The following is a 133614-nucleotide window of genomic DNA, read 5'->3' on the forward strand; positions in this document are numbered from 1 at the left end:
GGAAAAAAAAAAAAACATCGTTTTTTGGGGGGTATGGGGGTCGAACTCATGACCGTGTGCCTACAAGGCAGGCACTTATGTGGCTGAGCTAAATCCCCGGCCCAAAACCTTAAACTCTGTGGTGGGCACAGGTCTGTGCATTCCAGCACCCTGGAAGCTGAGGCAGGAGGATCTCAAATTTGAGATCAGTCTAGATTACACAGCAAGCCCCTGTTTCAAACGAAGTTCACTTGGTAACTGTCCCAGAGAACCGAGTAATAGTGGCTTTAGTGAGATGGAGTTTATTTCTTAGGTAACACGCCAAGTGACAGCAAGCTCCATAGTTGCGGAGGCCCAGGCTCCTTCCAGGTTGCTGCTCCGTTAGAGAATGAGGGACCACAGAAGCCGCGGTGATCCGTTCCTCATCTTCCTTCCTCGCGGCAGGAAGGGAAAGGGACGCAGCAGGACAGGACACACAGAGCTGCCCTTCAAGGGCAGGCTGTGGGGCTCCTTCCTTTGATATCTTACGGGGCGGTCCTTCATCTCTTTGGGGGGCAGTTAGGAAATGTGGCTTTTACAGTACATCCACTTCAGAAGGCGATCGGCTATGAGGGGACAATGGACAGTGTCACTGTCAGCGCAAATCAGGGCTGAGACAGCAACGAATCCTGCTAAGATGTTCTGGACTCCTGAGTTGTGAAGTTATTTGTCTCTGATCCAGTTTTCAATTCTCTCCTATATATATAGCAGGGAAAAAAATTGCCCTCAGAATCTTGTGGGGAGGAAATCCTGGCCCTGTGTGCAGAATGAGGTCTTTTGGCCCATTCTATCCTTTTGTTGTGGTTGATTTTGCTTTTTTGTGAAAAGGTCTTGCTAGGTAGCCTGGGCTGGCCTCTAACTCTCTGGGATCCTCCTGCCTCAGCCTTCTGAGGGCTGGATCACAGGTGTGCACCATCACACCAGGGTTCAATCCCTCTCTTAGGACTCCCAGTTTGCTTTTTATTTTTGTTGTTATGGCAGCCACAGTGAGGACTAATGTCTTTGAAATAGAGATCTAATGCTCAAGGCATCAGTGCTGGCCTCCAGTGGGCCAAAGCGGGGTGGGTGTCACAAGCACAGCACACAAGGCCTCCACTGGGGGTGGCCTTCCAGGAGAGGCTCCCCGCATGGTGACAGAAGGCACAGTACCCTGGGCGGCAGGAGGAGAAGGCTTCCTCAGGTTGGGGAAACAGAGCCTGCCGGCCGAGCCCCCTCCTTCCGCCGTAGCACAAAGTCACCAGGGGCGGCCGGACTCATGGCGTAGAAGACATTGGCATTGTCAGGAATCAGAAGCTCTGGGCGGAAGCAGAATTGGAGACGAAGGTGGTTAGCCAATTTCCCACATGCACAACCTTGTGGTTGTTATATGGACACTGAACATGTATAGCCCCCTTGAACTCACTGTGTAGCCCAGGCTGGTCTCAAACTTTCGGGCCTCCTGCCTCAGCCTCCCCGAGCACTGAGATCATAGGCACGTGCCACCGAACCCTCTCCTGCTCTCATCTGATCCTAGACAACCTCACCGCGGCGTAAAGCCCCAGGGCATCTTCTTGGTTCTGCCCGTCCTCACGGTGAGCTCGTAAAGTGACGCCCACATCCTCATCCCTTGGGTCCCCCCACCTGCTTCTTACCCATAAGTCTGTGCAGGAACCTCGAGCACAGGTAACACTGGGCTCCTTCCTCGACCCAGACACACCTCGCCCTCCCCACTGTCCCCCAGCCCCATCTCAAGCCGTCCCTGCTCACCCCTGTCCCCAGGGAGGACCTGGAGGAGCTGGTAGGCTCGGGCCCCGGCCTGGGGCACATGGTGCTTCTCCAGGGCACGCTGGACCACTCCGGGGGCTTTGTCCTGGCTGGTGAGCTGGAAGGGGGCCAGGGGGTGAGCTGCGTCGGGGCCCAGGGCTGGGGCTCCCCCGGCACCCCAGCGCCTCACCAGGATGCTCCGGTACAGGTTCCCGTGGTCGTTGTCGAGGCTCACTCGGATGATGCGTGCTTCGGAGCTCTGCTCTGCAGGAAGCAACGCAGAGGCCCGGGGGCCGGGCGGGTCCAGGCTCAGGGGCAGCTGCAGGTGGTGGAGGCACAGGGCACAGGTGCTGAGGAGTGGGGACCGCAGGCCCCACCCCCATGGTTTTATTCTGTGGTGCTCTGGGGATGGAACCCAGGGCCTTTGCACTGAGCTGCATCCCCAGCCATTTGTATCTTTTACTTGGAGCCAGGCCCTCACTAAATGACTAAGCTGACCGGGCTGGGCTGGAACTTGCAATCCTCCTGCCTCCGCCTGCCAGAGCACTAGGAGGACTGACCTGTGCCACCAAGCCCAGATCACACTGGTCTATCTAGGTGTGTTCAGAATCCTGTGAAAACACAGGCCCCCCCCCCCACACACACCCAGGGCCCAGCGCATGCAGTTCAGGGGCCCCAGAGACACCCATTCAGACCACACAGATACCTCAGCTGGGGTTACAGAGCCAAACGCGGGCCAGGTCCAGGTATACACACACACAAACCCACGTTTAGCACAAGAAATTCTGGGCGTGGAGCAAGAAGCAGCTTACACACACGTGCCGCAGCCCCGGCCACTCACGATGATGTCAGTGAAAACCCCAGCCCTGCCCTGTGGGTATTCTTGTGGGTGGCCTTGAGAAAGCAGGGGTTGTACTGGGAGTGGTGGCACTGGCTTGACATCTCTGCACTCTGGGAGGCTGAGGCAGGAAGGTCACAAGTCTGAACTCAGCCTGGGCAACTTCCAAGACTTAGTGAGTGGCGGGTTCAAAATAAAAACATTTTTTAAAGGGCTGGGGACGGAGCTTGATGTAGGGGCTCAAGGTTCTGTCCCTAGAGCCACAGAATAGATAAATAAATAAATACATAAAGAGCGACAGTGTCCCTGGCGGGTGCTGACCCATTTTCACACCTGAGCTGCTGTCCTGTGCGCGCGCACACACACACACACACACACACACATACACACTCAGTCCCGCAGTCACACACAAGCCACCCGGATACCTTGCTGCAGGAGCTCAGGGGGCCTGGAGAGCTGGGGGGACTTCCGGCAGGAGGGTCCTTGGCTCCGGGACTGGATGGGGGGGACGCTGGGGGCAGACTGGGGACACGCAGAGCCGACTGGGGTGGCCGCCCCGCTCCTGGCCCTGCTCTCTACGCCCGTCCCCACCTGGGAGGCTCACCTGGGGGTGGGCGATGAGGGGTCCCCGGGACTCCCACCGGGGGGCGCGCTCTTCTCCCGGGACAGCTTCCTGAAGATGGGGACAGCCGGGCTTAGATCGGCCTGGGGGGCAGCGCCCCCACCTCACCCCCACGCACCCCGAGACTCACGCACTGAGCCGCTTGGTGAGGCTGATGCGACGCCGGATGTGCGGGGAGCTGGGACAGGAGGCGGCGGGAGGCTCGATGACGCGGGACATTCGGTAGCTGGGGCGTCGGAGGGTGTGGGGACCGCAGGGCGGCCGGGAGCATGGGGGAGGGGAGAACCAGGGGGAGTCAGGTCCCCAGGCCAGGGGACCCGCAGAGGCCTCCGGGTCCCTTAGGGCTGCCGACTCATGAGCAGCCACTGGGGGCGCTAAGGAGCCTAATGGGGCCCGGATTAAGGTTCAAGGCACCGCGGCGTCACGGCACATGCCTGTCATGCCAGCACTCAGGAAGCCGAGGCAGGAGGATCTCCAAGAGTTTGAGGCCAGCCTGGGCTACATAGTGAAAACTTCGTCTCAAACCAAACCAACAGAGTTCAAGGCCAGGTTGGTGGCAAACATCTGTCACCCCAGTATTTTTGAGAGGCCAAGGCAGGAGTGCCAGTTTAAGACCAACCTGAACCACACAGGGAAACCCTGTCTCAAAACCACCACAAGGACATTTCAGGGCTAGGTAATGGATGGCGTCTACGCTGCAGGTCCAGATCCCACAGAGTGGAAGCCAGTGTTGGGGGAGCTGACTCGGGTGGCCAATAAACTGTAATGTGACAGTCATTACTCAGGACTGGGGAGCAGACATTCAGATGGGGCCAAGCACGGTAGACCATGCCCATAAAGGAAGCTGAGGCGGGAGGATTGCAAATTCTAGCCCGGCTGGGCAACTTCGCAAGACCATCTCAAAATTTAAAAAAAAAAAAAAAAAAAAAGGTCAGGGAAGTCATTTAGTACAAAAGCTCTGGGTTCCATCCTAGCACCACACAAATAAAAAGGAGAGACAGAGACTGATTTAGATGAAGGAGGTCTCAAGGGCAATCGTTGGTCTGAGGGGATCAGAGAACAGTTGGGAAAATTACAGGTTGAAGTCAGAATGTCAGGCGGGAGCCAGGCATGGTGGTGCACGCCTGTAGATAGTAATCCAAGCCCTGAGGAGGCTGAGGCAGGAGGATCACCAGGACCCGGAGGGCAGGTGGATGCAGAAGCCAAGGTCAGGGTGGAAGAGGCCCTGGCAGGAGCTGGATAGATGTGTGGTGGGGGCTGGGCCCAGGGAGGTCACCTCTGCTCCTCGCTGAGCTGGCGCTGGGCACGCAGGGCGGCCAGGATGGGCGGGCAGGGATGCAGGCCGTAGCTCTGACAGCGGCGCTGAAGCTGCTGGATTCGGGCCAGGATCTCCCACTCCTGAAGAGGTGGCTGCTGAGGCTCCACCTCATCCCATCCCCACCCTTGGGGACCCCATGCCTACCCACCCTGCTCCCCACTCACCTTCCTCCGCTTCTCAAAATTGATGAGGTCCCCCTGGGGGCAAAGTTGGTCTGAACTGGAGTCTCCCCCCCCAGGTCAAGGGTCAAGGTCAAGTGCTGGGTTGCCCAGAGTGAGCTGTGCTGAGGGGCTGGGGGCTGGGAGTGTGAGGCAGGGCCAAGGGCCAGGGTCAAGGGTCAGGGGTCAGGGGTCGGGGTCACACCTCCAGCACATCTGGCAGGGCTGTGTCCAACATGACCAGGTCCGTGAGGAAGGTGCCAAGGTAGGGAACAAGACCTGAGGGCAGTTTCTGCAGCCCCCAGAGCGCTGGTCACTTCTGGCCATCACGGACCCCATCACCCCACGTGTCCCACCCCAGACACCTGGTCTCCCATTCCAACCCCGGCACTCACTGAGGGGAGGCATCCTGGGGTACTGTCCTCCTCTTGGGGTCCCTCTGTGGCCTCCTCCTGAGGGGAAGAGAAGGACTGAGTGGCCCCGGGGTGTCCCCTGTCCCTTCCCAGTGGTGCCTGAGACCGTCCATATGACCGCATCTCACTTCCAACAATCACAAGCCAGACTGGCCGTGGTGGCGCACCCCCGTCCTCACGGCACTCTGGGAGGCCGAGGCAGGAGGACTGAAAGCTCTGAGCCAGCCGGGCCCGGGACGCTCCACCGTGCATCTGTACCTGGGAGATAATTTCTCTGCTCCTGAGGTGGTTGTGCTCATCCGAGAAAATTTGTGAAAGCTTCCTGAAAGTGGAGAGTGGCTCCCTGGGCAGAGAGAAGAGCATGGTCAGGGGCCCCGTGGCTGGCCGGTCAGAGCGGGATGCGGTGGCCCCGCTGTCCCCGGCCTGGCTCACCTGCTCACGGCCCCCCAGCTGCGCTTAAGCCTGTAGATGGGGTTGGACTGCAGGGCCGACAGGATGGCGCGCAAGGAGGAGAAATTCCGCAGCTCCCGGCAGCGCTGGGGTGAGGTGGGGCTGCTCATTACGCCCCTACCTGACACCCCCGCACCCACCACCTTAGCTCCTGTGACTTATTTTTTTCTTCAGAAAGGATCTCGCTATGCACTTTAGGCTGACCTTGAACTCATGTAGCCCAGGCTGGCCTCGAACTCAGCAATCCTCCTGCCTCAGCCTCCCCAGTGCTGGGTAGACCCCGTTCTACCCCCCCCCCCCCGCCCGCCTCAGGCTCCTCCCACCACGGACTCTCATTGGCCAGTCGCTGCGTTGGCCCCGCCCCCGCGCGCACCTGGGCGATCCGAATCCACTTCTCTATGCGCTGCGCCCTCTGCGGGGCTGCCAGGCCGGGCGCCCCGAGCACCGAGCCCAGCACGCAGCCGGTCACCGCGTTGAACTGGGCCACCGTGGCGCGCACCGTGGGGGCGACGCCGGAGGCCCCCGGCCGGTCCCGCTGCGACCACACGGAGCCCAGGCACTCGCAGGGCCGCACCCGCGAGAAGAGTTTCTGGGGGGCGGGAAGGGGGAGGGGTCCTCAGTGTGACCTGCACCCCAATCCACCCCACCCCAACCTGCCACCGTCGGGGTCCCCACCGCGTCCATGAGGGTCAGCTGCTCCGCCACCTCGTCCACGCTGAAGTCCAGGAGCTCGGGACCTTCCTCCTCTTCTGGGAAGCCTTCGGGAGGGTCTGGAGTAGGGGGCTGGGCGGCCCTGGGAGGTCCTGAGTGTTGGACAGAGTTAAACATCTCAGACTGGAGCCCAGTAGGGTGTGGTGCATGGCTGTGACCCTTGCTATGTGGGAGGCTGTGGCAGGAGGATCACAAGTGCGGGCCCAAATTTAGCTACTTGGCAAGATGCTATCTCAAAATAAATAAGGAAAGTTCTGGGCATGTAGCTCAGCGCAGAGGCCTTGAGTTCAAGTCATGTTGCTACAAAAGCAAATAAAATAGGAAGCTGGGCGTCATGATGCGCGCGGGTAATTCCAGTGCACTCAGGAGGCTGAGGCAGGAGGATCGCTGTGAATTCAAGACCAGTCGCAACTACATACCGGGGCCCTGTCTCAAACAAACATACAGACAAACAATAGTGTTCAATAAACAGGAATGGTTTTCCATAGTGGGAGTTACTGGTGGCGCCGCCTAGAGGACGGTTTGGAAATTCAGCTCTTGTCTTAAGGTAAGGGAGGCCTAGGCACCGTGAAGGTGGGGCCCCAGGGTCTCCAAACGTCCCTTGATCGCTGTATGGTGGAACAACCTACCTCCTGTATTCTGCACCCTGCATCTATTTTGCTTGTAGCAAATTATTCTGGTCCCAGGAAGACGGGGGTGGGGGGGCGCGCATGGAAGTCTAGCTTGTTTGGAAATGGTAAATGTCATTTGCTCTGGGAAACATCACCAACCTCAAATTAGAACAGATGGTCCTTACAAAATATTAGTTTGTTGCCAGGTACAGCGGCACATATCTAAAATCCCAGCTATGTGGGAGGCTGAGGCAGGAGGAGGATCACAAGTTAGAATAATGAGCCCCTGTCTCAAAATAAAACATAAAGCCAGGTATAGGTCTGCAATCCTGGCACTCAGAGGCTGAAGCAGGAGGCCTAGGGGCCGGGGACATAGCTCAGGGGTGCAGTGCCTTCCTGGCAAGGGCGAGGTCCTGAATTCATTTTTTTTTTCCTTTTTTGTGGTACTGGTGATGGAACTCATGGCCCTGGACATGTGGGCAATACTCTGCCACCCTACACCAACCTGGAAATCTTAGGGCTTTGTTGTTGTGGTTGGTTTTGTTTTATTGAGACAAGGTCCTGTCTGGCCCAGGCTGGCCTCAAACTCATGGCAGTCCTCCTGCCTCAGCCTCCCGAGTGCAGGGATTACAGGGTGCACCATCGCAGCTGGCAGACTGGGCATTTTTAATATTAAGTAGTGCTGGTCTTTCTGGAAATGTTTCTGAGACAGAAGTCCTTGTCAAACCAAGGGCCGTGATGCCCGCCTACAGCTGCTCTGGAGGCTGAGGGAGGAGGGTGGCTTATACCCATGAATTCAAAACGAGTCTAGGCCATATCGTAAAGCCTGTCTCAGAAAAAAAATGCTTGTCATCTAAAAGTGTCTGTTAAGTGTGAGTTTACACTTTAAAAATCACCCTGAAAAAAAATAAAATTAAAAAAAGATCACCCTGAAGGTTCTTTGTTTTTGATGCTGCTACCATTGATTTTTTGAGACAGGGTCTCGTTAAATGGCCGAAGCTGGCTTCCAGGTCACGGCAATCCTCCTGCCTCAGCCTCCCCAGCACTTGGATTGCAGGCAGGTGCCATCACGTGTGGCTCACTTACATAAAAGTAATTTTAACGAAACAGTCACATGGGCTAGAAGTTATCACATTAAATCACACAGCTCTAACGACTTAGAATCAACTGATAGAAACCTGAAACCACAAGTACCTTATAACCAGGCGCGACAACAGGTAGGGACTGGACCTTGATAAATAACAGGCAGGCTCTGTGGCCAGGACCACAGAAGTGGCTGCTACTTGGCCCAGCGGGGAGGAGTGTGGCTCCTTTAATCTTCGGATTAAAGGGTGAGGATTAGGGATCTAGGTGCTTTGTGATACTGATCAGATGAAGCACAGATGGTGAAAGCTGATACTTTTAAGCAGGGTGCAATTATCCAGGCAGCAAATCCCTGCTGTGGGACAGAGCCAGGGGCCGGACCATGAGATCCTCCTCTCCCTGCCAGGAATCAACCAGGAAGGGGTGCCAGAGCTGCAGAGCGCAGGGTGAGAGGGGACTCTGTTGGGAGTGAAATCTGTAGGTATTGATTCCTATCCCAAACCTTTTCTATAAAGGATTAATGAAGCAGAGTTTAGTGACACACTGCTGTGATCCCTGCTATGTAGCCCAGACTGGCCTCAAATTTATGGTGATCCTCCTGCCTCAGCCTCCTAAGTACTAATCCTGCGCCTGTGTCTTCCCATGCTTGGCACACTGATTGCTTTTTTTTTTTTTATCGGTACTGGGGATCGAACTCACAACCGCCTGCTTGCAAGGCAGGTGCTTATGCTACTGAGCTAAATCCCCAGCCCCTGACTGCTTTCTTAAGCCGAAGTCTTAAGGGAACTCGGAGCTCAGGGCTGCTGTTATATCACCAGAACTAACAGTTGGATATTTGTTGAATGAATTAAGAGGCCTAAGTAGTAAATATTGATATCTCTCCCATTTTACAGGTACGGAAACTGAGGCTGAAAGAGGTGAAGTGACTTCTTCATGTTTACACAGTCAGCTGAAGGCCAAAACTGGGATTTGAACCCAGATCATTGGCCCAGAGGCTGCATAACTTTCCACAGAGGCGGAGGAGACAATTTTTTTTTCTTTTTTTTTTTTTTTATCGGTACCGGGGATCGAACTCACCACCACCCGCTAGCAAGGCAGGCACTTATGCCGCTGAGCTAAATCCCCAACATCAAGACAAATATTGACACTCTGGACAAAGCGCTATCATCTCTAGTGGAGAAACTGAGGTGGACACAAAATTTAAAACCTTGCCCAAACCCAGTGGGGTGGTGCATACCTGTAATCACTCTGGGAGGCTGAGGCAGGAGGATTGCTACAGAAAAGGCTTCCCAAAATGGGCTGGGTGCCCAGCGCCCCTCACCTGCCCACAGCACGGGCTTCTCCTCTTCCTGCTCTCCATCTGTCTCCTCTGAGAAGTCTTCCAGGAGCTTCTCCGCCTCTCGAGCCTCGGCACCCCCTGGGGCAGCCCAGCCCAGAAAGGCCCGGACGCGGCCCAGGTCCGGGTGGGCAGGAGGGTCTCGGAAATCCTGAGGGTGGTCTCGGAGCCAGGAGCCCAGCACGGACACCACAGCCCTGGCCAGAGGGGCAGCCTCAGACGGGGCCTGGAGACCCGGACCTGTCCACTTCGAGCTTCCAGCCCCAGCGCCCCTCCCGCCGCGGGCCTGCAGGCCGAGCACTGCTGACTTGGGGTCCCCACGCCCCGGTGCCCCATGCGGTGGCCCAGGCGGTCCGAGGACAAGACCAACCTCAGATTCTTGCTGAGGCTCAGCTCACGTCCCTTGGTCTTCTCTCGGTCTGTCCTGGACGGAGGGTCACTCCGGTCAGGTGGGCTAGGAGGAGGCTGGGGTGGGCTCTGGGGCTGGGGGCGCAGGGGTCCCCGGCTACTGACCCTGCAGGCAGTGGGGGCGGCGGTGGGGGGAGCAGGAAGCGCAGCACACAGGTGGTGGGCACGAAGGCGCGGTGGGTGGCCAGGAAGGCGGGCACGAAGCTCGGGTCCTGCTCGCGGTCGCCGGACACCAGCTCGCCCATCAGCCGCTCCAGCCGCGCCGCCCTGAGCGCCCGCACCTTGCTGGTGCGGTAGTGCAGGAAGGTGTCGGCCGCGGGGGGCTGCGGGCACAGGGACGGGCAGTGAGCGCCCCGCACCCCGCTTCCAGCCCGGCCCCGCCAGACCCGCTCGCACACCCGAGCTTGCCGTTCCTCCGGACTCGCTGGGTTGTTATCCGCCGGGCCCACGTGCCAGCCCACGGCGCCCTCTGCGACCCGGCGGGCGGGCGGGCGGGCACTGAGCCGCGTTGCAGCCCCTTTTATTCTGCTTTGAGCCAGCATCTCACTAAGTTGCTAAATTGCCCGGCTTGCTGGGATTTGCCATCCTCAGCCTCAGCCTCCAGACTCCTGGGATGACAGGCGTGCCCCACCTGCTCAGTCCCTAAGCCCCGCCCCGTGAACCCCCAGAGTCGCCCCCCGGTTTCGCCCAGTCCCCCTGCCGGCCTCAGCGGCCAGGCCCTGGCCACACCCCCGCTCCGGGGCAGCTTCCAGCTCCGGCCCACTGACCGCGGCTTCCCCACATTGGGCCTCCCGTCTGCCTTCGCCCGAGCGCGGGTCACCCGGCCCCACCCATGTCCTGGAGTCCACCCTCACCTGGTGGCCTGCAGCCCTGCCTTCCCTCCCAGTCCCGCTGCACCTGGCGACCTTAGCTGGGCTCTAGGGCTTCGGCCCCGCCCACCTGGCCGCGCGCAGGCCCCGCCCCGCTCACCTGGCCGCGCTCAGGCCCCGCCCCGCCCACCTGGCCGCGCGCAGGCCCCGCCCCGCCCCCGCCCACCTGGCCGCGCGCGGGCCCCGCCCCGCTCACCTGGCCTCGCTCAGGCCCCGCCCCGCCCACCTGGCCGCGCTCAGGCCCCGCCCCGCCCACCTGGCCGCGCGCGGGCCCCGCCCCGCTCACCTGGCCTCGCTCAGGCCCCGCCCCGCCCACCTGGCCTCGCTCAGGCCCCGCCCCGCTCACCTGGCCTCGCTCAGGCCCCGCCCCGCTCACCTGGCCTCGCTCAGGCCCCGCCCCGCCCACCTGGCCGCGCTCAGGCCCCGCCCCGCCCACCTGGCCGCGCGCGGGCCCCGCCCCGCTCACCTGGCCTCGCTCAGGCCCCGCCCCGCCCACCTGGCCGCGCGCAGGCCCCGCCCCCTCACCTGGCCGCGCTCAGGCCCCGCCCCGCCCACCTGGCCGCGCGCAGGCCCCGCCCCGCCCACCTGGCCGCGCGCGGGCCCCGCCCCGCTCACCTGGCCGCGCGCGGGCCCTGCTCCCGGGCCTGAGCGCTGGCTGCGCTGCCGCCGCAGAGCCACGCTGAACACCGCGCCGTCCTCGCTCTCCTCGCCCCAGTCCTGCAGCGGCGCCTGGGCGCAGGGCGGGCTTAGGGCGCTGGGGCTGCGCCACGGTGCTCTGTGCCCCAGTCGTCCTCCCACGTCTTCAGGACGTGGGGTGGAATCTGGGGGACGTCCTAGGGTCCGGTTTCATAGAATCTGATTGTTTTCTTTAAATTTTTGTTTTTGAGGCAGGATCTCTGGCCCTCAAACTCGGAGATCCTCCTGTCTCAGCCTCCCAACCGCTGGGATGCCAGGCGTGGCCACCCCGTCCAGCCGTAATCTGTCTCTGATCCCTCCTTCAAAGACACTCAGAGACCTCCACTGCGTTCCCCCACCCCCGAAAGGAACCGCTTCCCTCAGTCGGGGCCATGTCCCAAGGGAGACACAGGGGCGCTCCCCCCCCCCCCAGCTGCTGAAAGATTGAGCGGTATTTGGGGACAGGCTAGGGTCCAGTCTCACGGACCGTGTCAGGTCAGAAGCATCCAGGGGACGCAACCCATCCCCATCCCAAAGGGAACCAGCCACCTCTCTGGGTCAGGGCCAAGGGTCTGCCCTGAGACCCTGGGGAGTCGGCACCCATCTCTGCACCCGGGGACGTGGGACCCAGGATCCTCGGCCTCCTTACCAGGGCGAGCTCCTTGCCCGCCGTCCGCTCCATGGCCCGCGCCCGTCCGCACCGTGGTGGCGCCTCGGTGTGAGGCAGAGAAGGGCGGGGCGGGGCAGGACAGGGCGGACCCAGACCCAGAGCCCTGGCAGGGGCCCAGCCTGTCCCCGGGAAGGGCCCGCCTCTCTCCCCAGGGACCTAGAGCTAAGCTGTGAGCCGCCGAGTCCCCAGGCAGGTGGGAAAGGCCGCTGTGTCCTCTGTGCTCAGGTGGGCAAGGCCCTCGCGGGGACGGCATTGGAGGGGCCTCTCCTGGGTCACCGGTTGCTGGGAGCCCCGAGAACTATATTGGAGGAGGCCACCTCTCCTTCTTGTGGGGGACGGTCAGAGAGCGGGGAACACCCAGGAGGCTGATGGGTGACCTTTATTGTGCGATTCTGAGGCCGGTGCCGACCCAACTTGGGAGATTACTGTGGGAACATCTGGCCCGGCGCCTTCTCTCCTGCGGGCCTCTGGCCTGCTCTGCTCCCACTCGGGCCTCGTGCAGCCCTTCAAGGGGCCCCGTGGAGCCCTGGCCAGGTCCAGGAGGTCCGAGGGGCTCGGCCGGGGTGGGCACCGCGTGCCTAGGACCTCCGCGAGCGACCTCGCTTCTTGCTGCGCGTTTCGATGAGTTTCTGGGAAATGATCTTGAACGAAGCCCGGGTCACCACGTTGTCGTCCTCCTCGCTCTCCTCTTCGTCTGCGGGGAGCCCTGACTGATGCAGCCCTCCAGACGCCCTGCTGGGCCCGTCACCACCCCACCCACCTCCATCTGGGCCCTGGGCCTGGCATCTGACCACCTCCCGCTCTTCCTGAGCCCAGCAGCACTGACCGAAGAACTTGTCCTTGGAACTGGACAGAAGGAGGGGGATGCGGGTGTTGTACCGGGGCAACTTTCCTTCTAAGGTGACCAGGAACTGAGGGGAGAGGGGAGAGGGCAGGGGAGGTGAGGGAGGGGCTCAAGCCGTTTTTGGTTCTGTGACTGGGTCTTGCTCTGGAGTACAGGCTGGCCTTGAACTCAGCCAGATCCTCCTGCCTGAGCCTCCCCACGGTGGGATTATAGGCGACCCCACCACACCCAATGTAGAATGCAGTATTCCTGCAGCCCAGTTTCACGTGCCTGCTCAGGAGACCCTCTGATGTCCAGCTCAGTTCAGGGCCTCCCCTGACCCCCAGCCTCCCTCTGGCCTGCGGGGACACGCCCACAGCTCCACTGGCTTCTCCCCCTGGAGGGTCGGCCTGCGGGCCCTGGAGTGCCCTCCTCCCAGCTGTCAGTCCACACCTTGGCCCCCGAGGGCTGCCCCCTTCCCCTCTGGCCTGCACGGGCTGCAAGGGCACCTCGCGGCTGGCGATATAGCGCAGCATCTCCGGCACATCGTGGCTCAGGAGCTGAGACTGCAGCTTCAGCAGCTTCTCCTCCACCAGGCCCAGCAGGTTCGGCAAATAGTCACCTGCTGTGGGGTCTAACACTTTCTCCGAGAAGCGGCTGTCCTCCTGCAGCCGCGGGAGGAGCCGTCAGCGGGGGCGGGGGCCCGAGAGGCTCCGCCCAGGGGCGGGGTTTTGCGGCAAGCCCACCCACTGGGAAGGTGTTTACCGGTTCGGCTGACACTTCGGAAGTAAAAAGTCCCTAAATACTAGATTTTTTTTTTTTTTGTCTTTTTCATTTTTATCAGTACCAGGGATTGAACTCACGACTGCCTGCTTGAAGGCAGGCGCTTATGCCGCTGAGCTAAATCCCCAGCCCCTAGTCCCTAAATACTAAAGGTGAGGGGAATACTACCCTGAGCGCGGCCATTGTGCCGATGGGCTTCTAAAAGAGAATTTTTTTTTGGTGCTGGAACCCAGCTGAACCCAGAGCCTCTGTCCTGAGCTATGTCCTCAGTCACCTCTTTTAAAACAGGATCTCCCGAAGCCCCTGAGTTGCCCAGGCTGTGCTCGAACTTGAGATCCTACTGCCTCAGCCTCCCAGAACGCTGACAGGCATGCACTAATACACCGTGCAAAAATGAGTCTGTTGAGGACAGGACAGGGCTCTCCCATCTCCAGAGGCCGCGTGATTGAACTGGAGTCCCCAGGGTTCTCGTTGGGATCTCGATGGGGGCGCGATGGGCCTTTTCCATGGGGCAGGATATATCTGAAGTCCAGGCCTCTCTGGAGTGAGAGGGTTTCTCCAGGAATGTGGGGCAGGGACTCTGACGAGTAGGGCGGACTCCCTGCTGTGGACTGGGCCTCTGACTTTGGCCGCTAAAGATGCGGTGGGTACCAGTGATCTCCACCGCGAGATCTCATTGGAAGACAGGGCCTATGGGGCGGGGCTTCACTGGGGGGTGGAGCCTCCTGTGATTGGGTTTTCCTGGGGCGGGGCCTCCATGGAGGCGTGTCCTGTGACCACTGCCCCCCTGGGGAAGGGCCATCCCGGGGTATCTGGGCGGAGCCATCTCGGGGCGTGTCTCCAGGGGGCGTGTCTCTAGGTGGGGCCACCCAGGGGCGGGACCTACCACTGTGATGACTTTCAGCTTGCTGGCCAGGTGTTCCAGGCTGTCCTTAGCCACCCGCGCGGTTCGCAGGGTGCGCTCCAGCTCCTCCCGGGCCTTAGCCCGTCGCTGCTCCTCGGTTTTGAGGCTCATCTGCAACTCAGCTTGCAGCTTCTGTTGGCTGCAGGGAGCAGGGAAGTCACCCCCACACCCTAGCGCGACCGAGCCTGCTCCCCTCCCACAGCCTGCCCCACACACAGCCGGCAACCAGGCCTCACCTCACCCGCGTGGCCTCCCCGGAGTATTTGAGGTTTTCGAGCTCCCGCTGCAGCCGCTGCTTCTCCTCCTTGAGCTTCACCAGCGTATGCTCGTTCTCCTTCTTGAGGGCCTCCAGTTGCGTGAAGGTGTAGCCCTGGGCCAGGAACCGCCGCACCACCGACTGCGGACCAGCCAGCCCCGGTCAGAGCCAGGCCAAGGAGGCAGGGGCGCCCCCCTATCCCGTGCACTGCACACGCGACCTAAGCTGGTGTTTTAGTTTTTATTTGGCACTATTAGGAATCGAACCCAGGGCCCTCGCACTGCATTCCCAGCCCTTTTTTATTTTTTTTCTTAATTTGAGTGTTTTACTAAGTGGCCAAGTTGTCCTGGCTGGACTGGCCCTTGTCACCCTCCTGCCTCAGCCCAGAGTGCTGGATCTGTGTGTCTTCAGGCTCAGGGCTGCCTCTGGCACTCTCTCTGCTTCATAGCTAAGAAATCCTCCCCCCTTCCAGGTAGGGGCTGCTCCTCTGTGCCTAGGTGACCCTGTGCGTCTGAGCCCGAAATCTCTTAGACACGGACTCCCCGTGGGAGGAGCAGGAGACTACAGAGAACCCAGAGGGGAGAATCTGGCTGCCAGATCAGCGGAAGGCTGGACCCAGGCACCAGAGCGGAGCGAGGGGCAAGGGTCTTGGAAAATTTTAAACCTGTTACCCAGGGTCGCCACCTGCTGGGTCTGAGGGTGGTTCTAGAGATTCCACCGGGTCTTAGCCGTGGACACAGGACAGACTAAAGTCCCAGTCCTCCTTTGCCAAAGAAGTGCAGAACTGGAGGGATAATGCACTCCTGTAATCCCCATACTCGGGAGGCTGAGGCAGAAAGATCCCCAGCCTGAACTACATGGAGAGACCCTGTCTCCAAAACAAAGAAATGAGGTCGGAGAGGAGAGGAGATGACAGCGAGCGACTGGAGGCAGCTTTCCTGGGCTTGGCTGGGAAGCAGGCAGGGAAAAGGCGCGGCAGCTGGAGGGGAAGGGATGGCTTCTCAGGGAGAGAGCAGGTTTGTGTGCTGCAGATCTGACCTGGAGGAAAGGGCAGGGAGGGTGTGCTGGGCCCGGCTTGTGTGCAACTGGAGGCCAGAGGCGGGCGGGAGCGCTCACGTGTGTTTCAGCCGCGCCGGTGGCGTCCTTGACCTTGCTGAAGGTCACCTCCATCTGGTACATGCTCCAGCGCCGCCACAGCTCCTCCTCCTTGGCCTGCTGGTGGTCTTGGATGGTGTCCTCGGACTGCAGCAGCAGGTGATCGCGCTGCGTCTGCTCCAGGGGGAGGAGGGGAGGTCAAAGCCAGGCTCAGCTTTGGGGAGCAGGGGATGGGGCGTGGGGGGCAGGGCCAAGGCTTGGGGTCAGGTGAGGGCACCCAGGGGGCAGAGGGGGCGCGGCAGGACAGGGGCGGGGCTTCAGGAGACGGAGGACTAGAGACAGGGCTGGAGGGGGAGGAGAGGGGAGGAGGGAGAGGGGAGGGCAGGGGAGGAGGGGGAGGGGAGGAGGGGAGGAGGGGGCGGGGCCAGGAGCAACGTCAAAAAAAAAAAAAATAAAAATCAGAAAGGTCTAGGACTGTAGCTCGAGAGCCAAGTGGGGGACTGGCTGGCCAGGTCGTGGTTGGTTTGGGCTTGGGTGGACTGAAGCCTTGTGCCTTGGTGAGTGCACCTTTCGCTCCATCCGCTCGTTCTGGAGTTTCTTCTCCTCCGCACGCTTCTTGCAATCACTTATGTACAGCTCCCGCTTCTTGCGCTCCTGAATCACCTTCTCCTCCAGATACTGCAGCTGGTTCTGCAGGGCAGACAGTGGAGAGGCGGCTGGTACCTAACCGGACTCCAAGGAGAGCCTCAAGTGTGGGACTACACAGCTGGTGTGTGGCATCCTTATTTCTTGGAGACAGGGTCTCTATATGTTCAGGCTGGCCCTGAACTCAGAGATCCTCCTGCTTCAGCCTTGCGAGTGCTGGGATCACAGATGTACACTGCAGCTCCCAGCTTTTTTTGTGTGGCGCTGGTGATGGTACCCAGGGTCTCATGCATGCTAAGCAAGCGCTCTCCACTGAACTGCACTCCCAAGCACAAGTCTACACAGCTAGACCACGCCACAGAATGCAGGGAGATAGCACAGTGCTCAGAAAGAGCAGAGTTCTGATTCTGGGCCTGGGAAATGTGGCAACTGGGCAGGACCCCAGGATAGGTGACCCCAGAACAGGTCACCTTGGCAATGTCCCGGGCGCTGAGGGCCTCTTGGTTCACCACGTTCAGTTCCTGAACCTCCTGCTTGGTCTTTACCACCTGGGCCTCCATGGCGTCCAGCTGGTTCCCCAGGGTGAGGGCCTCCTCCTGGGGTTCAGGACAGTACCGGCTGTGACCACAGTCCCCAGCGGCCTGGCCTCTGCCTCCCAGGCTGTCCCCTCGCTGGGCTACCTGCAGATAGGCCTTGAGCTGCAGGTACACGCCAGTGATGTACTCGGCCTCTTCTGCCTTCATGCGGGCCTTCTCCAGCCGGTTCTCCAGGTTCCTCATGGTCTGGAGGAGGGCAGCGCTGAGTCCCCTGAGCTGCACCCTGACCCGGGACCCTCCTGCCCCACGGCCCCACCTTGGCCATCTCGGTGTTGCTGTCCTGCATCTCGGCCATCTCCAGCTGGCGCAGGCTCTCCTGAAGCTGCAGTTCATCCAGCCGCCGCTGTCGCAGCACCACCTGGTGTCGCAGGGCGTTCAGCTGCTTCACCTTCCCGCTCAGCTGGTGGTCCAGGTACTCCAGGGCTTGCTGTGGGTGGGCCAGGCCAGAGAGAGCAGGGGTCCTTCCTCCCTGCTCCCAGGAGGCGGCCCGCACCCCACTTCCCTTTCAGCATGGACCTGCAGTCTGCCTCTTCCGTTTGCTGGCTTCCTGGACCCTCAGTTCCCAAAGTCCTACTGGTGATTTCATACAGGCTAACGGTCTGCGAGGTCACTCCGTCAAATTTAGTGTCCCCTTTGAATCTCTTTCTTTCTTTGGTACTGGGATGGATCCCAGGGCCTTCCCGCTGAGCTATATCCCCAGCCCTTCTCATTTGTATTTTTTTATTGTAAGATTCAAGGTCTCCTTAAGTCACCCAGGCTGGGCTTCAACTTCCAATCCTCCTGCCTCAGTCTCCCACAGCGCTGGCATTTCAGGCTAGAGCCACCAGCCAGACTGTAGGCTCTGTCACATGTCACGCGTCCTTCCAAAAGTTTCCACAGGCTTCTCAAAACCATCACATCCAAAACGGAGTGCCTGTTCATCTCCCACCCAGCCCTCCCAAACCTCTACCACTGGGCCGGGGATTTAGCTTAGTTTGATTCCTAGTACCAAAATCAATCGATCGATCAATCAAATCTCCAGCGTCACACTCAGCACCAAAACAAAACCCAAACCTTCACATAGCCCCCAGCTTTTCTCACGCCTGCTCTCATCCCATTGGGTAGCAGTTTCTCTGGAATCTGTCTCACAGGTCTCCATGCTGGTGGCACTGCAGCCCAAACCATCTTTCATCTGGGTGACCACCTCCTTGGCCTCCCTCCTTGCCCCCTGGTAGCTCATTTGACATTTTCCGTTCTTGGTATGAAATCCACACTGGAAACAAAGTCTGTTGCAGGCTTGAACGTGGACAAGCAGTTGAATTACAGCTGCATCAGCCTGCATCCAGGTCTACAGCTCTCCAAATGTGCCTCTGTCTCAGGACCTTTGCACTTGCTGTGCCCTCTGCTGGGAGCACTCTTCCCAGATCCCTTCCTGCCTGTCTGATTCTCAGCTCAAATATCACTTCCTTTGGGAAGAGGACAGGGTCACTGCCCCACTCTAAAGTGCCAGCTCCAGCTGGGCGTGGTGGTGCACATCTGTAATCCCAGCACTCGAGAGGCTGAGGCAGGAGAATCATTGCAAGTTTGACCAACCTGGGCTACAAAGTGACCTCAAGCCCAGCCTGAACTGCATAGCAAGAAAAGACAAAAATAAATAAAATTTAAAAATAAAGTACTAGCTCCTGTCCTGTCTCTGTCCCTCCCTAGTATATCAGCTTGCTTTTTTGTGTTTATTTCTCTTGTCATTGCTGGAAAGTCCTTTGTTTCTATATTTGTTGTTCTGAACATGGGCTTAGGTTGTATTTGGTGCTGGTGATGAACCCAGGACCTCAGACACACTAGGCAAGCCACTAACCCACTGGTGACTTTTATTTATTTACTTGTGGTACTAGAGACCAAGCCCAGTGAGGTTCTGCCACTGACCTATGTCACCAGCCCCTTGTAGTTTTATTTTATCTTTTTGAGACAGGGTCTCACTATGCAGCTCAAATTTTCCTTGAGCTCACTTTGTAGCCCAGGCTGGTCTCAAACTTGGAAACATCCTCCTGCCTCAGCCTCCCGAGTGCTGGGATGACAGGTGGGGAGCCACTATGCCCTGCTTAAAATTAATTTCTAATTTTTAATTTTAAGTATTTTTTTATACAGAGCCTTGCAATGCAGTTCAAGGTTGGCCTGAAGTTCAAGGTTGTACCACGGAGTCCAAGGTAGCCTCCAATTCACAGAGATCCTCCTGCCTCAGCCTCCCAAGTGCTGGCAGTACAAGCATGCACTATCACACTGGCTTATATTTTAATCTGAGACAATATCTCCCTCTATTACCCAGGCTGGCCTTAACCTGTGATCCTCCTGGGAGGATCCTCCAGTGATGTTTAGCTTCTGGGGTAGCTGGGATTACAGACATGTACCACTGGGCCTAGTGTTTTTCTGTTTGTTTTGAGTTCTTTAAAAGATGGGTCAGAGATAGGTCCTTTGGGTTGGCTAGATTGACTCCAAAATTCCTGGGCACAATTGAGCTTTCTGCCTCAGCCTCCTAAGTAGCTGGGACTACAGGCAGGAGGTAGAAAGGGGCTTCGGGTCTTCGAAACTGTCTCCTCCAGTAGGAGATGAGCTGCTCTCTTTTATTTGATACGGGTGTCTCAGTATTTTGCCCAGTCTGGACTCAAACTCTTTAAAAAAGTCAATAAACAAAGATTTCATTGACTGAGTGCATGACTGGCAGCCAGCGTAGAGAGGGGGGCGGGGAGGGAGGGAGCCGGTGATGGAGGTCGTGGGGACGGCTCAGCAAACCTGGGTCATCCTGTTCTTCAGATACGGCTTCTCCTCCTTCCACTCCTGAATTATTGCCTGCACCACTTTCTCGTCTCCCTGCAAGCAGAGGCAGGCACGGGGTCACCCCTCGGCTGTTACCTGGGTGTCTCCCTGCATCCCACCAGCCCCTCGCCCTCACCTGCAGCAGGTCCGTCAGCTGCCCCTGCAGGGCCTTGATCTCCTCATGGAGGTGGCTGATGGCCTCCTGGTTTTTCTTCATGTTCCACTGGGTGTTCTCATAGTTGGTCTTCCGGTCACCCTCTGGGGAGGTAAAGGGACAGACGCAAGCCCGGCATCATTGGGTAGGTGTGGCACCTCCCAGGGAGAAGACCTTGGTGCAGTCAGTCAATCAGCAGCTTCATATTTTGATGGATTGGTTCTTGGTTTGTTTGCTTTGGTCTTTGAGAGAGGGTCTTGCTATGTAGCTCAGGCTGGCCTTGAACTTATGGCAAGCCTTCTTCCTCAGCCTCTGGAGTGGGTGCTGGGATTACAGGCCTATGCCACCATGCCCAGCGAAGCTCTGCATAATTATGTCGATTAAAAGCAAATGTATTAGCCTGGGGTGAGCCTAGTAGGAAAGCACTTGTCTGGAAAGCATGTTTTATTGCAAAAGAAAAGCAATAAAACAAAAATCCTTCCTTTTGGAGCAATATATGTCCATGGTGGCCTGAGACAATTCCAGATCCTCAGTACCGTATGACCCTAGCTGCATATCTATTTGCAAATATACCCACTTTACAGATGAGAACATCGTGGGTCAGACTGATTACATGTTCAAAGTCACAAGCAGTCTCCCTCCTGTGCCCACAACTTTATTAGCTTGGCAAAAATGACCTCTTAGGGGCTGGGGATTTAGCTCAGCAGCATAATAAGCACCTGCCTTGCAATCACGTGGTTGTGAGTTCGATCCCCCATACCAATAAAAAAAACGACCTCAATAAAAAACTGCTGGGCATAATGACACATGCCTATCATCTCAGCACTTGGGAGGCTGAGGCAGGAGGACTGCTGTGAGTTTGAGGCCAGCCTGGGCTACATAGTGAAATTATGTCTGAAAAAGAACAAAAAGCAAGAAAACAAACAAAAAACTCCCAAAACAAACCAATAAACAGCCTCTGCACTCTGCTACATTCCCAGATCTTTTAAATTTTCTACTTTTTAAAATTGTGATTTTTGGGTTTTTTGTTGTTTTAGGAAAAGGACTCACTGTGTAGCCCAGGCTGGCCTCAGGTCTCCTGCCTCAGCCTCCTGGGTACTGGGATTACAGGCTTGTGCTACCATAGCCGCCTCTCTTTATTTTTTTATTTTGTGAACAGAGTCTCACTCAGTTGCCCAGGGAAGGCTCAGACCTGCAACCTTTCGGCCTCCGCTTCTCTCTGAATTCGTTATTCCTATTTTACAGATGGAAAAACCGACAGCAGTCAGTTTGGTCTTAATTCCCCCAAGTCAAACTATTACACAGAGCAAGTTCTGACCTCAGAAAACCTGGCTCTAGAACTTACTCTTTATAGCACCGCATGTGTTACGAGAAGAGCGGAAACCAGGGCATACAAAATACACTCCAGTCAGTTCTGAGCTCAGAAGTTTGAGGACAGATGAAAGAAACCACAAAAGTTTTGCACTTCAGAAACTGCTCCCCAAGACTCACGCAGGTGGGCCGCTTTGGTCCCCCATGCACGGTCCAGAAGGCCTGGGTGGTCACCGTTGACCCCTGACCCCGGAGCCCTCTTACCTAACAGCTGGATCTTCCTTTGTAACTCGACCACCTCTTTGTGCTTGGCGAGCTTCTGCGGGCTGTGGGGGCCGAGTGCCGTCTTGGAATAGGGCGGGGTCCAGGCCCCGGAGTGGGAGCCCTTGGCTCGGCGGTAGCCCTTCTTGGCCTGAGCCTTACTGCTCTTGGCTTTGGAAGAAGGCGTCGAAGCCTGATCTTGAGAAGGCATGGCGTTGGCAGAGGCCGCCCTGCACAAGGGAGACGTCATGATTGGGTTGGGGCCAGAGACCCCCTAGGGTTTAGGGAAGCAGCGAAAAATTGGCCGCCCCTGTCTGGGATCCGTCAATTCGGGTTCCTCAATCTCTGGGAATGCGCTTTCCGACCGCTTGGCGGGGCCTCGCAGCATCTCCCGGTTGCTAAGTAACCGCTCCCCCCTTCGCGCCAGTGTTTCCATGGTGACCATAGGCGTGCCACTCTGATTGGCTAGAGAAGTGCAAAGGGGCGGTCCCAGCAGGTGGTGGTGCAGAGCCGTGCAGCGGATCGCGAAGGCTGAGACTTCAGGGTCACGTGTTCATCCCGTTTCTTTCCTCGCCCCACCTACGGAGGTTGAGGTTCGCGGGCATTTTTCAAGAACTTTCTTTTCCGACTGCGGAAGCCGCCACTCTCAAGATGGAGACTAGTCGTGCCGCCATTAAGCGCAAATCTTCTGATCCATCCTCTCTTAAGGTTTCTCAGTCCTGCCCAAGATGGCCGTCTCGGTTCCGGCATCCGCTTTTTTGCCACACTCAACATGGCGACGCGGCATTACCGTTCCCGGTGCGCGGTGTACGAAAGGAAGTGACGCATCGCAGGCTCTTCCGCTTTCTTTCTGCAGCAGGAACCGTGGCCACTGGGCTAAAGGGGGGTGCGGTGGATTTTGACCTTTGCCTCGGCCTCATGTAGGTGATGGACCAGCGGGTGGGAAGGTACCTTATTTTCATAGAGAGGGCAGCAGACGGGCATGTGTGAGGGCCGGAGGAGACGGGGAACCCCTTGGGTTTATGGCGGGAACTTGTCCACTCCGGCGTGGGGAGCGAAGACTTTTGAGTTCTCCACTGTTGATTTAAGCTGAGTGAGGTCTTTCTGCACCGCCCAGGACTGGGGGGACCCCTGTTCCCCGATCCTAAATCGCAAACGAAGTGAGCGATCATTTGCCCTAAAAAGGTGGAGGAATCCAGTTGACTGGAGCTGGCCCTGACTTCCCCACCGGCTCCCTGCTCGTGGCCTGGCGTGGGGATCCCCGCATCTCCCCGCAGCCTGCTTCCTCCCACAGAGCTCGTGTCCGGCCCGGAGCCCCGCGCGTGATGTTGCTACTGATGCTGCTGCTGCCCCTCTGCTGGGCCGTGGAGGTCAAGAGACCCCGGGGAGTGTCCCTCACTCGTGAGTCCTGCGGTTCCGGGCCGGGGGTGGGGGTGAGGGACAGGAGGGAGGAGCCTGGGGTGGACATCTGTGGCCGATTGCCTCAGTTTCTCCCCAGCGTGCAGCTGGTGGTGGTGTTGGGGAGACGGGGTGGTGCTCACTTTTTCTTTGTCCCCAGATCATCACTTCTATGATGAGTCCAAGCCCTTCACCTGCCTGGACGGCTCCGCCACGATCCCTTTTGATCAGGTGAACGATGACTACTGTGACTGCAAGGATGGTTCAGATGAGCCCGGTGAGCTTTCCTGGGTGTTGGTTACTGAGCAGCGACACCCAGGCCCTGCCCTGCCCTGCCCTGCCCTGCCTCCCTGTGGAGAGGCTGGCAATGGATACAGAGAGTAGCTCGGTGACCCGCTTATGTAGCACCCATGAGCCCGTTACCATCAGGACAGGTGGGAAGGTTTCTGAGTGGGTCTGGGGGTGAACCCCTGAAGGAGCTGCAGGTGGGCGGAGTGGAGCCAGGGCAGGCTGGCTGGGCGGTCATCCCAGCAGAGGAGGAGCTGGCCTGCAGCTTTGAAGAGCCTCATGAAGAGGAGGTGTTAACTAACACCGGAGGGTTTTGTTTCAGGCCCCCAGGGTGCAGCTCTCTGTACCCCTGGGCTGCACCTGTCATTTGGTGTTAAGAGACCAGGTCTCACTATGTGACCTGGGCTGGCCTCAAAGTTGGTGGCATCCTCCTGCCTCAGCCTCTTCAGTGCTGGAATGACAGGCGTTCACCGCTGCACCTGGCGTCATTTGCATCTTTCTGATCCTCTTATCTGCCTGTGTGTATGGCTGGAGGATGGGACATGCCTGGCCTCAGTGACCATAGCAAACGTCCCCTCCTGTCCCCACGCAGGCACGGCTGCCTGTCCTAACGGTAACTTCCACTGCACCAACTCGGGCTACAAGCCCCTGTACATCCCCTCCAGCCGCGTCAACGATGGCGTCTGCGGTGAGCGGGGGACCCCCAGCACTAGGGAGGGGGCGGGGGCTGGACAGAGGGGGCACTGCCAGCTCTGATCTCGCCCGTCTCCGCCTCAGACTGCTGCGACGGCACCGACGAGTACAACAGTGGCATCGTGTGTGAGAACACCTGCAAGTACGTGGTGACAGTCCCCTCCCTCACCACCATGGCCTGACTGCATCCCACGAGTTAACAGGCTCCATTTTCTGCTCCGTGTGTGATGTTAGGAATCGAACCCGGAGCCGCCTTTGCACTGTGGTGCCTGATCTTACTAACTTGCTAAATTGTCCAGACTGAGCTCAAACTTTTCAGTCCTCCTGCCTCAGCCTCCCAGAGCTGGGATCACAGGCCTGTGACACCACGCCTGGATCCCCCCCCCACAATCTTTGTCTGTCTGTCTGTCTCCCCCTCTCTCTCTCTCTCTTTCTCTCCAGTTTTCAGCTCCACCCCTCCACTGCCCTGGTCCCTCCTCTGGCTCTGAGGAAGGACAAAGCTATTCCTCCTCACAAGGACAGGGGCAAAGGGCCTGGGGTCGGTGGTGGGTTTGCCGTCTCAGCTCTCCAGCCTGGCATGTAGGAGGTGGGTTGGTAGGTGGCCTGAGTCCTTCCGGAAGAGGCTGGCACCGTGGGCCCCCGGTGCCCCTGGTGGTGCCCATGCATCTGCCTCCCCCCTAGAGAGAAGGGCCGCCAGGAGAGAGAGTCCCTGCAGCAGATGGCAGAGGTTACCCGCGAAGGCTTCCGCCTTAAGAAGGCCCTCATTGAGGACTGGAAGAGAGCCCGGGAGGAGAAGCAGGTGGGGGCCTCTGGTCACTTAGCGAGAATCTGCTTCCAAATGAAACGGGCCGGTTGATATACAACTTGGCAGCGCAGCACTTCCCTGGAGAGTGCAAGGTCCTGAGTTCCGTTCCTGGTACCAAAAAAAAAAAAAAGTAAAACACTGTCCTTGGTGTTCTGCGCTGCCTCGAGGTGTGCAGGCTTCTGTCCGGAGGGTTCGGGGAACCACAGCCTGGGAAGACCCAGGCAGATGCGTGTGTGGAAAGCTTGCCAGTGCCCCCGCCCGGGTAGAGCCAGAGAGGCCCCCGGAAAGGAGGCAGAGGCTGAAGCCAGGCGAGCTGCCTCTCGGCTCCTGTTTATGCAGAACAAGCTCGCCGAGCTCCAGGCCGGAAGGAAGTCTCTGGAAGACCAGGTGGAGGCGCTGCGGACTTTGAAGGAAGAGGCTGAGAAGCCAGAGAAGGAGGCCAAGGAACAGCACCAGAAGCTGTGGGAAGGTAGGCGGCTGCGGTGGGGGGCCTCTGATCCTGCCTGCCGCCCGTCTTGGGGGTCTTTCTGCAGTGCCTGGCTTCAGAGCATGTGCACTGAGCTCATCCTTAGCTCTGTTTTGTTGTTGTTGTTGTCTGGAATCGAACTCACAACCATGCGCGTGCAAGGCAGGCACTTACGCCGCTGAGCTAAATCCCCGGCCTTAGCTCTTTCTTAAATTGTGAGACAGACTCTCACTGAGTCACTCAGTTATCCAGGTGGGACTGGACCTCGGGATTTTCCTGCCTCGGCCTCCTGGACTGCTGGCAGCACAGGCAGGCAGCACCACGCCTGGCTTCATGTTTGATGTTTAAGAAGCAGCTTGGTCTTGTAGCTGGGGTGATAAATTGGGGACAACTGGGGAGATGCAGGGCGGGGTGCCAACGGTCAGGTCAGTTAGGGGCAGAGGCTGCAGGCCAGATGGGCGCCGTGAAGGGTTGTATGCACAGGCAGGACGGACCCTGGCTGGGAACGAGGCACCCGGCTGGGGCTGGGGAGAAGCAGGTGGATTCTGGGTGTCCCTGAGCCCCAGCTTTTCCTCATGTTTCAGAGTTCTCCAGGCTTCAGGACCTGTCCTTTGCCCTAGAGGACAGGACCCTTTGTCCCCAGCACCCATTGTGGGGCCAGATGCCCAGTGGGGGCTTCATGATATCTGCAAGCTGGTTTCAGGGTGTCAGGATGCGGGAGCGCCCCGAGACCTGGGGTAACAATTGCTTCTCCACAGAGCAGCAGGCCGCTGCCAGGGCCCAGCGTGAGCAGGAGCTGGCGGCCGATGCTTTCCGGGAGCTGGATGACAACATGGACGGTGTGTAAGTGTCCCTGCGCGGGGCCGCTCCCCATGGCCAGACCCTGGCCCTGCCTCCGATCCTGCCCGGTGACCGTTGTCGAGTGTGGTGTTGGGGACGGAGGGGGACAGAATCCGGAGGGTGGGGGAGAAGCGCGGGCAGGGTACCCCCTGGTTGGTGCTGGTTTGGGGTACAGAATGTGGCATCCAGGCTGGCGCAGGTGGGGCTGGGCGGAAGTAGAAATTAGGGGGCCGGGAAGTAGAGTTTTAGTGACGGAGTCGTGGCATCTCCCAGCCTACCCACACCGCATCTCTGCCTGGTACCCCTCGGGGTTACCCCGTGGGAAAGAGGGTGTGGTAAGAAGCTGGGGTACAGGCTAGCTGGGGGTGACCCTGCATGGAGGAGCCGCTAGGTCACCTGGTGCCCGAGGCCCGCCGGGCCGCTGGTAGGGAGCCCGGTCCTTACCATGCAGGGTCCCCACAGGGTCTCGGTGGCCGAGCTGCAGAGCCACCCAGAGCTGGACACGGATGGCGACGGGACGCTGTCCGAAGGAGAGGCCCAGGTACCCCAAAGTGACCATGGGGTGTAGGAGGAAGCGCAGCCCGGTGGTGGAAAGCTGGCCCTGGGCTAGGGAGGTCAGGGTGTCCCCAAATTCTCCCTGCCCAGCGGGGTTCAGAATGGCTTCCAGCAATGAGGGACCCCCTTCCCCATCCCTGTCGTGTACCCAGTGGGCACCTCGAGGGGACACCGTTTGCCCTGCTGTCACAGCGCCCTCCCCTCGGCTCCCGCCCCGGCCCTGCTCCTGGCCCTCTGCCCGGCCCGCCTGCCCCGCCCCTTCCCGCTGTGCCCTGGGCTGGGCAAGCCTGGTGCACACGCTTGCCTGTGCTGTCCCCCTCCTGTCCATCTGTCCCCAGCCTGTGTCCCCCTTGGTCTCCTGGGCCTCTCCCTGCTCTCCGGCCACCTGGTCCCCGACACTCAGGCCCCAGTGCTCCCTTTCCTGGCACCACGGGCAGAGGCCCTGTCCTGACCCCACCACCTCGCACGCAGGCCCTGCTCAGCGGGGACCCACAGACAGATGCCAGCGCCTTCTACGACCGTGTGTGGGCCGCCATCAGGGACAAGTACCGGTCAGAGGTGTGTGGGTAGGGGACACGGGCCTGGCACCCGGCCACCCCTGCCAGCTGGGCCACCCAGGCTCCAGCAGGGCCGGAGACACCAAGGCCCCTGGTAGAATCCTGGGGTGCGGGAGTCCTAAGTGCCCCGCTCGCCCACCTGCCCGCCAGGCGCTGCCCGCCGACGTGCCACCACCCCCAGCCCCGGAGGTGACGGAGCCCAAGGAGGAGCCGCCATTGGTGCCGACCCATCCCACAGAGGAGGATGAAGAGGAGGAGGAGGAGCCCGAGGAGGAGGAAGACGAGGAAGAGCAGGATTCCGAGGTGCCGGGGGAGCGGCCCAAGGTGTGTGTTTGGGGGCGCAGGGTTGGCTGGGGAGGGGCCGGTTGCTGGCTGACTCTGCCTCCCACAGGAGGCCCCGTCCCCACTCAAGCCCCCCCGGCCAGCCAGCCCCAGCGAGGAGGACAAGATGCCGCCCTATGACGAGCAGACACAGGCCTTGATCGACGGTGAGGCCCAGGCGGGTGGAGAGCACACCCCACTTCTTGTCAGGCCCCCCATTCTGGGATGGAGTCCCCACTGCTCCCCCAGCTGTCTCCTCCATCAGCTCTGAGCCCAGGTGGTGTGCACCTCTGCCCCCGGGAAAGCCAGTGCCACCGCTGGCCCCAGGTGCCCTCCTGCCCCTGGGGTGTGGCTTGTTTGTGTCGTCCCTGGCAGCCCCAGGGGCCGGCTAGGCTGGGCGTGGCGCCTCCGCAGTGGGGTACGCTGGCATGGGGCCCATGAGCTCCCCAGTTCCATCTTGGATCAGGGCAGGCCCAGGGGTGGAAGTCAGCAGGCCGGGCTCAGTGTCCCCAGCTCATCCTTCCGTGTGGGGTGGGGGGACCATGACCCGTGTCCCCTCCGCCAGCTGCCCAGGAGGCCCGCAGCAAGTTCGAGGAGGCTGAGCGGTCCCTGAAGGACATGGAGGAGTCCATCAGGTACCAGGGCCCGCACCCACGCCAGGCTGCCACCTGCCAAGCCACCACCTGTCACCGGGTTCCCTGGAGGCGGCTGTCACCGGCAGTGGCTCCTGCAGGGAGGGTCCCAGGCGGAGGGGCGGGGGACGCGGCCACCCACCCGCTGCCGTCCCCCCTGCACGCGGCCTCTCCTTCCAGGAGCCTGGAGCAGGAGATCTCCTTCGACTTCGGCCCGCAGGGGGAGTTTGCCTACCTGTACAGCCAGTGCTACGAGCTCACCACCAACGAGTGGGTCGGGGGCGCGGGCTGCGGGGCGCAGGGGCGGGGAGAAGAGAGCTGGGCTCGCGCTGGCAGAGGCCTGGGCCCGGGGTCCCCAGAGGGGTCCCCGGAGGAGAAGGGAAAGGAGCTGAGGCCTGCGCCCGCCCGCCCGCAGGTACGTCTACCGGCTCTGCCCCTTCAAACTGGTCTCCCAGAAGCCCAAGCTGGGCGGCTCCACCACCAACCTGGGGTGAGTGCTCGGCCGCCCCTTCCCGCGGGGTCCCCCCCCCCAGCGCGCAGGGGCGCTCAGCTCCTCCATCTCCACAGCACCTGGGGGTCCTGGGCCGGGCCCGAGCACGACAGGTTCAGCGCCATGAAGTACGAACAGGGCACCGGCTGCTGGCAGGGCCCCAACCGCTCCACCACTGTGAGTGCCCGTGCCCGGTGGCGTGCGGGGCCCCGGGGACGCCACCTGCTGGCCGTGCCGCCCCGGTGCCAACCCCGCTCGCTGTCCCCAGGTGCGCCTGCTGTGCGGGAAGGAGACGGTGGTCACCAGCACCACAGAGCCCAGCCGCTGCGAGTACCTCATGGAGCTCACCACGCCGGCCGCCTGCCCGGAGCCACCCCCCGAGCTGCCCGCCGACAGTGACCACGACGAGCTGTAGCCGGTCGAGCCAAGGTGGCCGGGGTCATCCCTGCCCTCCCGACCTGTCCTGGCCACCGCTGTTGTCCTTTCCCTGTGTGCGCTGTACACTCCAGGCTGGCCTGGAACTCGCAGCGATCGTCCTGCCTCGGCCTCCTGAGTACGGGGTCTCCTTCCTCACATGCCCTCTCTCCCACCTAGGACCTCCAGGCAGGAAGCGGCCCCCAGGAGCGCCGCCACCGCCCTCCATCTGTGGACCAAGGCCTGGCTCCTGCGGTTCCCTCCTTCCACTGAGCAGGGCCCTTGGGGCCCCTGAGCGAGCCGGGCTCCCCGGTGGGTCCCGGCTGGGCTGAGCCCCGATCCAGGCCCCAGCGGCTTCCAGAGGTGGATAAAGGAGCCCCGGCCCCGGCCCCGCCCTCACGGTTCACTGCTGCCTCCGTGTCGCCCGTGTCGCCCCTCCTTGCCCTCGTGGTGGGGCCAGTGAATGACCTCATCTGTGACCCCAAACAATAAATGTGACTTTGCCCCAAAGTTGGCTGTGTCTGTCCTGTTGGTGGGAGGTAGACCCGGGTAGAGGGGCCAGAGGTGAACCCAGAGGGACGCCTGGCTCACTGGGAGGCTGAGGCAGGAGGGTCGCCACCTGCCAGGCCGCCTTAAGTCACACGGGGAGACCCTGTCTCAGAACCCGGGACCCCAGGGCAGTCCTCCAGCCGGAGCCAGCCCCCCGGTACGCCCCCGCACACATCACCCAAGACTGTAAGATTCTGAACTTTTTATTTTCTGGCATGAAAAGTACAAATAATTAAACAATTCCATGTAAAAGTCTGTGACCGCGGCCAGGCCGGGAACCCTGGCAATAAACAGTCTAAACGCAACGCAAAGTGTTCTCTCCTTGGGTTGGTTTTTTTGTTCTTTTGGTTTTTTTTTTTTTTTTTCTTTTCTTTTTTTTTTTTTAAACAGTTCTGTATCACCTCCAACATGGACTCTGTCGTGATCTGAAACCTTCCGAATAAATTACAGGATGAAGGGAGGGTTGGAGGGGCTGAGCCCCCTCCCTGCTGGCCCTGCCCGCGACCCCAGGAGGTGGGAGCCCGGGGTCCCCTCCCGGGGAGCCCTTGGCCCGGCCCCTGGGGGGGCCGGCCTCCAGGGAGGGGGCCCGGCTGGGCTGAGCTCTGTGATTTAGAAAAAGAGGTCCCCTCCCAGTGTCGGGGTGGCAGGAGCCTAGGCCTGGGCTGGGGGTGTGGGGAGGAGTCCCCCTCTCCGGAGCCTGGCCCCCAGGGTGGGGGACGACCCAGCCCTTATTGCTCTATGCGGAGGGCGTCGGGGAGAAAGCCCCAGAGACAGCAGGAGAGAGGTTGGACCCACTGGGGGGACTGGGGGGTCCCTGCCCTGCCGGGAGGGAGGGAGACAAGGGTAGACTTAAAACCACGAGAATAAATAGATTCGTGTATCATGAACAAGCTAGGATTTTCACCAGCTAAATAGGACTGAAAAAATTTCTCAAGACAAGAGCAAAATGAACCCCTTGACACCCCCCATGTGGCCGGCCCGCGGGGGGTGGGGGACACCCCGAAAAACCGCACTCCCCCGCTGCCGCTCGGCTACCATCACTGCGATTAATAATTATTATTCCTTTAATGATTCCACTTCCCCTTTCATAAATAAATTAGGCATAATCACATCTCAGCAAAACTTAAAGAAACAAAGAACACGGAGTCCCTTTAACTTGCAAACCGGGTGAAGGAACAGAAATATACACAAAGGTCCTCACAGTCAACAGGGGCAATAAATAGTTAACATAGCAATAAGTTAAAACTACAAGAAGCTAAATTCAGCAAATAAGTACAAGAAAGTCCACTGGTGCCAGTTTATGTCTTTTTTTTTTTTTTTTTTTTTTTTTGCTTTTTTCTTTTTTTGTCTCTTCTATGTGTGGTGTTTTTTTTTTTTAAGTTTTTTTTTTCTCTTTTCTTTTTTGTTGCTTTTTCCCCCCTTCCTCTTGTTTGTGTTTTCCTCTTTTTTTTTTTTTTTTCTTTTTTTGTTGCTTTTTTGATTTTTTTTTCTTTGTTCCTTGCAGCAGAAACCCCACAGACGTTTAATAACAACACGGGAGGGGCGGGGAGAGAGAGTCGGACGCTCGAGTCGGGGCCGTGGCCGGACACTGGACAGAAGGACAGGGGAGCAGATGGCCACTGTGCTAAGAGGGGGCTTGGCGATTCCCGGCTCGACTGGCCCGCCGAGGGGCTGAGGGGCTGCCGGGGCTCCGGCCTTTGGCTTCTATAGGAGTTTGTTTTTTTTTTTTAAAATCAGTGAAAACCAGGGAACGGGAAGGTGTGGGGTGGGGGTGTGCAGTGGGGGTCAGGGGGTGCAAAATCCAGACAGAAGCCAGGGCCGAGGTCTCCAGCTCAGAGTGTGACCATCCATCGCCCTCCCCAACCTGGAGACAAAAAATTTTACAAAACCAAACCTAATGAACCAAAAAGCGGGGGACGAAGTGGACGGGAAGGGGTGTAGGGCCTGAGGGGGGCTGCCCGGCCCTCGTGGGGACAGGGAGTCCTTGGGCCTCGAGTGTCCCCCGAGACGCCCAAGCGGACCGAGGTATCCTGTGTCTGGGTGCCTGGACGCATGTGGATGCCTGTGTTGGGGGCTGAGAGGTGGGACCCGAGGGAGGGCGCCCCGGGACGGGACGGGGAGGAGGAGCTGGCGCAGGGTGCTCTGAGCCTGTGTGTCCCCGCCCTGTGGCCCCCGTCAGGGGGACCCGGTGCCCCTGCCTTGCACTGTCCTGCACCTGTCTGTGCCCACTTCTGTGCAGCCCCAAAACTGTCTCCTTTGGATGCGTCCCCTCCGTGCATCTGGGTGTGGCCAGTGAGCTCCTAAGGTGACCCTAAGTGTGTCTGCGTGTGTCCGTGTCTCCGTCCCCGTGTGGCGTGAGCCCGTGTGCCCCCGTGTGCGGCCCTGCGGCCCCCCAACCCCCCGGCCCTGCCTGTGCCCCGGTTGGTAAACATAACCTGCCAAAATAGTTTCTTTGTTTTTTTTGTCTTTTTTTGTGATTTTTTTTCAAGTTCAAGAATCCCCAGTAAAAATTCTCCACGAGGTCTTTTTCCCTTTTTACAAAAATAGAGTTTTCTTCCCCTCCCACCCCCCTGTTTTTCCTCCATTTTGTGTCAGCTCCGGCCCCTCCCCCCTGCTGCCCCCCAGGGGTTCTGGGAGCCAGGGGTGCCCACACCCCTCTTCGCATTTTGCTTTTTTTTATTTTGGGGATTTTTAAACCTGTTCCCTCCCTCTCTCTCCAGACCCACCTAAGCCGTCGGTCTTGGGAAGGCCTGGGCCGGGAGGGTCCCCCTTCCGGTGTCCCCCAAGCCATCCCACGGAGGGCGGTGAAAGGTGGGGTGGGGGTGCAGCTCTGCTTTCATTTTAGCTGAAAAAAGGAACAAAAACCTTCACCGTGAACCAAACCAAGAGGAGAGAGTGAGCAGCCCCGCGGGACGGACGGCGGACGGCGGACAGACGCAGGGACAGGGCGCCGGGCGGGCCTGCCCTGGGCCCCGCCGCCCCGCGGGGTCCCCTCTGCCCGCGGCCTCAGGCCTTGTGCTGCTTGCTGGTCTTGAAGGACACCTGCAGCACGCGCTCGCCCAGGCGGTAGCCGTTGAGGGACGCGATGGCCATGGCCGCCTCGTCGTAGTTGGTCATGGTGACGAAGCCGAAGCCCTTGCACTTGTTGGTGGTGAAGTCGCGGATGACCTTGACGTTGGTGACCGCGCCGAAGGGGCCGAAGAGCTGCCACAGCACGCTCTCGTCCGCCTCGGGCGACAGGTTGTACACGAAGATGCACCAGCCGGCGCCCGCCGCGCCCCCCGACAGCCCCACGCCGGCCAGGCCGCTCATGCCGTCGATGGCGATGGGAGAGAACCTGGCGATGAGCGACAGGGGACTACTTTGGGGGTCACGCGGGCTCTGCCCTGACCCCTGGCAAGCCTCCGACCCTGCGGGCCCCTCGCGCACACCCGCCCCACCGAGGCCTGACGCTGCCCGGGCGCCCTGGGGACTGACCTGCCACCTCCGTCCCCGCCTGTGCCTGTCAGCACCCCGGCTGCCACCCTGCCTGCCCTCCGCAACTCTGCCCGCTGTGTGCCCAGGCCCTGGGCCGCGGGGTCCCTGGTGACCAGCTGTCACCCCCAGGGTGGCCTCCTCCGGCCCTCGCTGGCCTTCCCCCATCACACACAGCGTCTCCGTCCTCCCCCAAGTGCCCCCTGTGTGATCCCCGCGACCTGAGCTCCACCTCGCTCTGGGCACGGCACACACAACACTCTAGAAAGGGGTGGAAGTGGGCAAAGGGTGCGGCTCTAGGGTGCGGGAGGCTGAGGCAGGAGGATCGCTGCGAGTTCCAGACCAGCCTGGGCTGCAGAGTGAGCTCAGGGCCACTGCATGGTGAGACCCTGCCTCAAAGAGACAACAAAACAAAACAAAACAAAACAAAACAAAAACAAAACCCAGAGGAAAAAAGAATGAAAGACAGAAAGAAAAGCTGAGCACATTTTGCTCAGGTCACATGGGCTATACGGTAAGATCCAAGTGAGCTGGACCAACAGCAAGACCCTGATTCTAAAAAAAAAAAACCAAAACAGACGTGCCAGGCCTAGCGTCATGCTCCTGTAACCACAGCCCTGGGCAGGCCGAGGCCGGAGGATTGTGGTGAGTCCCAGGCCAGCCTGGGCTGCACAGCCAGACCCTGCCTCAAAGAGACAAGAAAACAAAAAGGTTTATTACAGTAAAAGACACATGACCACGGCTGCCCATCCACACGCTCACCCCAGCCCAACACGCTTATGCAGCGCCATCCCTGCCACTGTGGGGCGGCTCTGAGAGCCCCTCACACCTCCGGCCGCCTTGCTGTCCTGAACTCATCAGAACATGGGCCTTCACGGTGATTCTGCCTCAGGAGGTGCCGTAAGTGCCCTGCTGCCATCCTGGGAGGGGATGGCTGAGGACCCCGGGGCCGGGGTTTGCAAGCCGCCTTCCCGTTAGATGGCACTCGGTGGTGGCAGTCACTGTCTTTCTGTTCTGGTTTTTCTTGATTTTTTTGTTTTGGACAGGGTCCCGCTATGCAGTTCAGGCTGCCTTGAGCTCCCCCCAGTAGCCCAGGATGGTCTTGAACTCATAAGGATCCTCCTGCCTCAGCCTCCCAAGTGCTGGGATTACAGGCGTGAGCCACCACGCCCAGCGTCACTGTGTTTCTGATCACACCTTGTACAGACATTCTTGAAAGAGACCTCCAGAGCTGCTACAGAAAGTGGCAGGAACCACGGGATAAGAGCGTTCAAAGGGTGTGGGGGGTGGGGGAGGTGAGAGGGATTCATGGCAATGTGTGACTGTAATGAATTCTTCCTAAACTGTATTATATACATACAGAACACATCTCCAGTAGATGAGGGGGATTGCTGTATTTAATACCACTTCCCCTTCTCTGGCATCCTCCTGTCACAGATTAGCACCTGATAGGGACTCAGGAGGTGTTTGTTGAATGAATTAATGAAAGGACAGACCCCACTCTACCGGATTTCCACCGGGCGCCTGACCCTCAGGACTAAACTACTCGGCTTGGGGTGGGACCTCGTGGGCTGCCTTTGGCCTATGGCCTTTGCAGGGGCTGGATTTTCAGCCAGGAAATGCAGCTTCTGCTCATCTCCGGCTGCATTACCATGGTCACCCCAGATGGGTGGGGTCTGCAGATCCCCATCACCCCTCATCTGCCCTCGCGTAGCTCCAGGGCCCTGCTTCCCTAACAAGGCGGAGGCCTGAACTCCGCAGTAGCTCCTAGTGGTGACCTCCCACCACGCGGTTCCTCAGGGCCGAGCCTCACTGCCGCCCATCCCATCCCATCCCACCCCATCCCATCCCGTGGGGCCTGTTAGGACCCCAGCCCCAAGCCCAGCACCTGCTTGGAAAGCCCCAGCCACAGCTCTCGATGCAGTAAACACCCGCTGTGGTGGCACAGGCCCGACATCCCAGCACTCAGGAGGCTGAGGCAGGAGGATCGCTGTGAGTTTGAGGCCAGCCTGAGCTACACAGCCAAGACTCTGTCTCAAAAACCCAACCAAACAAACGGGCTGCTGTAAGCCAGGGAGGCCCCGCAGCTCAGGGGCAGAGGCAGTGTGGGGCTGAGGGTGGGGAGGGCATGCGTGGGCGGGTCCGAGCAGGGGCAGCTGGGGGCGGCGGGCCGGGGGCACCGTTACCTCTTGACTCCGTAGGCCATGTTGAGCAGGTTGTCCAGCCTGTGGAGGCAGAAGCGGGTCGCTGGCTGTGCTGGCCCGGCCGGCTCCCCGCCCCCACCCGCAGGGCAGCCCGCCCCCGCCTGCCCGGCTGGACGCGCCTGGCACGGCTCGCAGTCGCCAGCACCGCCCCTGCGCCCTTGTCCTCCCCTCCCCGGTGGCCGGCAGGGCCCATCTGGGCCCAGGGCTGGCGTCTCCGAGTTAGGATGGGCCCTAACAAAGAGGACAGTGACAGCCACAGCCACTGCCCCGGCGCCAGGGCGCGGTCACTCTCCGAGGCCACCCGACCCTGCGAGGACGCTCCATGTCTCCCCACGGCGTGGCGGGGCCCTGGGTGCTGACTGAGCCTGGCACCTGGCTGCCTGCGCTTTATTGAGGCTCACCCTCCGTTCTCAGGGGGTCACTGTGCAGAATAAATAATAAACGAACCCAGCTTGCAGCGAGCGCTCGGGAAACACTTGGTGTTTTTGTCACAGATGAGCAAACCCAGGTCCAGACGCTACGCGCCCAAGAAAGAGACCAGGCCCCCAGTCAGATCTCAGCAGCCCCCTGAACCCCGACACGGCCCTCGGGCCAGGCAGGTGGCCCGGGCCTGACTCCGCAGCGCTTTGGGAGGCCGAGGCAGGCGGGTCACACGTTGGTGGCCGAGGCGGGTAGCTCAGGGATTTAGTGGGGTCCCGTCTCCTGCCCCGGCCCTCCGGTGTGGGGACCCGTCTCTGCTGCGGGCTCACCTGAAGCGCTGCGTCTGGTGGTGCAGGGGACCCGCGTAGCGCCGGGCCGAGGACTGGTAGAGCTGGGTGAGCAGCGCCTGCCCCGTCTTCTGGCTCGGGTTGTTGGCGAACTTGACCGTGATGGGCTCCGCCGCGCCCAGCGGCTTCTGCCCGTTCAGTCCCTTGATGGCCTCCTCGGCCTCGATTCTTTTGTCAAAGCGGATGAACCCCACACCCCGGGAGACGCCTGCCGGGAGCGGGGCATCGGGTCACCCGGGCCCTGCCCAGCCCTGCCCGGCCAGCCGGTGCCCTCCTTCTGCCCTCCCGCCGCCTGACCTGTGACCTGGTCCACCAGGATGCGGGAGGTGATGATTCGGCCGTACTGTGAGAAGAGCTGCTCCATCTCCTTCTGGCTCATGCTCTTGGGGAGCCCGCTGACGTACAGGTTGGCATCCCGGATGGATGCGGAGCTGGGCCTGGCGTAGGACACCTGGGACAGCGCAGCAGAGGGGCAGGGTGAGCTGGGCGGGCAGTGGAGAGCCTCCTGCCTCAGCCTCCTGAGCAGGTGGGGTCACAGGTGGGCACCATCGCACCCAGGCCCCAGCAGCCTCTCTTTCCTGGATCCCATGCCAGGAACGGAGCGGGGTGTGGTTGGGGAGGGGACATTGCTATGGGCCAGAGACGGGGATCTGACCCGACCCAAACCCTAAAGCAACGGCAGCGCCGTCGTTTGGTCTCCGCCTCGGGTGTCTCTGATACTTTCTGGTCCCTCACAGTCACTTTCCAGCCCCCATAAACTCTTGGCTTCACCCTGTCTGGGCCATCACGGCAGACCACCTGGTTCCCATGCTCACGTGGTTCCTCTCCACGGCAGCCAGAGGGTGCCTGTGAACACTTGAGCCAGGTCACTACCCTGGCACAGAACCATCTGTGGTCCCCACCTTCCTCGGCATTAAAGTCCTTCCTGAAGCTCATGATGCCCTGCATACTCTGCCCTGATCCTCACTCTCCATTGCTCTAATCCAGCCACAGATGCCTCCTCGTGTCCCTCAAAATCCCCCAGGCCTGTAGCAGCCTCAGGGCCTTTGCACGTACTGTTCTTGCTCTGCCTGGAACTCTCCCTCCTTTCCCAGGTCTCAGTGGAGGTCTCTTCCCCGTCCTCTCCCAGGGCCCGATCCCATCTCAATTACTCTTTCCCAAGCGCATCTTTGCCCTATGTAAACGTGAATTTACAGGTTTCAGCTGATCATGCGATTCAGGTTGCCCCCGGGGGTCCAGCCCAACTCGGCAGTGCTGCAGCTGCGGAAGAAACTCTGGACGTGGACATTGATTCCCCAAACAGTGGCGAGTATTGTTAAGTGGGGGAAAGAAAAGTCCATTTACAAAACAGCCCGGATTGTGTGACCCCCGCATTGTCTCCTAACCGTGGCCCGGAGCTCCGCCCCCAAGCGCTAAGGGGGTGACCTACGGGGCAGGACGAGCTCCCCACACCCTGATCTCTGCAGACATCTATTTTTCTCTTTCTTTTCCGGATAGAAGTGGTTGCCGAGGCTCTGTCTTTGTTTGGGGCAACGAGTTATGTGTTATTATTTCAGAAATAACTAATTAAGAAATGAACAAAATAGATAAACCGAGTGGGGGTAGTTTGGGGTGGGGTCTGATTAATGAACCTGCATATCTGGGGTTCTCCAGACACACCTGGCAGCTGCCGCTGGTTTACTGTGTCAGGGTTAGCTTCTGCCGCACTGAGGCGCTGAACCCAGGGCCTCACGGGAGGTTTTATCCCCAGCCCGTTTTATCTGGAAACAGCCTCTCCCTACGTGGCCTGGCTGACCTTGAACTTGCAACCCTACTGCCTCAGCCTCCCAAGCACCTGACCTTACAGGAGAGGAGAGCAACTGTGTTTGGATCTGGAGACACGGAGCGGTGTCCTGAGTGCTGAGGGGGGTTGGGGTCCGGGATGCCCTAAGGCACACTGGGGGTCTGCACAGCCTTTGCCCTTCCTACATGGAGGCGCTCTGCAAACTCCTCCCGTGACAGGCTGCCAGCCGGGACACAGAGTGACTGCAAACACTTTGGTCTGAGTCTGCCAGTACTCGGGGGGCCCAACCGTGTGGCACCACCTCAGGGGCCCACACAAGGCCCCTCGGTGCCGCACGCAGCACAGCCACCCTGGGAAAACTGGCCAGGGTGCCAGGGAGCTGCTGCTGCAGGGTTTCCTGTGATACGCGGCTCTCAAGAGTACTGGCAGAACTGAAGGACACACGCCTGTCGCCCAGCACAGAGCACCCGGGTCACACGCGTCGTGTCCCCAGCGGGGCACAGAAAGACGCACCCACGGTGCCCCGCCAGGTCACGCCAGAGTGTTGGTGTCAGAAAGCACCTGTCCCTGCCACACCAGCCTCTCCAGACCCTGGGGGACACGCGTCACCCAGACAGAGACACATGACAGGAGCTGCTTGCGTAGACGCCAGGTTACACAACCACCTCATCCCGAAACACGGCGTCTCTCAGCTCAGGGCGTCGCACGCACCGGAACACACGCTTATATTTAGTCACTAGTGCCGCCCTCGCACGCCGGGGACTTCTGGGTCCAGCTGCCGGCCGTGGGGCCACCAGGTCAAGACCTCGTTTCTCCCTAGCAGGCCCAAGTGAAGGACAGGACAGGGAGAGATTCCTATACCTCGGTCCCCCCCCCCCCCGGCAAATGGGGGGCCAGATGGGCACCCCTGCCCGGCCTCCCTCAGGGTCCAGGAGCAGATTTGCGGGGCGGAGCCCACACACCCCCAGGCAGACCCAGAGAGGGGTTTCCATGGTGATCCCCCAAGGGATCTGGGCTCCCAGGGTCGGCTGCAGCTGCTGAGGGGAGCGGTGGGGGAGGGGTGCGGCACAGAGCTGGGGGAGGGGCCGCCCCAATCCCACATCCCGCACCCTAATTAGGCTCCAGAAGGCAGCTGGGCCCCCACCTCAAGGCCAGGACAAAGGCAGGCGGGGGTGGCCCTAAGGACCCTGGATGCCGTCCTACCTCTGGGTCTGGCTGACTTTGAAAGTATCCGAAGACGGGGGAGCTGATGCTCTCCCCATTAACAGGCCAGGAAACTGAGGTTTGGACAGACAGACCAATGGCCTCCCTCGCCCCACCGCCAGGTGCCAGGTGAAGCAGCCAGGAAGCCATGGAGGGTCTGGGGCCCCTGGGTGAGGCCAGCCAGGTGGCAGTCCTGGGGGTGCTGACGAGGTGGGGGGCACTCACCTTGATGGTCTTGGTCTGCAGTTTGAGGCCGTTGAGGGTGTTTATGGCTTTGTCTGCGTCGTTGGGGTCAGAATAGTTCACAAATCCGTAGCCGAGGCTTTGGCCTAGGTACGAGGTCAGCACGTGACTCGGTGCCCAGAATGGGGGGCGCCCCCAGAGGTGGGGCCCCCTTTACCTGTGCCTCATGAGACCGCACCCCCAGTGGCACACTGCCCCTTGCCCGGGCCCACCTGTACCCCGTACCCCGGCCGCCCGCCCCCCAAACCTGACCCCGGGCAGCGGCCACACCTGTGATCTTGTCCCGAACCAACTTGCAGGACTCTATGTCTCCGATGCTGCCAAACAGACTCTTGAACTCGTCCTGGGTCATGTTCTGGGGCAGGTAGTTGACGATGAGGTTGGTCTTGCTGTCGTCAGTGGCTCCGTTGGTGCCCAGGAGTGGCCCGTTGGGCAGGGCCGGGCCGGCCGGGCCCCCCCCCACCTGAGACTCCATGGCCCCCAGTATCTGCTGGAGACAACAGGTCGCACCCGCTCACCGCCCGGTCCCACAGGGACGCTGGGGACGGAGGGTGGGCGGGCGGCCGTGACGGGGCCCCACGTCTGCCTCGGGCTTGCCTGCCACAGCCGGGGGACCGTGCTTTGCTGTTTCTGTGTTTAGTGTTTTGAGACAGGGTGTCCCTCGGAACTGGGGCTGGCCTTGAGCTCACAGAGATTACAGGTTTCGCGTCACGCCGGCGACCATGTTTCATTCCTAATCCCTAAAGCCAGCACAACACAGCAAAGCGACCCTCTGGACACGCGGGAAGAAGCCCGGTACAGATACCACCTGCCGCAGGCTGGGTACAGTTGCCCCAAAGCTTCGTGGGGTCCCCAGGGGAGAGAGAGGTGGGGCCTCGGAAGGTAATTAGGTCATTGGGGGCACTGCCCTTGGAAGGGACTGATGCAGCTATCAGGAGACCTGGTGGAGTCTCTCTAGTGTAGGTTTTTATCAAGCAGGGCCACTCTTCGGCACGCGGCTATTTGTTTCTACTTCTCTGTCCCATTGTGATTGAGCCAACGGAACAAGGCCAAATAAATGTGTCTGATCATTGACATTCTGCATTCAGAACTGAATTTTCTGGCCTTGTACTCACCGTGTAGCCCAGACTGGCCTCAAAGTCACAGCGACCCTCCTGCTTTAGCCTCCTGAGCTCAGTAAACTTTTTATTGCTATCTAGACTCAGGTATTTTGTTACAGCTTTTGAAAACAGACAAATACATCCCATATCCAAGCGGATATCCAGGGGTGGTGCTGCACACCTGTGAGCCCATCACTCAAGAGGCTGAGGCAGGAGGACTGCCGGGAATTTGAGGCCAGCCTGGGCTACATAGTAAGACCCTCTCTCAAGAAACGAAAACAAAATAAAACCAAAACCAAACCAAACAGACCCTAAAATCTGTGGATTTTTTTTTTTTTCCCATTGGTACCAGGGATCGAACTCACAACCATGTGCTTGCAAGGCAGGTGCTTACGCCGCTGAGCTAAATCCCCGGCCCCAATCTGTGGTTTTCAGAACAGTAAAATGAACAATTTCATCTTCAGAATAAGAAATGTAAGAACATCAGTAGCTTCGCAGGTTCCTTAAATCCCCCTCTCATGTTTCTCTCTTCCTGCCAAAGGTGAGTCCTGTCCCAGTTACTGTTTCTTGTGCTTTATACATAGACGGGAAACCATTAGATAGTTTACTCTCCTGGTTCCGCCTCTGAGCTGTTGTGGTTTTTGAGACCTTTTGTTTGTCTGGTTGATTTTTGAGACAGGTTTCACTCCCTGATTCAGGCTGCCCTGACCTCGCTATGGAGCCCGGGCTGGCCTTGAACTCGTGCTGGGGCCACAGGTGTGTGCTGCAGGTGTGGATTTTGGGTGGAACATGAGACATCTGCACACAATGACAGTTTTGTTTCACCTCCTGTCTCGACCCATTACTGATTTTTCTTATCTTATTGCAGGGGCTATGGCAGCGGCTTCCACATTCCTGACGTTAAAGGAAATGCTTTTATGTGTTTAAAAAGAGGGAAAAGAGCTCAGCAGAGTAAGCACCTGATTGGCAAGCACAAGGTCATCAGTTTGATTCCCAGTACACACACACACACACACAAAAAGGAAATACTTTAAATATTTCACAGCTAAAATGATCTTTGTTATCATATTTTTAAAAATAGATGGCCTTTATCAGACGAAGAACTTTTTGCTTTTTGGCTGTTATAGAGACAAGCTGGCTTTGAAGTAAGTAGCCCAGACTGGCTGGAACTTGCAGCAATCCTCCTGCCTCAGCCTCCCAAGTGCTAGGATTATAGCTATGTACAACTACTCCTGGCAAGAATATTTTGTTTAAGGCTTGGCGCAGCAGTGTGGGAGTACTTGTCTACTACAGATGAGGCCCCAGACTCAACCTTCAACACAGAATCACAGGCGTGCACACATTCTCATATCAACACTTTTTAAAGAAAAATTTTATTGACAAAATGTTAATATACTTATTGAAAGGATTTTTTTAGAGCTGAGGCAGCTCAGAGGTGCAAGTGCCTGCCTGGCAAGCACGAGGTTCTGGGTTTGATTCCCAGTACCAAAATAATAATAACAATAATAATAATAATAATATACCGGACGCGGTGGCTCACACCTGTCATCCCAGCACTCGGGAGGCTGAGGCAGGAGGATCGTTGTGAGTTCAAGACCAGCCTGGGCTGCACAGTGAGCTCAAGGCTGCCTGAACTGCATAGAGAGACCCTGTCTCAAAAAGACAAAAAATAATAATATTTTAGTTTTAATACATGAATTATGCTGATGGATTTTCCAAAATTAAGCCAACCATGGGGGATAACCTGAGCCCGGTCTTGTTTACATAGATCTCTGGATTTGATTTACAGCACTGGGAGCGGAACTCAGGGCTCACAGGTTAACCGAATGCTCACCACTCAGCTATGCTCAACCTGTCTTCTGAAACTCCGAGAGTTCCCTTGTTCAGGTTTCCTTTCTTGTGGTGCTGGGGATCAAATCCAGGCCCTGACACGTGCTGAGCTAGTGCCCTACCGGGGCGCAGGTTAGTACCACATTCTCTCTCATTTTTCTTCCTGTTTCTTCGAGACAGGGTCTCACTCTAGTTCAGGCTGGCTTTGAACTTTGGGCTGTCCTTTTGCTCAGCGTCCCCAGTGCTGGGATTACAGACGTGAGCAACCACACCTGGCCTCTGTATTCTCTCTTCCTTCTTTTTCTGTTTTGCCAGGGTCTCATGATGCAGTTCAGCTTGAACTTGAATTCCCTGTGCAGCCCCAGCTGACTCCTGACTGCGGTGACCCTCCTGCCTCCGCCCCCAGCGCGGGAATCAGGCGGGTGCTGCTGGGCCCTGCTCGTGTGCTTGGCATTCTTTGCATCTTGGTTCAGAACCTCTTTTGCTTGTTATTTAATTCACACAAAGACTCTGAAAGGGAGAAGTTAATTTTGGTACAATGGATGAGGAACGTGAGCTCAGAGATGCTGAATTTGCAGAAATCACAGCAAATTGGTGGACTGCAATTCAAACGCAGACCTCTCTAGACATGGAGGCCACCCTACCCTTCTCTAAGTGTGCCCATGACAGCCACTGAGACTGGTCTGACCTCTGACAGCTCCGTGTATGTCCTGGAATGTACCCTTTCACCTCTTCAGGCTGTTTTACCTTTGGAACAAGTTCACCAGAACTACTGGTGATGGCTCCTTGAAGGGCCTCAGACAGGGAAACCTTAAAGTCGGATCTGATCCCAGCAGAACACTGTACTGGGAGTGATTGTAGTGTCTGGCATGGATTAGAATGGCTGGGATTGATTGGTATTGTCTGTCATGGTCACAGGAGGTACAGTAACCGGATCTCTTTAGCCATCCATGGCACAGTTGGCACACAGGGCACCTACACTTGAAAACTCATGTTGATTCATCCCCTACGCAGAAAAAAAACCCAACAAACAGCAAGTGAACAACAGCAACAAAAACACCTCTGACTGACTGACCATATCTTCAGAGGAATGAATTAAGGGTTTCCAAAGCCAAGTTCGGTTTCACCAGAAAAAACCAGGAATGATTGATCGGGAAGCAGGACCATAACTGTCCCCAAATATCGACACTATAGGGTTTCCTCCAGGCACCGTGTAGATACTTCGTACAGAATTTCTCTCTCTCTCCAGTCACCGCCTTTTTTGTGTGACACTGGGAGCTACACCCAGGGCCTTTGCACTGAGCTAACACCCAGCCTGGCTCTTCAGACAGGGTCTTAGGGTCTTACTAACTCACTCAGGCTGAGCTAGAACCTGTGGTCTTACTGCTTCAGCCTCCTGGAACGCAGGAATGACAAACGCATACCAGCATGTCTGGCTAGAAATTTCTTCTTCATCACCCTGAACAGACAAGATGCCCTCCCCTCCCCACCCTGTTGCTTAACACATGAGAAAAACGCAGGTTAAGAGACAGTTGAGAGTTTGCCCCTGATCACACAGCGTGTACGTGGTGAGCCCACAGGACGCCCTGGCTTGTGCCTGAATAATGCCAGCACTCAGGAGGCCGAGGCAGGAGGATGGCCTCAAGTGGAAGGTCAATCTGAACTACATAGTGAGACTCAACTTTAAAAAATGGTGGAGAGGGGCGGGGGATTTAGCTCAGCGGCATAAGCGCCTGCCTTGCAAGCAGGCAGTCGTGAGTTCGATCCCTGGTACCGATAAAAAGGAGAAAGACAAAAAAAAAAAAAAAATGGTGGAGAACAAAAGACTGTGCCAAGGTGTTTTCCTGCTGCTGAGAGGATTCCCAGCTTCCACTGCCAGCCAAGATGGGTCCAGTGCTAACAGTTGTAAGCTGTGGGTTCCAGGATCTACCACTTGATGCTCTGGGCTTCTGCTCCGGTGCACTGTACACTCTGACCTACGGGGTCCTCTGCGGCCTAGGGAGGGACTGAAGCCACACGTGGGGAGCAGGCAACTGTTCTGGAAGAGGCTGGCCTTGAACTCACAACGATCCTCCTGCCTCAGCCTCCCGGGTGCTGGCATGACAGGCTTGCCACCACGCCATCTGGCTTCCGCTCCGCTATGGAGAACCGCGCTCTGCGCCCAGCATCCCTTGCATGCCAGGCCCTGCGGAGACAACTTCAAGACATCATTTCACTCATTCTCCCAACCGTCTTGAAAGGCACATTCTCCATGTACACATCAGGAAACTGGGCTCAGAGTTATTGGGCAACATGAATGGGGAACTTGAGAACTCCTGGGATCCAGTAATCCTCCTGCCTCAGCCTCCCAAGTGCTGGGATAACAGGTGCATGCCGCCATGCCTGGCTTCATTTATTCTTATAAAACTGATGGCCCAGGCTGGGCGTGGTGGCTGACACTTGTCATCCTAGCACTCGGGAGGCTGAGGCAGGAGGATTGTTGAGAGTTGGGGACCAGCCTGGGCTAAAGTGAGCTCAAGGCCGGCCTAAGCTGCATAGGGAGAGCCGGTCCCAAAAATAAAAATGATGGCACAGGGCGGGAACGTAGCTCGGTGGTAAAGTCCTCGCCTTGTATCCACAAGGCCTTGGGTCACACAGGATGGCACAGAAGGTAAACGTCTTGAATCAGCTGAGAGTGGCTGCCCAGGGGATGCCCTGGAAGTCCTGTGACACCCCATCCAGCCTCAGAAAGAATGTGATTAGTAATGTTTGCCACCAGGGCCAGCTGTAAAGCGGCTACTAAAGGCACAGATCTGCATCCGGGTCTGTGCATTAACACTGCGCCCAAAGGTGACCAAAGCCACACATGGCTGTAATCCCAGCACTTGGAAAACTGAGGGTCACTGCAAGCTCAAGGTCAACATGGGCGACACGGAGAGACACTCTCAGAACAACTATGCTGCAGATAGCTACGGATTTCCCACCGTGGAGAGAACACTTTCCATGTCAGACTTCTAAGTCATCCTCCCAACACAAGGAGGTTCTTTTCTCCCTCAGTGAGAAGCTGAGGTGCACCAAGTTACAAAGATGCAAGTGACGAACAAGACACCTGAGCCCAGGGAGCAGGCCCAGCACCCACCCTCTGAATGCCTTTAACCCACCCACCAACCCTGCCCTTAACCCATACCCGCAGCTGGCTGTGGTGGCGGCACTTGGGAGGCTGAGGCAGGAGGACTGCTGTGAGTTCAAGCCCAGCATACCGCAGAACACCTCCCTGCTGCCCCACGTGTGGCTCAGTGCTACAGAGTGAGTGCAAAGCCACCAGAACTACACAGCGAGGCAGTCTCAAAATAAGTAAAGAATAGTAAAGCAAAGCTGAGCGTTACTGTTTGCCATGCCTCAGGCATCGATGTTTTGTTTTGTTTTGTTTTGCTTGCTCTGTGCTGATTTCCAAGCCAGGACCTCGTTCATGCCAAACCTACCACTGAGCTTCTGTACCTCTCCAGCCCCTGGCCGCTGGAACAACCCACTTAATTGGTGGAATCTACTCATTCAACTTAGTACTTTTTTTTTTCCTCAGGCAAAGTCTCACCATGTAGCCCAAACCAGCCTCGAGCTCACAGAGATCCTCCTGCCCCAGCCTCCCAAGTGCGGGGATGTCAGGCACCTGCCACTCACCAGGCAACTCAGTAAATATTTACTGAGGGCGACCACATGCCAGCTGCTGCCGCACCCCGTGGTCACGTCTCCTCCCCGGCCTCAATCCCTCCACTGGGGGCCTGCCACCGAGGCGCCCGGTGAGTGTGGGTGAGCTCCGAGATGAGATGCGCCTGCAATAATGGCCGCGCCTGCGCAGTCTGGCTTCGGAGGCCCGCACACTGCGCATGTGCGGAGACTTCAGCCTGCCCTTAGCCACTATGACAAGGTGGAGACTTCCGGCCCCATTTGTCAGGTGGGGAAACTACCCAGGGTCAGCCCGAAGGTCCTGGGAGTTACTCAGAGTGACAAAAGGAGGAGAAGGTGAGGAAGGCAGCATCGCACGCATTCCACTCCTAATTCAGGGTTTATGGCCTTCCAGGCTGCAAACCCCAGCGCTCTCCAGTTCGAATGGAGTTAAATTGCATGGGTCAGACTCCGGTTGAGGTTTTTTTTTATACTGGAGATTGAACCCAGGGCCTTCCACTGAGCTACATCCCCAACCCTTTTGATTTGGAGACAAAGTCTTACTAAATCACTAACTGTCCAGGTTAGGCCCAAACTTGCAATCCTCCTACATCAGCCTCCCAAAGTTATGGGGATTAGGGACGCACCCACTGCGCCGGGCGGCCTACTACCTACCTCACCAGCACCCTTCTCCTTCCCATCCGTCCAGAGCTTAGCGGGGTCAGTGTTACACTGTGCCCTCAGCGGCTGAGCTGGCTGAGCCCATAATGGGGATCAGATTGGCGGAGGCCCGCAGGGGGTCTGTGGCCTGGGATGTCGGCAAGGAGGGAGAGGCCAGGCCGGAAGGGAGGAGCACAGGGCCAAGATGCAGAGGCCAGGCTGGCCAGGGATCCCGGGAACCTCCAGCCCCTTCCAGCCCACCCCTTGGGTCTCCACTGTGGTCTCTGAGCTCTCCCTCTTCTGGTTTCTCTTTTCTCCTCTTGCCCTCGGTGTCTCTCTCCGTCACTCTCCTCTGGCATTTTCTAACTCTTTCCCACCATTTACGTGTCGGCAGGACACATGGCTTTGCTGCGAACGCACCTGAGACCAATTGCTGCAGACCCTCCTGCGTTTGACCCCTTCTACCCGAGCCGTGCCCCGGGCCCCAGCCACCCTGGCAGATGCCTGGGTACCAGCGACAATAGGGCATTGACTGGCCAGGCTCGGGAAGGCCGGGCCACCGCGTGGTGCCGGCTGAGCCTCCTACTTCTGGGTGCTTTTCCTTCCGTGCTGGGCCCTCATGGCCTCAGCCCATCCCTTCACTTCCTCCCCTTCTCTCCCCGTGACTCAAGTGCCTCAGTGTCCCTGCGCCGGCGTCCCCAGGCCTCCGCGGCTCCGAGCCCTTGTGTGACCTCTGGCCACACCCTCTTCCCCTTTGTGCATCACTTTCCCTTTCTACAAAGGCGGGGACCAGACAGGAGGAAGCCTCGGGGGTACTGGACTGCCCTGGGGCTCCAAGGGCCCTCAGGAGGCCAAGCTCCTGCACCCGCGGTGAGCACGGTGCGGCCCGGGGAGGGAAAGCATCCGGCCCGGTCCCACAGCAGGCCAGGTGGGCGGGTCTCGGGGTCCAGCAGGAGAGCCCAGACTCAGGGGGAGCCGGGGCGTCCCCACACCCACGGTGCAGGCTGGGACTCGAAATCGGGAGTCCAGGAAGAGACACGCGGACCAAGACACGACGCAGAGACGGAGAGACGGGAAGAACCGAGAAGGGAGGCCCGGGCGCCGGGACCAGACAAAGGACGCTCGGCGGCGCGGGGAGCGAGTCGCGCGGCAGGGGCGGGGTGGAGCCAGAACCGGCCGCCCCGCCCCCGGGACACGCCCGGGCCGCCGGCTGCAGCTCCGAGGGCTCGGGCGAGGCCGGGGCCCCCGGGGCCTGGGGCGGGGCCTAGATGGGCGTGGCGGGGCGTGGCCGGCGGGCGGGGCGCGCGCCCGGGAGCTGACCAGCTCCGCGGCTGCTGAAAGCACCGGGCGCGGGGCGAGCGGCGCGAGCGGGCGGGCGCGCTCAAGGTCACCCCGCGGCCCAGGGCCCTTGGCGAGGTGCTGTGCCCGGACCTGGCCTGAGGGGCTGCCTGAGCCCTAGCTCACCTCCCTGGACAGGCAACGGGCACCGGGAGCCAGGAAGCGCCCCCCCGCGAGTCTCCCCTCCCCTCCCCCTCCCTGCAGCCCGAGGCGCCCGCGCAAGGCTACGGCCCGCGAAGAAGCGCTGAGAAACAAAGGGACGCAGCGGCCGCGGCGGGCCCGCGGGGCCTCGGGGCGCGCCCCCTCCTCTCCCCTCCCCGCTTGCCGCAAGGTCGACGGGTGCGATCGAGGACGAGACGCCCGCTGCCCGGGTGCGATCAGGGCCCAGGGCGCCAGATCCGACGCCACCAGCTTCCCCGAGGCTCTTGGGAGATGCCTTGACATCTTGCCCCGGCCCTGCACCCGTGATGGAGTCGGGGGGCTCCCCAAGTGTGCCCAGGCGGCCTGCAGTGTCCGGGCCCAGATGAAGCAAGCATCCTCCGCCGCCACGGCCCCTCCCCCACCGGCCTTCAGAGGAGGGAGCGATCCCGCCTCCAGGGCGCCCCCCCAACCCAGCCCAGCTCCTCGAGGCCTCCCAGCGGGCTCTCAGCGCCCCCAGCACTCAGGGCGCGGTCTTGCTCCATCTCAGGCCGAGGCGCGGTCCTGCCTCCCCATCACCAGGCCTAGCTAGGCCTGGTCCTACCCCCCCACCCCCACCGTCTCCGTGGAGCCTGGACCCAGCCCCTCCCGCCTCATCTCGCTCAGCGACAGGGCAATACCTACAGTGACCATTCTTGTGTGCCCGGCGGGCGCGGTCCGTGTTGAGGGCGGCTCCGGGGGTCGTGCACTCCGAGGGGGGCGCCCGATGCTCACGCCGAGGTCCCGCCCGGGCGGCCTCTGGCGCGGCCGCTGCAGAGGCAGCGAGGAGAGCGGCGGCTCCCTCGAGGGCCAGGGACAGGCCCGAGCCCGAGGATGCGCGCGCGGATGGCCGGGCCCCGGGGTGGCCTGCGGGCGGCAGGGGATGGAGAGAGGGAGCGGGCGCGGGCGCGGGGTGGCGGACACCCCCTGCGCGGCCCCGCGGGGCCCGGGGAGGTTGCGCTTCCCGACAGAGATCGCGGCGCCTCTGCCTTCTGCCGCCGCCCCTGGTCCGGCCTGTCCGGTCCCGGCTGTTCAGTCCGCTCCCCTCGCCCGCCCTCCCTCCCTCCCTCCGGCCCGAGCTGCGCGCTCCGCGCTCTGGGCCGCGCCGCCGCCGCCCCCAGCCCTTTATAGCGGCAGCTGCCAGCGTCCGCGTCGCTGATTGGTGGAGGCGCGCGGGCCCCACCCCCTCGCGGCGCCCGACGGCGCGGCAGGTGGAGGCGAGCGAGGGCGCGCTGGCCTGGACTCTTCACTCCAAAAAAAGAGAAAAAAGCGCATCCTGGAGGCTCAGCTTTGCCAGCTCCTGGCCTTCTTGCCCCGCGGACCGTGCTTCCTGGCCTTGACACCCCTCCTCGAAGTCTTTCTGTCTGGGAGGCAAAGTGGGCTCCCTATTCCAACCAGCACCGAGATTTGGAAAGACCAGAAGAGGGGAGGATCAGAGACCCAAACGCACCACCTTCCGGACTTGCTGTCCACTGAGATGACCAGAAGGGGACAAGGAACCAAGATTTCAACAGGCAGAAGCTGGGCCCACAGATTGGGGCAGAGCGCAGGTACAGCCACATCAATACCACGGGGGAGTGTGGAGGTGGCTAGGGTGGGCCTAATCCGCCTGAAGAAGAAATCTAGGACCTGTGGGTTTGGGCTGGGCCGGGTGTCCTTGGGGTTCAAAGGGTGGACGCTGATACCCTCCAAGGCAGGTGAGGCCGCACTGCCGTGAATAAAGTGGAGGTTTTAGTTCATCCTCCATGAAGTCCTGCAGTCGCGAATTCGTCTCTCCTCCGTCTCCCTCCTCCTCCCAGTGCCTCGCGCATGCCAAGCAGCGCTCCACCCCTGAGCTGCACCCCAGATCCTCCTGGGACCCCGTAACGCTCCAGTGGCAGGCCTGCCAGCCAGACGCCCTGGCTTCCTGCGTCCCCGATGGCCTTCGGTGAAGCTGCACTGGCTCGGGCTTTGCTGCTGGGGCGCACGTGTACGTTTACGTCGGGGCGGCAGCGAGACGCGCAAGCAGGCGCTGCCTGGCACCGGGTGGAGGGTGGTGTCCGGGAGGCTTCAGCACCACAGACAGCGGTCGAGCGGCGGTGCGGACGCGGAACCCAGCCGCCCAAACGCAGGACCCGGGGGCCCCGGCCTGTCCTGGTCCTACGCCCCTTCGGGCTCCTGAGTGCCCACGGCGAGCGGAGCTCAGGCTGGCCAATCAGGAATGACCCTCGGGAGACCCAATTGCCAGAAGACGCCCCGGAGACGCAGCCAATGAGGGTGCGCGCACCAAGGGTGCCGCCGCGCCGGAGGAGGGCGCAGGCCAATTACGGCGGCCCGCGCCAGCCGGGCGGTGACCGTCCGGGTCCTCGGGTGGCCCTCGTGGGCTTGCTTGCCTGGGCAGTGTGACTGCTCCCCACCCAGGGTTCCTCTCGGGGGTCCCGCCTGATCGGTAGTGGTGCGAGAGGGAAGACCCCGGTGCGGTTCCCATGGAAACTGACGGCTCCGGCTGCACTGGAGGAAGGGCACCGGGCGAGGGCGGCTGGACTTGCGCATCCTCGCAGATTCTTCCGGCCCCGAGGCTTAGCCGCGGCCGATCTAAGCGCGGTGCCGCTGGGTTCCCCGGGGGCACGTGCCCCGACTCCTGGCTGCTGTCCCTTGGTCACGTGGCTGCCGCCGCCCGGGCCTGCGCAGCTCGGGCGCCACCTAGCGGCGGTGACTCCATCCCCCACCGCCGTCCCTGGTGGCCGCGGGAGGAAGTGGCCTCAACACCCTGCTCCGGGAAATGGGGCCACGGTTGCTGCCAATCTCTCTCCCACGCAGTTCCTGTTTTAGCACGCCGCCACGGCCTCGGCCTCGCGGCTCTGCCTTGGCTACTCAGGCCTGAGAACTGCCTTTCTCAGCTCTCTTCAGGGGTGGGTGGGACCTCTCTCATTCTGGCTTATGCGGAAATATATTCTTAGGGAGGTCTCCTACATGGTACCCCGGGAAACCGACGCGTCATTCTCTGCGCGTGCTTGCTACTGGCTGGGGCTTTCTCATTTGGGGGTTTCCTGAGCAGTCCCCCGACTCCTCTGGGGTGGGGAACGAGCGCTCCAGGAGACAGGAGCAGCGGGCTTTGGTGTGAGTCATCAGCGTCCCAGTGGCTGCCCGGCTCCCCACCCCACCCCGGGAGGAGCAGCGGCTGCGCTGGGGTCTGCTAGGCCCAGCAGCCTGGTGGATGAGGCTGACAGCAGTGGGGCATGTGGGGCAAGACAGAGGGGCCCAGCCCCAAATCACCCAGGCGGAGGGCAGGGCTGCTCCTTCCTCGCCTTTTAATCTCGCTCTGCTCCCTCCACAGTCCCGGCAGCGTGGCCAGGTGCCAGCTCCGAGGAGAGAGGCAGCAGGGCGGGGTGGGGGAGCCGCACAGGCGTGCCATGGCCGCCTCTTTCCGGGCCCCGACCCGGGTGGCCCCAGCAGCTGTCCAGGCCCCCGCGGGTCCGGGTTGGTGTCCAAGTGGACGAATAAATTAGGGGTGACGGTCAGCGGTCCGTGGGTCAGGTGGGCTTGTGGTCCGGGTGGCTCTTGAGCGTGTGGAACTTGACGCTGTCCAGCTTCTCGAAGCGCTTCCCGCAGCGCTCGCACGTGAAGTTGTACTGCACCTCGGCCGTGTGCTTCTTCATGTGCCAGTTGAGCGACGCGCGCTGCCGGCACTGGTAGCCGCAGATCTCACACCTGCGGGAACCCGGGCGGCAGGAGGAGGCGGGGTCAGGGGCGGGGCCAAGGCGGCCGGGGCGGGGCCTGCCCAAAGGGGCGGGGTCTCCGCGGCCTTCCCTCCCAGCCCCGGGGCGGGCGCTCACTGCAGAGGCGTCTCGCCGGTGTGTGTGCGCCGGTGCACCTCCAGGTGGTTCTTCCTCTTGAAGGACTTGCCGCAGGTCTCACAGGTGAACTCACGGACACCTGGGGGCAGTGGAGACAGGCTGAGAATGCTGCCCTCGGCAGGGCCTGAGGGTGGCCCTGATGTGCACAGAAAGGCAGGTGCCCGTTCCCAGGCCCCACCTCCTGCCAGCACTGGTGACCCTTCTAACAATGACAGCGATAACACGGGGCCCGTCACTGCCCAGCCTCCCGTTCCTGAGGGGCACTGAGCTCGAAGTGTGAGCTAAGATGTGCCTGGATTTGTTCCCAGTGTGTGTCACCTTTGGCATCTGGTATTTCTGCAACCTATGCTTTGCCTTTTTTTAAGCAACATTTTTTTTCAGGAAAAAAAAAGTGGTTTAAAATTCTTTTAAAAATGAACTGCCAGGTAGGGTGGCACATGCCTGTAGTCACAGCAGTCGGAGATGCTGAGGCTAGCCTGGGCATCATGTCTGGACCTTGTCTCAAAATACAAAGTGCCGAGGGTGTAGCTGAGGGCTCCCTGGGTGCGGCCCCCAGGACCGCCAGCACATGAGCAGGACTCCAGCAGCAGGCACGCATTAGAAGGCAGTTTGCTGTCCACGTCCTGTCCCTAAGTCCCCATGCAACCTGTTCATGGTGTGGGCAGGGGACAGTCACCTCGCTTGTCCAAGTCCATGTGCTTTGTTTTTTTTTTTTTTTTTTTTTTTTTGTCTTTTTCCTTTTTACCGGTACCAGGGATCGAACTCACGGCTGCCTGCTTGCAAGGCAGGCGCTTATGCCGCTGAGCTAAATCCCCAGCCCCCATGTGCTTTGTTTTTTGTTTTTTGTCTTTTTGAGACAGGGTCTCACTGTGCAGTTCAGGCTGGCCTTGAGGTCACAACGATCCTCCTGCCTCAGCCTCCCGAGTGCTGTGATGACAGGCGTGTGCCACCATGGCAGGCTCTCCACGTGCTTTCTAAGGTGACACTGTGTCTTGTGTGTGGCTTGCGCTCACCAGGCTGCAGGCTGTGAGGTCCCACGCTGGGACCCCGCCTGCTCTGGTGTTGGCTGCAGGCCCTGCCCATGTCCCCAGCGGGCCCAGGGCCTGACCTGAGTGGATGATCATGTGCCGCCGCAGGTGGTTGGATAAATAGAACTTCTTCCCGCAGCCGGGGTGAGGGCACACTTTGGTCTTCCCTTTCCGGTGCACGAGGTTGACATGGTTCTGGGGGAGAGAGGGGCGGGAAGGGATGTGGGGCCATCTGAAGGGCTCCCAAGGTTGGGGAATGATGGGGGGCCTGGGAGGTAGGCTGGGGCCAGTGTCGGCTAGTTGGGAGAGTGGAGTGGGGTGCACTTAGCCAGCTCTCAGACTGCCAGGGACACAACTAGGGTCAGAGAGCAGCTTTGCACGCACCTGCTGGCCGCCATGGTGGCTCTGGGTGGGGTGTGAGTGAAACCTGGGAAGGGCCTGGGGCTTTGCCAGTCTGTGGACGGGGAAGGTGTCCAGCAGGCTCTCTGGTCACAGGGGGGGTTTGTGACCAGCTGTGGTGAGGTGGCTCACATGACAGACCCCAGGCCAGGGACACCCAGCAGGCTCCTCCGAGAGCCTCTGGCTCATCAGCACAGGCAGCCAGGCCGGAGCACGACCTCACCTGGAAGCTGCTGAGGGCCACGTAGACTTGGCTGCAGCCCTCGTAGGGACAGTGGAACATCTCCAGCAGGCCGTCGGCATCCATCACCCGCGAGCGCTTGCTGCGCCGCCTCCTGGGAGGAAGAGCCCTCGTGTCAGGGTGCTGGGCCGGCCGTGCCTGGCTCTCGCCCCCACTCTTGCCCCCTGGGCACTCACTTCTCTGGCTCTTTGGGGATCTCGTAGATGATGGCAGACATGTCGCTGCCATCCAGCTCCTCGCCGTCTGCCTCTGCCTCGGGCTCTGCGCTCTCAGGCACTGTCGGTGCCAGCTCCGCCAGCTGGGGGGCCACCAGCTCCTCCTTCTCCTCCTTTCTGAGCAAGTACAGGTCCTCCTTCTCTACGGGTGGACACAGGGCGGGTGTCCGCAGGGGATGAGGGCTGTCCAGGAGCCCATTTCCCACCCGACCCCTGCTGGAGGCCACAGCGGGGCTATCCAGACCTTTCTTGGTCTCTGTGCTGGCTATGGAGGTGGGGTCCAAGGTGCTGGGCCGGCTGCCTTCAGGCTCTGTCTGGGTGTAGGCTGCCACGCCCTCCATCATGGCGCAGGGCACCTCCTCGCCCAGGCTGCTGCTGGGGGTGCCGCCGTCAGCAGCCACATTGAGGTGGATGCCTTCAGCCGTGAGAGCATCATAGCCCGGGCCTGCGATGATGATCACCTGCGAGCCGGGCACCATGCCTGGCACGGGGCAGCTGGCCACCACTTCACCCAGCGCCTCCTGGGGGACGTTCTCGAAGAGGGCGCCAGGGCCTGCGCCCACCTGCACCGGCACCGGCACGCACACCACCGTCTCCAGGGCTTCGGGGCCACTGGCTGCGGGATTGGGGCACAGTGGGGCACCCTGCTCGGCCAGGCCCTCCACGTGGTGGACGTCAAAGGGGATGTGCACACCCTCCTGCGTGATGAGCCCGCTGCTCCCCTCAGGACTGGGGGGAGGAGGCACCGCTGCTGTCACCGCTGCCACTGTGGCCGCTGAGGAGCCCTTGACTGAGTGGCTCTCGGGGGGCTCCTCAGAGTCAGAGGCAGAGCTGCAGCTGGATGAGTCGGAGCTGCCGGCCACCAGGCCATTCGCCACTGCAGAGAGAGCAGGGAGAGCACCATCATGATGGCAGGGGCTGCACCAGACGGTGTCTGCTGCAAGGTTCCCCGCTCCCAGTGGCAGCTGAGGTCCCGGGCTACCCTGTCTGCCTGACTGGCCAGCTGGAAGCTGGGGGTCAGTGTTCTATGTAGGATTCCAGTTTTCCTTGGAAGAGTACAACTCAGCAATGGCCCAGAGGGAGATGCGATGCAGCGGGAACAGTGCCACCCCGCGGGTGCTGGCCTGAGGTGCCATCTCCAGGCCCTGACCAGTCCTGCGATGGGGAGAGGCTGAGAGCTGCTGTCCTAACCGTCATCTTGTGTGTCCGTGGCATTACAGACTGAACCAGGAGGCACTGAGCTCCATCCCCAGCCCTTTTGTTTGGTCAGGGCTTCCTGAAGATGCCGAGGCTGGCCTCAAAGTTGCAGTCCCCCGCCTCAGCCTTCTGAGTAGCTGGGGTGACAGGTGTATGCCACTGAACCTATTATGTTTGCTTTTCGGGGATCAGCTCACATCCAGAAGGTGCCAAGGGGTGGCACCTTGACTCACCCTGAGTCACCCCATTAGCACAGATTTAGGGGTGATCCAGAGAGAGTGCCTACAAATAACAAAGAACACTTCCATCATTCAGAAAACTCACGGTTTTGGAAGCCGTGTGCACAGAACTGAAGAGTACGAGCAGATAGGGTTGTCCCTGGGTGTCTGTGAGGGAAAGGGTCCAAAAATCCTTCCTGGACAGCAAAATGCACCGAGGTACGGAGTACATCCCTTATATAAAGCAGCACAGTATCTGCATGTAACCCACACATACCCTAGTGCAGAATGCTCTGTTTGTTGAGACAGGGTCTCATTATGTAGTCAGGCCGCCCTTGACCTGGTGCTGATCCTCCTGCCTGGCCTCCCCCGTGCACCTGGCCACGTGGTCACCCCACCCATGGCTCGGGCTCCCGAGGGCCGGGGTCGGGGTTTGCCTGGACTCTGGATTTTTTCGCCTTGCGCTCCTCCCGTCCTACTCGGGGGTCTCATGACCATCTCAGCCTCGGCGCAGTGACACCCGCTCTTCTCCACCCATGTCCCCTCCCAAAGTGCCCAGACTGCCGTTCCTCTCTCGGCAGGGCAGCTCCGTGTCCACGGCTCCCCGGGATTTTCTTCCTTTACACCCTCTCCCAAGCCGTCGGTAAAAATCGTTGGGACTACATTCAAAATCCATCCATCCACAGCTCAACTGTTTCTCCTCCCTCCTCTGCAAATGCTGGTCACACACAGTACCACTGTCCTTGTGCAGTCCCTCCTCGTTGGTCCCCGGCTCCCGAGGACTTCATCATAAGCCAGCTGTGCCCAACCCCACCACTTCCTCCTGGCACCACGATGGACTACATCTCCCAGCATACCTTGCAGCAGGCAGGTTTGGTCTGTGGCTGGTTCCAGCCAATAGAACAGAAGCAGATGAGGGTAGGCTCTACTTCTCTGTCCAAACCAGCCAGCCAGAACCTGGAAGCAGGGCTGGAGCCAAGGGCAGAAAGAACCTGGGTCCCCAGGAGGAAGTTAGCTTTTCGTCAAGGACCCTGGACTTTGTGTGTGGCCGGGGGACCAAACTACTGTGTTTGGTCACAAGAGCTAGGTGTAACCAAGAGCTTCTGTGGCCTACATTGCTCCCAAAACCCAACTCACTAGGTGTCGCAGCCAAGCCATCACTATGGCCACATGCCCCTGTGTGGTCATCCCCTGCCTAGTGACCCCTGTCTCGACTCCTCTCTAGTCTGCTGCTCCTCAGAGACATGAGGCAAGGTCCTGCCTCAGGGCCTTTGCACTTGCTGTTTCTTTGCCTGGTACCTTCCTCACCTCCATCAGATGCTTCAGTAAATGGCACCTTTTCATGGAGCCTCCTTTTTTCCTCAAGGTGCTCATCACCTTCAGTGTATTCTGTTTTTTTATCAGCTTATCTTACTGTTCCCCCCATCACACACAGTGAGGGTAGAAGCCCCAATGCAGAGCCCCCAGTGCCCAGAGGCTGCCAGGGGCTGTACTTCTGAATCAATGAATGACTCTCAGACCAATGCTGTAACAAAGACTGAGTGTCCTAACTAACAGAACTGCAGGGTGTTTGGGGTACAGTCCACATACTGGATGCTCTGGGACTGTATGTTGGGGACACTTGTGCCACAGGTGCGACCTAGGGACCATCAGCTGTGTGAACACAGTACCTCATGCGCCCCTCTGGGCCTGGAGATCACCGATCACCTGCTTTGGGGGTGTCAAGAGCACTGCATGGGGAAATATCACCTAAGCAGCTGGGGACGGCAGAGGGCTCACAGCAGTGGTTTCCTAGGCGCCTCTGGTTACCGTATTCTCCCAGTGCCCTCGGGGAATGGCTGTGTGGACGAGGGTCCCTCAGCGGCTCCTGTGTTGAGGGCTCGGAGCTTGAGAGGGTCCTATGGGGAGGTGGTGTTGTCTTTAAGGGGCGGGGCCTGGGAGGTGTTAGGTCCCTGGGGGCGTGGCCCTGTAGGGACTCCTGCAGCCCCGCCCCCTCGCTCTCTGATGTGGGGAGAATGATTCTGCTCCGCCGCCTGCTGTGCTCTCTTGTCACCTCTGGTCTGAAGCAGTGGCCACCTGACTGGACCTCTGGGCCGGAGACTCAGCGTGACCATTAACACTTTCCTCCCTATGAGCTGATTGTCTTAGGTACTTGTTACAGTGACCGGAAGCTGACAGCCGAGGCGATGCCCCTACCTGAACTGGGGATCAGGGGATCAGCCTTGCCTGCGCACAGTGACCCTGGAGGGGACCTGAGCACTGTGCACCGCCCCGAAGGAGGGGGCAGCCACTGAGTGCACTGGGGACGGGGCTGGGACGCCTGACTTTGGAGTCCGGCTCTTATGTCTAGCTTGGACTTCTGTCCAGGTAGGAAAGGTTTCAGCATTCAGGAGGCTGAGGCAGGGAGATTGCCAGTTTGAGATCAGCTGGACTACAGAATGAGACACTGTCTTCCAATAAACAGACCACAATGCTCCTAGCGAGTAGTGGTTCACTCCTGTAATCCCAGCATTCTGGGAGGCTGAGGCAGAAGGATCACAAGTTCAAGCCCAGCCTAGGCAATTCAGTGACTTGGTAAAACCTTAGTAAAACCATGTCCCCTTGGCCGCCCACAGTCCCAGTGGGAGGGCCCCAGGCACAGGGCAGGTAGGAGGCGCTGCTCAGGGAACAGAGCTGGGACAGGCCAAGGCCAGACGTGGCCAGCAAACTGCAGTGTGCATGCTGAGGCCCAGGCAGGTGTGGCTGTCACAGTCGGCCTGGTGCAAGGGCTCTTCAGGTGCCACCTGGTCCCAGCCTGACCATCGTGTCACCCCTGGGGTCTGGACAGGGCCAAGGGGAAAGATGAGGTGGGGCCTGGGGGGTGCAGGCTGGGGGTGACAGGCAAAGCCAGGTGGGGCGCAGGTCACGGCACAGGACACCTGCGTGCTGGGAGCGTGGCGGAGGCTCAATGGGGCGGCCGTGGGCGTCTCACCCAGCAGGGACGCCTCTCCTTCCCGGCCTCCCCGAGGCCAGCTGGGACACCACCTGCTCTGTGCCGCCTGCCAGCGCAGGCTTGGCTGGTGACTGACTCCACCCTCAGGCCCAGAGGGGCACCTGGCGGCGGCCCCATGCTCTCAGCCAAGTCAATCCCAGCCCCCAGGCGGCAGCAGCCTGTCACCACCAACAGGGTCCCCAGTGCTGCCCACAGGCCACCTGCACTTGGCCACTGTGTCCCTCCTGGCTGTTTATGGGCAGTCATCCCAGAGTGATGAGAGTGGGCAGAGGGACACTCTGGAAGGGAGGGGCACGGGGCAGTGGGAGGAGGGGAGGAGGAGAAAGAGGGACGGGGTACAGGAGGGAGGCTCAGCCCCGGGGGGACGGGCATGGGACGGAGGGGAAGAAAGCGCTGGGCGAGCTGGAGAAATGAAAATGGGTCAGGAAAAGCCAGGCGTGGTGGCGCACACCTGCCATCCCAGCGTAGGAGGTTGAGGCAGGAGGGCTGCTGGGTGTTGGAGGCCAGCCTGGGCCACACAGGGAGAACCTGTCTCAAAAGCCAAATCAACAGAAGGCCCCACGTTGTGGGCGCAGGACTGTCACCCACCATTTGGGAAGCCGAGGCAGGAGGATCACAGTGAGCTCAAGACCAGACTGAACTGCACAGAGAAACCCTGTGTCAAAATGTCAAAACCAACCACCTGAAGAGCCCTTGCACCAACCTCCGCCACGCTCCCAGCACGCAGCACAAAACAACCTCAAGTAAAACCAAAGAAAAGAAGAAGGTACCGAGGCGAGGGGCGCCCGCCCTCCTCAAACCCACCTTTGTCGCTGTCGGGGTCCGAGTCGCTGAGGGGCTTCAGGGGCGAGTGCAGGTCCTGGAAGTAGCGGTGGCCGGCCTCGCACTGCCACACGGCCGTGGTGTACAGGCCGAAGGTGGGGTCCAGCTCGGCCAGGTGCGGCTCGTAGGGGCAGCGGTGCCTGTGGTCCTCGTACCAGATGACCACGTTCTTCAGGCAGTTCACGTTGCGCCGGCGCCCTGCAGACACAGCACCCACCACCCGAGCTGAGGCCCCGGCTCCCGGCTCCCAGGGGAGACCCGGGCGAGCACCCTGGACACGACTCGACGGGGACCTGCCTACGGGGATGTTGTTCCTGACATAATCTAAACAATAAAGCCCAGCACAGAGGAGAGGCACTGTCATCGAAAGCTGTCACTGTTTCGGTCATTCAGGCTCTCAGCAACCCTCCAGCCTTCCACGTGCTGAATCGGAGAGGAGGAGGCTCTCATGCCCTGGTGGCATCTGGCCCTGCATGCCTGGTGGCGTCTGCCATGAGCTATTTGTTCCTCTGTTTCTCACCTGTCCTCCCTGAGCACGTCGGCTCCCTGAGGCAGGAGCATTTATCTGCTTTGGACAGACAGGAGGTTGGGCCCTCCTGGGGGCGGGCGGCTGTGGTGAGGAGATGGGCATGAAGGGGTCCTAGCTGGGCGGCTGCAGTGAGTGACCCAACTTCCCTGAGCCCCCCACTCTGTCTGCGAGGGAGGCGGGCAGCGGTGGAGATGGGGACGGGGACAGGGCGGGGCACACAGTGAGTGGCTAAGTGGTAACTGCCAGTGAGTGTGACTGGCCCTGCCCCCTGGGGGTACATTTCCTACCCCTGGGTAGAGAGATGAGGATGAGGACGAGGGGGTCCAGCAGGGGCTCTGCACCTGGGGTTGTGCTGGGGCCTCCCATGGGGGTGCCAGGGGCATCTGGGGCTGCCCTCTAGCCTAGCTCTGTCTACCTCCTTGGGTTTCCCGCCCACCTGCATCCGGAGGACCCAAGGCTTCCGGCCAGGACGTGGCCCAGACCTGCAGCTCCCAGGCCCAGAGCCAGCTCTTGTGCAGCTGTTCCACTGCGGGGAGCTGAGGGGACAGACGCACAGACCCAGGCTGGAACCTAACTCCCTGGCCTCCCAACAGTGTGGCCGGGCAGTGCCACCTTGCTCCTCGACTGGCTCCACCTGGCCCATCACCCGTTCCTCCCACGCCCAGCCTAGGGCTCCACTTACTTTTCTTGTGCTTTGGCTTTTTGGGGACCTGTTCCCAAGGCTTCCTGCAACAAAGAGGGGCGGTGAGGGTCAGCATGTGGCCAAGGCCAGGCTCGGTGCACGATGACGGCACTCAGTCGCCCAGCGGAGAGTTGTATTTTGCTGTGTTTTGAGACAGGGTTTGACTATGTCATTCAGGCTGGCCTGGAACTCACTGTGTAGCCCACGCTGGCCTTGGATTGCAGTGATCTTCCTGCCTCAGCCTCCTGAGTGCTGGAATTGCAGGGATGGCCCACCATGGCTGCCTTTGACTTTGTTTACCTGCTCCCATCCCCTACTCCAGCAGTCAGCAGTGTGGCAGCTGGCTTCTGGCTCGGGCTGTTCCCTTGAGGGAGGTGGGGTGCCATGACTTATCTCAGAGAGGGAAACTGAGGCTCCAAGTGATGAAGCTGCTGGCCTGGTCCCCTGGCCAGGGAGTACGTAAGTCAGGGAAGTCAGATGGCGCACGGGGCTCCTGCGACTCCCGCCCTGCACATCCAGTCTTCTGATTCTACACCCTCAGACTGAACCAAACAGGAATAGGAAATTCTTGGAAAAATCTGTGCTTGTCTGGGACGCCTGCAGACTTTTATTTCATGGCACTATTTCCTACACAATACAGAACAACTACGTAGGCAGTGTTTATGCAGGGTCAGGAATTCTCAATCCCTAGAAATGATTTAAACTCTCTGTAAGAAGCTGGTTGTGATGGCACACACATCTGTAATCCTAGCCCTCAGGAGGCTGAGGCAGGAAGATCACTGCAATCCAAGGCCAGCGTGGGCTACACAATGAGTTCAAGGCCAACCTGAATTACATAGGGAGACCCCGTCTCAAAAACTAAATAAATACGGTCTCTGGGAGGGTATGTGTCACTTCACTATTTATGAAACATTCACTATTTATGAAAAGGAGTCATGTGTCCAAGGGTCTGAAGATCTCGATTTCAGTATTGAGTCCGAGGTGAAGGACTCGGTGTAACCACGTGGCTCATCACCGCGGAAGCAGCAAAGAGCAGCCAGCGGTGGTTCAGTCTGCTAAGGTCTGGGTGCTTGTTTTGCACCACGGGAACTTCATGACACTGGCCTGAAAGCTGGCTGCCCAGAGCCCCGATGGCTGAGACCAGTGCTCCAGACTTGGTGGTCCAGGGAAGGGCAGGGCCCACCCAGTGCCCCAGCCCTGGCTGCACACTGGCAGCAGGTGCCCTGGGGCCTCCTCCTCTTCACCACCACACCTCGGTTTCCCTCTCTGAGATAAGTCATGGCACCCACCTCCCTCAAGGGAACAGCCCAAGCCAGAAGCCGGGCTGCCTCTTCCACATCCACAACGCAGCAGCACCAGTAGCAGCAGCATCTGGCAAGTGACATCCCTCCCTGTGCCAATTTCCTACTCGGAGCACACATAATCCCAAGGCACCTTCCTCATGGGGCTGTCTTCCATCCAGCCTTCCAGCCCCACCCTGGTTCCCCAATAGTGCCAGTGTAAGAGTTTATATGACTGTTTTGACTTTTTGTCTTTTTCCTTTTTATCGGTACCAGGGATCGAACTCATGACTGCCTGCTTGCAAGGCAGGGGCTTATGCCACTGAGCTAAATCCCCAGCCCCCTACTTTTTTCTTTTTCTTCTAAGCATTTTAAATGTTGGACTGAGGGCGTAGGTCAGTAGTAGTTTGCCTAGCATGTGCAGGGTTCTGGGTTTCATTCCTAGGGGAAAAAATTAAAAGAAGCCAGGCATGGAGGTGCACCCCTATGATTCCAGCGCAGCCTGGGCTATGTGGTGAGACTCTTTATCTTAAAAAAAAAAAAAAAAAAAAAGGGAAAAAAAACTGCATCCATAATGCTCTTTTCTCAAGATTGAGACTTCCAATCTGTCCTCTACCTACCTCAGGACTTCCTCTGCCCGCTTTAAGAGCCGAGAAGTTTAGAGGTCCCCGCGAGCGGTGCGCAAGGTGGGACTCCCGCGTGGGGCCCAGCACCTCGTGACGGGGAGGAACTGGTGTCCAGAGCCCAGGGAACCGAGAACCCGGAGCGGGAGCCGGGCCGCTCGGGATTGGGTAGTTAGACCGCCTGAAGGCGGAGCCAGAGCCGGGATTGGGCAGTCAGAGCTCCAACGGGCGCCCAGAGGGCGGGTCGAGACGGGACACAGGCAAGGATTGGGCACAGGAGCGGCGGGAGGCGGAGCCGCGAGCCTGGCGCGTCCCGGGCCGGCAGCCGGGAGACCCAGGCCCGCAGCCTGCGCCTGGGCGGGGCTCACAGGTGCCGGGGCGGGGCCCTGTGGGGAGCGGGCGGGACCTCGCGAGGGGTGGGCGTGCCCGCGGGCCGCGGGAGACTGGGATCGGGACCCGGACAGGGACGGGGGCGTCTCCTCCCTCGCTGGCTCGCTCCCTCCCTCCCCTCGGCCGGGCCCCCTCACCCGTGGCGGCCGCTACGCTGGCCGCGCTCCAGCGAGATGAGGTAAGCGGCGAGCTTGGCGTCGCTCCAGCCGCTGCGGCGCCGCAGGTCCACCCAGGGCCCGTGCGCCTCGCCCAGGTACACGCGCCGCACGTCGTACTTCTTCCGGGACTCGAGCCGCCGCCGGGCCCGGTCTGACTCCGTGAGCCTCGGCCGACCCCGCGCCTTGCGACCCACCGCGCCCTCCTCGGCCGCCGCCTCCCCGCCTGCGCCCGACTCAGCCTCCGCCTCCGCCTCGGGCTCCGGCGTCCGCTCCGCCATCCCCCCCACCCTGGTTACCAGCCTCCCCCGTTGTTAGGAGCCCGACCGGAAGTGGCGCACATCTTCCGCGCCGTCGGGAAATTTCTCTCCTACTCTCCTTGCCCCGCGGCGCCAAAAGGAGACTCGGAGCTAGAGCTGCGCATGCGTGCAAACCTGTACTCCCCACCACTGGTTTTTCTGTTAAACTTCTCTTAGAGGGAAGGCATAAAGTTTATGCTCGGCACTAGGATAGAAGAGCTCGTAGATCCTGAGGAGTGGAAGGAACCCATTGCTGATTCTTCAGGATCCCGGGGAGGGGATGCCACATAGCTAGAGAGGAGGGAAGGCAACCCAAGGCGGAAAACTTTTATTTGCTGTACAGGCAAAGCTCATCTTGCACTTGCGCACCATCCACGGCCTCGTGAGGTCCCTGCATGGTCAGATTCAACTCTGGCTCTGCTGCTGTCGCTGCAGATGCTCATGGTCCACCTGGCCTTCGCGCCGGGTCTGGCGTGAATCCTCTAGTCCTGATGCCGTCCGCAGCTCCCCGCTGGACCCAGCCAGCCGGAAGACCACGGGGATGCGGGCCAGGGCCGGGTTGGCCTCCTGCAGGCCCTGGATCCACTTGGCTAGCGTCTCCTGGTCGTGGGCTCCCGCGATGCATATAGCGAAGACTGGGCCTTCCTCCACTGTTGGGAGAGAGGTTCGTGCAGCCCGGTGCAGAGCCCCCACCGCTCACGCCCCCTCCGGTTCTCCGTTTCCTGCAGGGTCTCCTGCCCGCAGTGCGCCTGCACTGCTCACTGCCTGCCTCCCCGCCCACCTGAGGGCTGGGGCTGTCCTGGTCATACCCAGCAGGACCACTGGTTGACAGCCTGGGTGGCCTCGGGCCCAGAACCCTATGAACTCTACCTGGTGTCCCAACCCCGGAGGGCGGAGGCCACAGCGCGTCCTGGGGACCCAGTCCTGCCTGCCTGCTTTACCTTCGTCGATATCGAACTCGTAGTCATCCCAGCTGCTCCTTGCATAGTCCAGGTCCAGCTTCATCGGGTAGTAGAGGTTCCACTCCTCCGGGATCTCCTCCACGTCCTGCTCGGGCAGGACAGGGCAGGCAGTCAGAGGCCGGCGTCTGGCAGCCTCTCTCCACCCTCACCCCGGCTCTGGGCTCTTACCTTTTCTTCCGGGGGCGGCAGGTCAGCCCTGAGGATGTGGTAATAGACACACTTGTTCCGCAGCCACAGGGAGAAGGGTCCCTCCACAAAGAGAGGCCGGGCTGGGTTGTGGCGGGCTAGGGCGTCCTGCTGGTCCGGGCTCTGGATGCCTGGGGTGGAGACTCGTGTGTGTGCTGGGACTCAGCTTACAGGGGGCAGGTCAGAGGCCTGGCCGCCCAGGGTGGGGAAGGGCTCACCTACGATGTGGGGCTGAATGGGGTCCACGGGGTCTGTCGTGTCAGCAGGCAGAGACTTCTGCAAGGAAAAGTGGGGGAAGCTTGTGACCTCCAGAGGAGCCAGGAGAAGGGGACAAATGGGGATGCCTTCAAATCCAGGAGACCTTTCCTAGGTCCCCTGCACGACACAGAGATCCTTCCTCTCCTTTCTGCTTTGGCCAAACCCACTGACATTTAAGATGCTAAAGGGAACCCTGCAGCCAGCCATCTACTTCTAACATCCTGGCTGTTAAGCCAGGTGGGTGGCACAGCTGTAATCACAGCACTCAAGAGGCTGAGGCAGGAGGATCCCCATGAGTTTGAGGCCAGCCTGGGCTAGTGAGAGCCTGTCTCAAAAACAAACAAAATCCTGGCTGTCATAATGTGTGTGACCTTGGCCAACTCATTGTACCTGTATACCTCTGTTTCTCCAGTTGCAAAATGAGGACAATAATAATCCTTACCTCAGGCAACACTTAAACCATTTAGAACAGTGCCTAGCAAACAATAAGTACCCAGTGCTTTGAATTTAAAAAAATAATAATTTTACACTACACATATCCTAGGAAAGAGATGCAAGAATCAAATAACTGTTTTGGTTTTGGGCTTTTTGTGGGCCTCACTCTGCAGTTCAGGCTGGTCTCAGGGATCATCCTGCCTCAGCCTCTTGATTGCTGGAGTTACAGTCCTGCAGCACCACATCCACATAAATACAGCAGTGTCCAGGTGGGAAGGGGTTCCCTGTGGTATCTGAATATGACTTTTGAACACCAAAACTCAATGTCCTCTTTTTTCTTTGCAGTACTGAGATTGGACACAGCCTCACACGGACTGTGCCACTGAGCGTTTCCCAGCTCTTTCTGCTCTCTGCTTCTGGGACAGGGTCTCACTGAGGTGCCCGGCTGGCCTGGAACTTGCAGCCTGCCTGCCTCTGCCTGCCGAGTAGCTGGGATTGTGGGTGCAAACCCCCACTGGGGCTGAGACTGATGTTTTACAAAACACATAAGCTGTGAGTGCAGTAGGGGCTGCACACGGCCCTCTGCCACCCTTCAGGCCAGGAGCTGTGCTGCTCCCGGGGCGGGGAAGTGAGCACAGCGGGCGGCAAGGCCCAGGGTGTGGGGAGCACAGTGCTCCGGCCGGCCTGCAGCTGTGTGGCAAGCACCAGGTCTGCGTCACAGCCCCAGCGCCTCCAAAATCAAACAGGAGAGAGCAAAACAGCCCTGCTGTTTGAGAAGCTTTTGTATTTTGAGACAGGGCCTCACTGTGCAGTCCAGGTGGCCTTGAAATTGCGGTGATCCTCCTGCCTCAGCCTCCCAGGTGCTGGGTTACAGACCTGCACCACCACGTCCAGCCTAATTTTTCTTGACATGCTCCCACTGGCCTGAACCACCAGAGGTACAAGTATGGCTGTCCTCTCAGGGGGCGTGTGGCGCCTGATGGGACTCTTCCATGCCACTTGAGGGGACAGTTCTGTGTGTACTTCGGTGGCTCAGAGCCACCAGCAGTGAGAGGTATGAATTAAGACCCTGTCGTGAACCTGTTAAATGTATGTACAGCTGGGTGTAGTGGTGGCTCAGGCCTGTAATCCCAGCACTCGGGAGGCTGAGGCAGGAGGATCCTTGCAAGTTCAGACCAGCCTAGGCTACAGAGTGAGGTCAAAGCCAGCCTGAACTGCATACAGAGACCCTGCCTCAAAAAGACTAAGTAAATAAATTCATGGGATTGCTTCAGTTACACTTTTCAGGTTTTTTGAGACACGATCTTGCTAGTTCAGGCTGACCTTGAACTGACAGTAGTCCTCCTGCCTCGGCCTCCCAGATGCTGGGATTACAGACGTGCACCACCACACTACATTAAGTCTCTTGATTCCCCAGCCGCTGATACTTTGTCCTAGCAGAAGCTATTGTATTAACAGCAGTCAAAGGGGCGGAGACAGCGGCGAGCTGTGGTAGGGAGCAGGGCTACAGGAAGCCACCAGCTGGGCACCCTTAGCGCAGTCATCGGGAGGCTGGTGGGGCAGGGTGTGGGATCCACGGCCGCAGGCCTGCAGGTACCTGGTAGACGGTGACCCTGGCGCTGAGGTCGGGCTCCACGCGCCTCAGGCCCAGCGTGGCCAGCTCCACCACGTCCTGGGGCAGCTCGTGCGGCAGCGGGAAGGGGTTGATGTTCTGGAAGCGCGTGAGCCACAGGCGCATGCGCACGTACTTGAGCATGGGGTGGCTGCCGCGCCCGAAGATCTGCAGCAGCAGGAACTCGGTCTCCTTGTTAGGCATCACGCCTGCGCTGGAAGATGGGCATAGCCTCAGGGCGGGAGGCGGGTGGCAGACGGAAGAGGGCGCCGAGGTCAGGACAGAGACGGGCAGCGAGGGAGAATTACAAAGTGGAGCTCAGGGCAGAGCCCTTGCCCGGCGTGTTAGAGGTGCGAGGGCCCTGGGTTCCATCCCCAGCATTAGGAGAGAGGGAGGAAGAGAGAGAGGAGACAAATGAATCTAAAAAGGAAAAGACCCCGGAAACCAGGGAAGATTGGGACAGAAAGCGATTCAGCCGGGCACAGCGGCACACGCCCGTCATCCCAGCCCCCAGGAGGCTGAGGCAGGAGGATCCTCCAAGTTTGAGAACGGGCTGAGCCACGTGGTGACTTCAAGGCCAGCCTGAGCTAAGTGGTAAGACCTATCTCAAAAACCCAAAACTATAAAAACAGGAGATGCAGGAAGGTGGGGGTGGGCTGGAGGGTGGGGCAGCCCGCGGCAGAGCGCCTCACCGTGGCGCTCCATCTGCTCCAGCACGGCCACGCCGCACTCCTGCTGCCGCGGGTAGTGGGTGAAGATGCGCTGGAAGGCGCTGCGCGGCCGGAAGACCTCCTTGGGGAACACGTCCAGCAGCAGGTTGTAGGCCGCCAGGTCGCGCTCCACGCCGAACTCAGGCATCTTGCGCAGCGCCAGGTAGATGAAGTCCACGTGGCCGCGCTTGCGCACGCTGTGCCGCCCGAAGTTCTGCACGGCGAGCGCGAAGCTGGCCTTGTCCCGGGCGCCGCCTGGCGCCGGCTGGAACAGCTCCTCGTGGGGTGCTCGAACCTCTCCGGGCTTCTTCCCAGGCTCGGGTGGGCGGGGGACGGGGGCCTTCACGGAGGAGAGGGGCGAGCTGCTGCAGTGGAGGCCCCGGGGGAGGAAGGGTGGCACCTGGGGACAGACGTCGCTGTTGGAATCCAGCTGGCTTTGCTGGGAGAGGGGGCACTGGCGGCCCCGAGGCCCTCTAGGGAATGTGGGGCAGAGGTTACCAATACAAGATTGGGGAACCAGGCTTGGTGGTGTGGGCCTGGGAGGCTGAGACGGGAGGGTCGCTGTGAGTTCTAGGCCAGCCTGAACTACAAAGGCATACTGTCTCAAAAAATAAAAACGGAATCGAAGGACCAGACGCCACTACACAACGACAAAACAGCCCTGCCGAGTAGGAAAACGGCATTCTTAGACACTGGTGGGGACAGGTCTTTGGTAATGTTCATCACGACGACAGCGATGCAACAATCCTGCAAATGGATATTTAAATTTATCTTGCTCTCTTTCCTTTTAAATTAACAATGCAGTACTGGGGATTTATCCCAGGGCATTCATAAAAAGCTACATCCAAAGCCGGGCGGTGGTGGCTCATAACTGCGATCCCAGCACTCGGGAGGCTGAGGCGGGAGGACTGTTGTGAGTTTCAGACCAGCCTGGGCTGCACAGTGAGCTCAAGGCCAGCCTGAACTGCATAGCGAGACCCCCATCTAAAAAAAAGACAAAAGGGCTGGGGATTTAGCTCAGCCGCAAAAGCGCCTGCCTTGCAAGCAGGCAGATGGGAGTTTGATCCCCGGTACCGATAAAAAGCAAAAAAAAAAAAAAAAAAAAAAAAAAATCCATAGCCCTTTTGCCTCTATTTATTTGTAAATTTGGAGACAGGGTCTCTCTAAATTGCTAAAGTGCCCAGGCTGGGATTATAGGCATGCACCTTCGTGTCTGGCATTTTAAAATTTGTATTTTACTTTATTTTTCGTGGTATTGGAGATCAAAGCCAGAGGCGCTCTACCACTGAGCGACCCCTCCTGACCTTACTTTTCTATTTTTTAAACCCTAAGTTTATTGGTGCACTTTACGGCGCGTTTTGTCCCTGTGCGCACCACACCCTGAATCCTTTTCTCTCCCCATTTCCCTTCCCTATCTTCATTCCATTTTCTCTTCCTTATTTACAGAAGCTTTGTGTCTGTTTTATTCCTCCCTTTCTCATTGTTTTGTTCCTCTTCCCTTCTTTCCCCGTCTTTCTGTTTTGAGACAGCATCTCCCTGAGTTGGTCAGGCTGGCTTAAATTTGTGATCCTCCTGCCTCAGCCTCCCGAACACTGGAATTACTGGTGGGCACCAATATACTTTGCTGCAAAAGCAGCAATTTGATTTACCTTTTCTTTTTCTTTTTTGCAGCCCTGGGAATCGAACCATTGGCTTTGTGCCCTGTGCCTGCCAGGCGAACACTGTACCACAGAGCTCCACCCCACCCCCAAAATGGGTACTGAAATCTGACAGCTTAAGCACTCCTGGGCCTCACAGGAGTGGAAATGGTTAATCAGACGGCCATGAACTTGAGCATGGAGCCCGTGGAGCTGGAAAATCCGTGGAGAAGGCACTCCCTGTGCAGCCGGGATGAGGTCCAAATTACGTTTCAGGACCTCGAAAGGGGCTGGGGACTTAGCTCAGTGGTAGAGTGCCTGTGGGTTTGCTACCCAGTACTGTAGGGCGTGGGGAAGGCAGGCACAATGGTACAGTGTCCTAATGCCAGCACTCAGGAGGCTGAGGCAGGAGGATTGCTGTGAGTTTGAAGCCAGCCTGGGCTAAACAGTGAGATACTGTATTGGGGGGGAAAAAACCTTCCAAAACGACAAAAACCACACACACAAGCAAGAAAGAACGAAGCAAAGAAATGATATTAAAAACAGTAAGGCAAGGCTAGGCCAGGGAGTTTGTTTTCTACGGTCATCTTTATAAGCGTTGTAGGAGGGACCCACAGTCATCCCCAAATCCACTTGGCTCCTGGGTCCTTAATGTGAAAGTGGACACCGTCACCTTTAGGGACACTGAGACCCCTTGATTAAGTGAGCCTCCACGAACCCCAGCACAGACCAGCTGGCTTTATTTTTTTGAGGCAGGATCTCACTTTGTAGCCCAGGCTGGCTTTGAACTCACAGTGATCTTCCTGCTTCAGCCTCCTGGGTGCTAGGATGGCAGGCGTGCGCCCCATGCCTGAGTGAGCTGGCTCCTTTGAGGATGAAGGCGAACCCCAGGCCTTGTGCCGCGTGCTCCCAAGCCCCCTGCCTGTGGTTACCTGGGAGAAGAGGGCTCCAGGGAGGACGGCATTTTGGACGCCTGCTCGGCTCCTAGGGAGGCACTGGGCCAGCAGCACAGCTCGCACGCAGCTCATGCTCTGGGTTCCGGGTTGGGGAGCCACCTGGCCAGGAGAGAAGAGCGGTGAGCCCGAGCGGCCGGGCCTAGATGACTGCTGATTCAGCCATCTCTGTCTTCAGGCCTGTGCGGCTGTACCACTTTCTAAAATATATTTGTTACCTATTTTATTAGATAGAAAGGCTCATAAAGTGTTCTGTATTCTGCCACGTTTTTGTTTCTCAAATAATCATCTTTTAAAATGTAAGTCAGAGCCTGGTATGGAGGTGCAGGCCTGTCATTCCAGCACTCAGGGAAGCTGAGGCAGAAGATCTCAGGTTCAAGCCCAGCATGGACAACTTCATAACTTAGATCCTGTCTCAAAAGAAACCTTGAAAAAGAAAAAAAAAAAAAAGCTGGGAATGTAGCTCGGTGCAAAGGCCCTCGGTTCAATCTCCAGTGAAGAAAGTAAAAAGCAGATTTAAAAAAAAAAAAAAAAAAGGACGTGGCGATTTAGCTTAGTGGTAGAGTACATGTGTAAGGTTTCGAGCTCATTCCCAGCCCTGCAAAAACAAAACCAAACCTATACAACCAACCACAAACCCCAAACCAGGTACTTCCATTTCTGGGGATTCATTTGTTACCATGGCAACACAGGTGTGGGAAGCCAGGGTTTCCCATGGAGTCCAGCCCCAGCCCCAGCCCCAGCCCGGCCCCAGGCACATGCTAAAAGCTGAACTCTAAGTCTGGTTCCCATACAGCAGCGCTGGGGTATGGCTCTGTGGGGAGCACTTGCCTGGCCCTGTGTTCAGCCCCGAGTTCCATTCTGGCCCGAGATGTGACAGGGTCAGGGTCGCAAGCACACAGTGGGGAGGCTGCAAGCTCAGAGAGATGCGTTCCTAAGGCCTCGCCCGCTTTCCCACGCCAGCCCAAGGCCTTCTGCACGCTAAGGACACACCTAGCACAGAGGCCCAGCCGTGGCCCTCAGTTTTTAGGGTTCTGTTTTTAGTATACCCACAGAGTCGTGTGAACATCATGGGATCTTGTGAAGATGCAGACTTTTGTTTTTTTCAAATGCAGATTTTCAACTGGGCACAGGTGGTGCATATCTGTGATCTCACAGGCTGGGGCAGGCTTATTCCAAATTCAAGCCCAGCCTATGCAGCTTTGTGAGATTCAGACTTAAAGTTGAAAAACAAGGGCCGGGGCTGTGGCTCACTGCGAAGGCCCTGGGTTCCATCCACTTTCCGGCCTGGGGACTGAACCTACAGCCGTCACACAGCTACTCTCTATTTTTATTTTTTTGAGAGAGAGTCCTGCTAAGTTGCCCAGGGTGGGCTCGAACTTTTGATCCTCCTGCCTCAGCCTCCCTGACTGCTGGGATGACAGGCCTGTGCCACCAGGCCTGGCTCTAGCAGTCCTAGGGCCACCGTGCCCCTCACCTCTCCGTTCAATCCATCAACTAGTCCTGGTGAGTATGTACTTTCAAGTGCATCCCAAAGGTAACAGGTGCCCTCCATCTGCAGGCTACCACCCTGATCCGTGATCCATTTGCTGCATACCTGCCCAGCCTCCCACTTCTGCACCCCAACAGCTCTCCCTCCAGGGCCAGAGACAGCCTTGACAAATGTCATCCAAGCTACGCAGCAACAGTGTTTTTGAAACAAGCTGATTTCAGTCTCAGACCCCTGGTATGTCTCCCTCTGCCTGGAACTTTCTTCCTCCAGATCTTGCAAATACTGTAATCATTTAGGCTTCTGTTCAAAGGCCAGTTCTTCTGATCCCCACCTCATTCTTCCAGGCTAAAATATAAGCCTTGAGGCTGAGGCAGGCAGATCGCTTTGAGTTCAAGGCCACCCTGAACAATACAGCGAGACTATGTCTCCAAAAAATGAAGTAAGATAATTCCTCATCCTGATTAATGCGTTTTTAGCAACTACCCTACCTGAAACCACCCGTTTATTTCTGACTTGGTCAATGTCCGGGTGTCTGAAGACATAGATTTGTCTACCTTTCTCACTGCTGTTTACAGAAGCCGGGGGGGGGGGGCGCCAGGAATATGGTTAAGTAACTGCCAACGACGAGTAAGCGGGGAGTTTCTACTAAACCTCTATAATCGGCATCCTGAGGCAGGTGTAATCTAACAGCTCCTAGGCTGGGCGCCCCGAAACAAGCAGGCGCAGCTTTCAGCCCCCGCCTCTCTGCAGCGGGGACTAAAGCCTTGACCTCTCTGAGTCACCTACGTACCCCGAAAAGCAGGAGATTCCCACAGCGGGGTGGCAGCGCACGGCGGGCAGCCTTTTCCCTCACATCCCCGTCCCGCACCCCAAAAGGTCACAGCGCCCCGACCTTGCAGCTGGGTCTCTCTAAAGCCACCCTCTCGCGCTGCTAGGTCCAAAACGGGATGTCCGAGCCCCCAGAGGTTCGTGTCCACCTTCCCGCGTGCGCCCTACCTACTCACGCGACAGGCCACGGAACCCGGGCAGGTTTTGTCTTGCTCCTGGGCGCCGCCATGTTAATCAAAGGAACTTCCGGGTTACAGGTCACCAGGGAGCCAGCAAATCAAAAGAGTCGATTTTGACAGATCCCGCCCATAAGAGAATAATAACCAATATAAAGAAGCTATTACTTTGGTTCCGCCTCCTAAAGCGAAAAGCCACACTCCCTAATCTGGCAAGCCGACTTGCAGATCTGGGAACTGTGGAGTGAGACCCATGGGGAGGTGTTAGGTTTTTCCTGGCTGTGAAGATGGATTTGGGAGACCAGTAAGACCTGCCAGGAGCCCCAGTTATCTGACCTGAAATCCAGGAGTGAATTAGTGAAAGTTGGAGGGATATGGATTATTCACTCGACAAGCATTTTTTGGGCGCTCACTGTGTGTCAGACACAGTTCTAGGCTCCAAGGATACCTCGCTGATGTGAAGGAGACAGACCCATACTCCAGCTCCGTGGTCCTTCGCTTATGCTTAGCCCATCTGTGCCTCAATGCTGTCACCCGTGAAATGGGTCAATTATAATACAAAATATTTTTAAGATGTTTTGTTTTTTGGTTTGCTTTTAGGTTTTATTCCTTCTCCTTCCCCTTCTCCTGCCACAGTCTCATTATGTTGTCTAGGCTAATTTGCATTCCTGAATCCAGTGATCCTCTTGTCTCAGCCTCCCGAGAAGCTGGGCCTACAAGCATGCCCCAGCACCCACTGACTTTAATAGAATTTTATAGACTTTGAATTAATGTATGTGCAACAGCCATAAAAGAACAATGTGGCCAGTTGTGATGGGGATTCGCTGTCACGCCCCTTAATCCCTCCCAAATGGGAGAGCATGGAGTCTGATTTGGTTTCTTGGGCCACCCATGCCGAGAGTCCTATGGGATTTTGTGTGTGTGTGTGTGTGTGTGTGTGTACGATTATGTCCCCGGGCCAGGATGTGTGTCTTTGTGATGCTGGAGTGATAGAATATGGGGCTTTTTAGTGTTTGAAAACTTCAGCATCCTGGCATGGTGAGGCACAGCTGACATCCCAGAACTCAGGGGACTGAGGCAGGAGGGTCGCTGAGAATTCAAGGCCAGCATGGGCTACATAGTAGGGTCAAGGGCAGCCTGAATTAGTTAGGAAAACCTTGTTTCCAAAAAATGAAATAAACCTTGTGTGGCTGTCTTCAGATCTGCTATCACCCAGCCACAGGATTCCCCATCTCTCTGCAAACCCAGCACCAGCTGAATGACCGTGACACCTTCTGTACCAGCTTCTGTCTCCGTGGGGCCCTTTGTCCATCCTGGGCTCTGAGTGTGGGCCACAGGGAGGAGGCCTCCCTGTCCTCTCCTGCATCGTTCTCTCCCCAACTCCTACTCCCCCGTCCACAGGGGTTCTCTTTCTTTTCTTATATTTTCTTTTTATTTTATTAATTTTTTGTGTGCAGTACTGAGGCCTTCACACTTAGCGACACCCCCAGCCCTTTTTTATTTTGAGACAGAGTCTCACTAAGTTGCCAAGGTCAGGCCTGCACTTGTGATCCTCCTGCCTCAGGCTCTTGGAGCCTTAGGATTACAAGTGTGTGCCACCACACCTGGCCACAGGTGGTCTTGGAGTGCAACAGAGCTGAAACTGAACCTGAGTAGAGTTCCTAAAACTTGCTGTGACACTATTGTGTCGTTTCTGTAGCTGGCATTCTCAAAACCAACCAGTGGGCATGGGATGGAGGGGTTGAGGAACACTTTCCCAGCATGCATCAGGCCCTGGGGTCCATCTCCAGCAGCACAAAAACAATGACAAGCTGGGCGTGCTGCTGAAATCGCATGTCCCCTGGAGACTGAGGCAAGAGGGTCAAAAGTTCAATACCTGCTTGGGCAAATATGCAAGACACGGCCTTGAAAAATAAAAAGGGCCGGGGATGTAGCTCAGGGTGAGGGTCCAGGCTTCAATCCCCAGCACTGTAGACCAAACCAAACCAACCAAAAACAAAACCCAGGCGTGGTGGAGCTCGACTGTAATCCCAGTACTTGGGAGGCTGGGTTCGAGGCCAGCTGTGGCTACGTTACAAATTCAAGACTGTCCCGGATTACATAGCCGCAGCCTACCTTAAAACGCCAACAAACACAATTTTTTTTTTTTGGTCTTTTTCCTTTTTATCGGTACCAGGGATTGAACTCACGACTGCCTGCTTACAAGGCAGGCGCTTATGCCGCTGAGCTAAATCCCCAGACCCAACAAACACAATTTTTAAAAAGAAGTGAGACTTCTCACTTCCGGGCTCATCTGAAGACCCCGGTTTTAAGCTGTAAATAAACTACGTGGATTAGCACATGAAACAGGGTCTTGGCAGTTGCCATAGCTCCAGGCGAGGGCATTGGTCCTTATAAACCCATCTCCGCAGGCCTTCACCCTTCGTGGCTCCGGGACTGGACTGAGGTCAATGACATCTTTCAGGATGGCTCAGCAACTGTGCGCAGCCGCAGTACAGCGCCTGATGAAGTCTCTTGTGATTGGTCCGTCTGAGAGGCGCTGTAGCCAATCAAATGCTGGTCCAGACAGCTCATGCACCCACCCCCCAATTGACAACCACGTGGACAGTGGCTGGGCGCATTACTGCCCTCTGGCGGGCATATCTAGCCACGCGCAGGCGCAGTTGTCTGTGTTTGGCCCGTCATGGGTGACAGTTTGCGTGGGCGGTGGTACAGCCGCTGACCCAGCTGTAGCCTTTAGAGTTCCTAATATATCCACTGGTGACGTCGTTGGCTTATTATTTATCCTTCCAGAAGTTGTTGATGTTAATTTAATCATGCATTTACCAGTTTGGTGACAAATGAGGACCTGAAGCGTACACAGTCTTTAGTATGAAGTCCTTTGAAAAGGCCAGGGGTTTAACTCAGCCTTATAAACGCCTGCCTGGCACGTGCAAGGCCCTGAGTTCGATCCGTGGTGCCAAAAAAAACCTTACATATTTAAAGTCCTCAGAAAAAATGTTCAATGTAATCCCAGCACTCCAGAGGCTGAGGCAGGAAGGTCTCTGAAAGTTCAAGGTTAGCCTAGACTACAAAGTGAGTTCAAGGCAACTCTAAACTGTATAGTGAGACCCTGTCTCAAAAAGACCAAAAAAGGGGCTGGAGATTTAGCTCAGCGGCATAAGCACCTGCATTGCAAGCAGGCAGTCGTGAGTTCGATCCCCGGTACCGATAAAAATGAAAAAGACAAAAAAAAAAAAAAAAAAAAAAAAAAGACCAAAAGAAAAGGGGGGGGGGGTCTCGCTATGCAGTTCAGTCTGGGCTTGAACTCACTTAGTAGCCCAGGTTGTCCTTAAACTTGCAGCAATCCTCCTGCCTCAGCCTCCCAACTTCTGGGATTATAGAGGTGCACCCAATAGGCATTGTTTTTGTTTAGCTTTGTTTTGGAATTTTTGGTATCAGGTATCAAACTCATGAGTCTGCGTTCGCCAGGATCCACTGAGGTGCCACTAAGCTATATCTCTGGCCCTTCCAGGCATCATTTTAACCAAGAAAGGAAGATTAACATCACCAGGGTTGAACTAGTGACATCATGAATGTCCTCATACAATGTACTGGAAGGGAACATTGTTACCTCTCTGGTCTCCTGCCCAGCACTGCAAAAACGTAAATCAAAAGAAAGACGTGGCCTATAGGAGAAATCAAACAGGCAGATTTTGCTGGGCACCACTGGAACATGCTTGTAATCTCAGCACTCAGGAGGCTGAGGCAGGAGAATCCCCTTGAATTCAAGGCCGGCATGAGCTACACGGCGAGTTCAAGGCCAGTGTGGACTACATAGCAAGACCCTGTCTCAAAACATCAACAAACGAACAAAAAGAAACCTGCTCAACCAGGTGTATTTTCCACCAATCATCTTGCAAATCTCATGACTGTACAAAGGTGTGAAAGCAATAGGATGGCCCAACCCCAGAGCCTGAGACTCCGCCTCCTGCTACCCTTACCGCTCTCTCAGGGAGAGGAAAAACAGAAACGTAACAGTCCCCACTGTGCTGCTGTCCTTGGTCCACAAAGTGGTGAGAAATTCTGCCCTTCCTTTAGCTGTGGTTAAACGTCCACATGTCAGCTAGATGTGGATTTTAGATCCCACTTTCATAGTATTTATTATGATCTAGCCTCGTTTATTTAGTGAGTGACGTTTCTTATGTTGTTTTGGTTTTCTGTTTGGTTTTGCTTTGGTTTTTTATGGCGGGGATCGAACCCAGGGCCCCATGCATGCTAAGCACAGCCGCTAGGGCCGAGTGACAGCTTCCACCTGGTCAGCACTGAATGTCTGCTGTGTGCATACATGGTCCTAGGCTCTGGGAACAGAACAAAACAAACCAGTCGGTGCCACTGCAGGGATTCTGTTCTCACGAGATGAGACAGATAATAAGCAAATGCATGTGCAAACTACTAGGACATGATAAACAAAGATGACAGGGAAAGAAGGGTGTGCGGACATTTTTGGTTCTGGGAATTGAACCCTGGGGCCATAAGCATGATAGGCAAGTGATCTAGCACTAAACTATACCCTCAGGCCAAAATGAAAGTTTTGTGGTGTGTGTGTCTTAAAGAAACAAACAAACAAATGTGTTCCAGGTGGCAGAGATCGGCAGTGCAAAGGCCCTGAGGTAGAAGCAAACTTGGAACACATCTGTGAGGAATGGTGTGAGCCGTGTGAGGAGTAGCTAGCTTGGCTTCTCTGAGTCTTGTACTTCCTTACGTATGGGTTAGAGCTGAGAGTTTCTATCCTTCGAGGTCGGAGGATTCAGTGAGACGTCCTGGGTACTGTGCTCGGTAATGCATGGGCACTCAGAAACAGAAGCTATGAGGAAGAGAAAGGGTGCCAAGATAAGCAGGAGTCCCCGATGGCTGAGGGGAGGCACCGGTTTTCCTGTCTGGAATATCCTGCAGCTCGGCGTTATGGCACACGCCTGTCACCCCAGAGCCTGGGAGGCTCAGGTAGGAGAAGCGCCACTAATTCCCGGCCAGCCTGGACTGCACAGCAAGATGCTGTCTCAAAAAGACGGAAAAAATAACTGTCTTCCAGGAAACTGTTCCTTACAAAATATCACCCTTGAAAAAAATCCCCTTTTCTCTTAGATGGGAAACTGAGGCACAGGGCTGGAGCAGGGGTCCGGCTCGGGCGGTGACGGGGTTGGTCCCCCTGGAGAGGAGGGGGTCGGCGCCCTCCCTCCGCCTCCTCTACCAGACGGAGGCCTGCGGTGACGCAGACGGGAGACAACGGACTGGACGGACAGACAGAGGCAGCACCAGATGAGCCGGACGAGAAGGACCCAGGATCGCAGGGGCCAGGCAGACCCAAAAACGGCCAGCCCCGTCGGGGACCCCGGGCTGCCCCGCGGGGGACCCGCCGAGAGCCCCCACCCCGCCCCCGTCGTGCCAGGGCTGTGACTTCAGAGTCCGCGCGGATTCTATAAATGGCCAAGCGCTGCAACCCAGGACCCGGGCCGAGTGAGTCAGCGCGTGACGTCACCGCCGCCCAGACGCCCCGCCCCTCCGACCACGCCCCCGAGCCGGCCCCGCCCCCTGAGGCCGCCGGGGGGCGCGGGCCGCGAGCTGAGCCCAGGCGCCGGGCTGCGCGTGCGCAGTACGACCTGAGGCCCGCGGCGCGAGGGCAAGGTCCTCGGACTCGCGCGCGCTTCGGATCCCGGACGGCGGGTTTCAGCGCTCAGTGGGCGCACTGCTCGGGCTGTGAGAACAGATGCAAAGACTTAGTATATAGCAGATGCAGGGTTTTTTTAAAAAAATGTTTTTGAGACAGGGTCTGGCTATGCAGTTCAGGCTGGCCCTGAGCTCACTTTGCAGCCCAGGCTGGGCTCCAATTTGCAGCGATCCTCCTGCCTCAGCCTCCCGAGTGCTGGGATTACAAGTGTGCACCAGCACACCCGGCTTCCTTGATGCGTGTTGCTTTAGCTGCAGCCTAGCGTGTCAGTGGTTGCTCGATTGGGAGTGATCTGCTTTTCCCTTCCCGTCCACACTCCAGCCCCAGAATTTTGGCACTGTCTGTGTACACCTCTAGATGTGCCTAGATAGGAGATGCCACCGGCATCTAGCAGTACAGAGGATGCTGGTTCAAATCCCGCTATGCCCGCCCAGGACGACCGCCCCCCACGAAGAATTAGGCAGCCCTGCCTGTCGGCGGTGCGGAGGTCCAGAAATTCTGCCTCATCCTCACGGCGTAGGGGGAGAGGGAGGTTTGAGTTCAGATCCTGCGACACATTTCTAGAGAAAGTGATTCTGTGGCCTCGTGCCTTGGTCCCCCCCCCATCAGTGCTCCGTGTGCAGATGACAGCACCCACCTAGGAGAGGTGGGGGGCCCCCTGCGTGTCTCAGCTGTGCCTTCCGGTGTGCCCCTCAGATTTCACCTCCGCGTCACTGGTGTGTGGCAGGCCGCTGACCTGTCCAGTGTCACAGTCATGGCCTGACGTATGTGGGCACGGGGTCCACCCCTGTGGTACAGCGGTGACAGATGCCGGCCACAGCTGCTTGCAGAGGGGCCTGCCAGGCACAGGGACGTGGGGCACACACTGACAGGGTCCCCCTATGGCTCAGGACACCTGCAGGTGGATGGGGAGGGCACCTCAGGTCTCTGGACCTTGTCAGGTGGGGGAAGAGATACAAAAGCCAGGTGCCAGCTCAGACAGCAGCGCCTGCGTCCCTCCCTGCGCCAGGCCCTGGGCTGGGCATGTTGGGGGTCATATTTCTTTTTAGTCCCCTCCTTGTCCTCCTCCGTCTCTCCCCCTCCCCCCAAGGCCTGGAACGGACCCTTGTCCTTGCTATTCAAGCATTTTCCACTGAGCTACACCCCCCAATCCTTTTCGCTTTTATTTTGACACGAGGTCTCCCTAAATTACCCTGGCTGGCTTGAACTTGCAACCCTCCTGCCTCAGCCTCCGGAGTAGCAGTGATTCCAGATGTGCACCATCTTGCCCGGCTGCGCTATCCATTCTCATCTTCGCAATGGGACCATGAAGCAGGTACAATCGGCCCATTTTACAGATGGGGTGACAGAAGCCCAGCCAGGAGAAGGGGTTTCTCTAAGGCTACGTATAGAAGGCGATGTCTGGAGTTAAACCTAGGATACTGCTTCTCGAACTTCCACTGCCTCAAGAGTGGAGGGGAGCCTGATGCCCTCGGAGATAAAGAGACTCGGGGACCCCGGGCAGCGTGGGGGAGGGGCCGGGGGAGAAAGCTGGTGTCTGGCTCGATCAAGCCCCCCGTCCAGAGTAACGCACGCTGCCCCGGACTCCAGGCGGAAACTCTGACACCATCAGCTCCCAATACCAAGGCCCTGACATCACGAGAGAAGGGGGGTGGCTAAGGTGGGGCGCCCCGCCCCTCGCAGGCCCCTGCGGCCAATGGGGCGGCCTTAGAAGAGACCCGGGCGCCTCGGGAGCTTCAAAAACGTGTGAGCCGGGAAGAGGGTGCAGACGGAGCCCGGGCTGCAGCCACCTAGGTCCTCAGCGACACCCCGCTGCCCCTCAGAGCCCACCGGTCAGCATGTCCTCTGCCCACTTCAACCGGGGCCCCGCCTACGGGCTGTCAGCCGAGGTCAAGAACAAGGTAAGCCCCTGCCCGGCCAGAAGTCCCACTCTTGGGGTTCCCTGAACCCCCTTCTGCCTGTCACATGTGACTTGCAACCTGCTGGTGGAGGAGGATGGCCCCTGGGTAGGGGCTGTCTTTCTCCCCCTCCGAAACATCTCCGAGCTCTCAGCTGCTTTTGGGGGGCAGAAGGGGGGCACCCAGCCACCCGCAAACAAAGACATCACTGCCTTACAAAGACCCCCGAGTTATCAAAGTCCTCTGACAGCTCTGTGAGTTCATGGCTGGGGACGCTGGGGAAGGCTTGATTGTTCTTGTACCTCACCAAGAAATTGGGGAGCCCTTGAGATTGGGGGTTCCTGAGAGGTAAAAAAAAAAACTCGGGGATCAGAAGGAAGAGGGAGACAGTTGGGGAGGGGGAATGGGTCTCAGGGACTCTGGGCAGGGGTCTCCTCACCGCAGAGTTTGGAAGACACTGGGGACCATCTTTTTGCTGAGTGGCTGGGCTGAGGCTCAGAACGGCCAGGCGAGGTGCTAGGGTCCAGGGCAAGGCAGGTGCGGGGCTGGGCCTTGCACCGAGCCCCCCTCTTTTCACTGCCCCCCCACACACCAGGAGGGGAGCAGTTTCTCCGGGTGAGCGGACTTGGAGCCCCTGTCACCCCGAACTCTTTCAAGGGGTTCCCCAGTGGAGGAGCTCAGGCCCCATTTGACAGAGAGGAACACTGAGGCCGGCCGGCTTTTAGGTTGCAGAGTGAAGAAGCGGCGGGGGGGGAGGGGCCGGGACTGCACCCTGGACGGGGGACCCCCTCGGCCCGCGGAGGGGGCGGCTGTCAGGCGGGAGTCCGGGCCCAGCGCCGCCCCCTCCCCCTAGCGCCGGCCCCGGCGCCCGCGGAGCCTCCGCGCCTTATAAGGCGGCCTTGCGGAGCCGGCTGCTCTATATAAGGGCTGGTCTGCTTTATAAAGTCGGGCTGGCGGGAGGGGAGGGGACCGCGGGGCTGGGCAGGTGAGGGGCTGCCCCTGCCCACCTCCCCCTGCTCCGGAGCGGGGCGGCCGGGTGCCAGCGATCCGGAATTCTGGAGGACGACGGGGTGATGGGGGGCAGCGCAGGCAGAGGGGAATGGGAGAGGGGAGACGCAGGGAACCCGCTGGGAGGGGAGAAGGGCATGGGGGAGACAGACACACAGACAGACAGACACACAGGCAGAGCCCCACCCCCTCCCCGCGCAGCCAGGGTCCCTGCAGTCAGATGTGAGAAATTGCCCTGCCGGGCTGCGATGCAAAGTTATAAACCCCGCCATCCCCCGGACTGGCACCTGGCACCGGCCTCCCCGAGAGAAGGCGACCCTGCGACAGAGCCGAGGAAGGACAAACAGAAATGCAGGGAAAGAAGGCTGAGGCAGGAGGATTGCCTAGAGTTTGAGACCAGCCCCAGCCGCGCAGGAGTTCGAGGCCGGCCTGAACTGCAGTGAGACCTTGTCTCCAGCAGACAAAACAAACACAAAAAAAGAAAAGAAATGCAGAGAGCCGCGGTGGTGGCACTCGACGTCGTCCTAGTGCAGGGGAGGCTGAGGCAGGAGGCCACCCGGCGTTGGAGGCCAGCCTGAGCCTCAAAGCAAGACCCCGTCTCAAAACACCGCCACCACCAACAATGACAAAAAGACAGGCAAGGGTGGGCTGCACAGGGCGAGGCCCCCACTCCTAGCCAGAGACCCAGTCGGGGTGCAGGGGGTGCAGTAAGCACCTGGTGGTGGCCACAGCCAGCCGGCACCCAAGGGCTCCCCCGTCACAGCTTTTATCACCCCCTGTCCAAGGCACCCCCTGTTCCAGCTGGGGGGTACAGAGGGGAGGCTGGGGGGGGGGGCCCAGGTGGCCAGGCGCCGCCCTCCAGCTCTGAGGATCCGGCTCTCAGCCCCCCCTTGTCCCTGTTCTGTTCTTGGTGCCAAACCTCAGAATGCCCGGAATGGCCCCCTGGGCAGGTGCCACCTCAGCCCCGCCCCTGCCCCCCAGGACGCCGGGACAGCATTGCCTTAGTTGGGATGGGACAGGCGGAGATCAGGCCCGGGAAGCCTCAGCTGGAACCCGGCGGCCACAGCCGCTCCCTGGGCTCTGCACCCTCACGGCCCCTGTCCCTGTGTCCCCACCTGCAGCTGGCCCAGAAGTACGACCACCAGCGGGAGCAGGAGCTACGCGAGTGGATCGAGGGTGTGACCGGCCGCAGAATCGGCAACAACTTCATGGACGGACTCAAGGACGGCATCATCCTGTGCGAGTGAGTGGGGCCGCCACCTGGGCCCCACGCCGCCACCACCATGCAGCTCCCTCGGCTCCCTACAGGCCTCGTAACCTGGCCAGCTTCAATGCCTTCTCCCTCATACCTCCAAACTGTTTAAATATCGCGCCCATTTAACAGGCAAAGAACACTGAGGCTCAGCTGGGTGGGGTAGTACACGCCTGTCATCCTGGCACTTTGGGAGGCTGAGGCAGGAGGGTCTCAGATTCCAGCCTCACCTGTGCTGGGAGGGAGGAGTTGGGAGTGCTTGTGTTGTTTGTTGTTTCAAAAAAGAAAAAAAGAAAACAAAAGAAAAAGAGTAGAGTTAACTAACCAATGAGTCATCCACGCATCCATTGACTCAGGAGCACCTACAGAGCTCCTGCTGTGTGCAGGTCTCTGTACTAGGCCCAGGTCAGGGAGCCCCGATCCCAGAGGGAGAGACGGGTAGAATGGGTCAGGTAATCACACCATTTTCCACCAGGACTCTGGGGGAGGAGGGAGCAAATCTCAGAGGACTACAGGAAGGGGGTGGGGTAGGGATCTGCGATAAAAGCCAGTAGACAGCACAGACAGCCAGTGCAAAGGCCCTGAGGCCTAAAGCTTGAGGCTGGCACCGGGCTGATGGGATACAGGGTAAGTCAGGGAGTTAACTGCAGGCCAGCCAGGCAGGATGGCCAGCCCTGTGAAAGGGTTTAACCTGGGCACGGTGGCGCATGCCAGTAAATCCCAGCACTTGGGAGGCTGAGGCAGGAGGATCATTGCAAGTGGGAGACCAGCCTGGGCTACAAAGTGAGCACAAGCCAGCCTGAACTGCACAGACAGACCCTGTCTCAAAAAGACAAATAAAAATCGAGTTTGGGTTTTATTCTGAAGGAAGCCACTTGGGTGGGGAGAGGTGGGGGTCTGCATTGGAGAATAATTTCAATTTTGTGTGTGGGGGATGATGGGGATGGAGCACCAGGCAGAGCTGTACTGCTGGGCTACACTCCCAGCCCCTCCCTCTTATTTATTTTGAGACAGGGTCTCCCTAAGTTCCTGGGCTGGCGTCAACCTTGCGATCCTCCTGCCTCAGCTTCCTTAGTAGCTGGGATTACGGCATGCACCACCATGTGGCCTTCTTGACAGTTTTAAAGTTCTTTTCCTGTCTGCTAGATGAGGCAGGATCACCAGGGAGATGAAATGGAAGCCAGGAGCCCCTGGGTGGCCACCGCCAGAGAGACGCCGTGGTGGCCCCGAGCAGGACAGGGGTGGCCCCCGAGGTGTCCAGAAAGCCGAGGCAGAGGGTTTGCCGAGGGAGTTGGCACAGAGCTGGGAGACCGGGAGGGTCGGCCTTGACTGAGCACCTGGCGGGGGGGGGGGGGGGGGGAGCTTGGCTGGGAGGGGCGCCAGGAGTCCGGGTGGGGTGTGTGCGGTTTAAACCCCCATCCGAGTCCCCAGTGGGAGGAGCCCGATTGGTCATCACTGAGATGTGGCCAACAGTGGGGGCCCAGGACGCTGGGGTGGTGGCATACACCTGACATGCCAGCACTCGGGAGGCTGAGGCAGGAGGATCACAGTGAACTCCAGGCCAGCCTGGGCTGCACAGTGAGTTCAAGGCCGGGCTGGACTGCTTAGCAAGACTTCAAAAACCTCCGGCAGTCAAGCAAGCTGCAGGGAAACCACCACAAGTGGCAGAAGATGCCACGACACGGGACTTCCCGGAGGTTTTCTCCGCGCCCCACGGGTGCCGGTTGGAGCCGGGCTGCCTGGGAGAGCTCAGTCCCTGTCCCTTTACAGATTCATCAACAAGCTCCAGCCGGGCTCGGTGAAGAAAGTGAACGAGTCGACCCAAAATTGGCACCAGGTGAGGTCAGGTAAGCCCTCAGCCCCGCGCCCCTCGGTGCCCGGCCTCCCGGCCCTGACGCCCCTGCTCCCCGCAGCTGGAGAACATCGGCAACTTCATCAAGGCCATCACCAAGTACGGGGTGAAGCCCCACGACATCTTCGAGGCCAATGACCTGTTCGAGAACACCAACCACACCCAGGTGCAGTCCACGCTCCTGGCCCTGGCCAGCATGGTGAGCGGGGGACCCGGGTGGGCGCTGGGGGGGGACCTGGGACAAAGCAGCAGGCTGGGTGCTGACCTCTGGGCCCCTGTCCTCACCCCATCCAGGCCAAGACGAAAGGCAACAAGGTGAATGTCGGGGTGAAGTACGCGGAGAAGCAGGAGAGGAAATTTGAGCCAGAGAAGCTGAGAGAAGGGCGGAACATCATCGGGCTACAGGTCCTGCCCCTTCCCATGATGCCCCTTCCCATGATGCCCCTTCCCATGATGCCCCTTCCCATGAGGCCCCTTCTCATGAGGCCCCTTCCCATGATGCCCCTTCCCATGATGCCCCTTCCCATGAGGCCCCTTCCCATGATGCCCCTTCCCATGATGCCCCTTCCCATGAGGCCCCTTCCCATGATGCTCCTTCCCATGATGCCCCTTCCCATGATGCCCCTTCCCATGATGCCCCTGCCCTGCCTGGGGCATCATGGGAGGGCAGCTTGGTCTCTGCATGCTGTGAGGACAGAGTATTTGTTGTTAATTATAGGCTAGGCATTCTTGCTCTTCTTTTCTTTCTGTTCTTTTCTTTTGTCTTCTTTCTCTCTCTTTCTTTCTTTTTTCCTTCCTTCCTTCCTTTTTTTCAGAGTCTCACTAAGTAATTCAGGCTGGCCTTGAACTCACTATGTAGCTCAGGCTGGTTTTTTTTTTTTAATTTAAATGAATTAATTACCTTAAGTTTAATTTAATTTAATTAAAAGATTTTTTTGGTCTTTTTTGAGACAAGTTCTCACTATGCAATTCAGGCTGGTCTTGAGCTCACTTTGTAGCCCAGGCTGGTCTTGAACTTGCAACGATCCTCCTGCCTCAGCCTCCAGAGTGCTGGGATTATAGACATGTGCCACCACCATGCCTGGCTTTAAATTTTATTTTATTTATTTATTTTTGGTACCAGCGATTGAATTCACAATCTTGTGTTTGCCAAGCAGGCCCTTACACCACTGAGCTAAACCCCCAGCTAAATTTTATTTTAAAGAGAATAAAACCAAGGGCTGGGGATTTAGCTCATCGGCATAAGCACTTGCCTTGCAGGCGTGGGGTCATGAGTTCGATCCATAGTACCAAGAGAGGGAGAGAGAGAGAGAGGGAGAAAGAGAATAAAACCAAACAAAATGAAACAGAATAAAGCCAATCAAAACAAAACAGCAAAAGTGATACAGGGCATTAAAACAGAATAACAGGAAATCAACAATGACTACTATAATGCCTCTTGTTATCTTCAAAATAGCTGCCCGTACCATCAGACATAATAAATCAAACAGAATAAAACCAGGCTGGTGTTGTGACTTTTTTTTTTTTGGTACTGAGACTTGAACTCAGGCTCTTGAATTTGCCAGGCAGGCATTTACGCCATTGAACTATATCCCCAGCTCTCAGGCTGGTTTTGAACTCGAGATGATCCTCCTGCCTCAGCCTCCTGAGTGCTAGAATGACAGGTGTGTGCCACCACATCTGGCCTTCTGCATTTTTCCATTGACCAAATCTTTCCCTGTGCCAGTCCCCGGTGAGTTACGTTCCTCGGAGCCTCAGCTTCCAGCCTGTCCCTGAAGATGGCAGCAGTGTCATGCTGTGACACCCGCCATGTCTCGTGGCCTCTGGGGAGACTCTGATTCTCGGGGTGATTGTCCCTCTGCCTTCCTAGATGGGCACCAACAAGTTTGCCAGCCAGCAGGGCATGACAGCCTACGGTACCCGGCGGCACCTCTATGACCCCAAGCTGGGCACAGACCAGCCGCTGGACCAGGCCACCATCAGCCTGCAGATGGGCACCAACAAAGGGGCCAGCCAGGTGAGCGGGAGCGCAGGGTGTGCCGCCAGGCCCGGGCCCTCCCCACCCCTGTCCTGCGGGCCGACCTCCCGTCCCCGTCCTCCTCTGCAGGCTGGCATGACGGCACCCGGGACCAAGCGGCAGATCTTTGAGCCCAGCCTGGGCATGGAGCACTGCGACATGCTGAACGTCAGCCTGCAGATGGGCAGTAACAAGGGTGCCTCGCAGCGGGGCATGACGGTGTACGGGCTGCCGCGCCAGGTCTACGACCCCAAGTACTGCCTGACGCCCGAGTACCCCGAGCTGGGCGAGCCGGTGCACAACCACCACCCGCACAACTACTACAACTCTGCCTAGGCCCTGGCCCGCACCGCTGCTGCTCTAGGCTGGCCCCGGCCCAGCCGCCCCCCGCCCCTGCATGACATCCCCAGCCCCTGGCACCTGCCTACAGGGTCACAGTCTGGGGACAGCAGCCTGTGTGTGCAGGGAAGCGGGCCCTCGCCTCGTAGCGCTGCAGGGTCCACACAACAGAGCTGGGGTGTCCTTGACAGCACCCAAAGGATGCACCAAGTAAAGCTACGGAGCTGCCCTGCTCCCTCACAAGTGGGTACCCCAGGACTAGGAGCCCCTCCCTCTTTCAAGCAAAGCCCCCAGAGCCCAGGCTTGGCCCGGCCTCGGCCCCCTCCCCGGCGGGAGCGAACTGCATGCCCCGAGACGCAGCGGACACACGCGGTTTGGTTTGCAGCGCCTGGCGGCTGGCGCAGGTGGCGTGACAGCGGCGTTTGTAACGCGAGCACTTTCTTTTTCTATGTCACTGGAGCACAATAAATGGCTGTCAAATCACCGGAGCCCTCAGGGACGCGGGTTCTGGCGCTAGGGAGGCTCTCGTTCAAACAGTCCCGCGTGGATTCGCCCTGCCAGGGCCCCCCCAAACTGTCAGGAAGGGGCCACACAGCAGGAGGCGGCAGGCAGCTGTCTGGCTCCTCTCATCTTGCCTGAGCTCCAACACTTGTCACATCAGCGGGGCCTCTGTCTTCTTCCTCACAGAGCGCAGATCTTCCTGGGAAGTGTGTGTGTCAGGAATCTATAGCACCCCCAAACCTGCACCATCCCCCAACCCTCGGCCATGGAAAACTGTCCCCATCAAACCAATCCCTGCTGCCCAAGAGTTCACACGTGAGTCCCAGGATACACACGTGGGTCTGGTGTGGCGACAGAAACCGTCATCCCAGCATTCAGGAGGGAAGTTGCCAAGTTCTAGGCCAGCTTGGAGTATATCATGAGACTCTATCTCAAGAAAAAATAAAAAAAGTCATGCATGGACTTCACAGCCACTTGGCCAGATAAGGGCCATGCACTCTACGTGCTCACGTGAAATGCACACATGTACGCCCCAAGCATCTCACGTACAACTGTGTACACACATACCATTAGCACCTACAATGTGCAAAAGGCATATACTGGCTTGGGGGTGCAGCTCAGTGGTAAGCAGTTGCAGAGCTTGTGCAAAGGCCCTGGGGCCATCACTTGCTGGGCTTGTGCTTGGTGGCCTAAGGCAGGTGGGGTCCCTTCCCTAGGCCTTTCTCCGAGGATAACTATCTTATAAGAGTCCTGGGGCCATTGTGATCAGGGCAACCCTTCAGCCAGGGGCAGGAGGGACGGGGAAGCCGGGAGGCTTGGCCTTCAGGCCGGGAGATAACCGGTCAGATAGCAGTTGAAGACACATTGTGTCCCTGGCCTGTGTCCTGCATTTGCCCTACTGTGGTCAGGGTGCCCAATTTCTTATGCTCCAGAGTGGATCCGTTTTCCCAGTGAAAAGGCCCCAGCCATCCCACACGGAAGCCACCAGCCATCAGAACTCCAGGGAGGGGATGCAGGCACAGGAGGGATCAAGCTGTCTGCAGCCACTCCACTCCGGCCCATCCCCGGGATGGGGTGGAGGAGGCTGGAATGCGGGACCCGCGGGGTCAGACACCAGAAACCCCACATGCAGACGCACACAGCCCCTGGGGCCTCGTAAAGCGGACTCCAGCCTCTCTTGGCAGTGTGCGCCCCTATGCCGGGAGGACTCGCGCTGGCCTGGAGCCCTTTCCTCGGGAAAACAGCACCATATTAGCACTCGGCTTGTCAGAAGGGATGGGCGGCTGTCGGAGGAGCAGGCACCCCAGCCCAGGGGCCTGCCTGTCAAGCTGCAGGTCCTCTGGGGGTCAGGAGAGGAGCCAGGACCACCAGGGAGGGCCTGTGCATAGGTAGTGTGACAGGCCAGCGGCACAGCCAGGTGGTCAGGGCCACCAGGGCCACTTGACCTCTTCCTCAGCCACTGGCACATGGCATCTGCTCCTCTGGCCTCAGCCCTGGCCTGGAAGGCTTCTGTGCCTTCCCTCTGCACTCCTGGGCTAAGTGGAGACACTAGACCTGTCCAGGTGCCCAGGGTCAGAACCGTCACCCTTGGGACCCCCAGCTGTTCACATCAGCCATGTGTATCCTGCTGGCACCTCCCGCCTTGGACGACGAGCTGGCTGCCATGCTCCCTCCCACAGCCCCCAGGATGGTCAGCGAGCTGTCTGTCCCTTCAGCCCGGACCCTGGACTTTTAAGGAAGTGGCTTGTGGGCTGCAGAGCCAGCGTCCTGGGTTCAAATTCCTGCCATGCCTCTCTGCTGCTTCCTCTTCTGTGAACTTTGGGTGTCCCTGGCAGTATCTTCTGGGGTGACAAGTCCTGAGAGCTCGGTGTGGTTTGGGGTGGCCCATCGGGGCAGCAACCCCCCACCGCCCTCTCCAGGATCACCTCCCCTCACCCCGAAATCACCCAGGAACTCGGCACAGCCAGGAATCTGCGTTGGCTATTTTATTGAGGGGCTCGTGACCGACAGCTTCCCCGAACCAGTCCTGCCTGCCTCCTCTGCAAAAGCCTTGGAGGATGGACCGGCCTTTCAGTTAGTGCGGGGGGGCTGGCTCGCTCTGCCAAGGGAGCAGGGCACTGAGGGTATCGACTCCAAGCCACAGGGGCAGACTGCTGTCGCCGCTGGAGAAGTTCCACATCTGTCTCCTGCCTGGGTGTCAGGAAAATGCCCCTCCGGGAAACTGAGGCCCAAAGCCAGGGGAGGCGGAGGGAGCAGCCCAGAGGTTTCTGGGATCAAGAGAGCCCCAGCAGGGCCCTCAGGCCTGACAACCCCTCAACTGCTCCCGAAGCCTAGAGACACACAGGCTCACGCTGCTCACTCACACCCACCACGAAGACACACGGGCCAAGACAGCCCTGGACCCACCCCCGACCCCTGGAATGTCTCTGCTGGTGCCCAGTGGGCGGGTCCACGGCAGGCGGGGCTGCCAGGGGGCGGGTCCTCGGCGTCGCTACTGATTGGCTGCCTCGCAGGCGTCTATCCAATCGCTGTACACATCCACGGGTTCTGAGAGATCTGAGGCGCTGAAGTCAAGGGTGATTGGTGGCAACTGGACCCCTCCCTTGACAGGCACGTGACTGTACCAAAGCATACAATATGGTGTCCAGCCCCCTCCTCTTGACCAGGCCAGCCCTGACCACCAGACCTGCTCTCCCATCCCACTAAGAAGCCCGATTATCCAAGGATACAAGTGATAGGCGTCTGGAATTCCTCTAGGCACACAGTACAGGAAATGACTCCGGTGTTGCGGGCACGGTCCCTGAAACAAGACGAGGTGGACGGTGACCCTTCAGCCTGCAGGTGAGCACCTCACCAGCTGAGAGTCCGGGGCAGACTGGGAGCCTGGCAGAGAAGGGGGTCAGGGAGAAGCTCGGGGCCGCGAGGCACAATGCCCTGCCCTACTCACATCTTCACATCACAGGACTTCTCGTGATTACAGAAAGGGCAGGTAAACTGGGTCTCCAGGGTGCCCGTCATCTTCTTCTTGGGGGGTGGCTTCCGTTTCGACTTCCTGCGTCCCATGGCTTCGAGTGGAAGAATCTGGGGCACGGGGCAGGGCAAAAGTCAGAGGTTTGTTATGTATTCCAGGCTGAACTTGAATCTACCATGTAGCCCAGGCTGGCCTCAAACTCAGAGATCCTCCTGCCTCAGCCTCCTGAGTGCTAGGATGACAGGTGTGTAGCAACATACCAGAATCCCAGATCGGATAACACAATGCCCTCAGGTTCTGAGTGGCTGGGGTGAGACCTGGCTGTAAACTACTAAAGCTCTCTGTGTGAGCTCCCCCTATTAATCGGAGCTGAGCCAGGACTCGGCTCAAGGGACAGTCGAGCGAAGGCTCTGAGATGCACAGAAGAAAGCACCAGCCCCAAGACCCTGAAGGCTGGGGAAGCACTAAGGTGTAGCCTGGGCTGCAGCCCAATGCTGTGACCTGCTAGGCAGCAGAGTGACCTTCCCAACTCTGGTCACCTGGCCAGACCCTTGATGTCTGGCAGACATCAAGCACGAAGCAACCACTTGTTGAATGAATAAACGATTTCCCGGCTTGGGTTACAGATGGACCCCAGAACCTCACGGCACCTAGCGATCACAGATCCTCCACGCCATCCTAGGATCAGGGTCTGGCTCGTGCCAGTCCAAGCACGTTGGCGTGGTAGTGGAAGAGAGTTGAATCCCCCCCCAACGGCCGGGACCCCAGAGATGATGAATGGGCCGTGGCCCCCGGATCATCGGGGCTTCGGTGTCGCCTCCTGATCGCCCCCCGCAGGAACCGGGCCGAGCTGCCCCGCTTGGTACGCTGGGGTCGGGGGGATTCATATCGTCCGGTGGCACGCACACCAGGGGCTCCTGAAGCCCGTTTCGGGATCCTGGTGTGACCCCGAGCAAAAGGGCGCCCAGCCTCGTCCGGCCCCAAAGCCCCACCGTGAAAACCCTCACCTGCACTCGTTTTCCCTCGCTGCAAAGGCCAGTGCACCCGGGAGACAGTGGCTTCCGGCTCCTGGCGGAAGTGGAGAGCGCGCTTCCACTCAGGCCCCGCCCAGCCGTAGCCAAGACAACCAGGCGAATAGGCCCCGCCTCCTCCCGCGCCCAGTGGTATTTAAATTAGGAGCCGGCGCTGGAGACGCAGTGCGCCTGCGCGGCGAGCAGAGCGCTTGTAACTTTCCAGAGCTCCTGGCTGCTGTGTCTGGTTATATTCCCCAGGAGTGGCTGTTCGAGCGTCGCTTTGGACATCATCCTCTGTCTCTGTCTTTGTATCTCTCTCTCTTTCTCTCTGTCTTTTTCTTTCTTCGTATGTAGTTCAGGCTGGCCTTGCACTCACTATGGAGACTAGGCTGTCCTCAAACTTGTGATCCTCCTGCCTCAGCCTCCCGCGTGCTGGGATTACAGGCGTGCCATGTTGTCTTTTCTTCCAGTTCCTGTCTTATTGCTACCCGCTCAAAGACCATCGAGGATCGTCTCTCCCACCTCGACAATGTTTTTATTTTTTGAGACAGCGTATCCTCATGTAGCCCAGGCTGGCCTCGAATTTACAGCAACCCTCCTGCTTCAGCCTCTCCAGGGCTGGGATTACAGGTGGGCGGATATTGTTCTTTCAAATATCCCACCGCGGAGCAGTAGGAGCTCATAGGCTTAGGGCTGAATGGCGGGGAGGGGTGTGTAAAAATGTTCTACTCAAACTCCAGGACTTTCTTGGATCGTTAAAAACTTTCAAATTCAAACGAGAGGTGGTGGTACAAGCCTGTGATTCTGCTGTAATCATAGCACTGTCGGAGACAGACCAGATTACAAATTCAAGCCCAACCTGGGTAATTTAGTGATATAATAGTGGGCCACTGAGGGCCATATTCAGGACCTAACTGGACCTTGAGTTGAAAGGCAATGTTTGGTTTGGAAACCCACTCTTGGGGCGGGAGATACAGCTCAGCAGCACAGCACCTGCCTAACAAGTGCGAGGTCCTGAGTTCGATTCCCAGTACACCTCCCCAAAACCCCACCCTGACCCGACATGGTGTCACATGCCTGCTGCATACTGCGCTGCCGGCACTCCAGGAGGAGGCTAAGGCAGGAAGATCTCCAGTTCAAGTCTCGCCTGCGCAACATAGTGAGACCCTGTGTCAAAATAATAAAATGGGCCAGGGAAGGTAGCACAGTGTGTTCAGTGCTCAGTACCACCACCACCACCAAAATTCCTCTGCAGTTGCTGGGAAGCAGTTAGAGAGGGGAGCTGGGAGAGCTGCAGCAGAGACTGGATAAGAATGTGGGGGCCCCGAGGGGGGAGTATTAAGGTGGTGGACAGAATTTCACATACCTGGAAGTTGGCATTGGAATCCACTTGTATCAATCAGTGCTTATCAGAAAGAACAGATAATACAAAATATCCAAGAATATATAAGAATGTACAACACTGGCTTACAATGGCTGCCCGCAGAGTCAGGTGTGGAAGAGTGCAAAATGTCCACCTGCACCCTGGGGACCCCAAGGGTCCAATGGAAGGCCGGGAGTTCAGTGAAGTTTTCCACGTGAGTCGGTATCACGAGGCCAAAGAGTCTGTGCCGGAGCCATAAGATGAAAGGGAAGAAGTGTTCCCATTTCATACTGCTCTGGTGCCAGTCCTAGGGTGGGTCTTGCATACCTGCGACTGTGCCGAGCCAGTCTAGTTGTCACAATCAGCCCTCATGCCAGGCTCTGTTTGTTTTTGGACCTAAGGCGGGCAGGGCCAGGCCCCAGACATCTTCCACTTTAGCACAGTCTGGAATGAGGATCCCTGCAACATCTCAGGACGCTCCTAACCAGGCCTGGTGGTGCACACCTGTCTTCCCTGCACTTGGGAGACTGAGGCAGGCAGATCACTGTGAACCCAAGGCCGCCTTGGGTTACATAGCAAGACCCTCTCTTTCTAAAAGAGAGAGAGAGCGAGAGAGAGGGAGAGAGACAAAGATCTGTATGAATAGAGGGAGAAAATGGAACAAAGCCTTTTATACATTAGAAGGGGAAGCGGGAGATTTAGCTCAGCAGCTCAAAGTGCTTGTCTGGTAAATGTGGTCTTAAGTTTGATACCCGGTACCAAAAAAAAAAAAAAAAAAAGAGGAAAAGGGGTTGAAGGGAGGGCCGGGGAGGGGAATGGGGAATAAAAGAAGCAAGATATATTATGAATAGGTACAAATTCCCTACGATGGATGTTATCATTATGTGTATCTAAAATATACCAGGAACTGGGGATTTCGCACAGAGGTCCAAGTGCCTGCCTGGCAAGCGCAAGGTCGTGATTTTGATCCCTGGTACAAGGGAAAAAAAAAAAAAAGGTACCAATAAAATATAAAAAACGCAGAAAAAAAAGAGCTGCAAGGAATGGGGGATCATTAGCATATGGAGGTTATTTAATGACTTGGGGACAGATGGGGCACAGGGGAGGATTCAGGAACAGGAGAGGGACCCAAGAAGCCAGCAGCCAGGGCAGTAGGAGGAGGAAGAGGAGGGTGGGTGGTCTTTCTTAGACACCTCCCCTGAAGGCCTTTGGATGTTGTCTTTTGCGTGTTTAATTTTTTTTTTTTGTCTTTTTCCTTTTTATCGGTACCAGGGATCAAACTCACGACTGCCTGCTTGCAAGGCAGGCGCTTATGCCGCTGAGCTAAATCCCCAGCCCCCACTTGTTTAATTCTTAATTCTTGTGTTTGTTTTTCTTCTTCTTCTTCTTCTTCTTCTTTACAAAAACCAAGCAGGAACCTGTTAATTACAAGATCCCAAGACAGCGCCAAATAAATCTCAGGACCCCGGATGTAGAACCTCTCGCGAGATTTGGATAACACGTTAGGACCCAGATTCCAGCAGGAGCACACTGAGAACTTTTTACACAAAGGTTACACTTTATTTTTGCTGTTTTTGTCTTGTTTGGCCCAAGTTCACTCTGCAGAGCCCGTTTTTTCCCCTGTCACTTTTCAGTTTAACTCCTGGCACCGTTTTAGGCTCATCTGGTCCAGTTCTTGCTCGAGGCAAAGCTTTCAGCTGGGAAAGGGCTCCCTAAAGAAGCCACCGGCTCTCGGGGTCACAGCGTCCTGTGTGGCTGGGAGTTGGAGGCCGATGAGGAGTTGACGGTTGATTGGGCAAGCCTTGGGTTCCTGGGGACCCTGATAAGAGCTGTTACGTTAGAATGTTCTGGAAAATAAGTTTCAAAAGACATATTTTCTGGTGCATATTCGTTTTGCAAAATATGAGCTCTGGCGTCCTTAGGGCTTCTGCGCAGATGTCTCCGCCAGAGGCTCACGAGGTCATAGGTGGGGCTCGTCAGAGGCGGCTGGATATGGTGTGTGTGATGCCGGAGATTAGGGGTGTGTGGTTGCTAATTAGTCACCAACGGGTTTGGGTAACCAATGGGACGGCCTACCCTGGGTGTGGGCGCCACCCGCCCTAGCTGTGCAGCTGGGTAGGACGCCAGGGACAGGAAGAGGGCTGCTGTGATCACTCGCTGCTTTCTGCCTGCTCTCTGATGCTCCTCTGCCCTATCACGCTGCTCTGGAGCCAGCCAACTATGGTCTGAAACCTCCACGAAAGGTGAGCAGAAAAAAATCCTTTCCCTGGTAACTCTGGGTGTTGGGTGTTTTGTGTCAGCAACAACAAAAAATGTAGTGTTTTCTTACATGCCTGTAACAATTTTGTCTGTTTTTAAGAAAAAGTCTCAGCCAGGTGTGGTGGTGAATGTCTAATCCCAGCACGCGGGAGGCTGAGGCAGGAGGATCACTGCAAATTCAAGGCCAGCCTGGGCTACATAGTGAGACCCTGTCTCAGAAAGACCAAAAAGAAAGAAAGAAAAAGGCCCCATACGTAACCCACGGTGACCTTGAACTCAGGGCAGTGCTGCCTCAGCCTCACCAGCCCTGGGTTTATAGGTATGCACTACCACACCCAGCTATAACCCTTTTTTTGATCCCAGAGCCTTCACACTGAGCCATAGCCCAGCTTTGAGTTGTTTTCTGTCTTTGAGAGAGGGTCTCACTAAGCCTTGCAGTCTGGCCTCGAACTCACACTGATCCTCCTGCTTCAGCCTCCTGAGTACTGGCATCACAGGCGTGCGCCACCTGCCCAGCTCTCCAACGCTTTTAAAAATATTATAATTTGAGATAGTGCGCCAAGTCCCTTAGTTGTCCAGGCTGGGCTTGAACTTGTGAACCTCCTGCCTCAGCCTCCCAGAGAACTGGGATTATAGCCTTGCATCATCGTGCCGAGCTGCCTATACCAATTTGAGCATGTCAGTGTGCGCCTTAGCCTGTCTCATCTACCCCACCCTGGCCCTGGAAATAATTTGTGAAGACAAATATTTCAGATGGCTGGGTCTCCATGGTGACCCCTAGAGGGCAGACTGGCCCTTTGTTTTTGAAACACGGTCTTGCTATGCAAATTGAGACTGGTTTTGATTTCAGGATGTAGCCCAGGCTGGCTGGACCGGCCTCCAGCCTCAGCCTCCCAAATGCTGGGATTACAGGGCTTGATTGATTGATTGATTGATTGAGATTGGCTCCAGCTAAGAACTTCTGGGCACTGAAGAGAACATTATTTTCCAAGCACCGACACTCTTCCTGTGACTTTTACTTTCTGTTTGAAATCTAACTGCTGGGTGCATACGTTGTTTTTGAAGTTGGCAGTTAGCAGAACTCACTCAAGTGTATCCCTGAGTTTCTTTAAGTGATTAAATGTAAGTTTCACGTTAAGGAGAAACTACACAAAGACTGGGCTCTAGTTACTCAATCACTGAAGTATCAGGTGAAATTGTACAGATACATAAAACTTAAATTCACATGCAGACGGTTGAGCTGGGGGTGTAGCTGGTGGTGAGCGCCCGACTGAAATGGGTGAGGCTCTGGGTTGGATCCCCAGGACCTCTGATCAATTGTGTGATTACTCTTAGTCTTAAGGTGGGAGTAGTGGCCATCTGTTAGTCCTGGCTACTTGGAAGGCTGAGACAAGAGGATCTTGTGAGCCCAGGGGTTGGAAGCCAGCCTGGGCAATACAGTGAGACTCCGAATCTCAAAACAAGAAAGATACAGAGGTGATCAGCCGACCAACGGAGCTTAGCCCTGGGCTCTGCACACACAGACCTGTCCTCAGCTGAGCAGACACTGTGTCCACACCTGGGCCGGTCGCAGTGCTTCTGCCCCAGAGTCTCCTCCTCAGAGCTAAGTTCTTCCTGCCCAGGCTCTGAAAGCTGGGAGTAACTAAGCATTGTCCCTCTTCAGCTGTGTCTCTGGGCACTTCTGGGCCGCTTGTAGAGGTGGATGACGCTGCTGGGCATGGTGGTGTTTGCTTGTAATCCCAGCACTCTGGGAGGCTGAGACAGCAGTGTCCCAAATTCATACCCAACCTGGATAACTGGACAAAATCTCATCTCAAATGAAAACAGCGGGGGCCAGGGATTTAGCTCAGTGACTCAAGCGCTTGCTTAAGTGGCTCACGTCATGAGTTCAGTCCCCAGTACCAAAAAAACAAAACAAAAAACCAAAAACAAATAAAAAAAACCAACAAAAAAGGGGCTAGTGAGGGCTGGAGATTTAGCTCAGCGGCATAAGCGCCTGCCTTGCAAGCAGGCGGTCGTGAGTTTGATCCCCGGTACCGATAAAAATGAAAAAGACAAAAAGAAAAAAGAAAAAAAAAAAAGTCAAAAAAGGGGCTAGTGACATAAGTCCACATACACACACATGCACGCGTACACATGGATACTAGTGCATGCATAGATAAGCAATAGAGATAAACACAGATTTTAAGACTGAGCGGTGTGTTTGGCTTGTTTTTGTAAGAACTGATCTTTTAAAAATGTATTCCACAAATTACTTATTGAGGACGTACCGTGCACCTTACTGTGTGCCAGTAAGGACAAAGAAAAAGGGGACTTTATTAACTTATTTTTGAGACGGGGTCTCACTATGTGTATCCCAGGCCGGCCTCGAACTCAAGGTGATCCTCCTGCCTCAGCCTCCCGAGTGCTGGGAAGACAGTGTCACCAGCACCCCTGTCTAGGCAGCTTTCCACTTCTCAGCCGCTAACGTGAATGCCCGCATATTTTGATAAGGGAACACCCGTTGTATTTTGTCTCTCCTTGGAGCACAAATGGAGAGCAGCAGCTGGCTGTACTGGTGCACACCTGTAACCCCAGCACTTGGGAGGCTGAGGCAGGAGGATCGAAAGTTCGAACCCAACCTAAGTTACTGAGACCCTGCCTCAGAGTAGAAAATAAGAAACTGGCCAGGTGTGGAGGACCACCTGGCGACTCTCCTTAAACAGAGAAGTTAAAGAAAGCCTGGCCCTGCCTCTGTCCAGAGCTGGCTGGGCCATTTCCTTTCCCCTTCAGTTGGCCCTAAGCAACGTAAACAGTGCTGGCTGAGGTGTGGATGTGTAATCTTTGACGCCATTTCCCTGCTCTCCCGGGCTGTGACTTCCCAGGACAGAAGAGGTTTGCACATCAGAGCTGAAGCACCAAGCCCAGAGCACTAGCTGCTACCTCGGTTGTGCTATGCAGGTTGGTCTTTCTGCGGATCTTTCCCTCTGCAAATTGCCAGGTGCTCCTAGGCGTCCTGCAGAGCCCAGCTCACAGTGCGCACCTGTTTCCTGCTGCCTCCTCTAGCCACCGGGTTAGGCCCTGGGTCGGGCTCCTTGCTCCTGTGAGCCCCTATCTAGGCTGTCTCTGGGCTCCCCGTAGCTATAAATATGGCTGAGTGTCTTTTTTCTGCCGTGGGTTACACTGAAAGCAGTAGATTGGAATTAACTTGCTAGACCAACAACGTTTCCATGGAATGACAAATGTAACTTCCCAGGCTGAGACAAGGGTGGGAAAGTCTCTGCAGGATGGAGTCCAGCGGTGTAGTGCTGGCCGGCGCATGCTAGACCACAAGTTCCTTCTCCGGGGCCACAAAGGACAAAAAAGAGGAACAGCATTGAGCCTGTGTGCCCACCCCATTCCCAATCTGATTGTCCACCCAGTCCTGTGTTCCAGGGACCTCCTGGTGGGGACAGAGAGGACATACATGCTTGACAAGGGTGGGACTGTGGAGTGGGTAAGCAGGGCTAACTGAGGCCCAGAGGCCCCAGGAGGTGGCATCTCAGGATGATGAGAAGCTGGGTCAGAAAACGGAGGGCTGTCCTCAGGGAAACGGCAAGTGCAAAGGCCCTGGGGCCTTCATTGCTGTCCTGAATGCAAATTGAGCATTGTAACAAGATTTGAGGGCCGGAGATACAGCTCAGGGGCATAAGCGCCTGTCTGGCAAGCACAAGGTCCTGAGTTCAATTCTTGGTACAAAAAGAAAAAAACAAACAAAACCTACCACACATAAAATTGAATGAAGCAGGATATGGTAGCACACATCTATAATCCCAACATTTGGGAGGCTGAGGCAAGAGGATCTCTGCACTTTGAGGCCAGCCTGGGCTATAGCAAGACCAGGCCTCAACAAAACACAAAACAAAAGCATACATGGGATTGAATAAAGTTATAAAGGAGTGCGTGAAATATTCCATCAGGGGCAGAAACAGGAGCCAGGCTGGGTTGGTAGAGACCGGAGACCTTACTCATTCTGTCCTTTCCCAAGTAATTCTGAGCAGTCGCCTGCACGGGCTCCTGATTTGAGATGTTGGAGAGATACCAAGAAACAACCCGGAGGAGGTTCCGGGTCTTTGGGAGCTCACAGGGGTGAGTGAGGCAGGGACAGCGTGGCACACAAGCGTGTCTGTCAGGCGGTGGTGAGCACAGCCACAGAGACTACAGATGCTAAGTATAGGTCCTGGGGCCGGGGTGCTGCACCCCCAGGGGCGCCTGCCTAGCGCACATGAAGCCCTGGGTTCCATCCCCAGCACTGCGACAAATTTATTTATTTATGTAGCAATATGTTTTTTTTTTTTTTGTCTTTTTTCCTTTTTACCGGTACCAGGGATCGAACTCACAACTGCCTGCTTGCAAGGCAGGCGCTTATGCCGCTGAGCTAAATCCCAGCCCTGGTAGCAGTATGTTTTAAAGACAAAAATGAAGACCGTGAGGCAGGCAGGCACTGGGTGAGTGATAAGACAGGAAAAGCCCTCAGGCAGGCAGAGCAGCAGGTGCCAAGGCCCTGAGGTCAGCGGCTGCCCAGCAGGCAGAGGAGGCCCCAGAAGCTAAGGGATCAAAGAGAGAAAAGTGGAGAAGAGGACGCCCCAGGGCGAGCCGGGGAGGGCAGAGCCCAGGCCATACAGCTCAAGGAGGAACTCAAGCATGGGACTGAGGCCCAGGCTGCAGGGGGGAGGGGGACTGTGGGCACATCCAGGTCCAGCAGTGCGGGAAATCTGCAGAAATGGGGTCCCAATGGAACAGACAGGGGCGCTTAGGCCAAACCAAACGGGGGCAGAAGGACAGCTGTAGAAGCTCCAGGCTGCCTCAAGTTCCCTGCAGAAAGTCCAGCGTGGGGGCGCACGCCTGTCATCGTAGCCCCAGGGAGGCTGAGGAAGTTTAAGTTCCTTACAAGTTCCAGGCCAGCCTGAGCTGCACAAGGAGAGTGTCTCAAAAAGACCAAAAAAAGAAAAAAGTTCCCTGCACAAAATAGGGTTTATTTAAGGTTTTTAAAAACATTTTTGTACTAGGATTCAAACTCAGAACCCTGCACCTGCCAGGCAGGTGCTGTGCCGCTGAGCTATGTCCTTGGCCCTTGTTTAGTGTTTTGAGACTGGGTCTCCCTGTGTAGCCCAGGCTGGCTTGAGCTCAAAGCCATCCTCCTGCTTCAGCCTCCCCAGTGCTGAGACTACAGGCGGGTTCGTTAAGTACTTTATTATTCCGCAGAGGGTGGAAAGCAGGCTTAAGCAGGCCAAGCCTGCTGCCCTGCGTCTCCCCACCCTACTCCTGCTTCATTTTAACCACATGCACTTTTTGTGTGTTTTTCTGATTTTAAAAAATACCAAAAGTGCCAAATCTAATGACAAAGTTATAAATGGGGTAATGGTTATTCCATGTAATGGGATGATGACAGAATTAAAAATATAAAGCCAATTAAGATCATTAAGCTAACAGAAAAGTTATAAACGGGCGTGCTGGTGCATACCTGAAGTCCCAGCTCCTCGGGAGGCTGAGGCAGGAGGATTGCAAGTCTGATTCCAGCCTGGGCAGGTCAGCAAGATCCTACTTCAAGATTTAAAAAGGGCTGGGACTGTAGCTCAGAAGTAGTGCGCCCCTGGGTTCCACCGCTGGTACTGAAAAGAAAAAGTTATAAAGGGCACCCACATGGAAAAATTAATGGTGCTGGGCAGGGTGGCACAGGCCTGTGCTGTCATCCCGTCACTTAGGAGGCCGAGGCAGGAGGATTGCTGTCCGTCCGTTTGAGGCCAGGCTGGACTACGTAGTGAGACCCTGTCTCGGAAATAACACTCAAATCAACCAATCAATAAAAGTCAAGGTCAACCTGCGCGACCTACCGAGACTCCAACTCTTTAATTTTTAAAAATTTTACATTTCTTTTGTTGATATTCAAAGGACTCCAGGCTCGGTCTAGATTTCCCGCCTCCCACAATGCACCCTGTCCTCCTGTGACAGCTGCAGATGCCAGTCGGCCCTTGTGCCACCGTCCCTCCACGTGGGACGGCCCGGTGTGGGGGGCTGCAGTTATGGGGTTCAGGGCTAAACCTCGGAGGAGAATTGAAACCTTAACGGAATCAGGCAGCATCATGTGACACGGGCGACCGTTCCCTGGACCGGCCCCTTCAGGTGGTGCCCGCCAGGTGTCCCCGGGAGGGAGCCTAGATGGCAGCCACCAGGTCCAGCGCACTCTTGAAAGGGGGTACAGGGCGCTGGGAGAGCCGTGAAGCCCCCCACTCCCCGGCTGGGCCAGTGGTCGCCTCTCATCCTGCTCTCTGGGAGGCTGAGGCAGGAGGGCTGAAGGCCTAAGATCATCCTGGGCGGCTTAACAACCGAGAGGCTGCTTCAGATAAAAGATAAGCAGGGCTGGGGATGCAGCTCGATGTGAAGGCTTCGGGTTCAACCCTCCAGTGCTAAAAAGCAGCAGAAGGAAAATTGCTGGCTGTTTCTGGGGCGTGCGTGTGTCCTTAAATTCTGTGACATTCTAGGGGTTACCTGACCCTTCTCTCATACCCTTTACCCTGCTGCAGTGGAACCCAGGGGCTCCCCCACGTCAGGCAGATGTGACCCCCTGAGCTGCGCCCCCACCTCTTCACACCCATCAGTTTTTGTTTGGTTTTGATTTTTGTGTTTTGAGTCAGGGTCTCACTGTGTAGTGCACGCCGGCCTCTAACACACAGCAGTCCTCCTGCCTCAGCCTCCTGAGCGCTGGGATCACCTATTTTAAAGCCAGGGAGACAGAGCAGGAAGCTGTCAAACCTCCTCCGTACAGGTTGGCCTCGGTCCTCCGCACGGCCACCGCCGGCTATGGCCCAAGGGTGCCCGGGTGTCCCAGGCTGGGGACAACTCTCGGGAGAAGGACATGGAAGAAGAAATGGGCCCCAGGGCTTCCCCTTTGCCTAGACCTTCAGCCCCGGAGCGCAGGTCTGGGTCCACCTGGGCGTCCTCCGCCCAGGTCGCTGGGGCAGGTGGGGCCGGTCCGCCGGGTCTCCACCCTCCACAGGGTGCACCTGGCCTCCTCGGCCACCTCCTCCTCATTAAAACCTGGGCGAGCCGCAGTCCCGACCTCTGCACCCAGCCCACACGGGAGGCAGGTGAGCTGGGGGAGGGAGGGCGTCTCTGCCTTTGTCTCCCAGTTCCTGTCTGTCTGTCTGTCGTAGCTGGGACACTGGGGGGCTGGGGGGTGTTGGTATCACTAACAGCCATCTTCCCTGGCTGACCCAGGTGGCGTCGCTCACCCTCTGTGAGCCTGTATTCCTGCACTGGGTGAGTGTTCCTTCTGTCTGCTGGCATTCCAGGACTCTGGGAGGCTGAGGCAGGAGGATCTGGAGTTTGCCCCCAGCCTGGGTAACTTAGCAACTTAGCGATTTAGCAGGCACTGGAGGGACTGGGTTGTGGATGTCGGAGGACCACCCCGGGTAGCATCGGAGCTGGGAGGTGACAGGGAGGCCACACCCTGCACTGCCCAGCCCTGCAGCCCTCCCTGAGAGACCGAGTCCCTGGGAGGTCTCACAGGCAGCTGCTTGAGGTGCTGAGGTTAAAGGGGACAGTCACATGGCTCTGTCTCCAGGGGCTCTCATGGGCCAGGCGACAGGAGGGTCAGGGAGATGTGGGCTTCACTTCCCGGAAAAGAGAAGCCACTGGCACCGCCACCACCACTGTGTGTATGTGTGGGTGGGGATAGGGGGGGCAGAGGGACCCAGGAAGTCCCCACACTCTGATGTCACCAAAGCCCGCTCGGGTGGGGGCCAGCCAACAACTGAGGCACGGAGCACAGGTGCTGCGCTGAGTCTGGTCCCACAGCCCCGTGACACAGCCAGTGTCCCAGCCAGGCCACCCGGCCCTGCAGGCTCAGCAGATGTGACACACACACAGAGCTGGGCTGCACACAGGAAGCGGGCCCCACCCAGACACGGGTGGGCGTATACATCTGCAGGGACACACACAGACACACACACACACACACAGGCACACGCACGGCTGGGCCTGGTGCACGCCTGGGTGCACAGAGGACACAGACAGTCGTGCAGGCCCAGCGGCCGTGCGGCTGCAGCTTCCCACGCTGGCCCTGACCCCAGCCTGGGATCCCGTGTCCAGTTCTAGGGAAGTCGGCCTCACATGACCCAGGGGAGGGCCCTGGGCCCCGAGCTTGTCCTTGGAGAAACTGCATCACCCTTCCGGAGGACCCACCTCCGCCCCCGGGAATAAAGGCCCCGAGCTGCCCGTCCAGCCCCGGAGTCCACCCGCCTCCCGAGGCCCAGCTCAGCAGCTCCAGCTCGCCAAGGTGAGTTCTGGGTGCGAGGGAGTGCGGGAGGGCGAGGGCTTCCCGGCACTCTTCCTGTCCTCTCGGCCGGTTCCCGCTGGTGCCACCGAGTCTTGGGAGCTGCAGCACCCCGGGGTCAGGTGTGTGGGGCACACCTGTCATCTCAGCACCCAGGAGGCTGAGGCAGAAGGATCACCACAAGTTAGAGGCCAGCCTGGGCTGCAGACCCTGTCTCAAAAAACAAATCAAAACGAAAAACTCCCCCCAAATTCACCCTGCGGGTCCTGGTCTACAGGAACGGGGTATTGGCTCCCCAGGGGCTCTAGGGCTCACACGTGGTCTCTCTGGCAGATGTCTGCGTGGACGGTGCTGCTGGCCCTGCAGGCCGCACTGCTGCTCCGCCTGGCCGACTGTGCGGCCCCCACGGCCACCCTGCGCTTCGTGGCCCTAGGGGACTGGGGCGGGGTCCCCAACGCCCCCTTCCACACGGCCCGGGAAATGGCCAACTCCAAGGAGATCGCCAAAGCAGTGCAGATGATGGGGGCCGACTTCATCTTGTCCCTGGGGGACAATTTCTACTACAACGGGGTCCAAGATGTCAACGACAAGAGGTTCCAGGTGTGTGCGGGGCTGGGCAGCGGCACCCAATCTGGTGGCCTTCCTGTGGGAGGGCAGAGCCGGGTGGGAGAGTGTCCGCAGGTGCCCAGAGCACCCCATGGCTCCTTAGTGCTTGGCCCCTGGTTGGTGGGAACATGAGGGCAGCTGTGACCACCAGAGGGGGCGCCCTTCCTGCCCACCACAGGAGACCTTCGAGGACGTGTTCTCGGACCGCTCCCTGCGCAACGTGCCCTGGTACGTGCTGGCCGGGAACCATGACCACCACGGGAATGTGTCGGCTCAGATCGCCTACTCCAAGGTCTCCAAGCGGTGGTGAGCATGCCCCGGGGATGGCGAGCCGGCATGGTGGCCCAGGACTGTTATTCTAGCATTTGGGAGGCTGAAGCAGGAGGGTCTCCATGAGGTGAAGGCCAGCCCAGGCTATATAGTGAGTTCAAGGGCAGCCTGGAATATATAGCCGAGAAACTGTCTTGAAAAGAATCAGGGCATAGGATGGCTCAAACCTATAACCCAGCACGGTGGGAGGCCGAGGCAGGAGGATCACAAGTTCAAGCCCAGCGGTGTAAACTTAGCAACCTAAGACCCTACCCCAAAATAAATATAAAAAAGGCTTAGGGATATAGCTTAGGGCAAAAGCCCCGGGTTCAACCCCCAGTTTAAAGATAAATTCATCAAGTTTTAAAAAGGTCTTGAGTGGCCCTGGCCCCGGCCCTGCCCTGACGTTTCTCTGCCCCAAATGTCCGCCTGCGGCCTCCGTCCCCACCAGGAACTTCCCCAGCTCTTTCTACCGCCTGCACTTCAAGATCCCCCGGAGCAACGTGACCGTGGCCATCTTCATGCTGGACACGGTGACCCTGTGTGGCAACTCGGACGACTTCCAGAGCCAGCAGCCCGAGAGGCCCCGGGACCTGGCAGTGGCCCGGACTCAGCTGTCCTGGCTCAAGAAGCAGCTGGCGGCGGCCAAGGAGGACTTCGTGCTGGTGGCCGGTCACTACCCCGTGTGGTCCATCGCCGAGCACGGGCCCACCCGCTGTTTGGTCAAGAACCTGCGGCCCCTGCTGGCCACCTACGGAGTCACCGCCTACCTGTGTGGCCATGACCACAACCTGCAGGTGAGGGGCAGCCCGGGGCACAGCCGGCCTCACAGCAGCAGGAGGCTGAGGCAGGAGGGTCGCTGGGAGTTCCAGGTTGATCCGGGCTCCATGTGACTTCAAGGCCGGGCTGAACTGTGCGGTGAGACCCTGCCTTAAAAAAGAAATGAAAACATAAATAAAATAAGACTCGAGGCTCAGGAGTAGATGTGGCCGTGGGGGTGAACCCCGCCCCACTGTCCTGTCAGCCTCCTCCTGGGACTGGAGCTCCCCAACCCTGCGTCCTGTGTCCTTTGTCCCCAGTACCTTCAAGACGAGAACGGCGTCGGCTACGTGCTGAGCGGGGCCGGGAACTTCATGGACCCCTCCGTGCGGCACCAGCGCAAGGTCCCCAGCGGCTACCTGCGGTTCCACTACGGCTCCGAGGACTCACTGGGCGGCTTCGCCTACGTGGAGATCAGCGCCAAGGAAATGACGGTCACCTACATGGAAGCCTCGGGCAAGTCCCTCTTCAAGACCAGCCTGCCTCGGCGGCGGACCAGGCCCTGAAGTCCCAGGCTCCCGCTGTGCCCGCCGGCCGGCCGAGGCAGGGGACTCACCTGCAGGGGGACACAGGGACCAAGGCTCCGGGGCAGCAAGGACTCGGGTCCCAGCCTGCGCATCACAGGCCTCACCCAGGCCGGGCCCTGGGGGTGCATGGTGGGGCGGGGCGGGGGCGGGCACAGCACCCTCTGTCACTGCCATTCAATAAAGGAACAGTTGTCAAGGCCGCGTGTGTATCTGGGGCCCGTCATGTCCAGGGGTAAGAGCGTCCGGGATCCCCGCCTCCTCCCGGGAGTTCCATCTATAAACAGCTGGGCACTCTTGTGGATGTGAGTTTAAAACCCAAGAGCTGGGCGTGGTGGTGCACGCCCGTGATCCCAGCAGTAGGGAAGCTGAGGCAGGAGGATCGCCGTGAGTCTAGGCTGGCCTGGGGTACACAGCGGGACCCTGTCTGCAAAGAAAGAACCCCCCACCCCCACAAAACCCCACGAACCTGTAGCGGTGGCACCCACCTGTAATCCCAGCTCTCCGGGAGGCTGAGGCAGGAGGACTTCAAGTTAGAGCCCGAGCTGGGCAAGATCCTGCCTTAAAATTAAAGAAAAATAAATTAAAAGTGGACTGGAGATGAGACTCATGGCAAAGATCCGGCTTTGATCCCCACCAGCAAAACTCAAAGACGATCCAAAAACAAAACAAAACAAAACAAGCAGGAAGAATCGTAGAACACACACAAAAAATCCCCCAGGCCGCCCTGCAGGCTCCCACCCTGTGCCCTGGCCCTTCCTTCCTCCCCCTGGGTCCCTTCCAATTTTCTTTCCTTCCATAAAAAATTTTCTTCCAATAAAAAAATCCCCCCCCGCCCACAGGAAGCCCTGAGCTGCACCCCACCCCTTTCCTTGTCCTGCTTTGAGGCTTTTTGTCTCAAGGGAGGGATTTGCTATGTAGCCCAGGCTGGCCTTGAACTCGTGGAGACCCTCCTGCTTCGGCTTCCCCAGAGCTGGATGTACAGGTGTGCGCCACCACAGCAGACTATGGTTTGATAGTTTTGGCAAAAGCACAAACCCATTGCACCTTCAGACCTGCAGCGGACCTGGCGGCCACCTAGGTGGCCTTTGCACTTAGGGTCTCTATATTTTGAACCTGAAGCAGCACCCATCCGCCCATGGGCCAGTGGTTAGGTCTTTCTGTGACTTCAGAGATCCGAAGTTGTGCAGAACCAAGAACCAGCTGCCCACGAGGCCGCCAGGATCCTCCGGGTTACTCCTCAGGCCTCTGACAAGGCTGTGTTTAATGGCCTCCTTCAGGAGTGGCCTCCCTGCGCTGACATTTCTGGATAAACAGGATTTACTCCGCGACTGATCTTCTTTTTCTCTTCCTTTCTTTCTTTTTGGTGGTGCTGGGCATGGAACCAGGGCTTTGTGCACACCACCCACGCCCTCTGCCAGTGGTTTACCCCCACAGCCCACGAACGCTTTAGTTTTTGGCAACACTGTGGATCGAACCCAGGGCCTTTGCACTAAGCTATGACCCCAGCCCTTTGTATTTTACATTTTTATTTGTAATATATACACTGCCAAAGTGAGCGCTTTAAAAAAATTTTTTTTTGAGACAGGCTCTTGCTAAATTCTCCAGACTGGGCTTGAACTTGGGATCCTCCTGCCTCAGCCTCCCAAGAACTGGGATGACAGGCGTGCGGCCCCAGCTCAGCCCCATTTGCTACTTTGTGGAACAGGGAGTGTGAATGTTAAAATCAGGCAAAGCTGTGTTGCCTAAGTGCCAAATGGGTGTTGCTTCTAGCATATGTTCACGTCCCATGGGACAGCAGTGACATAGTCCCAGGTCCTTCGTAAACTGAGGCAGGAGGGTCACTTGAGACTAGGAGTTGGGGGCCAGCCCAGGCAGCCCAGCGAGTCTGTAGGACATCTCTCTCAAAGGTCAAGGGAGGAACGAAAGAAAGAAAAGAGAAAGACAGCAAGCAATGGAACAGGCCTGCCATTCCAGCACGGTGGGGAGGCTGAGGCAGGAGGACGCCAAGTTTGAACCCACCCGGGAGAATTCGCAAGGCACTGTTTTAAAATGTGAAATAAAAAGGGTTTAGTGCAATGCAAAAGCCCTGGGCTTGATTCCCCAGGATTGTCAACAAACAAACAAACAGAAACTAGAATCATCCTTGATTCTCCGCAGACACACTGAAGACAGAAAATCACCCATGCTGATGCCCAAGCTGGCCCCGAACTCCTACTCAGTGATTCTCCTGCCTCAGCCCCCTGAGTAACCCGGACCTGCGTGTGCAGCCCAGTGCCCGGTCCAGGCTCCAGCCTCGGCCTCTCGGCCAGCTCTCCCGCTGACTCACAGGCTCCGGCCAGCAGGGGTCTGAGTCACGGGGCGCCTTGCCTGGTACCCCTGTTCCCAGGGCAGAGCACGGAAAGGAGAAGTGGCACCACCAGGGCCCCAGGGCAGTGGGGGTGCGGTGCCAGCTCCCGCTGGGGTCGCCACCCGGCTGCAGAGCGCAGGACTGAGCCAGCCGCGGGGGCGCACGCCTGTCATCCCGACCCTCGGGAGGCTGAGGCAGGAAGTCTGCGGCCAGCCTGGGCTGCAAGGTGAGCTCAAGGTCAGTCTGGACCGCAGAGCAGGACCCTGTCTCAAAACGAAAAAGAAAAAAAAAAAAAAAAGAACAGAGAACTGGAAAGGAAACTGAAGAGGCCGGGCGTGTGTCCACGCGTGCGTGCGCGTGGGTGCATGCGCATGCGCGCGCGTTCTCTCCTCCCTTTGCACCGACCTCTGGCGCAGTCACTTTCACAAGAACTGAATCAGAGTAGGAGCAGCGTCCATCGCTTCCCAGGCAGTGCTGCCCCGACCTAATTACCTCCCGAAGGCCCATCTCCCGTCCTTTTCTTTTCTTTCCGTTTTTGAGATAAAGTCTTGGAATGTGGCCCAGGCTGGCCTTGAACTCCTGCATCTCTTACTGCCTCAGCCTCCCGAGTGCTCCAGTCCAGCCTGGACAACCTAAAGAGACCCAGACTCACAACAAAACAGTTTTAATGTTCGTAGCCCTGTGGCACAGTGCTGGCCTAGCACCTGCAAGACCCTGGTTCAATTTCCAGTACAGCTGAAAAAAAACAAAACAAAAAACAACCCCAAACAAAACAAAACTAAAAAACAGCTCCCAAAAACCTTCACAAAAAATACGGTGGCATCCACTTGTCATCCTAGCATCAGGAGGCTGAGGCAAGAAGAATGGTGTAAATTCAAGGCCATTCCGGGCTGTTCATGGAGACCTGACTCAACAACAAAACAAAACAAAACCAAACCACCCGCGGGGGAAAACTCCAAAAAGAGCCTTTGCGCTGTTTTCGCAAAGGGAAGGCAGCTGGCGCCCTCTTGTGGTGAAGACGACATCAACAGCCGTTTCTCCTTCACAGCAGGCGACGCGTTGATGGTCAATGCAGGATGATTTTCTGCGTGTCCTCAGCGAGAAGGTGGCGGTTTGGGAAAACGGAAAATACAACAAACGGAAAAACAAAGGCGATGTGGTCCTCACCCAAAGCAGCACCGTCCAGCGTGCAAGACAGTTTCAAATACGTAATTTAAACAGGGGAATTTCAGAGAGTCGTCGGAGGCTTCAACCAAGGGCCAGTTAGATTGCTTAAAAAGGAGGAGCGGACCCTGCCGCAATCCCAGCTACTCCAGAGGCTGAGGCAGGATCGCCAGCCCGGGGGGCCTTGGAAAACGGTCTCAAAACCAAAGCAGAACAAACACAAACACAAACACAAACCAAACATTCGCGATAACAAGAAGAAAAGGGTCAAGGATGCAGCTCAGGGGTAGCGAACCCCCAGTTTAATACCCAGGACGGGGGGGGGGCGCTCATTATGCACCGCTTCCAGAGGTGGCGAATCATGGCACGCGCGCTGCAGCGAGCTATTCGTTGTCATTAAAAGCTCTAGAAGGTTCGCCATCACAGTACATGCAGAAATGCCCATGGGATTACAGATGTGCACCAACCATGCCCGGCTAGTAATACGTAGTTAGCTTTGCTTTTTTCCAAAGGAATAATTATTTGCCAGTTTTTAAAAAATTTAATAAGACTTGCAGAATTTTTGCTTACACATACACAAACCCAAGAGGAAAGCAGAGCATTTGCCGGTTCAGATCCCAATAATAAGATCAAAGATCTCCATCTCACTTACGCCATCACCTGGTGTGTTGGGCAGGTGAACAGCTTGCGGAGGGGCGGAGCACGAGGCCAAGATTCCTTAACGGGACCCAGGCTAAGCCTGCAAAGGGAGCGCAAGGGCGGATCCTTGCGCTTGCGCTTCGGGGGCATCCGCCCACCCCTTAGGGGGCCCCCGGGCTCCGCAAGAAGAGTGGCTGAAAGCTTCACCGCAGCCCTGGAAAGCAGGACTGTGAGCAGAGCAGATGGGGTTGGGAAGGGGTTCTGGCCTTTCTGAGGCTCTCTGCACACCTCCACCCCCAGCATTGGGATGGAACCCAAAGCCCTTCATACTGAACTACATCTCAGTCTCTTTGTATTTTTTGAGATAGGGTCTTGCTAAGTTGACCAAACTGGGCTTGAATTTGAGATCCTTCTGTTCAGCCTCCCTAGAGTGCTGGGATGACAGGTGTGAGCCTCCACGCCTGCCATGAATCTGAGTTTCTTTGGATCGGAACCTTAATGCGACTCCAGGTGAGAGCGCCCCCCTGAGGAATAGCAAGTTGTTGGAGGGAGGAGTGTTTCCTCAAGGTGAGGAAGGGAAGGCGGGACAGGGTGAGCTCTTGGAATTAAATCTTTGGGCGTCTCTGCCTCAGGACCAAGGATGGAGTTTGTGGGCTCCACTTCAGCAGTCAGTCTGGCCCCCAAGATGAGATAGCGTGCATCCAATGAATGTGCGGTTTCCTAGTGAACTATGGGTGAAGTGGCTGCTTATGTCAAACAGTTGAGAAGTTTGCTTTTCTCCCTTTTAGAGTACTTGATTGAATATTGTACGGAGTGGTGGTGCACACCTGTAATCCCAGCACCCAGGAGGCTGAGGCAGGAAGATTGCTAGGAGTTCAAGACCCTCTTTCGCACCAAAACCCTAACTCTGCAGGACACTAAGTTCTTCCTCTTGGCTCCGTATGGCCTGGCCCTGACTCTATTCTACGCGATTGCTTCACTGGGCTCTTAATATGGAAATCCCTGAGCACCCTGTGACCCCGCATCCAGCAAGAAAAGCAGGAAGGACCTATAGTTACAGAAAGATGTCAGTTTCTGCTCTGGAAAGCCAAGAGTAAATATTTCTGAATGCACATATCCGCCTAGGTGGTGCAGGGGCGGAGGGGACGCTCTACTAGGGAAAACTACAACCCTGAACCTGTCTTGGCTGATCCGCGTAACCTCTGGTTAATTGGAGCTCCTGGTTTTCAAGATCCAGTGGGCGGAGCCTCAGAGTATCCAATCGGGGCTCAAGGCGGGGCCTGACGCTCATCCAATCAGGCGCCTGCCCAGCGTTCTCGCGGGATTTTAGTTTTCCACAGTCTTCTGGAGGTTTCGCGTCGCTGCTAGCAGTGGGCGGGGCTGGTCCGGCCCGCCATTGTAGCTCGGTGAGCTCCTCGGGCTCAGGACAGTTGAGGAGGACACCGGACCCCCGACACGCGGACACACGGACACCGCAATCAGGAAACGGTGAGGGCGCAGGGTCTGGATGGAGCCGGCCGGAAGTGGTTCTGACGGGACTCGCGCTCCCCGAGTCTGTTCTGAAATCCGGGACGCGACTCGGCCCTGGGTCCCCTCCGCCTCGGGCGGGGCGGGGTCGGCAGCCGTGACCCACGACCGGGTCCTGTGCGCCTCTGAGCGGCGACACAGCCCGCCCTGGAGCCCTCTGTGCAGGGACGGCGGGACACACGGGAGGCCAGACTCGGGGGTGGGGTTCCTGGGGTCCCCAAGGGTCACCCATTTCTTTTGCATCTTTTAGATGCCTAGAAGGCAGCGTCTCACAACCACATCTCTAAGCCAGCCTTGGCGGCGCACACAGCACTCAGGAGGCTGAAGCAGGAAGAGGCTGTGAGTTCAAGATCACCCTGAAGTTCATAGGGAAACCCTGTCTCAGAAACAAATAGCAAATCCACATCTCTGTCCACTCTAGCCTCACCCTTCCTAGGGCTGGCAGTAAATCCTTAGGCTTGCACCCCTTACCCCCAGTGACTACTCTCCACCTCCAGTGCACAACCTGAACAACTGTTTGGTGTTTGTTGTGCCTTTCAGACAGATGCAGTGTTTCCTTCATAATGTTTTCATAAAGCAGTGAATTGAGTTTGAGGATGACTACCAAGACTCGACTTGAAGAAATCTTTGTGCCTCTCTTTTGTTTGCATTTTTTTTTTTTAAAGACAGATATTGCTTTGTAGCTCAGGCTGGCCTCAAAGTTGCATCAATCCTCCTGCAAGCCTCTTGAGTGCTGGGATGACAGGTGTACACCACCATACCTGGTGCCATTAATATATTTTTGTAATCTGCCAACATTGGATTTATCTTATTTTTTTTCCCCTCTAGTGTTAACAGAGAACTTCCAAATGGATGCAAATTACTTTCTACCATCCTGTGTCATGACATGATGCCCTAAGAAATGACAGACTGAGTGCAGGACGGTGGCCATTGCAGCTAGGGTTCTGTGGTTCATCATGACCCCTCCCTGCACTAAAGCCACCGCTAAGGTGACCAGTAAGCGGCCCCGTCGGGTGATTGACCTGGAAACAAAATTAAAACTGATTCAGGACTATGAAGGCGGGAAACCAGTGATGGTCATCGCCCGCCAGTCAGGCATGTCGCATTCCACCATCGCTACCATTTTGAAGAACAGGAAGAAGGTGACAGAAGCCCTGAGAGGCTCTGCCTCCCTGAAGGCCACAAGGCTGACAAAGATCCGTGAGGGCCCCATATCGGACATGGAGAAGCTGCTGATGACCTGGATCGAGGATCAGACACGGCAGCGCGTCCACCTCAGCACCATGATGATCACAGCTAAAGCAAAGAGTCTGTTCGCGATGCTGAAGGAAAAGGCTGGGCCAGGCTACAACGTGGAATTCAGCGCCAGCTCTGGGTGGTTGAAACGATTCAAGAACCGCTACTCGCTACAGGACACCAAAGTGGGCGCCAATGTCTCGAAAGAACGTATGCCCAGCACCTGGAAGAAAACACTGCGAAGGTTCGTGCATGACTTCAGAGGGCTGGAGGCAGAGGAAGAGGAGGTGGCGCAGGTGAACAAGGCTATGGCTGAGGTGGTAACTAGCAGCTTTCCCCTGGCTGCAGATGAGGACACCAGCGAGGAACTGATGGAGATGGCACCCAAAGAACTGGCCCATGAGGAGTTGCTGGGACAGGGGTACAAGGTCAAAGAAGAGGCCAGAGAAATGAAAAGCAAAGGGGAGGACAGAGAAACAGCACCAAGAAGGTTCACGGTGACGGGCCTAGCGGAGGCCTTCTCAGACCTCAACCGGCTCCTTAAGAAGTTTCAGAGCATGGATCCCAACCCTGAGAGGTTCTCATCAGTTGAGAGGGGTGTCCGGGGTGCGCTGTCTGCTTATGAGCAAATTTATGATGCCAAAAGGAAACAGAAAAGCAGGGACAGAGTTCTGAATGGAGTGATTCCTCTGGGTGAGCTCCAGGCAGGTTCCTCAGGACCTATCCCAAAAAGTGGCATTCTCGTCATCGCTGATGATGGCACCATGCGTGTCATCAGCCCCAAGGACCTTGCCATGGGACGCAATGGGGAGGATAGTAGTGATGTCAATGACCCTGACCCTGTGTAAGCCTGCCTTGTGTGTCAGTTTTTGTAATGAGAAGTTTGAGTTATTTTTAAATTAAAAAAAAAAAGAGCCAGCTGCAGTGGTGCACACTTGTCATTCCAGCACTCAGGAGGCTGAGGCAGGAGGATTACTCAGAGTTCAAGGCCAGCCTCAACTACAGAGCAAGGTCTTGTCTCAAAAAACAATAACAAACAAAAAAAGGTTATAGAATTGTAGGGATGTAGCTCAGAGCACTTGCCTAGCATGTGCGAGGCCCTAGGCTCAATCCCCAGCACTGAAAGAAAGGAGAAAAACTATTTTTGTCTAGTTACAGATATTCCCCGTTTAATGACAGTTAATACAGCCAAGAGCACTGTGCAGACTGTGCCAGCTGGTCGGACTTAATGACGCAGTAATGTGAGCAGCAGTGTGGTTGTAGGGTGGCTTCTGCAGTACGGTGCTGTGATTTTTCCCAGTTGTACTGTACAGTACCACACTAGTTTTGTTTCACATTGTAGGGCTGCATGTAAAAGTTACGCAAATAAATGTAAAGTCCTCAGGTTGGAGTTTCCTTTGACCGTTTCTTTGTTCTGAATGTTATAATGTTCATACTGTATACAATTCCTCATTTAGCTGATTGAACAACCGAGGTACAGGACCATAGCTCGGGTGTTAAACGAGCACTGTCTGTATGTACACCACCTTATACTGAAGGTTATAGCTCCCTCGTGGTGGAAGTATCAAGCAGGAGCACTTCTGCACTCTGAGAGGACAGCAGGGCTTAGACACCAGAACCTCAGTTATGTCCGAGGTGTCTGCCTCAATGATGGGGGTTGATCTACCCCAGGCCTCCACTTTAATAGTTTAGCTCCCAAGCTTTGAATATGTTAACTTTTTTTTTGGTGCCTGGATTTGAACTCAGGGTCTTTGCACTAATCTATAGCCCCAGCCCTTTTAAGATTTTTTATTTTTATTTGAGACACGGTCTCGTTATACAGTTCAGGCTGATCGTGAGCTCACTGTGTAGCCCACACTGGTCTTGAACTTGCAATGATCCTCCTGCCTCGGCCTCCTGAGTGCTGGGATTACAGGTATACTCCACCATGCCCAGCTTTAAATTTTGTTTTAAAACAGGGTCTTGCAAAACACTAATTTGCCTAAGCTGGGCTCAAACTTAACCTCCTGTCTCAGCCTCCTAAAGTGCTAAGGTCACAGGCATGCACCCACCATGCCCAATTTATGTTAACTTTCTGAATGCCAGTTTCCCTTTGAATTATGTGTGAAGCAACACACACTTATCTGAGCTAGTTCAAATGTTTTCTTTTAAATTTTGAGATGTGGTTTCACTAAATTACCTAGGCTGCAGTTAAGACTTGCAGTCCTCCTGCCTCAGCCTCCTGAGGAGCTGGGATTACAGTTGTGAGCCATTAAGCCCAGCTAAATGTTTGCTTTTCTCATTTTATTCCATTATAGGACATTACTAGTACATAATTCCATGCACATCATAATTTATTACAGTGACATATGCCTCTGTTGTTGGAGATACTTGGGACGCAGGAAGATGGCCCAATTTGAGGCCAGGCTGGGCTTCATAGTGAGTTCAAGGCCAGCCTGAACTACATAGTGAGACCGTGTTTCAAAAGAAAAGGATTGAGCCGGGAGTGGTGACTCACGCCTGTAATCCCAGCACTGGGGAGGCTGAGGTGGGAGGATCGTTGCGAGTTCGAGACCAGCCTGGGCTATAAAGTGAGCTCAAGGCCAGCCTGAACTGCATATCGAGACCCTGTCTCAAAAAACAAAAACAAACAAGCAAGCAAACAAAAAAAGGAACTTGAGGAAGATGAGTGAGGTAAGAGGGACCGCAGCGCGTACAGAGTCAGGGCCCCTGCGGGTGAAGCTGTCATTGTTGGTCAGTTATCGCCATCCTTGGATAAATGTTAAAGACTATTTCCGGGGGTAGGTGTCGTTGAGCAGGCCCACAGCACGCACAAGGCCTTGGCTTCAGGCCTATGCACTGCCAAAAAATATTTCCAGACGGCTGCAAGCAGGGCGGAGACCTTGCTGAGTGCGCAGGCGCAGGGCTCTGGGGGCGGGACCCACACACTGGCACCCTGGTGCAGGTTGGGTATTTCCCTGGCCGGGCAGTTCTCTTGGGGTGCTGGGAAACCCTTGGCCTGAGCTCTGGGCCCTTCTCTCTCCCTCAGCAGCACCTGTCCCCAGGATCAGGAGTGCTAGTGGCATTGCCAAGCTGTGGGTACGCGGGACCTCAGTGGAGGTTGCAGATGCCTTGACTCATTTTTGTGCCCCTGCCCAGCTCACGACGGAAAAGGCCAAGTCTAGAGCACGGCCACGTGAGAAGTGCAGCGTGTAAAGTGTTACCTATCAGTGAAGCTATGAATTCAATCACTTTTGAGATAATTTAGCCTTTTTCATTTTTAAGTTCTTTTCTCCTGTATAATGTCCAGCTGATTAATATTATTTCAGTACTGGCGATGAACTCAGGGGCTTTCCTGAAAATGAGCCACATTTTCAGCCCTTTTAAATTTATTATTATTGTTATTATTATTGAAACTGGAGATCTAATGCAGAGCCTTTATACTGAGCTACATCCCCAGCTACTTATTTATTGACACTCGGGATTGAACCCAAGCCCTTTTGCACTGATCTATATTCCTATGTCCCCTTCTTTTTAAGATTTTGAGACAGGGTCTAGCTAAGTCACTAAATTACCCCGGCTGGGTATGAATTTGGGATTCTCCTGCCTCAGCCTCCCACAAGAGTGCTGGCCTTGCAGGCGTGGGTACCACGCCCGGCTCCTAACCATTTCTTTACAAGACCTGTACCAGTTTTTTTTCTGATCTAGAACCAAGTTCTTAAACGCAAATGTGGGACTAGGGTGCAGTTCATGGGTAGTGTTCGTTTACCTTGAAGCCCTGGATTCCAGCCCCAGCACTAAGCGGGGCGGGGAGGAGGGGCCAGAAAAACACAAACAAACCCAGTTTGACCAAGTCAGCCTGTGAATTCGAGTGGGCGGGGCCCCGTGATACTCAGCAACGCTGTCACTCAGGGCGGAGGGGCGGGGCCGTAATGACTAGCCAATCAGCCGCGCCTTCGCAAAGGGGTGGGCAGTCGCTACGCAACGCCCGGTGCCCTCGCTGGTGCTTCCGGCAGCGCTGTCATTGGCTCTCTCAGGTCCGGCGCTGCCTCAGGTCTGTGTATCGCAGCCCTTGTCCCTGCGGGGTCCGCAGTGACCGTGAGAGCGTAGAGAGGACGCCAGGACACCCAGAAGCCAGAGATGGTGAGTGCGCGGGAGCCTGGGTGCAGGGCCTGGTGGAGCCGGCCGGAAGTGGCCCTAAGGGGAGCCGGGGCCGCCGCTCGGTCCTCGGTGTCCTCCAGGCGCGGGATCGGGACTGGGTCGGCAGCGGGGACCGCGGGATCCGCGGGAGGGACACCGGGGACATTGACTCGGGTGTGGGGTTCGTGCGCGGGAGCAGCTGGGGCAACTTCCCCTCACCAGTTCGCAGCGTTGAGATCAACTATTTGCCCTTAATTCTAAATTGATTGATTGAGGTTCTAGGAATTGAACCCAGGGCCTCTGCACTGAGCTACATCCGCAGACCCTTCCCCTGGTCTTTTCTATTTTATTTTGCCACTGGGTCATGCTAAGTTGCGTAGGCTAGGCTTGAATTTGTGATCTTCCCAAAATGCTAGGATCACAGGCCTGTACCACAACGCCCGGTTTTCAACGTTTTTAACGCAGGGAGTATTTAAATTATTTTTTCACAGGGCCCTGGGTGGCTGTATTTAAAAGACTGATTGTTTAGGTTTGTTAGTATTTTATGTTAGAGGAGAGCAGATAATAACCACTTTGAATCATCTTCTCCAAAACGCACACTAAGAAACTCCTTGAGATTGAAGTTCTTTGGGAACTTGTCTGAGGGACCTGTCCATTATGCATAGCTGCAGGTCAGCGCCTTACTTGCCTGGGTGGGTTACCTCGAAAGGTTTTATTCGCTGAGCCTCAATTTTTCAGTAAAAGTAAGTTGTATTTAATCAGTATACAACTGCAAGCAGAGACACTGCAGTGACACCCAGGATTTGGAGGCAGATTTATTTTATGGTGATGGGCACTATTAGGGGTCATACCCAAAATGTCAGGCTCTGATCCCTGGCCGTCTAGGGCTTGTATGGGATATTCCGGCAGGAAGTACAGAGACAGGATGGCTTGCAAACTGGAGATTGATTGGCTTATACAATGCGCCTCATAGCGACCGGTTGTTTCCAAGAGACAGAAGCAACCGGAACCGGAACAGGAACAGGAGCTGTACCTGGGCAACTAAGAGACTGAAGTCTACTGGCTGGGGCAGGGAGGATATTTTCTGCTACAAGTAGGGTTTGGTTTTGAGTCTCACTGAACTCGCCATTCTCCTGCCTCACTGGTCTGAGTCCTGTGAAAGAGAAATACGAAATATTTCCCTGGAGTCAAGAAGGATATGAATTTCAAGGACAAAATAAGTAGTCCTGGCTTACATTCTGCTTGCTTCTATGGTATGGGAACTGAACTGAATTATAGCCCCAGCCTCTTTTATTATTTTTAAAAACTGATTCTTTATTTCCGTTTTTCGAGACAAGGTCTCCCGTTGTAGGCCAGGGTGGCCTCAAACATTTGATGACCTTCTGCCTCAGCCTTCCAAGGCTGGATTACCAGCATGGGCCATCATTCCTGGTTTAGTTTTTATTTTGAAAGAAGGTCTTCCTAAATTGCCCCAGCTGGCCTTGAGCTGGTTATCTTCCTGCCTCAGCCTCTGTTACTGGCCTTCCTCTTTTCTTTCTTTCTTTCTTTCTTTTTTTTTTTTTTTGTTTTTTTGTGGAGGTACAGCTAGGATGGAACCCAGGGCCTGCAACTCCTCTACCACTGAGCTACACCCCCAGCCCGTATTTTATTTCTTAGAAATCTGCACGTTTTTCTGCTGCTGGGCACGTATACTAGTTTCTCAGATCTGTTCTTTTTTGGGGGAGGGTGGTACTGGGAATGAAACCCAGGACCTTGCCCTTGCCAAGCAGGTGCTTGTGTGCTGAGCTACAGCCTGCCCCTCTCCGATCTATGCTTTTGTTTTACATGCTTTTAAATGGGATTCCAGGGATTAGACATGGAAAACTTCCCACTGTTCTGATATTGTGTATTTTTTTATTGGCACGCTTTAGATACACATAATGATAACATTTATCACAGGGCGTTTGTACCTTTACATGATACATCTCGCTTCCTTTTCCCATTTTCCTCCCCTCCTTTCAGCACCTCTTCCCCTCTTTACAAAAGCTTTGTTTCCGTTTTAACCTTAGTTTTTCTTTGTCCTTCCTTCCTTTCTCCCTTTCCTCAGCCTGGTTCCCCTTTGAACAATGTCTTCCTATTTTGCAGGATTAGTTACACCGTTCGGTCCTTATTTACACTGTCAGCTTCTCATATCAGAGTAACAGTGCTATATTTACAGATGTGTGTCTGTTTTATTTCACTTAAAGAGTATGGTCTTAAGGTCCATCAATTTACCTATGTATGTCTCAAGTTTATCATTCTTTATAGTTCAGTAGTACTCTTGTATAAGATAACATCTTTTTATTTATTTTTAACTTGATGGACATTTGAGTAGTTTCCAAGATTTAGCTATTACAAACTATACTGGTGTAAAAATGAGTGTGTGTGTATCATTGTGGTATGATATTTTAACTCTTCTGGGAAGATACCCAGAAGGGGAATAGCTAGATCAAATGGGACCTCTAGTCCTAATGTTTAAAATTTTTTTCAAATCATTGTTTTTCAAAGAGAAAAAAATGTTTTTGTGAGTTTTTTTTTTTTTTTTTTTCCTTTTTGAGACAGGGTCTCAATGTGCAGTTCAGGCTAGTCTTGGGCTCACTTTGTAGCCCAGGCTGGTCTCGAACTCGCAGTGATCTTCTTGCCTCAGCCTCTCGAGTGCTGGGATTATAGGCCTGAGCCATCATGTCCGGCTGTGTGTGTCTTTTTGAGACAGGTCTCTCTATGCAGTTCAGGCTGGTCTTGAGCTCATTGTGCAGCCCAGGCTGGTCTTGAACCCACAGTGATCCTCCTGCCTCAGCCTCCCAAATGCTGGGATTACAGGTGTGTGCCACCATGCCTGGCTCAAAAGAAAATTTCCGAACACATCAATCAAGGAGCAACAATGTTACACACACTGTATTGTCATCCCCAAATCATTCACCCAGAGCACAAGACATCTGCATTGAATTGTCCTGACAATGCTAGCACAAATGTTTCTCTTCAGTGAACTCAGAGAAATAAGTAGTATAACTTATCTTATATATGTTGTTTCATTCTGCTTCACATACTAGTGAGACAATACAATGTTTACACATGTGTGACTGATTTTTTCACTTATGAGTGTGGCCTCAAGTTCTATCCATTTTCCTATACAAGTTTCAAATTTATAGTTCTTAATGGCTGAGTAATACTCCATTGTATAAAAATACCACATTTTTTAAATCCATTCCTTAGTTGATGGGCATTTAGTTTGTTTCTAAGATCTAGCTGTTACAGATTGTGCAGTTATAAACATGTGTACACATGTATCACTGTGGTGTGGGTTTTTAATTTTCTTGGGAAGGTACCCAGAAGACGATAGCTGAATCGAATGAGAACCCTAGTCCTAGTTTTTTGAGGAGTCTCCACACTGACCTCCACAGTGGTTGCACCAGTCTGCACTCCCTCCAACGGTGGAGAAGACTTCCTTTTTCCCCACAGCCTCCCCAGCATTTTTTATTGGTTGATTTATGGATAGCAATTCTTTCTGGAGTGAGATGGAATCCCAGCAGTGTTTTTTTCTTAAACATTTACAATTTTATTTAAAGAGAAAAAGGGTAGAAATAATACATAATTTCAAAAAATAAACAGTAAGAAATCACTAGTTGATAAATTATATATTGTCCTGTTAGAAATAGTTGTTCCAGTTACAATAGTACAGCATATAAAGTGGACATTCAGACAGCGAGACTGCAAACAGTTCTGTTCAATGATCCAACAAAAACTTGGTAATATGGTTATCAGTCCTATACACTTAAACATACATGCAGTTATATCCTTTAGAACACTTTCTTCTCTTTGGTTTTATTACTCTTACAGTTCTTACTTCTTTTTACACTAGAGACACAATGATATTTATAAATATGATTCTTACTTATTTCACTAATGAAGATAGCCTCAAATTGTCTCCATTTGCCTATGAAGGCCTCAAGATCATCCTTTTTTATAGCTGGGTAATATTCCAATGTGTAATTTCCATTGTATGTCACATCTTTTTCATTTACTCTGCAGTTGATAGAAATCTTGGTTGTTTCGAAGATTTAGCTCTTACAAATTGTGCTGCTATGAACACGGGTGCACATACATCACTGTGACATGACCTTTTCAGTTTTTCTGGGAAAATACCCAGAAGGGGAATAGCTGGATTGAATAGAACTTCTAATCCTAGTCTTCTGAGAAGTCTCCATACTGATTTCCATAGTGGCTGCACCAGTCTGCTCTCCCAGCAACAGTGGAGCAGTGTTCTTTTTTCCACACAGCCTCACGAACATTCGTTATCAGTTGATTTCTTGATGGGAGCTATTCTTTCCCGAGTGAGATGAAATCTCAATGCTGTTTTACTTTGCATTTCTCGAATGACCAGTGACGGTGAACATTTCTTCATGTATTTATTTGTCATTTGTATTTCTTCATCTGAGAATTTGTGTTCATCCCAGATGCCCATTTTTGGAGATGGTCTTTGAATTTGGGGGGCTTGATGTTTTTCAATTCTTTATATGTTCTGAGTATAAGTCCTTTATCTGAGGGATTGCTGGCTAAAATTTTTTCCCATTCTGTGGGTTTTCTTTTCACTCTGTTGGTGATTTCTTTTGAAGTGCATAAACTTTTAAATACGAGATCTCAGTTGTTGATTCTTTGAAGTGTTTCCCATGCAGTTTGCGTTTTGTTCATAAATTTTCTGCCTACCCCTATGTCTCCAAGACTTCTGCCTACCTTGTTTTCAAGTAGATTTAGTGTTTATGTTTTGATATTTAGGTCTTTGATCCATTTAGACTTTAGTTTTGTACATGGTGATAGCATAGATCTAGTTTCAGTCTTTGGCATGTGGAGAGCCAATTTTTCCAAAACCATTTATTAAAGAGGCCATCCTACTTTCAGTGAACATGTTTAGCTCCTTTTTCAAATATCAGGTGGCTGAGTATCTTTGTGGTTGGGTTGGCATCTTCTGATCTGTTCCATTGATTCTCAGGTCTATTTCTTTGCCAGTACATGCTGATTTTATCACTGTGGCTTTGTAGTATAGTTTCAAGTCAGGAATTGAGATGCCTCCTGTCTTGCCTTTGTTGCCCAGAATTGCCTCTGCTATTCTAGGTTTCTTCTGTTTCCAAATGAATTTTAGGAATGTTTTCTCTAGATCTGTGAGATATGTTAATGGTATTTTGATTGGGATGGCATTAAATCTGTATAGCCGTTTTGGGAGTATGGCCATTTTCACAGTGTTGGTTCTTCCTAACCAAGATCAAAGAATATCCTTCTAGTTTCTAATACCCTTTTCAATCTCCTTTTTTAGCGTAGCATAATTTTCAGCATATAGATCTTTTACATTCTTACGTTAATTTTTAAGTATTTCATTTTTTTAGATGCTACTGTGAAGGGCTCTATTTCCATAATTTCTCTTTGGATGAGTTTTTTGTTTGTGTTCAGGAATGCTATTGATTTTTGAGCATTGACTTTGTATCCAGCTACACTGCTGAATTTCTTTATTACCTCTAGTAGTCTTTTAATGGAGTTTTTTGGGTCTTCTATATAGAGTATTATGTCATCTGCAAATAGTGATAGTTTAACTTCTTCCTTTCCTGTCTTTATTCCTTTTATTTCTCTTTCTTGTCTGATTGCCCTGGCTAGTAATTCCAGTACTATATCAAATAGGAGTGGTGATAGTGGACATCCTTGTCTTGTTCCTGATTTTAAAGTGAAAGCTTTCAGTTTTTGTCCATTTAGTATAATGTCGGCTGTTGGGTTGTCATAGATGGCTTTTATAAAATTGAGTTAGACACTGTGCATTCCAAGTTTTTGAAGGGTTTTTATCATGAACATGTGTTGGACTTTATCGAAAGCTTTTTCTGCATCTATTTGTTTTTGGCTCTGTTGATGTCGTGTGTTACATTTATTGATTTGTGTATGTTAAGCCATCCCTGCATTCCTGGAATAAATCCCACTTGGTCATGGTGTGTAATCTTCTTGGTGATTTGCTGCATTTTGTTTGTCAGTATTTTATTGAGAATCTTTGCATCCTTGTCCATTAGTGAGACTGACCTGTAGTTCTCCTTTTTGGTTGGGTCTTTCTCTGATTTTGCTATAAGGAATGATTTAGGGAGGATTGTTTCCTTTTCAGTTTCATTGAAGAGTTTAAGGATTGTCAGCATTAAATACTTCTCTAAATTTCTTGTAGAATTCAGCGATGAATCCATCAAGACCTGGGCTTTTCTTTGTTGGTAAGTTTTTAATCACATTTTCAATTTCAATAGCTAATACTGGGTTATTCAAAATTACTATATCTTCTTGGTTGTTTCTAGGAATCTGTCCATTTCCTCTGTTTTCCACTCCATGTGAGTGGAGATTTTCAAAGTAGGTATTCATGATCTTTTGAATTTCCATGGGATCTGTAGTAATTTCCCCATTTTCAGTCCTTATTGTGTGAATTTTGGTTTTTTTTTTCTTTTTCTTTATAAGGTTAGCTAGAGGTTTGTCAGTTTTATTCTCTCAAAAAACCAGCTTTTTGATTCATTAATTCTTTGTATTTATTTTTAGTTTCAGTTGCATTTCTGCTCTTTTTTTTTTTTTTTTGTTGTTGTTGTTGTTGTTGTTGTCTTTTTGCTTTTTATCGGTACCGGGGGTCGAACTCACGACTGCCTGCTTGCAAGGCAGGAGCTTATGCCGCTGAGCTAAATCCCCAGCCCCTCTGCTCTAATCTTTACAATTTCCTCTTTTCTATGAACTTTGGGTTTAACTTGCTTTTCTTTTTCTAGAAGCTTGAGATGAAGCATTAGGTTGTTTATTTGTGCTTGTTCTGTTTTCTTGATATGACAATTTATTGCTGTATATTTCCCTTTTAAGACCGTTTTCATTGCATTCCACAGATTATAGTATGTTGTTTCTGCATTTTCAATGAATTGCAGGTATTGCTTTATTTCTCCTTTAATTTCACCTGTAGCCCACTGGTTGTTCAAAAGGTGGCCATTTAATTTCCATGTATTTATGCAGGTTTTGCAATTTCTTTTGCCATTAATTTCCAATTTCAGTGCCCTAGGGCCTGATATTATGCATGGGATAATTTCAATAACTTTGCATTACTTAAGAATGTTTTATAGGATAATATATGGTCTGTTTTGGAGAATGTCCCATGCGATGCTGAGAAGAATGTGTATTCTGATGTGGCTGGGTGGAACACTCTGTAAACATCTGCTAAGTCCAATTGCTCACAGGTATCATTCAGTTCTATTATTTCTTTGCTGACTTTTTGTCTAATTGATCTATCTCTTTGTGACAATGGGCTGTTAAGGTCCCCTGTTATAATTGTGTTCTTTTGTATGGTTTTTCATGTCCATTAGTATCTGTCTTATATAGTTGGGTGCTCCTGTATTTGGTGTATATATATTTATAATTGTTAGTTCTTCCTCTTGAATTTTTCCACTAATGAATATGTAGTGACCTTATCTCTGTTAATCATTTTATGTTTGAAGTTCACGTTGTCTGCAAATAGAATAGTTACTCCTGCTTTTTTCTGGATTCTTGTTGCATGGAATACTGTTTTCCATCCTTTGACTTTTAATCTGTGAGATTCCTTTTGGGTCAGATGTGTTTCTTGTATACAGCATATTGTGAGATCCTGTTTCTTGATTCATTCTGTCAACCTATTTCTTTGGATAGGTGAATTAAGGCCATTTATATTTATGGATATAACTGATACGTACAGGCTCGACTTTGCCATGTTAAGTGTTAGTTGTTTGCTTTCTTCTTGTCCTCCCTTGTTTAATTGCTTGTCCTACCTGGTGGTTTCTTTCTGTTGTTGTTCTGGGGATTATGGTCATTTTTATCTCTATCTAGTATGTCTTTCAATATTCTTTCTAGGGTTGGCTTGATGGATGTGAATTTCTTCAGTTGTTCTTTGTCATGGAAGTATCTTATTTCTCCATTAAATTCGAATGAAAGTTTTGCTGGCTACATCAGTCTGTGTTGAAAGTTATTCTCTTTCAGGGCTGAAATACCTCACGCCTAGCTCGTCTTGACTTGAGTGTTTGTGCTGAAAAGTCTATTGTGATTCTAATGAACTTTCCTTGATAGATGAGTTGTGTCTTTTCTCTAACAGTTTTAGTATTCTGTTTTTATGCTGCATGTCTGGGATCTTAATTATTATATGTCTGGATATAGATTTTTGTTGGTTGTGACTGTTTGGTGTTCTGGATGCCTCATTTATCTGCATATCAGATTTTTCCCCATGTTTGGGAAATTTTCTGCTATTATTTCTCTGAATAGTTTACCTGTGTCATTTGTGTTGACTCCTGCATCTCCACTGATTCCTATTAGTATTATATTATTTCTCTTGGCATCATCTTGAAGCTGCTGGACTGTCATTTCATGCTGCTTTGTTATTTTTAAAAGTTGTATGCTTTCATGATCGCTAATTGTGATCCATCCTCAAGGTCCAAAATCCTATCCTCTGATAGGATTATTTCCAGAAGATGAAAAATATTTCCAAAACATGAGGAGTATAAAACAAAAGAGGCTCCAGTTTCTGGCCTTTGCTAAAAAAACAAAACAAAACAAAACAAAACAAAACAACAACAAAACCAGAAGAGGCCGTTTATTCTGGGAACACAGGGAGAGAGGACAGGCCTGCTGGCCGCTGGAATCTAGCGATCTCTCACGCGAACATGTGGCATGGGGGAATATAAATAGCCTAAGCTTAGGGCAGTGCCCTAAGGCCATTAGAGATGCACAGGTATTTCATTGGCACACATTTGGCGCCGGGGCAGGTTCCGAAGGGGGGTGGTGGTATATGGTTACAGGTAAATCTCTAGGGGCAGGGGAGGCAGGAGCTCCCTAATTCCGGCTGAGGCTTTTTCTGGCTACAGTGTCTGGTCTGGGTCAGCAACCCTTTCATCCTGTTTTATGGATTCTGCTTGTTTTCTATATTGTTCATTCAAGGTTTCAACCAATTTCCCATGGTCCTGTACTTTTTTCTCTTCTTTAGCTGTGCTTAGCAACTCCTTTTTTTTGGGGGGGGGGATCTTTTTCCTTTTTATCGGTACGGGGGATCGAACTCACAACTGCCTGCTTGCAAGGCAGGCACTTATGCCACTGAGCTAAATCCCCAGCCCCAGCAACTCCTTTACTAAGGTTGTTATTTCTATCTTTACATGGGAGAATACTTCTAATTTGATTTCCTCTATAGCCTCATGGAGTTGTTTTTTTATTTCACTGGCTATCCTTTCAGAGATTTACGGTGTGTTACTTTTGAAGTCCTCTATTTCAGTGTCTCCTGTACTTGCTCCTGGTGGACTAGATGTTTGAGATTGCTTTTTAGTTTTGCCGTATTTCCCTTTTGAGTTAATATTTTCCCACTAGTGTCAACTACTGGTAGTGTATATCTTGGGGTCCTTGTGTAAGGCTGATCTTTATCTAATGGCTGGGTTCCCCAATGAAGAGATGGGCCAGGCATCTGACTTCCCACTGCAGGGCCTGTTGAGTGAGTCCTATATTCTTCCTGAGCTGACAAGCCTAGTAGTATTGATGTAGGTCAACTTTTAGTTCCTGCTATTACTTTGTCTGCTGGTTATTCCAGGTCACAAAATCTCCCTGTTTATAGTATTTGTGTCAGCTGAGGACCTACTGTGTCCCTATTGTGTGTCTGTGTGTCTCATAAGCCCCTTAGACTTTCTCCAAGTTGGGGGCATCCTTATTGGCACACTCCTCACTCTGCCTGATGTTTTCTGTGTGCAGGAAAGAGTCACCCACACTCTTGTCAGGTCCTTGTCACCAAGGTCTTACAGTTAGTTGGAGGGAGCTTTACTACTGGCCTATTTACCCACTGTACACCTCTGTTTTAGGGGCATTCCTGCTGAGGTCTGCTGAGTCTCCCTTCAACTCAGCATGGTTGATCCACTGCAGGTTAAGGTTCTGGGAGGAGGAATGGGAGCCGAAGATCGAGTACTTGGTCTAGGTGATGGGGAGGGTCGCTGAGGGCAAAGGCAATAGGTGCAGCATTTCCCCAGGCTGGTGGGAGTTGTGCAGGAAGTGCGTGGTGGCGCGGCCCAAGGTCCCAGGGCAGCGTGGGGTTCCTTAGTCCCCAGCAGTGTTTTAAGTTGCATCTTCCGAATGACCAGTGATGCTGAACATTTTTTCATGTATTTATTTGTCGTTTGTACCTCTTCACCCGAGAAGTGCATATTCATCTCAGATGCCCATTTTTGGACTGGGTGTTTAAATCTGAGGGCTGTGCTGGGTGTGGTGGTGCAGGCCTGTGACCTCAGCACTCGGGAGGGCGAGCCAGGAGGATCTTGAGAGTGTGAGGCCGGCCTGGGCTACACAGTGAAACCCTGTCTCAGGAAAGAAAAAACGATTGGTCTGAGTTTTTAAAGTTCTTTATATATTCTAGATGTTAGCCGTTTGTCTGAGGAACAGGTGACAACATTTTTTTCCCATACTGTGAGTCCTCTCTTCACCCTACTGGTGATTTCTTTTGCTGTGCAAAAGCGATTTACTGAGATGAGATCCCAGGTGTTGGCAGTTTGTGATAGTTCTTGTGCAACTGGGATTTGGTTCATAAAGTTTTTGTCTATACCATGGTCTTGAAGAGTTCTCCTTATTTTACCTTCCAGCAGATTTAATTTTTCGGTTTTAATATTTAGATCTCTGATCCATTTCAATTTCAGTTTAGTACATGTGAGAGACATGGGTACAGTTTTAGTCTCTGACATGTGCAGAGCCAGTTTTCCCAGCACGGATTGTTAAAGAGGCTGTCTTCCAGTGAAGGTGTTTGGCTTCTTTGTCAAAGATAAGGTGGCTGATGTGTTTGGAGACATTTTTGCATCTTCTAGTCTGTTCTATCGGTGTTGGGTCTGTTTTTTGCCAGTACATGCTTTTGTGGGGGGTACTGGGGATCGAACTCCGGACCTCACGCTCGCCAGGTAGGTGCTTACACCGCGGAGCTAAATCCTGAGCCCCTCCATGTTGTATTTATCACAGGAGCTTTGTAGCAAAATACCATGTTGGGGCTGTGATGACCCCCGCCTTATCTTTGTTGCCCAGAATTGCTTTTGCTATTCTAGGTCTTTTGATTCCCAATGAATTTTAGGATGTTTTCTCTAATTCTGTGAGATATGCTATTGGAGTTTTGATCAGGATCTTGTTAAATCTGTGTAACAAATTTGGGAGTACGGGCATTTTCACTACGTTGGTTCTTCCTATCCATGATCAAGGGCTGTATTTCCATTTTCTGATACCCTCTTTGACCTCCTTTTTTGGAGTACTGTAATTTTTGGTGTAAAGCTCCTTTACTTCATTAGACTGAGTCCCAAATGTTTCATTTTTTGTTTTTTTTTTTTTTTAATTTTTTTTTTAATTTTATTTAAGGAGAAAAGAAAAAAAAAGCAGGGAAAGGGTACAAGTTATACAGATTTACAGAAAAAAATGAACAGTAGGAAATCACTAGTTAATGGATTACATATTGTCATCTTAGAAATAATTGTTCAAGTCACAAAATTAGAGCTTGTAAAGTGGACATTCCATCAATGATACTGCAAACAGTTCTGTTCATTGATCCAATAAAACTCTGTGATATCATTTTCTATCTTATACACTTAAATATACATGCAGTTATATAGTTTGGAGCACTTTCTTTTCTTCTCTTTTGTACCATGACTATTTCACATTTTGGGTTTCATTGCTCCCACGGTTCTTATTACTTTTTTGGAAGAGAGTAAAACCAAATGTGACATAACAGAACAGAATCAGTCAAGTCAAAAGGGTGGACATAATAGATAATGTAAAAACATAATATAAGGTGATCAACAATGGTTACCATAATGCCTCCCGCTATCTCTAATAGAATTGCCTATATCATTAGTTACAATACAATTGAACAAAACAGTAAAGAACAAAACCGACAAAACCAAAACATTGGAGACATTGTAGGTCTTCAAAAGTAGACAAAAGTCAACAAGAATGGGCGTCATAATGAATCTCATTATCTTCACAGCTGATGCCTAAACTTTCGAACCTGATACTATCCAGCAAAACAGAATAGGGGAACATCAGTTAAAAACCAGATGGTGAGAGTAATACAGGGCTTTAAATCAAGGTAATGAAAAGTCAAAGTGGGTTACTATAATATATCCTGCTATTTTTTTTCCTTTAATTAAAAGGATAAAGATAAAAAAGTAAATAATGGAGTGGAGATTGAGATAAAAGAGGGCATAACAACGAAACAGCGCAGATCAAAACATAACCATTTAAGCAGAATAGTGTTTCACCACCAGATAATCCTAACCTAAAAGTAGTTACCATATTGTTTCTTTCTTTGAAATCCTTGAGTACAACTTCGTATACTGTAGCATTAAGTATATCAAAACAATGTAAAACCATTCAAGAGAATGACAGCATTACAGAGTATTTAGAATCGACTAACAAAATGAACAATGGTTTCTGTATAATCTCCTTGTCTTTAAAAGGTTTTTGCTTATACTATCGTACATAATAAAATCCAATAAGATACAGCCTATTTAGACCATTGGAGACAGAAGGACAAAAGCTAGATGAGACTTCAAAACAAGATGATACTAAATCTGTATTACCTATTAAGATGTCATTTTCTCCAAAATAGCTGTTCCTATCATCCAATCTTCTCTGCCTCATTTCTGTTAAGCTCTTTTTCTGTCCGTAGCTGTCAGTTTGTCTTCTTCATTTTGTTCTCTGCTCCATTCGTTGTGGCCTCTCTGCCATTATTTCTGGATTCTTTGTATTTTTCTTTTTTTAGAATATCCTGCAATACTCTCTGTAGAGTTGAATTGGTGGTTGCAAATTCCCCCAGTTCCTCTTTATCCTGGAAGCACCTTGTTTTTCCATCAATTTCCAGGGACAGTTGTGCAGGATATCTCAATCTTGGCTGGAGATTATTATCTTTCAATGCTTGAATTATTTCCCCCCACGCTCTTTGTGATTTGATGGTTTGTGCAGAGGAATCTGCTGTAATTCTGATGGGTGTTCCCTTGTAGGTGGTCTGTTTCTTGTCTCTTACAGCTTTTAATATTCTGTTCTTGTATTGAATTTCTGGAATTTTTATTATTATATGCCTGGGTGTTGCTCTGTTTGGGTTGTAGGTAGCTGGGGTCCTGTATGCCTCATACATCTGAGTATCTTTACCTTTTGCTAAATTAGGAAAATTCTCCTGGATTATTTCTGTGAGTAGCTTTTGTAGTTCACTTGTTTGTGTCCCTACTTCTTCTTTTATGTTCTTAATCCTTAAGTTATGGATCCTCTTATCATCTTCTTGTCTTTGTATTATTGCTGTTTGTTTCTTTGTTATTTTTAAGAAGTTTTTCATTTCATTCTCCCATATTACAAGTCTGCCCTCCAGTTCAGATAGTCTGTCCTTAGTTTCTTTCAAGCTGTTATGCCAGTCTTCTATAGACTTCTTAGTATCTTGGTAGTCCCTTTGAACCTGCTTCACGTATTCTATGCTTTCTCTGTTTTCTCCATCAAACAATTCTCCCCTTTTTTTCTGTTCTTCCATTCCACCACCTGTTTTTTCTTGGGTGGTACTTAGCATTTCTCTAACTATTCTGCATACTTCTAGCTTCAGGTCATTGATAACTTCATTCCTGAATTGGTCTATGAGGCTCTCTATATGGTGCCTTATGTGTATTGGTGTGGTGTCTGCTATTGCCTGTTTCTCAGAATTGGGGGCCGAGGAGCCTTTCTTGTTGCTGCCTCTTCCCATGCTGCTTCTTCTTCTCTGTTCCTTATATATGCAAGCTTATATAAGAGGCCCAGCTTCTCTCCCAGTCAGCCACAGCCTGATCGAATTGCGCCAGTTAGTTGTTCCCGCTCACCGCTGTGCACCAGGGAGTTACGGACCAGGCAGCCTACGCGTCTCCCCTCCCGGCCACCGTCAGGCTCTGGGATCTGGGTTGGGACAGTCTACCAGGTCTGCCGGCAGCGTCACGCAGGCCAGGCACTTTTCACCAATCCCGCCCGAGAGGGGGATGTGTGGCTGGAGTCCCACCGCGCCCTGCTCCCGCAGGACTGCCCGGGCCCAGAAAGTCCTCTGCTGGAGTCAAACTGTGGTGGAGTGTCAGTTTCTCTCACTCACTCACCTCACCACAAGTCAGTGCACGCCTCCCTGCCGTTCGCAGATTGCCGTTCTCAGAGCTTCCGCGCGTCTCTCTCCTTGCCGAGCCGCTGTATAGGCAGCCAGCCGCTGTGCGGCGGGAAACCCAAATCGCCGCTTACAATGGCGCGGGGTCCAGCCTCCACACCGAGGCTTTTCTGTTCCTGTTTTAGCACCAGGACTGCATTCCAAGTTGGCTTCTCTCAGCCCAGTTCGTTCCTGAGTCAGCAGAGCATATCTCCACCGACTTATGTCTCCTTAGTCCGCACCATTCCTGGCTTCTGAGCCGAGTCTTTCAGAGAGCCTCCGGTAGTTGCTGTTATCTGTCCGCCATGTTCTCCCGGAAGTCCCAAATGTTTCATTTTTTGGGATGCTATTGTTAAAGGTGCTGTCTCCCTAATTTCTCTCTTGGTGAGTGTTATTTGTGTACAGGAAGGCTATTGATTTTTGAGTGTCGACATGGTATCCAGCTGTGCTACTGAATTTGGTTATTGAATTAAGAAGTCTTTTGGTAGAGTTTTTGGGGTCTTCTGAGTAGACCATCATGTCATCCCCAAGTAGTGATAATTTAACTTTTTCCTTTCCTATTCTTCTTCCTCCTATCCAGTTGCTCTGGCTATTGTTTCCAGAACCATATTGAATAGGAGTGATAGTGGACATCTTGTCTTGTTCATGATTTTAGAGTGAAAAATTTCATTTTTTGACCAGTTAGTATAATATTGGTGGTTGGTTTGTCACAGAATAGCTTTTATCAGATTGAGGTAAAGGCCATCAATTCAAACTTTCTGTAGCGTTTTTTTTAAAATCATGAAGGGATATTGAACTTTGTCAAATGTGTTTTCTGCATCTATTGAGATGACCATACAGTTTTTCTCCTTGGTTCTGTTAATACTGTGTAACACATTTATTGATTCGTGTGTTGCACCATCCTTGCATCCTTTGGCATTCTGTTTCCCAGTATCTTAGCAAGGACTTTTTACATCTATATTCGTGAGGGAGATTGCTCTATAGTTGTCTTGTTATTGGTTAGACCTTTCTCTGGTGTTGGTATCAGGGTAATGTTTGTTTTCAGGAATGAATGTGGGAATATTATTTCCCTTTCAGTTTCATTAAAGAGTTTGGGAAGTAGTGGCATTAGATCTTCTCTAAATTTCTTGTAGCATTCAGCAGTGACTCCTATCAGGACCTAAGATTTTCTTTGATAGGTTTTTAATTACATCGTCAGTTTCACTGACTGATATCAGGTTATTTAAAATTTCTTATATCTTCTTAATTCATCTTTGGTGATTCACATGTACCTAGGAACTGTCTAATTCTTCTGTATTTTCCATCTTATTGGAGTAAAAGTTCTTGAAGTAGGTATTGATGCTCCTATGGATTTCTGCAGGATCTGTTGTGATTTCACCCCTTTTCATTCCTAATTGCTTGAATTTGAGTCATTTCTTTCCTTTTTTTTTAAATAAGGTTGACTAATGGCTTGACAGTTTTATTTACTCTTTCAAAGAACCAGCTGTTAGGGGCTGGGGATTTAGTTCAGCGGCATAAGCGCCTGCCTTGCAAGCAGGTAGTCATGAGTTCGATCCCCGGTACCGATAAAAAAGAAAAAGACAAAAAAAAAAAAAGAACCAGCTGTTTGATTCAGTGGTTCTTTGTACTGTTTTCTTAACCTACTGCATTCATTTCTGTCTGATTTTTATAATTACCCCCCTTGTGTGAGCTTTGTGCTTGACTTGCTCTTCTTATCTAGAAGCTTGAGGTTCAACATTGGATTATTTGAGTTTCTTCTGTTTTTCTGCTATGGGAAGTCACCGTTATATATCTCCCTCATAGGACTGCATTCATTGTGTCCATAAGTTCCAATCTGTTATATTGTTTAATTGTAGAAACTGCCTAATTTCTTGTTTAATTTCATTTGTGAGCCATTGGTTGTTGACTAGGGTGTTACTTAATTTCCATGTCTTTATGAAGTTCCTGTGGATTCCTTTGCCATTGATACCCAGTTTCATTGCAGTGCGTCTGATAATGTGCATGGGATAGTTTCAATTCCTTTGCATTTAAGCAAGTTCTGTGAGGTAGTGCATGCTGCCCTCTGTAGCTGAAGAGAATATGTATTCTGGTGTTGTGAGGTAGCACACTGCAGACATCTCCTGAGTACATCTGTTCAAACATTTGCTTTAGTTCTGATATTTCTTCTTAGATTTTTTGTCCAGTTGATCTGCCCATTTATGACGGTGGGATATTGAGGCCCCTCTTTGCAGCTGTGTTAGTGCTCATTTGATTTTTCATGTCATTAATGTTAGTTTTATATAGTTGGGTATGCTGATATTTGGTGCAAAATGTTTATTTTTTGCATATATATTTGATTTTTATTTCTTTCTCTTGGCTTGTTCTAAGATTTAGAGATCTTCTTTGTCTCTCTTAATCAGTGTTGGCTTGAAATCCACTTTGTCTGCTAATAGAATAGCTACCCCTGCTGTCTTCTGGGTTCCTGTTGCATGAAGTATTGTTTTTTACCCTGTGACTTTCAGTCTATGAATTTCTTTTTGTGTTAAATGGGTCTTATGTGCAGCACACTGTTGGACCTTGCTTCTTGATCCATTCTGCCAGTCTTTGTCTTTTGATTGGTGACTGGAGACCATTTACGCTGTACACTGTTATAACTGGTATGTACTGACTTACCCTTTCCTGTTACTATCCCCGTTTAATTACCCCATGGGTTCATCCTGTTAGGGGTCATGGAGTGTAGTCCTCATTATCTCTTTCTAGAATGTGCTTCAGAACACTTTGGAGTGCTGGTTTGGTGGTCCTGAATTTCTTCAGGTAGTCTTTGTCACAGAAGTGTCTTATTTCTGCCTCAGTTTTGAATATAATCAGACATGGTGGGCTGGGATGTAGTCAGTGGTGGAGTGCTTGCCATCTTGCACCAGGCCCTGAGTTTGATCCCCCCCAACACACGTGCACACACACACTATAAATATATAAACATGGAGACCAGTTCCACATGTGCTCAGTGCTGAGAGACTTCTGAGACAGTGACCTTGGGCAGAGGTTAGAATCTGACAGCCACCTTCATTTTCCGTAGACTAAATGTAGATCCAACAGAAGTGAATATGAGCTTTTTTAAAAAACAGATTGAACAGAGGGCGTCTAGTCTGTGTCACCACTGTAAACACATCTGGGATGTTTCAGGACTCGGTGACCTTTGAGGATGTGGTTGTGAACTTCACCCTGGATGAGTGGGACCTGCTGGATTCTTCCCAGAGAGAACTCTACCGAGATGTTGTGGGGGAAATCTTTATGGACTTGGCCTTCATTGGTAAGAAGACAGCCTCTCTTTACTGAATTAGAAGACATGTCTTTCTTGTCCAGCAGAGCCGTATCATGGTCTGAGATGTGGGAAGGGGTACTTCAGTAAATTAATGGCCTGGTGGCAGTCCACTGTGAAAATAGCATCTAATATGTTTTCTCCTCCTTCTGACAACTCAGAATGATTTTTCTGGCTCTGCATTACAGGGGAAAAATGGAACCAGAACATTGAAGATTGGTACAGAAATCAGGGGAGAAATTTAAGGTAATT

At 55.2% G+C, this 133614-nt stretch overlaps 11 protein-coding genes and 1 long non-coding RNA gene across 34 annotated transcripts in view; 6 read left to right on the forward strand and 6 right to left on the reverse strand.

Moving 5' to 3' along the window:
- Positions 1-265: 265 nt before the first annotated feature.
- Positions 266-12090, reverse strand: Rgl3 (ral guanine nucleotide dissociation stimulator like 3). Of its 4 annotated transcripts, XM_063228707.1 has the most exons (20): positions 11903-12090; positions 11194-11307; positions 9815-10032; positions 9672-9725; positions 9287-9498; positions 6236-6363; positions 5934-6149; positions 5543-5646; positions 5369-5453; positions 5093-5149; positions 4903-4989; positions 4704-4736; positions 4498-4619; positions 3352-3447; positions 3204-3272; positions 3025-3121; positions 1952-2080; positions 1765-1879; positions 1168-1313; positions 266-714 (listed from the first exon to the last, which is right to left on the reverse strand). In XM_063228707.1, the coding sequence occupies exons 1-19, from the start codon at positions 11933-11935 to the stop codon at positions 1195-1197; spliced, it is 2088 nt and encodes a 695-aa protein (XP_063084777.1). In that variant the 5' UTR covers positions 11936-12090; the 3' UTR covers positions 266-714; positions 1168-1194. The 4 variants fall into 4 exon arrangements, with proteins under 4 accessions (XP_063084777.1, XP_063084778.1, XP_063084779.1 ...); XM_063228708.1 differs by lacking the exon at positions 4903-4989; XM_063228709.1 differs by lacking the exons at positions 11194-11307; positions 11903-12090 and adding an exon at positions 10564-10671 and having other exon boundaries at positions 4498-4631.
- A 193-nt stretch (positions 12091-12283) lies between these two features.
- Odad3 (outer dynein arm docking complex subunit 3) lies at positions 12284-22193 on the reverse strand. Of its 8 annotated transcripts, none has more exons than XM_004999484.4 (13): positions 21545-22041; positions 19952-20073; positions 19792-19869; positions 17282-17452; positions 17110-17211; positions 16900-17025; positions 16352-16474; positions 15806-15958; positions 14670-14830; positions 14416-14572; positions 13256-13411; positions 12750-12834; positions 12284-12617 (listed from the first exon to the last, which is right to left on the reverse strand). In XM_004999484.4, exons 1-13 carry the CDS (start codon positions 21789-21791, stop codon positions 12502-12504), a joined length of 1797 nt encoding a protein of 598 aa, XP_004999541.2. In that variant the 5' UTR covers positions 21792-22041; the 3' UTR covers positions 12284-12501. The 8 variants fall into 8 exon arrangements, with proteins under 8 accessions (XP_004999541.2, XP_063084782.1, XP_063084780.1 ...); XM_063228712.1 differs by having other exon boundaries at positions 15728-15958; XM_063228710.1 differs by having other exon boundaries at positions 12284-12834; positions 15728-15958; positions 21545-22193.
- On the forward strand, positions 22178-29510 carry Prkcsh (PRKCSH beta subunit of glucosidase II). Of its 4 annotated transcripts, none has more exons than XM_003461246.5 (18): positions 22178-22461; positions 22836-22942; positions 23100-23216; positions 23820-23915; positions 24005-24062; positions 24602-24719; positions 25065-25194; positions 25950-26034; positions 26494-26572; positions 27058-27144; positions 27294-27467; positions 27535-27631; positions 28030-28099; positions 28277-28366; positions 28512-28586; positions 28664-28763; positions 28855-29015; positions 29181-29510. In XM_003461246.5, exons 1-17 carry the CDS (start codon positions 22193-22195, stop codon positions 28999-29001), a joined length of 1899 nt encoding a protein of 632 aa, XP_003461294.2. In that variant the 5' UTR covers positions 22178-22192; the 3' UTR covers positions 29002-29015; positions 29181-29510. The 4 variants fall into 4 exon arrangements, with proteins under 4 accessions (XP_003461294.2, XP_004999538.1, XP_023419852.1 ...); XM_004999481.4 differs by having other exon boundaries at positions 27294-27446; XM_023564084.2 differs by having other exon boundaries at positions 22331-22461; positions 22727-22942.
- A 226-nt stretch (positions 29511-29736) lies between these two features.
- Positions 29737-48999, reverse strand: Elavl3 (ELAV like RNA binding protein 3). 3 transcript variants are annotated; one of them, XM_063228721.1, is made up of 7 exons: positions 48616-48999; positions 39494-39710; positions 39206-39309; positions 36292-36445; positions 35977-36202; positions 35210-35248; positions 29737-32907 (listed from the first exon to the last, which is right to left on the reverse strand). In XM_063228721.1, the coding sequence occupies exons 1-7, from the start codon at positions 48622-48624 to the stop codon at positions 32556-32558; spliced, it is 1101 nt and encodes a 366-aa protein (XP_063084791.1). In that variant the 5' UTR covers positions 48625-48999; the 3' UTR covers positions 29737-32555. The 3 variants fall into 3 exon arrangements, with proteins under 3 accessions (XP_063084791.1, XP_063084792.1, XP_063084790.1); XM_063228722.1 differs by having other exon boundaries at positions 29737-32886; positions 39494-39713; positions 48616-48998; XM_063228720.1 differs by having other exon boundaries at positions 39494-39713; positions 48616-48997.
- A 2244-nt stretch (positions 49000-51243) lies between these two features.
- Positions 51244-63050, reverse strand: Znf653 (zinc finger protein 653). Of its 3 annotated transcripts, none has more exons than XM_003461247.4 (9): positions 62560-63050; positions 60130-60173; positions 58901-59116; positions 53934-54566; positions 53651-53831; positions 53457-53568; positions 52915-53029; positions 51786-51885; positions 51244-51660 (listed from the first exon to the last, which is right to left on the reverse strand). In XM_003461247.4, the coding sequence occupies exons 1-9, from the start codon at positions 62856-62858 to the stop codon at positions 51483-51485; spliced, it is 1878 nt and encodes a 625-aa protein (XP_003461295.1). In that variant the 5' UTR covers positions 62859-63050; the 3' UTR covers positions 51244-51482. The 3 variants fall into 3 exon arrangements, with proteins under 3 accessions (XP_003461295.1, XP_063084788.1, XP_023419858.1); XM_063228718.1 differs by having other exon boundaries at positions 52820-53029; XM_023564090.2 differs by having other exon boundaries at positions 53651-54566.
- Positions 62247-72699, forward strand: LOC134471051 (uncharacterized). Its single transcript, XR_010040396.1, has 2 exons — positions 62247-62600; positions 68711-72699. It is a non-coding gene; the product is annotated as an uncharacterized LOC134471051 (long non-coding RNA).
- On the reverse strand, positions 63190-69725 carry Ecsit (ECSIT signaling integrator). Its single transcript, XM_003461263.5, has 7 exons — positions 69609-69725; positions 67022-67439; positions 66315-66538; positions 64243-64300; positions 64007-64155; positions 63818-63923; positions 63190-63526 (listed from the first exon to the last, which is right to left on the reverse strand). The coding sequence occupies exons 1-7, from the start codon at positions 69702-69704 to the stop codon at positions 63282-63284; spliced, it is 1296 nt and encodes a 431-aa protein (XP_003461311.2). The 5' UTR covers positions 69705-69725; the 3' UTR covers positions 63190-63281.
- A 6865-nt stretch (positions 72700-79564) lies between the features above and the next one.
- On the forward strand, positions 79565-86681 carry Cnn1 (calponin 1). The gene is made up of 7 exons (XM_063228723.1): positions 79565-79733; positions 81860-81981; positions 83761-83827; positions 83904-84041; positions 84137-84247; positions 85713-85859; positions 85950-86681. The coding sequence occupies exons 1-7, from the start codon at positions 79671-79673 to the stop codon at positions 86193-86195; spliced, it is 894 nt and encodes a 297-aa protein (XP_063084793.1). The 5' UTR covers positions 79565-79670; the 3' UTR covers positions 86196-86681.
- A 1988-nt stretch (positions 86682-88669) lies between these two features.
- Positions 88670-90831, reverse strand: Elof1 (elongation factor 1). Its single transcript, XM_003461248.5, has 4 exons — positions 90678-90831; positions 89647-89780; positions 89429-89499; positions 88670-89255 (listed from the first exon to the last, which is right to left on the reverse strand). Exons 2-4 carry the CDS (start codon positions 89760-89762, stop codon positions 89191-89193), a joined length of 252 nt encoding a protein of 83 aa, XP_003461296.1. The 5' UTR covers positions 89763-89780; positions 90678-90831; the 3' UTR covers positions 88670-89190.
- A 3329-nt stretch (positions 90832-94160) lies between these two features.
- Positions 94161-105058, forward strand: Acp5 (acid phosphatase 5, tartrate resistant). 3 transcript variants are annotated; one of them, XM_063228725.1, is made up of 7 exons: positions 101327-101411; positions 101542-101583; positions 102415-102601; positions 102932-103198; positions 103383-103510; positions 103965-104310; positions 104593-105058. In XM_063228725.1, exons 4-7 carry the CDS (start codon positions 102932-102934, stop codon positions 104836-104838), a joined length of 987 nt encoding a protein of 328 aa, XP_063084795.1. In that variant the 5' UTR covers positions 101327-101411; positions 101542-101583; positions 102415-102601; the 3' UTR covers positions 104839-105058. The 3 variants fall into 3 exon arrangements, with proteins under 3 accessions (XP_013005629.2, XP_063084795.1, XP_003461297.2); XM_013150175.3 differs by lacking the exons at positions 101327-101411; positions 101542-101583 and adding an exon at positions 94161-94289; XM_003461249.5 differs by lacking the exon at positions 101327-101411 and having other exon boundaries at positions 101438-101583.
- A 5156-nt stretch (positions 105059-110214) lies between these two features.
- Positions 110215-113162, forward strand: Cenpbd1 (Putative CENPB DNA-binding domain-containing protein 1). 2 transcript variants are annotated; one of them, XM_013150194.3, is made up of 3 exons: positions 110215-110497; positions 110787-110875; positions 111365-113162. In XM_013150194.3, exon 3 carries the CDS (start codon positions 111493-111495, stop codon positions 112618-112620), a length of 1128 nt encoding a protein of 375 aa, XP_013005648.1. In that variant the 5' UTR covers positions 110215-110497; positions 110787-110875; positions 111365-111492; the 3' UTR covers positions 112621-113162. The 2 variants fall into 2 exon arrangements, with proteins under 2 accessions (XP_013005648.1, XP_004999543.1); XM_004999486.4 differs by lacking the exon at positions 110787-110875 and having other exon boundaries at positions 110241-110497.
- A 2530-nt stretch (positions 113163-115692) lies between these two features.
- LOC100726980 (zinc finger protein 564-like) overlaps positions 115693-133614 on the forward strand; it is a 19462-nt gene continuing 1540 nt past the window's right edge. The window contains exons 1-5 of one of the 3 annotated variants that reach the window (XM_063228728.1): positions 115728-115894; positions 122100-122142; positions 123019-123132; positions 133227-133353; positions 133551-133608. In XM_063228728.1, the coding sequence (XP_063084798.1) occupies positions 133335-133353; positions 133551-133608 (77 nt within the window). In that variant the 5' untranslated portion in view covers positions 115728-115894; positions 122100-122142; positions 123019-123132; positions 133227-133334. Of the gene's footprint in view, positions 115895-122099; positions 122143-123018; positions 123133-133226; positions 133354-133550; positions 133609-133614 lie in introns of all 3 variants that reach the window. The other 2 variants (XM_013150226.3, XM_003461265.5) reach the window with 2 other exon arrangements.

Source organism: Cavia porcellus, unplaced genomic scaffold (assembly GCF_034190915.1).
Source record: "Cavia porcellus strain 051 isolate PalLab524CR breed Dunkin Hartley unplaced genomic scaffold, mCavPor4.1 scaffold_17, whole genome shotgun sequence".
Classification (NCBI taxonomy): Eukaryota; Metazoa; Chordata; class Mammalia; order Rodentia; family Caviidae; genus Cavia; species Cavia porcellus.

Bases quoted from the DNA above. Each gene is read 5' to 3' on its own strand.
- Rgl3 (XM_063228706.1), bottom strand. From the start codon at position 10,251: ATGCTGGCTCAAAGCAGAATAAAAGGGGCTGCAACGCGGCTCAGTGCC. The intron at 5,454-5,542 runs GTGAGCCAGGCC...CTCTCTGCCCAG, and splicing joins AGCTGGGGGGCCGTGAGCAG to GGAGCCACTCTCCACTTTCA. The intron at 3,122-3,203 runs GTGAGCCTCCCA...GCGTGTCCCCAG, and splicing joins CCCTCATCGCCCACCCCCAG to TCTGCCCCCAGCGTCCCCCC.
- Odad3 (XM_063228710.1), bottom strand. From the start codon at position 21,791: ATGACGTCTCCCTTGTGCAGGGCGGCCTCTGCCAACGCCATGCCTTCT. The intron at 20,074-21,544 runs GTAAGAGGGCTC...TTACCTCCCCAG, and splicing joins AAGGAAGATCCAGCTGTTAG to AGGGTGACCGGAAGACCAAC. The intron at 16,475-16,899 runs GTGACCTGTTCT...TCTGCCCTGCAG, and splicing joins GCGCCCGGGACATTGCCAAG to AACCAGCTGCAGTATCTGGA.
- Prkcsh (XM_003461246.5), top strand. From the start codon at position 22,193: ATGGAGACTAGTCGTGCCGCCATTAAGCGCAAATCTTCTGATCCATCC. The intron at 22,462-22,835 runs GTAGGTGATGGA...TTCCTCCCACAG, and splicing joins GACCTTTGCCTCGGCCTCAT to AGCTCGTGTCCGGCCCGGAG. The intron at 23,217-23,819 runs GTGAGCTTTCCT...GTCCCCACGCAG, and splicing joins GGATGGTTCAGATGAGCCCG to GCACGGCTGCCTGTCCTAAC.
- Elavl3 (XM_063228720.1), bottom strand. The intron at 36,203-36,291 runs GTCAGGCGGCGG...CGCTCCCGGCAG, and splicing joins CCTGGTGGACCAGGTCACAG to GCGTCTCCCGGGGTGTGGGG. The intron at 35,249-35,976 runs GTGAGCCCGCAG...CTGCCTCCACAG, and splicing joins CACCAGACGCAGCGCTTCAG to GCTGGACAACCTGCTCAACA.
- Znf653 (XM_023564090.2), bottom strand. From the start codon at position 62,858: ATGGCGGAGCGGACGCCGGAGCCCGAGGCGGAGGCGGAGGCTGAGTCG. The intron at 53,030-53,456 runs GTGAGGTCGTGC...TCTCTCCCCCAG, and splicing joins TGGCCCTCAGCAGCTTCCAG to AACCATGTCAACCTCGTGCA. The intron at 51,661-51,785 runs GTGAGCGCCCGC...GGGTTCCCGCAG, and splicing joins ACCGGCGAGACGCCTCTGCA to GTGTGAGATCTGCGGCTACC.
- Ecsit (XM_003461263.5), bottom strand. From the start codon at position 69,704: ATGAGCTGCGTGCGAGCTGTGCTGCTGGCCCAGTGCCTCCCTAGGAGC. The intron at 67,440-69,608 runs GTAACCACAGGC...GTCTGTCCCCAG, and splicing joins CTGGAGCCCTCTTCTCCCAG to GTGCCACCCTTCCTCCCCCG. The intron at 64,301-66,314 runs GTACCTGCAGGC...TTTTCCTTGCAG, and splicing joins CCAGGGTCACCGTCTACCAG to AAGTCTCTGCCTGCTGACAC.
- Cnn1 (XM_063228723.1), top strand. From the start codon at position 79,671: ATGTCCTCTGCCCACTTCAACCGGGGCCCCGCCTACGGGCTGTCAGCC. The intron at 84,248-85,712 runs GTCCTGCCCCTT...CTGCCTTCCTAG, and splicing joins GGAACATCATCGGGCTACAG to ATGGGCACCAACAAGTTTGC. The intron at 85,860-85,949 runs GTGAGCGGGAGC...CCTCCTCTGCAG, and splicing joins CCAACAAAGGGGCCAGCCAG to GCTGGCATGACGGCACCCGG.
- Elof1 (XM_003461248.5), bottom strand. From the start codon at position 89,762: ATGGGACGCAGGAAGTCGAAACGGAAGCCACCCCCCAAGAAGAAGATG. The intron at 89,500-89,646 runs GTGAGTAGGGCA...GTCTTGTTTCAG, and splicing joins AAGTCCTGTGATGTGAAGAT to GGACCGTGCCCGCAACACCG. The intron at 89,256-89,428 runs GTATCCTTGGAT...TCAGCGCCTCAG, and splicing joins ATTCCAGACGCCTATCACTT to ATCTCTCAGAACCCGTGGAT.
- Acp5 (XM_013150175.3), top strand. From the start codon at position 102,932: ATGTCTGCGTGGACGGTGCTGCTGGCCCTGCAGGCCGCACTGCTGCTC. The intron at 103,199-103,382 runs GTGTGTGCGGGG...TGCCCACCACAG, and splicing joins TCAACGACAAGAGGTTCCAG to GAGACCTTCGAGGACGTGTT. The intron at 103,511-103,964 runs GTGAGCATGCCC...CGTCCCCACCAG, and splicing joins TCCAAGGTCTCCAAGCGGTG to GAACTTCCCCAGCTCTTTCT.
- Cenpbd1 (XM_013150194.3), top strand. From the start codon at position 111,493: ATGACCCCTCCCTGCACTAAAGCCACCGCTAAGGTGACCAGTAAGCGG.